Here is a 144,179-nt window from a genome sequence, read left to right as displayed (position 1 = left end):
TCTTTTTATGTAATCAGTCATTGCATGCCTTTCTAGTTCAACAGTTTTCTTGACTTGAAATAAACTTTTGCCTCCATTTCTGCAGGGTAAGAATAACTGTTAATATCACTATAGGGATGTGACACGCAGTGAATAACCATGAATTGTTTTTTCAGTCCCAACCACCCAATTCAACTTGTTTCCACTCAATAAATCCAGCAGTGTATCATATAACAAGTGTGACCCATAAATATATGGCTTTTATGGTCATTCAGTTTTGCTTTATAATTGACTTTAATTTTGCCATTTTTGCAAAATATTATTTTTATTAACCTCTATACCATTTGTGGGGATGTTAAGACACAGAGCTTACACTTGTACTCATCCCCCTTCTATTTCAGAGTTGTGTGATATGCATCCATTAAGCAAGTGACACTTACTCCATCATTACAACTCCTAGCAACTCCAAGAATCTGCATTCTTTTTGCCATATTTCTTATATCCTGGCAACAAAAATGACAAATGTGCCTTTGTCAAGGAAAATATATTCTTCACACTTTTCTTCCACTGATAGGATACCTGTGTAGGTAATCAGTTTCCATGAAATGTCCTTAAATTTTATGGGTGTATGTAATATATTAGAAATGTGCAGTTATGTTGAAAAATAATCCTATCTTGCTGATATATTTTGCAACATTTGAAATCAATCCAGGCTTTGAATTTGTTTCCTTGTCAAAAGCCAGATGCTATTATGAATAACTAAAATAAAAAATGTTGTTCCATACCAGTGAGAGAAAGTTTGCTGACTTGTCACCAAAAGTCTCAAGCATTCCTACTGAGTAAATTTTCTTTCTTTCTTTGATGTGCGTTTGTGTGTGTATGAATGATTTATGTAGGGAAAGCATTTTTGATTATTTCAGAATTTGATTAAAGTTGAGAGATGTTGTTCAAAAACTCTTCGAAATGTTCTAGTTTCCTTATATTAAAACCTCGGATTGTAATACTAAATGTTGATTCCAACAAATAAAAACTTTTTAACCATTCTCTACACATATACAGACACACAGACACTTAGACACATACATGCTGTGAACTCATTTTACATCAAAATAATATAGGACCCTGCTGTGAATGGAGTCTGCTTGCCAGGCTGTTTTCAATCACATAATAAATATACCCAGTGAAATATGGCTCTTGGTTATGTATATAGTCAACTTATTCCAGTCCCTTCCTCTGCTAGAGATAGAAAGTGGCAGAGGTCCATGGTTCAAGGCTGGAAATAGAAATGCAATAAAGACAAATCAGGGTTTTATCATGCAGCATGAGTTGCTTGACTTTAACATGCTCCATTTGGCTTTTGCAATGCTTCCAAAGATTGCCAGATAAACTGTTGTGGAATTTAAATGTTATACTTAGAAAAAAAGGTGTCTATAACTTCATCCACCTATTATTATATTCCATCCACCTTGAATATCTGGAAGTCCAGATCTCATGTAGGATCCCTTCAGGTTTGCTTTTGGCCTCGGGTTCTTCAACATTTTGTGTTAGTATAAATTATGTTTAGACGAAAAGATAGAATGGAGGCCCATCAGATCTAGAGATGACACAAACCTGGGGATGGGGACAATCAGCAATCCTTCAGAATACAGGATTCAAGAGAGCTTGATGAACTTAAACATTAGATTCTATTGAATAATTCGATGGCAAGAAATATAAGGTTTCTGTTAGGTAGAAAAAACAAGATGCAAAGGAACAAGATAGACATGGTTTAGCTCTTGTAAGAAGGTGTCTCAGTATACTACCAAGTAAGAATGATTCAGCAGTTCACTGTAACTTCCAAAAAGTGAATGAATTTTTTTTTAAAGGTATAATGTATAATACCAAGTTCACGGGAAGTAAAAGTTCCAGACTATGGTGCACCTGGAATATTGTGCTTAGTTTTGGTTGCCACAATAAATAAAGAATGCTGAGGATCTGGAAAGGATATGGAAAAGAACAATAAAGATGGTGAGTGGATAGGGGGCTAAATAATATGAAGCATTAAAAGGATTATTTGTAATCTTCCCAGAGTCACTCAGGTGGGATCAGGGGTGTAGAAATTTGATAATAAAAGAAAGTAAAATATAGGCATTGACTTCAATTTTTAAAGAAGGTCATATACACAAGCATAGGTTTTCTTGTGCTTTGACTTTTTTTTTCATATGATAGACTAATGTATGTTAATCCTATGTTGCTTTGAGGAGACATCATGCTCTTTCCCTTCAATAAAAATTAGAATATGAACCATGGATTATTTTCCTCTTCGCTAGGAAAAAGTTATTGGGTAATGAATTGAAGTAACAACAAATAACCTAAGTGGTGATATTAATAGTATCTCTATCAATGATAAAGCTCTATCAAAGCTCTAAGGTACTTGTAGGACCACTTGTCCAACCATGCATAAAAGCTGATCAAGCCAAGAGAACATGCCTTAATGTTTTGAAATGTGGGGACTGAGCCATAAGGTGCTGGGGTTTTTATCTCCTATAATGGCACCAAATAACTGGAATTAGTCTCACTTTGAAGAATTAGTCACTTTGAAGAATTAGTCTCACTTTGTAAGAGACATCCTTCCAGGAGTTGGTGAAAACCAAACTCTTCCAAAGAACTTTCAGGGGTTGATTAGCTACCATTGATTAATTTCCATTATATTAATGTAATGGTCCTATTTATTGTATTTGCTTTGGATATAAATGCTACAGTTTGATCATATTTTAGGGGTATGTTGGCTAATTGGTTGTCATAATTTTTAGACTCTATTTTTTGGTTTTTTTGCTATTGTCCACTGTAAGTCCCCATAGATTTGTTGGCAAACAAATTTCAATAATTGTCATTATCATCACAGAAATATTCAATTCAGATAATCGTATTATACTTTGTAAGTTGCATTTCATATTTAAACTGAACACAGATGCTTCTTAATATATAGTTACAGTGGTTAAAATTTGTGCTGGCTTCTAGTTCTCAATTAGGTAATTTAAAAGTAAGAAGAAATAATTAAGTAACAACAAACCATCATCTTACTAGACAGAACAAATTTACATAATGAGATTATGTGAAGCAATATCACAAACATTATCAATTCAAAAGCAAATTAGTTTTCTTACTGTGCTTCTATTTCAAATGAAGCATGTTAGAAAAGTAGCCTTGGTTACTGAATCAATTTCAGATTATTTTTAACTGAAATTAAAACATGTATTGCAAGCATATGTTTGATTAAAGTAGCTTGAGATAAGACTTCTTAAAGTAAGCTTATAGTGTAACTGTAAAATGTGAGCAAAACTTCAGTTTCCAGAGAACAGTTCTATTTCTTTGCTTTCTCTTTTATTTCTAGGAAATATTTACTAGTGTTCAACTTGATAGCAATTCAAAGTATTCTTGGCAAAGTTATTTAAAATTCCTCAACCATTCAAAAATCTTACAATGAATTCTACAATCTTTCATAATTAATTCCCTAAACAGGAAAATACCTTGTTAATAAACTATATTTTAATTATGTTTAAATATTACTAGGGGTAATCCAATATGAATTCAGACTAGGTATTTATAAATGGATCTGGGCAAAATAAACTGTTTCATCAGTTTGCTTCATTCTCCAGAGTCATTTTTAATTTCTGTTTGTAACCATCTTTCTTCAGCCCAGAAGTGGTATTCAGCAGGTTTTGACCAGTTCTGAAGAACCGGTAGTGGAAATTTTGAGTAGTTTGGTAAATACCACCTCTGACTGGAGATTTTACAGTTTCCTTCCCCTGCCACACCCACCAAACCACACCCACAGAACCGGTAGTGAAAAAAATTGAATCCCACTACTGCTTCAGCCCCTCCTGAATTCTCAGGGTAGTCCTTTTCTCATGTAGAGATAGACTGTCCTGAAAAAGCAGAAAATGCATTGTTATCATTTTTACCAGAAAATGTACCAGGATTCAATCTGGGTTGGTCATTGGGCTTCCAAGCTTTCGGACTCATGCTGGAGCCCATTCTCAGGGAACTTCTCCCCCACCAGAATCTCTCTCACTTCATTTCCTGAACTAAATTGTTTGGCATGGAAATATGTACATCTATAACAATTGTGCTCTGGATCTTTTCCAACACAACCAGCAGTTGTGGCTTGTAAGGTTTTGACAGTTGCCCATCTCCTTTGGTCTGTGCTCCTGGAAAAAGAGTAATCTCATCTTCTGTGCAATGACATCATATAACTTTGACCATCCAGAAGATGATGGAGTTTAAGTGATAGTGATTTCATACAGAATGTCACTAGAATCTCCTTTGAAAGAATATAAAGATTGAGACTCTATACAAAGTGTTATATCTGAAAGCTCTTGGATATTGAGTGATGGAATTAAACAGCCCAGAGTTTTGATCTAGATTTGTCCCTTAAAATAGCAGCAGCTATTTGAAAGAGCAAGAGAGCCTATGGAAAGATATTTATCAGCTTCAAAAGACTTTGTGTAGATAGCTAATTTTATACTTCTCTGTCTATTCCTCCAGATACCACAACTTCCTCTTTTTTATAAAAGCAGCCCTTCCTATAATAGAACACAATGGCTATTCATGTGGAAAATCAATACTACAAAATCACTTTGTAACCTGTCTAAGGCAATATGCTCTTGGCTCCTTAGTGAATGTCAGGTGCTAAGGCTGAATTTTAAAAAGGCCTTTTACTCATTCATGACATCCAAGGTAACCACATGCCATTTGTTTCTTCAGGTTCAAATATGTGTTGGTTCCTCCAAGGTCCTGCTCTTGAGAAGTCCATTTACAGGAAAGAGAAGCCCATTCTCCATCCCTAATCCCTAAGTTCATATCAAAATATCTTGTTTTCTTTCTTTCTTTATCTACAGAAACTTTTGTGTTTTATTTTATTTTATTATTTTATTTCTTCTATAGCCATCCATCTTAACAAGTGACTCTGGGCAGCATACATCATAAAGCATTTGCAAAAGATAATGATAATAATGATGATGATGATAATGATGATGATGATGATAACAATGACAATGACAACAACAACAACAACAACAATAATAATTGAACTGCAGAGACTCTGGCATAAACTAGTGCAGGTGGTTCCAGTGGTACTCGGCACACTGGGTGCTGTGCCTAAAGACCTAGGCATGCAGTTAAAAACAATTGGTGCTGACAAAATCACCACTGATCAGCTGCAGAAGGCCACCTTCCTGGGATCTGCTTGCATAATCTGCTGATACATCATGCAGTCCTAAATGCTTGGGAAGTGTTCAACTAGTTATTTGTGATACGAAACTCAGCACAGTTATTTCGTTTGCTGTGTACACTATCATTTTTGTGAATAATAATAATAATAATAATAATAATAATAATAATAATAATAATAATAATAATAATAATAATAATGATGATGATGATGCAATATAAAATATATTCATATAATTGCCAAGTATGCCTATTATGAATATTAACACAGCCAAGAAATGGGACTCCAAGACTCTCAAGGTCCCTCAGACCTAGGTGCTGAGTATTCACCACCTTACAAAAGCCTCCAGTGCCATCTTGGTCTCTGAAGGGAGAAAGTTCCAGAGACCAAGGGCTACAGCAGAGAAGACATTTCTCTTGATCTTCACCAGATGATATTCTTTGGCTGTTGTGACCCTTAACATACCAGATTGAACCAGATGGGTAAAAACGACTGGGAGAAGATGGCCCCTTAGGTAATAGCCCTGAAAGGTTTTAAAGGTGGCAAGTAGCACCTTGAATTGCATCTGGAAACATAGCGGCAGCCAATGTAGCTCATGTACCAGTGGTGTTACACATGTCAAATATCCAACAACTTTTGTTATCCGTGCATCCTCTTTCTGCACCAGTTGCAACTTCTGAAAATACTTCAAGGGAAGCCCCAGGGAGACTGCATTGTAGTAATTCAGACAACAAGGGTATGAGTGACTGTGAACAATGAGGCATACAATACATGAATATCTTTCTCTTTCTCTAACTTTAACCAGATTATTGGATCCTCATTCCACTTCCACCAAAGGGAGAATTGAGGAAACAGTTATCCCTACTTTCTTTCCTTTTGCAGAGTGTACACCATAAGGAACTATATTCCAATTAGTCACACTCCATCATAGACCTGATATTGACAACATTGAATGGAAGATCTATTTTTTAATTTTTTTTATTGGTTTTTAAAAACAAACATAAATAAACATAACATAAAAACATCAAGCTATCTTCCATAGGTGTACATACAGTGTGGCGGTTGGCTTACAAATTGTTTTGTGCTTCCATTTCATAGTCTTCAATTACAATTACATTGCATATAATCTCATATTGTCAATCAAAAATTAAATACATTAATATCATTATTAATCAAATCATTTGACTATACTTTTATTCATTCATGTTTTACAAGATAATCATAATTTACTTAGTTTATTTTATAACAGTTTATTTGATAACATATTATCATCCCAAATCTATCCTAAAATCATTTTGTAGATATAGTAAGAAAGAAGTACATCTTTATATATTTATTATTTTCTAAAAGTCTATATATTTCATTACTGTATTTTATTGTCTAACCATTGGTAGAAAAGATCCCAAATTTTATAAAATTGTTTATCCTCTTGTTCTCTAATTTCAAATGTCAATCTACTCATTTCAGCACATTCCAATATTTTCTTAATGATTTCCTCCTGTGATGGTATTTTCTCATTTTTCCAGTTTTTAGCAAATACAATCCTAGCCACTGTTAATACATTTACAAACTGGTATTTCAAGTCTTTACTACATGATCAGAAGCTTATATTACACTTATTCCAAAAGAGGAGGCCAATCCATTACAAATCAAGAACTAGGGACCTATTTCCTTACTAAACGCAGATTATAAAATTTTTGCTTCAATATTGGCAGAAAGACTTAAAAAATACTTAAACAATTTTATCCATCTTGATCAAAATGGATTTCTGCCAAAGAGACAAATTAAAGACAATATGAGAGTAATCTTGGACACTTTGGAATACTACGAGGCACATCCTGAAAAACAAATGGCTTTGATATTTTTAGATGCACAGAAGGCATTTGATAATGTGAATTGGCAATTCATGTTATTACTGCTGGAACAGATGGGCTTTACTAAAAAAATTATTCAAGCAATAGAAGCTATATATCATAAGCAAACGGCAAAGGTAATGATAGAGGGAGAACTGACAGACTCTATCAATATAAGAAAAGGAACAAGACAAGGGTGCCCACTATCACCTCTGTTGTTTGTGTTAACCTTGGAAGTGCTAAATAGAAATATTAGAGATGAAAAAATGTAAAAGGGATGAAAATTAAAAAGGAAGAATGGAAATTGCAAGCATTTGCAGATGATCTGGTTTTCATTTTAGAAGACCCACTAGAAACAGCATCAAAATTGATAGAAAAGATAGAGACATATGGAAAGGTGGCTAAGACAAAGATCCTGACAAAAAATATGTTATCAAGACAAAAGGAAGAACTGGCAGATCTATTGAAAATCCAGGTCACGAATAAGATCAAGTACTTGGGGATATATTTGACAGCAAGATGCAGTACACTGAAAGAGAATAATTATATTAAACTTAAGCAGCAGATAGCGCTAGATTTGGTGAAATGGGAAAATTGTCATTAATAACTGTCATTAATAGGGAGAATATCAACAATCAAGATGAATATATTACCCAGAATTTTATATTTGTTCCAAACAATTCCAGTTAGGCTTGGAAAAGATTACTTTGAAGATTTAAATAAAATCATGTTGAAATATATATGGCAAGGTAAGAAAGCGAGAATAAAGTTAAAACTTTTGCAAAATGCTAGAATAGAGGAGAATTTGGTTTGCCTAATTGGGAGTTGTACTACCAAGCCACAAATTTGATGTGGGTTAAGGAATGGATAACATTAAGAAATACTAGATTGTTGACATTAGAAGGACATGATCTGTTGTTGGGATGGCATGCTTTTTTATGGTATAAAGAAACTAAAACACAGGGGTATTTTAGAAGACATTATATACGGGAGTCTCTGTGGTTAAACTGGGAGAAGATTAAAAGACAATGTTCTTTGAAAATTCCAGTCTGGCTATCGACTATTGAAGCATTTTCTTATCCTATAATATACAAAAAGGAACAAACAGTTAGATATGGTGAAATATTGAATGAAAAGGGTGAACTTAAATCTATGCAAAAACTAGAGGATCAAGGTATAAAGATGAATTGGTTTTCATATGCGCAAATACATTCAAGGTATGATAAAGACTCTAAAACAGAAGGTTTCTATGATAAACTGACTGACTTAGATAAGATTTTGACAGGTACTGATGAAAAGGTGATTAAAAAATTGTATGGATATTTATTAGAAATTAAACTAGAAGAAGAACAAGTTAAAGAAACTATGATTGCTTGGGGGAAGTATTTTGGATATAGGATTGATCTATAGAAATGGCAAAAACTGTGGTCTCAAAATTATAAAATGACAATGTCAACAGCATATAAAGAAAATTTGTATAAGATGTTTTACAGGTGGCATTTTCCCCCGACAAGAATAGCAAGAATGTTCAAGAATAAATCCGAAAAATGTTGGAAATGTCATCAGACACCTGGCTCATATTACCATATGTGGTAGACATGTGCGGATGCTAAAAAATATTGTACTAAAATCCACACGTGGTTGGAAAAAATGACAAAAAAGCATATAGATTTGAAACAGAGATATTTTTATTGGGAATTTTACCTGAAATATATAGTAAAGGCTTGAAATACCTGATTGTAAATGTATTAACAGTGGCTAGGATTGTATTTGCTAAAAACTGGAAAAATGAGAAAACATCATCACAAGAGGAAATCATTAAGAAAATATTGGAATGTACTGAAGTGAGTAGATTGACATTTGAAATTAGAGAGCAAGATGATAAACAATTTTATAAAATTTGGGATCTATTTTATCAATGGTTAGACAATAAAATATAGTAATGAAATATGTAGATTCTTAGAAAATAATAAATATATAAAGATGTACTTCTTTCTTATTATATCTACAAAATGATTTTAGGATAGATTTGGGATTATAATATTCATCGTCATAAAACAAATTAAGTAAAATATGATTATTTCATAAAACTTGAATGAATAAAAGTATAGTCAAATGATTGATTAATAATGATATTAATGTATTTAATATTTGATTGAAAATACGAGAATATATACAATGTAATTGTAATTGAAGACTACGAAATGGAAGCACAAAACAATTTGTAAACCAACCGGCACACTGTATGTATATATATATATGGAAGATGGCTTAATGTTTTTATGTTTTGTTTGTTTATGTTTGTTTTAAAAACCAATAAAAATAAAAAAAAAAAGAAATAGTGTGGCAGGAACAAAAGGCACTTTGCCAAAATCCTGCATTCCTGATTAATTAGCATGGTTGTACTTGAAGGAAGAAAAGTTTGAAGAGAAGTATTTGCTATACATATCTTCCATTAATAGAAATGTAATGTTTTAATGCAAATGCATTTGTATTAAAATTGCATCTCTAGAAATTCTGAAGTAACAGAGAAATCTAAAATGGTACAACAGATACAAGTGAGAATTAATTCAAGAACAATGAGGAAGCTTAAGTTTTAAAAATATTGACTAACTTTGATTATGTTCCATCAAGCTGGTGTCAACTCTTATTGATCACATAGATTTTCTCCAGGAGAATCTGTCCCCAGCCTAGTCCTTCAGATTTTCCAATAGTATTCCATCACCACTATAATTGAGTCAATCCACCTTGCTGCTGCTCACTGCCTTTTTCTTTCTTCTACATTTCTCAGGATTGTAGAGAAAGGAAAGATTGATCAGCTCACCTTCTTATATTAGCAAATGATTTCCACTCTATTCCCTTTTCGTGTCTAGCAGCAGCACTACAGCAAGAGAAGAAATGAACCGGGAATTACAGGTTACCAAATAAGAAACTTGTAAATGCTACTGTAATGACAGGGCAGCTGTGGTAGATTTAAACCTGATGGGGCGCAACTACCCTTGCCATGGTGTGTGATTGGCAGCACCAGGTGAGAAGTGGGGGTGTCAAAGTGATGGCAGGGGAAATATATACATTCAGTCAGGGTCTAAAGCAGGGGTGTCAAACTCATGTTGTCAAGGCAGCATCACATGACATAGCGGGACTTTTTCCCCTTCGCTAAACTGGACATGGGCGTGGCCAACACGTGACACATCACACCCACAGGCTGGGGGTTTGACAGCCCTGGTCTAAAAGGTTTTCATCATATAGCCCCAAATTCAAAGAATGTTCTAAGTCCTTGTAGTTGTGATTTTCCTATGTAATGTAAGTTTAGCCACCATAAAATGAAGTCAACTTTTGGAACTCCTGAGCCCATCTGGGAATAATATGAGCTGTGATCTAACTTATATGGATAGCAGGTTGAGAAAGATAATTATTACTTGTTCAAACTGTATTTTCTAATGAAATGGCATACACAAGCAGTGCTTCATGATTATTTTTCATGCTTAATTTGTCCATAGATTCAATGTTAAAATAATAGAGTCATTGAGTGGGTAGTTATAGAAATTGAATGAATGAATGAATGAAGTTTTGTTTCTTATACTTCAGTGATCAACTTACTGTGGAAATATGATAGAATTTCTATGCAAACATAGTATATGTGAGATCACTTGGAACTAAAAGAAATGTATAACTGTATATCTTGCTGGTTTTAAGGGAGGTATTACTTATGTTTGAAAGTTTTGACAAAATGCAAAATATAGACTAACTAATCATGCTCTTGTCTTTTAAAGCAAGTTACATTATCAAAGTAGAGTACAATTTAAAAAGCTAAAAAGAATTAAAAGCATTAGATTAGAAAAGGAAGCATAGCAAGATCAACTTAGCAATACGAGTCATCATGCCTCTCTATTTTGTTATGATCTTTGAAACTGTTAAGTTCCGAAGAAAGGGGAGGCCACACCAGAGCATTCTGTAACACGCTTTATTCAAGGGGAATAAAGGGGGCTGTCGCGTCTGCAGCTAACAGCAGACTAGCTAGCGAACAGCAACTGGCTCGACCTAGCAGCTGGCTTTTATAGCCGGCTGTCGAAGGGAGCCAGCCAATGGGGGTTGCGAATGCCCCCACCGGATGGACGGACCAGATGGAGAACTTGTGTTAGTCCCGGGGACATAACACTCCTTCCCCCCAGATACAAACACGAGTAGTCCTTTAAATAATCGGGTGGTTTGTGCGAGCGTCCAGACCGGCGCAGTTCTGGCGAGACACAAGGTGGCATGGAGTTCTGGGAGTCCGGAACTGGCTCTGCTGGACCCTCGGATCGAACTGGGCCCCGGTCTGGCGTATGGGAAAAGTCACAGTCCCCGGGTTGGATTGTTAAATTGTCATTGTCCCGCAACCCGGGGGTGTCGCTGGTGGGAATGACTGACGCCTCTGTAGGACGGTCCCGGTCTACCGTCCTTTCTCTTGGCTCGGATGGTGATGACTGGTCACTTGGGAGGTCACAGCTGGAATTCGGGTGCGGTGATTGGATAGTCACCGGAGTCCCTGGATCGGCGTTGGCATGCTCGCTCTGGTGACTTCTTATCTGGTCCAGATGCCTCCGCCATATACGACCATCCTCTAGCTGGACGCGGTATGATCTTGGGCCGGTGATGGCCACGATCTTTCCGGGCACCCACAGTGGATCGCCGGCGTAGTTTCTGGCGAACACTCGGTCCTGTAACATAAAACTCCTGACTCTACTGTTAGAACCAATCGGTGTGTCAGGGCAGTAGTGGGGGTGCAGTCTATCTAATACTGTTCTTAAACGTCTGCTCATCAGTAACTCGGCGGGGGATTTGTTTGTGACAGTACAAGGGGTCGAGTGTTGGCTTAAAAGAAAACGAGAGAGCCTAGTGTGCCAGTCATCTTGAGTGAATCTTGCCAATGCTAGTTTCGCTGTCCTAACGGCTCTCTCTGCCAACCCATTGCTGGCAGGGTGAAAGGGAGCCGTTAGGATATGCCGGATGCCCAGGTTCGTGACATACCGGCTGAATTCTGTTGAGGCAAATTGTGGGCCATTATCTGAAACTATGGTGTCAGGTAGACCATGTGTAACAAATAAGCGAGTCAGAGCCTGGGCAACTGCTCGGGTGGTAGTAGTGAGTAGGAGGGCCACATCTATCCATTTGGAGAATGAATCCACGACCACTACGAAAGTTTTGCCATGGAAGGGACCTGCCAGGTCAATGTGCAATCGTGACCACGGTGCGTTGGCACTCTCCCATTTGGTTGGGGTAGCAATCGGTGGTGCTGGCCTGGATTCTTGGCAGGGGTGGCATGAGCTTACCCATTTTGCGATTTCGTCGTCCATGCCAGGCCACCATACATAACTCCGCGCCAATGCTTTCATCCGGACGATGCCGGGGTGCCCCTCGTGTAACGCTTTCAGGACAGGCGTCCGCAGCTGTTTTGGAATGACCACTCTGGTCCCCCAAAGTAGGCAGCCCTGTAAACTGGAAAGTTCCTGCTGGCGGGTTTTAAACGGTGAGAAATCAGTTGACAGATTACTGCCCGGCCACCCCCTCCGTACCCAGTCCAGGACCTGGGCGATAAGTTTGTCTTTCTTGGAGTGGAGAGCTATGTCACCAGCGGTGACTGGGATGTTAAACTCACTGGCATCGAAAATTGCATGGACCGGGGCGGGTCCTCCACGGTGCTGGCAACGGGCAGCGGCTGAGAGCATCGGGCGTGGCTAAGGTTTTTTCTGGGCGGTGAACCAGTTTGTACGAGTAAGCCGCCAGGAATAAGGTCCACCTAGTCATCCTGGGAGAAAAGACTTGCGGTGTTTGTTTTTCTCCAGAGAGGAGTCCCAACAGAGGTTTGTGATCTGTGACAAGTTCAAAATTGTGTCCAAAAAGAAATTCATGGAATTTTTTGACCATGCAACAACGGCGGCTAGGGCCTCTTTGTCGATTTGACTATAGTTACGCTCGGTTGATGACAGGGTTCGAGAAAAGAATGCGATTGGAGCTTCGTGCCGTTAGAGTCTGTGGCTTAAAACAGCCCCAATTCCAAAAGGTGAGGCATCTGCAGCTAAGACTAGTGGGAGGCGCTGGTCGAATTGAATTAGGACAGCGTCTGAAGTGATTAGCGTTTTGACTGCCTTAAAGGCGTGTTCCTCCTTGGGTCCCCAATGCCATGGAGTGTTTTTGTCTAGAAGTCTATGTAACGGTTCGGCTACTGACGCCTTGTGGGGTAGGAACGACGCATAGAAATTTAGCAGACCCAGGAAGGCTTGTAATTCTGACTTGGAAGAAGGAGTGGGTGCCTCAAGAATGGCTTTGACCTTGGACTCCACTGGATGGATGCCTGAGACGTCTATTTTATACCCAAGAAAGTCCACCTGCTTAGTGGCGATGGCACATTTTTCCCTTTTTAGTTTGAGGCCATGCTGCCTAAACCTATCCATTACCGCTCTGACTCTGAGGAAAAGTTGGGGTCTGTCCCTGGCTGAAACCAAGATGTCATCAAAGTACGGAACTACGCCAAGGAGGCCTTGCAGTATCCGTTCCATTAATGACTGGAAAATACCTGGGGCGACGCTAACGCCAAATTGGAGGCGCTTGCATCGAAAAGCCCCTCTGTGGGTGACAATTGTTTGCAATTCGGCCGTTTGGTTATCCACAGGAAATTGCTGGTACACCTGTGACATATCCAATTTGGCGAATATGGTTCCCGGTTCAAATGTGTGTAGTAAGTGTTGGATTACTGGGACTGGATATGCGCTAGTCTGTAGATAGCGGTTGATTGTGGTCTTGTAGTCAGAACACATTCTTATACTGCCATCTTTTTTTAGGGGTGTGACAATTGGAGTCTCCCATTTAGCAAAATCTGTGGGCTCGATCACCCTTGCTTAAGCAATTTATCTAGTTCAGCATCCAGCTTAGAACGCAGAGCAAATGGTACTCTCCGTGGTTTCAAGCGGATGGGGACAGCTTGCGGGTCCACTGAAAAGAGATGGGCGTACCGGTGTAGCAGCTCAATTCATTGCTGAATACATCAGCATAATCTGAAAATAGGGTGTCGATATCGGAAGGTGAGACAGCATGTACTCCCGTTAAGCTAAGGCCGAGATAGGGGAACCAATCCAACCCCAAAAGGCTAGGGAGGGCACCATCCACCACCACTAAAGGCAGATGTCCTTTAAAGGATTTGAATCTAACAAGGAACTTGCCTGTTCCGAGTACTGGAATATTCTTCCCTTGATAATCCCTCAAGGTGAGGCGACTTCTCTGGAGCTGCTTCCTGGACAGAGTAGGTCGTATTTTCTTGAGCGTGCTCCACGAGATGATCGAGAGTGCTGACCCGGTGTCGACTTCCATAAGGCAGGGTTTACCTTCTAGATGGATAGAAAGTGTGATTTTATTAGGGGTCAAAAAGGTATGGTTAGCCTGGTAACACGTATAACAATTTTCTACTTGCCTGGGTGGCTCTGAAGGAGAGTAAAAGGATGATGACCTTTGTGGCGCTGTGTGCGTTGCCTGGCAGGCCCTGGCGATGTGGCCCTTCTTGTTGCAATTGTTGCAGGTGGCGTTCCTAAGCCTGCAAGTTGTTCTTGCATGGGACCCCCCGCAGGAGAGGCATAACAGGTTGTGTTTAGGTGTGCTGCTGCTTTTTTGTCTAGCTCCTACCTGAGGTTGTTTGAAAGGTTCGAGGCGATGGACCTCTGAGTGCTCGATGGAGTCTTCTTCGCTTACCACTTCCTCGGAGTGGACAGTGACCGGGTTGGCTTTGGTTGCGCTACCTTGAATTTCAGCGGTCGATTGAGTTGCTAGTTCTGCTGCCAAAGCTTCTTCGATTGCTTGAGTGAGGTTAAGGTCTTTCCTGGCCAGCAAACGCCTCTGTAATTTTATATCTCTGACTCCACAGACGAGTTGATCCAGGAGCATATCGTCTAGGTAATTTCTGAATTCGCAGTGGAGTGCTGCGGTTCTCAAAGCGGCCATATATTGATTGACAGATTCCCCATCTGCTTGCTTCCTCATACGAAAGGCGAAGCGTCTCGCTATCTGTGATGGTTTTGGGGAGTAATGATTGGAGAGTGTCTCCAACAGCTCGGACCAAGGAACGTTCTTCAACTCTCTGGGGGCGAATAGCGCTGTGGCGGTATCGAATACTGCGGCCCCACAGTAACTCAGGAAGTACGACTTTTTTCTGTTCTCTGTAGCATCGGCCCAACCGATGGCATCAATGTAGTGATTGAAGCGGTTCCTGTACGAGTCCCACTTGTCTTCATCTGGCTTGAACGCTGGAAATGCTGGATTTGAATTCATGTTGCAGTTCAGTCTGTTGTAGACTGACCACTCTCTCTGGGAATACAATAGCCCTTATAAGTGTGGCAGCTGCAGTACGCAGTGCTGCTTCAGCTCTATAGGATCTCTCTGGGTTACATGCTCTATGTGGCTATGGCTGTATAGCCGTAACTGACTTCAGTTTGAAAATCGCGCCCTTACAAGGGCGTAGGCGGCTATGGCTGTAGCCCCGTGCTGACAGCTATTCAAAATGCGCGCCTAATTGTATCTTGGCGGTTGCGAGTGCAGCGCCGGAACTTCGCTAACAGCAGAATCCGAACTGTGACGGTTGGATTCTGTGCTCAATGCTGGGCGGCTGAGGTTGTCAGTGCCCTACTTTCACGTAGCTTATTTTAACGAGCGGCTACATGCTCTGCTTTCACTTCCGCACTCACAACTGACCGAGCTCTCAGCGACGCGGCTATGGTTCAGCATTTGGTGTGTGAATTCAGCTCTTGTTAGTTGCTGCTGGTTGGCCAGATCCCATCCTCGTTGCCAATGTTAAGTTCCGAAGAAAGGGGAGGCCACACCAGAGCATTCTGTAACACACTTTATTCAAGGGGAATTAAGGGGGCTGTCGCGTCTGCAGCTAACAGCAGACTAGCTAGCGAACAGCAACTGGCTCGACCTAGCAGCCGGCTTTTATAGCCGGCTGTCGAAGGGAGCCAGCCAATGGGGGTTGCGAACGCCCCCACCGGATGGACGGACCAGATGGAGAACTTGTGTTAGTCCCGGGGACATAACAGAAACCATCTTAGCTTCCACAATATTTATACATGACATCAGTCATTGTCCTTTGCTCTTGAACTCCTTTCCTTTCAGGATCTCATTAACTCAATCCACCAACAGTTATCTTGGTCTTCCTCCTTTTCTTGATATGTTCATCCTTTCTTCATATATTACCTTTACAAATTGACCAATGTACATCTGTTGTACTGTTAAATCATTTTTTTTTTTTTACTCAATCACCATCACTCATATTAATTCTATGTACCTCAATTGCAGAAGGCAGCTTTATTTGGAACAGCTTCCATCCTGCGGTGATATCTGTAACACCACCAAACATCCAGATTTGTCTATCCCAGGTCCTTGGTAAGGACTCGATAGGTAGACAAAAGTGCCAGTCTGAACATCTGACTGACTGTGATAATAATAATAATTAATAATTAATAATAATAACAACAACAACAGCAATGACAGCAACAACAGCAATGACAAAACAAAATGATAATGATGATGGAACACAACACACCAGATATTACGGTTGTCGAGGGCCGAAGCATACAATTGATTGATATCGCTATACCAGGAGATGCCAGAGTCAAAGAAAAAGACCTGGAAAAAAATCATGAAATATTGCGACCTAGCCATCAAAACTATACAGTTATGGATGAAATATGTAACAGTGATACACATTGTCATTGGAGCACTTGGTATCATGTCCAAGAATTTTACAAAACACATCAAAAAATTGCAGCTTCTTGCAATAACACCAGCAGAACTGCAAAAAAACCTGTGCTACTTGGAACATCATATATTTTAAGAAGATCCTTGTTTGGTACCTATGATGCTGAAAGCAACCCATATCAACCATTAGCACCAGTCACTGGTATTTGTGATACATTTTTAAATGTTCAGTTGACTGAGTTTCATGTTTAATGAATAAAAGAGATAATAATAATGATAAACCCTAAAACTACTTTACCCAAAATAATTCAGCACACCTTCCTAGAATTCTTCTATCTTATCAAGCCAGTCCAGCTTCCAACATATTCACACAATGATTTGTGTTACAGTTAAAGCTTTTTCATACACTGAGAAAAGTTCTGTAGCAATAGAACAAGAATTTAGTTTATTAAATGCCATTGAAATAAAATCCTGTTTTGGTCAGTTCTTACCAAGTAAGTCTGGTTTATGTCTATAGACAATGTCTCTTCTTAAATGTTTGGTAACTCACAGACTACGACGAAGGATCTCATTAATTATTTCTGAGAGTTCTCTAGTATCTCCAGTTTAAGAGCTGTGGTGGCAGAGAATGCAATATTGCAAGCTAATTCTGCTTACTGCCAGAGTTCGATTCTCACTTGCTCAAGGTTGATTCAGCCTTCCATCCTTCTGAAGTCGGTAAAATGAGGACCCAGATTGTTGACAATAAGCTGACCCTGTAAACATCTGAATGAGGGCCGTAACACACTGTGGAGAAGTATATAAGATTAAATGTTAGTGCTATTTCTATTAAAGGATCAGATTAGAGTAAGGGGAAAGATCTGAACTTGGAAAGTGCTTGCCATTCAAAACCACCTACATTGAGATATATTTCAGTCTATCTTGCAGCTGTATTGTAATAAAATGCTGAATAGACAGTGATGGATATAGCTTGAACCACTGTATGGACTCTAGTTTTCAAATGTTACCACTCTCGGTAGTTGCATTCATGCATTTTATTAAGTAATACATATTGACTTACATGATTAAGGGCAATATGGTTTATCCAAGCAGACCATGGTCCAAATAAGGCTGGTTAACGAACTGATCCATAGGCAATAGATCCACAGCTTTCACATACACAAGCATAAATTTAAGATTGAATACATCTTCAAATGACTTTGCGGCAATCCAGTACAGAGTCCCAAACTGCTTTTGCTGTCATAAATATAACTCCCTATCTTATAACCTCATAACAGCTGTCATGGATCTCTAGAAAAAACTGCACACTAAGAACATCATCCTGTTTTCTCCCTGCTTGTACACCGTCACATTCTTGACAGCCTGGTAATGAATATTTAGTACATTACTAGAATGCTATTTTAGAGAAGGTTTAGAGGAACATAGTTTGCCCATAAAATTATAACGGCAGGAACAATGGGAAAGAGAAATTTAAGCTGTCTTCCCAACTGCTTAGAAGGCTGTCAAAAGAGCAATTTAATTGGAAAACATGAAACACAGTGATAATTCATTCTTCATGAAGCCATACCCACCTTCCAGTTTGTACCTGATTGTCAAAAGAGGCAATGGAATGTGAAGTGATCCCAGCATGCAGAGGAATATGTAAATCATTGTTTTTCAAACTTGGCAACTTCCCCAGGCTGGCTGGGGAATTCTGGGATTTGAAGTCCACATATCTTAAAGCAACTGAGGTTGAAAAACATTGGTACAAACCTATTGTCACTAGTAGCTGAATGTATTTTGTGCAGAAGAGTTAGTGTGTTCATATATGCAGAAGTAAGTATGTGTGTTTGCAGCACTGTGCAAATGTGTTGGAGTGGGAAGACAAAAGGACATTCAGTTGCTTGGATGTGTTTACCATCACATACATACTACATACATACATACATACATACATGCATGCATGCATGCATACATACATACATACATACATATATGTGTGTAGCCTCTAAATACCATTGTATTTGACCTTGGGAGAAAAATGATTTCCTAGTCTTTTATTAGCTGATATGCAAAAGTAGACCTGTATGTGAAAAAGAGATTATGCACAATTACACACAATTTTCTTTCTAAAATAATCTTTCTGCCCTTGCAGTCAAATCTCTTTAGAGACAGAGCACACATTATTTCTCATTTTTCTTCTCTGCTATAGCCTTATGCAAGACAATAAGCTAAATAAATCATGGGAGGGGACAACATTCCTGCTGCTTTAATTTTTATCTGACTGTAAATTATTTTAACAACCAATTAAAAAAAATCAGCCTTCCATAGTGTGTTTAACATCCATTATCCCCAGTCAAAATGTTACTGATTTGCATTATGGGAGATTATGCAAATTTGTAAATAATCAATCAAAATCATACTTCTGCTGTGCCCTTCATGCAGTATATCCCAAGGCACTAAAAGGGAGTAATAAAATTAGCAGCTGAGTAAATAAGACGGTCAAAGAAAGGCGCCTTTAGAGTGCAATTAACCAGTGAAAACACGGGTGACAGGGAATCGCAAGACTGAAGTGGTGTTTAGCAAAGACTGCATTAATTCAAAAGCACCACTTTAAATATTTTTTAATGAAGCAAATAAAATCAAGCCTTGGGAAAAAAGAAGAAATTACAATGACAGCAATGACCCGAACACAATAAGTGGCAATATAATTCAAGGTAAACAACACAATAAGGTGTACATTTATTGCAGATGCCGCATCTTTTAATGTGGCAATGGAAAAGCAAGGATTTCCACTTTTTGATGATTCATTAAAAGAGTCTCAACTTGGGATGGGTGTGTGTGTAAAGTTTGCATATATGCGTTACATTGCTCAGTTTATTGATAGTATACCTTAGCTTTAGTGGTATTTTTAGATAAAATATGAAAAAACTGTCCTTGAATTCTTTCTCTTACGATGTGCCTGAGAGTCAGTTTGTTGCAATGGTTAAGGTGCTAGGCTGGAAACCAGGAACCTGTGAGTTCTAGTTCTGCCATGAGATATGAGGCCATATGGATGATCTTGTACCAGTCTCTTCCCCCTCTCTCTCCCTCCCTCCCCCCATTGTCTCTCTGTGTGTGTCTTAGGAAGAAGACAAGGGCAAACCACGTCTGGAAAATCTTGCCAAGTAGATTGCAGAGATTTGTTCAAGCAGTTACCAGGAATGAACAATGGCTCAAAGTTCGGGGGGGGGGGGGCAGGGAACACCTACTTTCAGCAGGTAGCAAAGTTCCTGTGTTTAATACAACTAATTAGTATCACTAACATGACTGATTATGCCATTGTAAACTCTTGTTTCATCTAAACATTATTAAATCTTAACAAAAGAATAAAAATGTGAATTAGAATCCAGATGATAAAGTCCAATTATGCTGTCTGGAATTAAGTAATTAAATAAGCAGGAACCATTTACTCTGTAGATGGTTATTACTTTGCATGATTCACAGTTCATTCACAACTGGATAAAAATTCTCTATTAAAATGTTGAAAATGATGTTAAATGAATTGTGCCTTTATTATATTTCTACTTAGAATAGAACCACATGCCAGCAAAGAATCTCGAGGGATTACAGCTAATAGAATCAAGCATCTATGAAGTTCTGCTTGCACATTTGCTCTTCAAAAAGGATAGCCACTTGAATTTGTAATAGCCCCAAAAAACCCACCAAGTGGTTTTAACCAACTTAACATTAATCTGAACTGTCATTAGGAAAGAGCAATTACTTTATTTTATTATTTTATAATAGGAAAAAATTAATGGAAGAGTCTAATACTCTGTTCTGGTGTGTAGTATTTTAGGCATAGCTGCACAAAAATTTTAGTTGCTTATTTTATTTATCTTTGACTTATTTTGAATAACTGAGTTAGATTATGAGTTTTTTAGTCCTCTGTTCCAAATGACAAAGGACCTCCTAAATTTCAAGCAGAGGTTGCTCTCCATCCTCTCAGCTGGGGACTTTTCATGAAATTGAATCCTAGACTTTCCACATGCAAAGCACTTACTATGCCAGTAAATTATGATTCTAAAAGATCTATCTCATGAATAAAAATCTCTCTCTCTGTAAGAACACAGCTAATCACCATTATGCCTATGTTCACTGTTCATCCATCTCATGATTCTTTGTGTAGTCACACTATAAAGGCAGGGAGTAAGAGAGCAAGAGACCTATGCTAAAGATGAGCTACTGGAAGTAACTGTAACTGACAATCTGAACAAATATGAATAGATTTAAAAGAGGAACAATCAACCAGATGACCTCCAGATCTTTTGAATGATAATTTCCACAATAACATATTTGAGATTTACTTATGAAAGCTGGAACCATCTGAAGGTACATATAACAGAAGTAAACATGGACATATGCAGTTTTTAGAATAAGTGAATGAAAAGGTGAGAGAATGTTGAGGCTTGCATTATCTGCCTAATCTTCAGGTGAGATTTGAGAACCACAAATTGCAGCATTACCTGCAGTGAAATTCTGTGAGTGAGGGTTGTCCAGCTTTAATTAGTATAGGAAATGAATCCAGGCAGGCTTTAATCAGGCTTTTTAGGTTACCTCTATCTGTTCCTAGATGCACTTTCTGATTGTTGGCTCTCATTCTATAATTCATAAATATTTCAAGACAGAAAACTCACGTTTCATTACCAAAGCATTCTTCAAACTGAAGTTTTTATTAAGAAGTGTTTGCATCAAAAGATCAGTGTGGAATATTGAATTCATGGCAAACCATAGGGTCAAGAAAAACAAGACATTTTTCAAACTATAGATCATGATGTTGAATGGAGCAGCTGAGGAAGACTTCCATCCTCCAGATGAATTCTCTCATTGGGTAGGGCCAAAACTGTCTCTCATAAACTACATTACTATGTCTTATCCTTTACCTCCATATTTAGTGATACTCAAAATAATTTGCTATTCAATCAGTGCCCATTTCTGAGAGCCGACTGTGTTGCATCTATCAACATAAAGACTATGGAGAATCTCCTCAAAGAACAGAAGGAACAATAAGATAAGCATGGGATGAACCCAGAGCAACAAAAGGATTTGCAAACAAATATCAGAACATCCCCCCTTGGTAAAAAGCTAGGTACACACACACACACACACACACACACACACACACACGTGCGCGCGCACACACACACACACACACACACACACACATGCACACACAGAGAAAAAACCCTTTGTATTATAATGTTAATATCAATCTTTTGATATTGCAGATGATGTATAATCTTTGGAATTCTGATACTATTCAGTCAAAGCAAGGTTTTAAACATTAGGAAGTGTTCATTTATTTTAAAACAATAAAATGTCCCATAGGGAATATGTCTTTCTGATTGAAATGCCTTCTATTACATACAGATTTTTTCCCTTCTTTTTTCTTCGGCTTAACTAGAGAGGAAGTCTACTTTTATATAAAGTAAAAATATGTTATCAGAAACATTTTCAAGACTTCCATTCTGTGTTGGGATGATATGTAGAAACAAATCAAAGAACAATATTATAAGGTCACAAAAATACTGTGTATTATTTTTAAGCTGGCTGAACAGAAAAGAAAGGAAATTGTTAAATAAAGGAACTTCATAAAATATAGCTTCAATACCTTTTAGTTGGTATGTAAATAAGGACAGGGTGGAAGTAACTGATAATGGCAATATCTATGTCCCATAGAATCATAACAGACCCATAAATATCCAAAAATGGAAGGTACTAGAATGAGAAAAGCGGAGTAACAAACTGTATTTCCAAATGTCTATCTTTAATCATTTCTTTCCTCAGGTTTCACATTTTAAAGGTTAACCAAAAGAGGCTTTATTATATTGTTATTTCCTTACATATTTTGGAAAAAAATGTTTTTCAGCACCAATGTTAAATTCTTGTGTATCTCCACCCAATGCAATGTTATCCTTTCTTTTCCATTCATTTTCAGAAAAAAAAAGAACTGATGCTTAGGTCCAAATCAAATGTTTATTGATTCCATTGATAAGTATTTGATCAAGTCCAGTGGATTGTAATTCCCATATGAGCTGTATCCTGCCAACCATTTCTGCTGTTCATACACATCTATGAAAAACAATAATGGGTCATCTTCTAAGAAGCCTCTCTTATTTAATTATGCTCATTACACATATACATATAAAACACTCCCTCCCCCAAAGGGAGAGCTGGATGCACACTTCCATACACTGTGTTTCATAGTTTCAATTCCTTGTCCTTAGTATCACAGCTCTTGACTGTGATGAAACTTTTAAATAAAACTTGAGGACAAGAGGCTTACTGATAAAGCAGAAGAAGATCAGGGGTGGGATTCTACTGGTTCTATAGAACCCCTTGTTAACTTTCTAAGCAGTTCGGAGAACCGGTAGTTAGGAGCAATCTCCTTTTGTCTTTTCCCCACCCTTATTACATTCTTGCCAGTACACCTAGACTTCCTGTCTCTGGAGCTTCTGGGGCTTGACTTTCTTAAAGGGGAAGGGTTGTTTTAAGATTTTTACACTGGTGTTGGAAGGAAATACTTCCCTAGACAATCAGCATTTTGAAGAAATAATTCAATAATGAAGCAGAGCTGTCAGAAAGAAGCTTTTAATGACAGGGAACCAAGATGAGTGACATTCAGCAAGGCTTCTTGGCTAGCTAGAAAAATTGACATTCAAACGTGAGTTTACATACTCTTTCTGAGTTTTGGTCTAAACTGGTTTTTGGTGAAGCTTAATTCTATGCTTGGTGACATTTAATCCTGTGTTTATTGATGGGATAATTTTCCCTATTCAGCTTCAACAAGCAACAGCTACTGTTGTGATTTAATTATTTGTATTGTGTTTGAATTTTTCCTGCCTCATGGTTTCTTTTTCTATCCGGGGAGGGGGTCTTCCTTCACTGCTTTAGTGGTATCTGGCACTGTCCTTTTGGAGTGGACTTCCAAGAGGTAGGATGCAAGCTTGGCACTGATTTTTTTTACTGCCTTTCTGGGTGGCATGTGACCTTTCCTCAAATCTGGATGATTTCCTTAGGATATCTTGTGAGGTGAGTGAGACTAGCTGATATCTTTAAGTGGTGCAAATGGATCTAAGGATTGCTTTTTCTGAGTGTGCTTTTTCTGGAGAGCTTAAATAACCTCTCTGCTAAAGGGTTTCACTTTATGAGCAAGAGTTGGCTGCATCTTAACTATTTTAATTCCTCAAGGTGCTCTGGCACCCTGCCTGATCTGTAATTCCGGCTTGCAGGTAATTTTAATCTAATAATTGGTATTTAGGGCAGCTTTTTGCAAGCAACGAAGCTTTTTGTATTTTTGTACAGGTAATCCTTGACTTACAACAGTTCATTTAGTGACCATTCAAAGTTACAATGGCACTGGAAAAAGTGACTTATGACCACTTTTCATACTTATGACTGTTGCAGCATCCCTAGTGTCATGAGAGGCCAGGTGAGGAGAAGCACCCCTTGACATGAGTGATTTCGAGTTGGCCATGCCTACCCAGTCACATGACTACCAAGCCACACCCACCAACTTAACTACATCCACAGAACCAGTTGTTAAAAAATGGAATCCCACCCCTGAAGAAGATAGTTTATTGAACATAGCAGAGATAGTAGACTGAAGCCCATATATATCCTCTAGTATCCCATTTGCTGTCTTTCTACATGGTAGATGGGGCTGAAACCTAAGGACTCTCTTTTATCTTTGGAAAAATGTGGAAAAGTTTTGACTGCAAAACAGATCTCTTATGCCTTGCATTCTTCAAAGCCCCTAACTATTAGGATGATATCTACAGTTGAGGGAGGGTCCTTAGTTTTTGATAAGCAATAAAATGTGTATTTATAAGGCTTCCAAATCAAAAGGCTCAAAACAGTGTACAGAACTAAAATATAGAAATACAAAACCAGATGTTTGGTCCTGTCTATTATTGTTACATCACAGGATCTCCAGTTATATCTCCTTTAGCACACAAACATGTTTTCAAAGCAGAAAAACATAATCTCATAGCAAGACAAAAGACAGAAGGAGCTATCGTGGGGATGGGAAAAGTCTCACTATGTCTTCTATTGTATGACACAGTCCATAATACATTCTGCCAAATGGAAAAGTAGTGATTTATTTGTAACAATTTCATTTAAAATGTAATGCCCTCATTTATAATTTTTTTTTAAAATTAAAATATGTATATATCTGCTCATTTTAGAACGAAATATGGGCAGTTTCCAATCAAAATTAAAACAGCATGACAGCCATATTAAAACTATAAACAAATAAAATTGTTGCCCAGCAGCTTAGTCCAGGAAAATGCTACTCTTCCAGTGTCAAAGATAAATCATCAATTGGACCTGAGCAGTGGCGGGATTCACTAGTTCGCACCACTTTGGGAAAACCAGTTGTTAAGTTTCTGAGCAATTTTGTGAACTGGTTGTTGAAAGAAATCATTAGGACAGAGAACTGATTGTTAAATTATTTGACTCCCACCACTGGACCTGAGGGACCAAAACCCCATAGACCTTCCATCTTGCCAGGGTTGAATTGAAGTTGGTTCCCCACTCCCCCATCTCTGCTCCCATTCTGATCCTTAGAGCTCCCATTTATGAATGAGAATTTGGATAAAAGCAGATCCACATTTTTTCTCCTTGTTTGCTCATTATGGGAAATGTTGGAATGAAAAGTGAGAAAAAAACAAAAACAGGAGTTTTCTTATGATTACTCTTACAACACTAACCCATGCTTTAGTGTCATGTTTGAATCAGGCAATACTATATTCAAAGAGACAATATTGCTTGAAGAGAGAAGAGTCATCTAGTTCTCTAACACAGAGAAAGCAAGGAGGTGTATGCCCATAATCTTTAAAGGCATTTAACTGTGGTTAAAACAGAACACCCTGGTTCATTAGCACATCATTTGCTCATGAGATTCTCAAGTGTCACATTAATCAAGAACAAATTAGTCAAGGCTAGGGGCAGAAAAATGAATTAGATTCAAACTTAACCATCTGATGAAATTATGGAAAGGACATAAAAGTTTAGCTAAGAAAACATTCTCTTTGGCTTTGAAGAAATTTTCATTTTGAAACCGGGTCATATCTTAGAGATTTGATCTCAGGCTACCCAAAGAGCAGTAGACTATAATATTCATATTGCAGAACACCCTATATTAACTTCCAAGTGGGAATTAAGATTGAGCTCTGTTCAGTCCACAATGACTAATACCATATTGTGTGTGGATTTCAAACAGACTGCTCTCTACATCTTTGGCTATTGTAGTTTGTTTTTTGTAAGGATGACTCTATCTCAAAAAAACAAAGCAGAAGTTATGATTTTGTGGCCATTTCTGTCTGTCTTTATAGGTATTTTATTGCATTGCATTTGGGGAGAATAGAAGTAGAGGTGCTAGACAGCAATAATATATTTGTAAGTTTAAATTTAAATATACAGTATAATCTGTGCATTTAAAGTTCAGTGCTTTAGCCTCAGGTCATTAAGCTATGTATTTTCTGATTTTCTCTTATTTCTTTTCTAAATATCTCTTTCTAGTTTAATGACTCTTCCTACCTTCCTATCCCAACTCATCCTTCCTTCCTACTCTCTTATACAAACCATGATTTCAGGGACTTCATGGTGTTTTGCAGCAAAAGCACAACTATTCATGGTAAGAAAAAATGAAATAGCCATGGTAAAAAGACTGAAACACATACAGCATGGCATCAAAGTGCCCATGATAGGTTCTGAGGTTTGAATACCATGGGCATTGACAAAGCCACCTGTAGTAAAAGGCAATTTTACTTGAAACAACTTACATCCTGCAACAATATCTTTATCACCATGAAACAAGAATATTTGCCTATCCCAGTCCAGAAAAGACTCAGGAGGTAGATAAAAATGCCAAATCCAGTCTAAAAGTCTAACTGAGTAAGGAATCACCCATAATAATGGTAGACATTATTTCAACAAAAGTCATTCATTCTTAGACAAGCAGTATCTGAGGAACTTAAAAGATTGTTGCTAATGGATATGACAGAACAGGCTGCATCACTACATTCAGAATGCATCAATACATTCAGAAGTTGTAGGTACTTCATCACTGGAAGGTTTTAAGGAAAGACTGGACAGCTGCCTGTCTGAAATGACATAGGATCTCCTGCTTGAGGAGGAGATTGGACTAGAAAACATCCAGGGTTCCTTCCAACTCTATTCTGATTTTTTTAATTTTAAAGACAACTTGCTGAGCACAATCTACCTTATTGTTATGCTGCTTTTCAATTTTTGATGTACATAATATTTCCATTGCAGCAGTTTTTTATAGGGGATGGACTACTCATTTATACAGTATCCTTCAGATTAATGCAACAAATTTATATTCATAATAACAGGGATTCCACCATGTGTATTATAGAATTCCCCTGCTGTATTGCATCACTTCAAGGCTCCTTTTACAAATACATGGCCTTGCATTGGAATTTGATTTGTTAAATGACATACTAAATACAAACTGGGTTTGATAAATGGTACATCCTGAGAGAAGTATATAGAAATTGAATGTAGCAATATAAAAACAGCTGATACAACATTAATTCTACTTCTTTTCATAGCACTCCAGCTGCAACATTTATGCTGCTTATAATTTTCTCTGCAAAGGGAATAGTCACATCTGGTACTGCAGGTACAAGTACATGCCACTTAAATTGATTACTTCAACATAATTTTAACAAAATGTTTGATATTTTTGCACTGTTTATGGTGGGTTATCATAGTGCAGCATCCTTTATAAATTGGCATAAGGGGAATTGACCTATATTGAAAACAAGCTCATCCCATGTCTTACCTTTGTTAAATCAATAGAGTTCCTTTTTCTTCACAATTTTCAATGTAATCTTGATATAAAACTTTCATGAGTAACATTTGTAAATTGTATTTCATTCTGTTTTCCAGCCTACCATGTTTCCTGAAAATAAGACCCAAATGAAAAATAAGCCCTAGCATGATTTTTCAGGATGGTCGTAATATAAGCCCTACCCCCAAAATAAGTCCCAGTTAAGATCATCAGCCAGATGGATGCATTTAGTATAGTATTTCCCTCAAAATAAGATGCAACTGGAAAATAAGACCTAATGTGTCTTTTGGAGCAAAAAATTAATATAAGACCCAGTCTTATTTTCAGGGAAGAACCGTAACACTTGGTATCTGCCCCAGCAGTTGTATCATTGTTGCAGTTAGCATAACCTTCTCCAAAGTAAGTGCTGCCTCTGACAGCAGGCATTTCCATATGCAAACATTAGATATTTTCTCACACTTAAATCTTTGTTCCAAAATTACATGATCTCATCCAGTCTCTGAAGACTGCAACAAGCCTTTCTGTTTCTGTTGATAGAACTTACAACAATTAGTTGCCAAATTTATTTAGTTTATTCATTTATTATCTATTTATTTATTCAATTTGTATAGCTGCCCATTTCAAGCCAGTGATTCTGCAGGGACACATTTATTCTTTTTAATGCCTGTCAATATAGTTTCATTTTTATGCTGTCAAAGGCAAGGAATGAAAGAACTTTTTTATTACGATTCTCAGCTAATCAAATACAAGGTATAAAATACACACTTCCTTCTGTTCCCAAACAACAGAATAAAGCAAATTTTCCTGCTTGTGAAATCTCTTTGCTGCCAGTAAAGAGTTCTCAGAATTGTTCTGAACAGAATATGCAATTAATGGTTCTCCTGGGATCTGAAGAAAAGGAGCAAGTTGAAATTGAAATACAAGTCATCCCTCCTTCCTTGCCCATACACTGCATTCTTAGACAATAATAATTAATATTTCAGTCATCTATAAATTAGGAGCATCTTGCTTATTGTGCATCACATGCAATCCAACTTAAGTCCCTTTCATTTTAGCTACTTGCTTCTCACTGGCATTCACTGGTGGCCCAGTCGTTAGCCTGCAGTACTAACTTCTTTTTTCATATTCATCTTTGTGTTTTATTCCATATCTTATTACTATTTTAACATTTTCTCAATAATTTTTTCCTTCCCTTAGTTTTCTCAACCTTGCTTTTAATTATCTCATTCCTTTCTAAATTCATATATATATGAATTCATATATATATATATATATATATATATATATATATATATATATATTCATATATTCATAAGTTTTCACGGGTACTTACATGTATGGCATTCAGCTTTGTTCGGGTATTTTCCCACGTCATTGTAGTTGTGCTTTTAAAGTTGTAGCAACATTTCAGCAGAATCTGAATATATATATGTTTTCTGAGGTTCTCGCGGGTATTTGTATGTGGATCTTTGGTTATTCGGGTTTTCTACCACGTAAGATTGGCAGTATCTAGGCAACGTTTCGATGAAGTCTCATTCATCATCTTCAGGCTTGTGTCTTCAGCTCTGTGCTTCTCAGAGTGTTGTGAGCTTGCAGCTGCTTCTTCCTTTTAACTGCTAGTAGGGGTGTGACTTGATTGGGTGGGGGCTTGGCTGTGTTCTGATTGGCTGGGGGTGTGTTCTCATTGGTTGGGGGTTTGGCTGTGTTCTGATTGGCTGGGGGTGTGTTCTGTTCAGGTGGGGGCTTGGTTGTGCTCAGGTTAGTCTTAGTTGCCGGGGGATTTGAGCTGGTGATCTGTGATCCTGTTGTTTGGCTTCGCATTCATGGTCATGCCAATCTTCATGGTGGGCGTCAGTTTGCTTCATGTATGGGTCAGAGGGGTTTGAAGCGGGTAGTGATGCAGCTGCGGTACGGCTTCTGGTCCATGGTCATGTCTCATCTTCTGTGTGGTTGTGAGTCTGCTTTCTACGTGGAAGTGTGGTGGTAGCATCTTATGTGGCCCTCGTGGGTGTCATGGGTCTGGTGTCATTCTTCATGTTAGGTATTCATTTGTTAATGAGGGTGGGTTTCCAAATGGCTGGTAGGCGGGAGGTATCATCTTGTTTATTCATGCTGTGTGGGCGTTTTTCTATCTCTATGGCTTCTCCGATTATTCTGTTGTTGAAGTGTTAGGTTTTGGCAATAGTTCTGGTATTTTTAAAGTCAATCTCATGTCCTGTGGCTTTGAGGTGTTGGACCAGGGAAGAGGTCGGTTCTTCTTTTTTGATTGAGTTCTTGTGTTCTTCAATGTGTGCACTTATTCTTCTGTTAGTTAGCATCTCTTGCACTGCCTGCCCCACCACATACATCGGACAAACTAACAGAAGAATACTTCTTCTGTTCGCCTAGATACTTCCAACTTTACGCGGGAGAAAACCCGAATAACCAAAGATATATATGTGTGTGTGTGTGTGTGTGTGTGTGTGTGTGTGTGTGCATTCTAAATTTCATTATCTTTCTAATCATTATATTTATACTTTTGTCTGTCCTGTTTCAATTTCATATTTTCTTTTCACATTAAACAATATTTTCCCCTGTAGTTACTGATTGGAGTATGACACCTTTGTATCTTTTATTTTTTGTCCATTCAACTCTTATTTAAACTTCAATTTATGCCTTTACAATTATAACATTCAATATAACAAATAACTTCCAGTCAAATTCTGCTTGGTACATTCTTAAAACACATACTAGGTTCTTAAAGGGAAAGTATATATATAACAATAATAAATAAAATACTCATTCTATTCCAATTCAGCTCTATCATTAATGTTAGTTATAATCTTTAACATCTTTAACATTTATTTTCAATGGGATATCATACTTCCTTAGGAACACTTATAATATTTCCATAATTTTTCCATATTTCTTTCATATTCCACCACTTAAATTTTTATAACTCATTAATAATAATTAATATGTTCCCATCATTTCCTAGTTTCATTCTCTCATTCTCTTTATTTCATTTATTTATTAACAAACATTACATTACATTACAATGAGTATTTGTATCTATCATTTTAATCACACTTGTTTCATATTTTCTAAGTTCATTTCTATTTCTAATATAACAATACTACCTTATGTACCCTTGCAGAATCCCTCTTTCAATTAAATTTTCATCCATTATCTCTGTGTCTTCTAAATAGGCTTATACCTTTTATCCTTGTACGTTTTCCCTGTTTCTTTATATCCTGTTTCTGTCCTTTATAACTTCTTTTCCTTTCCCTCTTCTTCTCCCTCCCCTTTTTGACCCCTTGTCTCTCTAATTCTAATTCTCTCTTCTGTAATCCTCCCTTTTGTTTCTTCCTAATATTGTAATTACTTTTCAAACTAATCTTTTTTTGTTGTTTTTTTTCAGATCTTAAATTTTTCACTCTCTTTCCCCCCTTTCCTTTCCCCACATAGAATTACTTGGTCATTGAAGATGGCTTCTTCTTTGTCCCTCCCTTCTTGTTCTACAGGCATTTCTTGTTGTTTCTCATAGTTCAGGATCTCTATTTCTAAAAATTGAAATACAAAGCCAAAAAAATCTCTTCCTTCTTGTGCATCTTCTTTCTGTTTTTTTAAGTTCCTTTTTCAGTTCTTCCAAGATTGATACCATTTTAAAAACTTTTAAACAACACTCGATTAATTTTAGTCCTTTAGATCCAATAACCAAAAATCCAAAAATCACCAAAGTAATCCAAATAATCCAAAGCTGTTTCTTCTTCCTTCTTTTTTCCACTTTCTCTTCCTGGGGTTCTCTTATCTTGTTACAAAGTTTCAGTTGGAATGTATCTTTTAGGAATCTTGCTAAAGTTTCACTGTTAATTCCTTTTACTTCCAGAGGGTCTCTTTCATTTTTTCAGATCTCACCCTTTTGTTTTTTCCTTTTCTCTCCTTTTCTTTTTTTAAAGGTTTTTAAAAATCCAGAAGTCTTTATTATTCCTTTGACATTTTATTTTCAGCTTAAATGTCTGTTAATGTCAACGTGGATTTTTGTCAGTTTCTTACTTAAATCTCTTAGTTGCCAATATGGGGAAGGAAATCCTTTCCCTTCCCTCTCTCATTTGCCACTTCAAAAACTTCTTCGGGAGCAATGTTATTCTTTGTAGTTCAAATTCCAGGCTACCTTATGTTGTTGCTTTTTCAGTTTGACCCCAAAGCCAAAACTTTCTCTTCTTATCTTCCTCCTGCACATTCTTTTCCAGTCGAGTTCTTTGACGTGGCCATTTCTGACCACTGCTGCAACCACCTTCGGGAAAAAGAGTAATGGCCAGCTGGGGAGGAGAGATGTGGCTCTCCTTGACCCTGCTAGCAGTCTCCCCCTCTTTACCACCTCTATGGGGTGGCTTAGGCCTGAAACCAGCCGAGTCGGGGCACTCCAGCAGCGAGCATGGATCAAAACCGTGCATGATCATGGATTTTGTTCTGTCGCCAAAGAAACTCAAACCAGAAGTCCAGCCTGCGGTACTAACTGATTGCTCACTCCAGGAGTTCGATTCTGAGTGGCTCAAGGTTGACTCAGCCTTCCATCCTTCCTAGGTCAGTAAAATAAGAACCCAGATTCTTGGGGGCAAAATGACTCTGTAAAACTGCTTAGAGAGAACTGTAAAGCACTGTGCAGCAGTATATAAGTCTAAGTGCTATTGCTATTCTCTTCCAAACTGCTTATCTGGGCTGAGATTTCCTTATTACAGCAACCCATGTCTTACACATGTCTACTTGCACGCTGCTCTACATGGAGCTGCTTTTGAAGACCATTTGGATAGAATAATTGGTCCAAAATGTGGCCATATCAGCAGTTATTTATCTGTGTAACATCTCTGATATGTTAGGCACACTTTTTACCATTGAGCTTGCTAATGCAATTGAAGTTGCTGGTTGCAATCATATAGGGCTTGATTGTTGGGGACACTGCTTTTCTTAAATTGTTTTTGGCCATACAGTAAGATCCAACAGAATGGACATGGTCTGGGTCCCATCCTAAAATAGTTACGTAAAGAGTTTTAGGTAATGGTCTTACCCTAGAGAATTGTGTTGCTCAAGTCTGCTATCCTTTAAGCAAGTCTTCAAGACCTGGATGCTTTGCCCTGGGATGGAGCATAGCTTTCTTTGGTATATTTTATTATCAGGCTTTGTTCCTTTGGGGGTTTTATTAGTGTCATCAGATCAGGCCACTTTACTGGGGAGTTTTTATTTGTTTTTTACTAAGTCACCCAGAATCAAATTGCTATATAAAGTAGCTATATAAATGATAAGGTACGAACATGATTTGCAGTTAAAACCCTAACACACCATAGAATACTTTCCAAGAAATGTATTAATTACTGTCTTTTGATGCTTTGTTTGTACATTATGACACAAAATATCCCAAATGCTACTGCTGAGTGTTGATACTTTTTTAAAAGTCATAAAGTGGCAACAGCATGCACCTCAGAGAGCACTCTGGAGTTGGTGTGCCGCCTACATTTCTTAAAGAACCACCAGAGCTAGTTTAAGGTGACACTGATTACTGCTTTGCCTTCAGCAATTTCTGAAGAAAAGTTCCCTGGAGTGTCTTCATCTAGCAGTTGAAATCAGAGATGATTTTATGAAAAGGTTCAACTGAGGCAGGAGGGATATTATCATTGTTAGAGGGTCCTATGTATTAGTGTCATCTTCTGGCCCATTACTGCTCATGTAGCTTTGAAAAGGCTGCAGCTGTTGGGCAGAATTTTGTCACTAGTCCTAACAATTTGTTCATAAAGATACCTTATGGTTCTGTCTTTAGGCTTCAATTCTTTCCACTATAACATAGTACAATCTAAAACTATCTTCTCCTAATGGCTAGATGGCATATCCTTGTCACAGGAACTTTTTAGCTTGCTCTGTGTATAAAACTCACAATGGCATGTAATCAGAATAGTCTCTATGGAACATGACTGGTTTTATTGGACAAGCATTAAGCACAATTTACAAGTGAGTGAGGTCAGAAGGTCTTTCTTCATTTACTGAAATTTGGATTTTCAAAGATTTTTTTTATAATAAAGCAAGCAATGACTAGGCACAAGTAAGAAAAAAACATACTGTAGCTATCAGATACTGTATTATGAATGAATGAATGAATTAATTAATTAATCAATTAATTAATCAATCTTGGATCTGTTAAAGCATCTAAAGCAATTTTATTCTAGGCTGAGAAGAAAAACACATACAACACACAGGATTACAAACTGAAGATAATTTTTGTTTTAAAGAAAGATTCAATTATAATTTGATGCTTTAATGCTTTTAAAGAAACTTTTGAAAACAAGACATAGTTTAATGTATATTGGAAGCCAATATATTTTTAAAATATTATATGTTAGTTGAAGAGAAACCTGCATAGCTCCATGGCTACAGAATTTATAAAGTGACACAAGTGGTGAATGTAATCATGTGTGGCAATACAATAGACTAGCAGAGATATACAATATATTTATTTATTTTATTTATTTTTATTTATTATATTAAAAGATAAAAACTAAAATCAGGAAAAAAACAATGGAAAAAATGCAAAGTGCAAAAGCAAAGAACAGGAAGGGAAAGAAAGGGGAGAAGAGAAGAATATTTTAAGAAGAATCCTGATCTTTCTTGTAACATGTAACAAGTACAGGCAAATTAATATTTCCTCAATCCCTATGAAATTCCCATAACCTGTATCTTTTCACAAATTCAAAAATCATTGTGATTTCTATTTAAGTCAGGAAAAAGTGCAGACAGGGTTTCCAGAATTTTATTTAAAAAAATCTTTCTCATTTCAATCATGATGAAACAAGTCAACTTTATCTTCCTTTCTTTTGCTTCTCACAATTTTAATCTTTAATGCATCACATTGAAGTCATAGGATTGAATCACCTTCAAACTTTTTTCTTTTTTCAACCTCAAAAATTTCTTAATCCCTGTAGCTAGTCCAAAAGGATATTGTCATCAACAGTAATGAAAGCCACTTTCTGCACCCACCAGAGTTCCTGCAGCCCCAGTTATCCCACTAATGCCCTCCCTCAACTCAGGAGAGAAATCACAACCCTGCCTTCTAGACAGAGTATAAGACAGCCCTCCTAATAATAAGCCTTATTTGTCCTATAACAATAATCCTCATGGCCAGGCCCTGCCAAGTCATTGCTATGCCAGCTTCTCCATCTTTTTCAATGTCCAAAGCATTCTACCTGATCTCAGATTGTATCAGGCAGCCTATTCCTGGTATCCACTGTCCTGCTAATATTGCAGCACTCTGGTTTCAAACTGAGGTCTGCTGGCCCAGCACACTCTTGCACAGCTGCAACTGCTATGGGCACTTTGCCTCCTATGACTCAGACTTTCTGATCCTTCCACATCCACATCTTTGGAAGGTGTCCATATGACTTCAATGGTCCCTGGGACTTCAGCCTTGGCCTCTACTGAAGTGCCCATTTGGCATTACCAATGTGATCATGCCATCCTGCTGTCAACACTATGAGCCATCACCCAACTCATCATCAGAAGTAAATATGATCTTAAGAGTAGCTCTATGGCATTACCTCACTGCAAGGAGCTCCCAGGTACTATTTGAAGTTACATAATAACTGAGCAAATAATAGAGCAACTAAAACAATAATCCCCAATGATACTGGAATTACAAAATTTACAAAACAGCTTAAATAAAACACACCAAAACCTCTAAAATATAATAAATGTAGCAAATCCCTCTAAACTTCCAAGCTATCATCTTACCATGTTACATGTACAGTATGTGTATGATAAGAGTAAGTTCCCTTCTAAAGACTTTCAGAAAGATCTGCTCAGTGTCATAACTGATGAAAACTATTTTAGACCTATGTCCAATTCTTCCCAAAAGCTCTACCTGGGTAGAAAATGATATGGCAGTCAAGACAGAGCTTCTTAGAACCTCCAGAATAATTCCCAAGAGAAGGAACAGAAGCCTCTTATATTTACTTAGTAATAGTGTCTGGTGAAATAAGAACATTAAGACTGAAGTACAATTCTCCAGCTTTCTGTAGTACTCCAGTGGGATTCTGTGTTAAAAAAAACCCAACAAAATATTTATGAGCTGCAATAACATTTTATTTCTCTTGTCTGTTTCCTAATATAGGTCATTCTTCAAAATGACCAAGACCATTTCTAAATCCAGAATGAAAAGGATAAAGTTAAAGTTTTACACTTAAGACCTCCTGGAGCTGACACTTTATTTGCTCTGCTATATGTTGTATAGATTCATTGTAAAAATTGGCCCTTGCCTTGCCTTGCATCTCCTTCAGGAGATCAATTGGTAATTTCAGCTATGAAGCAAATGGAATCAAGGTTAGAAGAACTGAGAAGAAAAGCAGAACGGATTCAGATAGTCAGATTACTCTTATTTCTGCCTTATGGAATACTTTTCTACCAAAGTGAGGTCAGCTTCATCCTTATTTTCCAGATGTCCCTGAAGACCTGGCTTTGATATCAGGCCTAGGGGTCTCAGATTTGAGACCTTGAGATGTTCCATTGTAATATCTTCTATGTCCTTTAAAAAAAAAAGACTGTGCTTGTTTTTGTACTATTTTTCATGTATACTTCCCTGAGTCACTTGTGAGATGGGTGGGCATAATAAATAAATAAATAATCAATCAATCAATCAATCAATCAGTTAACCTCTCCATAGGGATAGATGTCATTGTAAAACATTCACAACTTACAACTTGTCTTTATTAGAAGCCAGGAAAGGAAGAAAAAATAATCCCTTAGAACCCCTGTCTGTTGCAAGATATGGCAGGTTGTTCAAAGTGAATTTGAGAGAAGATAAATTGGATCCTGCTAGATTATTTCCATGGAGATATTCAGTTGCTATCTACAGGACCAGCAAATACCTGTACAAAGGTATGCAAATTCATTCATCATTGGCATTCAACAGTATTTGCACATTCATCTGCCACCAAAAAAAGTCTATAACATCACTGCACATATTATCCTTCTCATCGTTCCTATTTGTGATGACCCAGAGTATATCAGAAATATAACAAAAACCAAAACGTAAATAAAAGTTCTTTAATGCCTTCAACTTGGCTTCACTGTTTAATTGTTCACAGTGGAGGAGTAAACTATTTTCAAAATAACATTTCAAAGGAAAGAAACACAGTTCAAATTCAAAGAGCCAATAACAAAGCAAAAACCAAAAACAAACCGCACTGCATAAAGTTCCACGACAGACCAGGATAGATAATTGCCAACTTCAGGAAGATAACCAAGTACAGACCGTTGGAAGAACGCCAACCAAGATAAACCTTCTTTAGGAATAAAACACTAATTTGTCTCCAGCGCCTGTTAGCACACAGGTCCAAACTCTTATGCAAATCTCACACCTGCAACCCATGAAGAGGATCATGGCCCTCTCCTCCCGAGTAGACCACATTTTACCCTGATCCTCTCCTTCCTGTGTACCCTAGGATGGATAGGGGATGGGGATGGGTCCTCCTCTGACTGCTCAGCTGGCCTCTGCCCTTCCCCAGCCTCCTCCACCACTTCTGGAGCCACACTTCCACTCTCTGTTGACTGTTCCTCCTCTTCCTCAAAGTCAGTCTCCACCAGGGGCATGACACTATTACCTTCTCCTATTACTTTGTTGTTTGCATGTCCACTGAGAGTTTTTGCACTAGAGATAAATTCCTTGTGTTCAATCATACTTGGCCAATACAGAATATTCTATATTCATATTCCATGTACTGTATCTTTTAATCTACAAACACAAGGGAACACCACACATTTAAGTGTGTACTGCATAATAACACTGCATAATATTTAACCACTTTGTTAACCCATTCCATTTATTCTCATCTATCAATTGACAGCCTTAAATCCAGGAAATCCTCTCTGGCACTCGCTCAACACTCGCTTAGCTGTCTAACTACTTTGACATCAACACACAGTGGAAAGCCAAGTGGGCTGCTGAATGCCCAGATACAGGCAGTTATGTAGATCAGTGGTCACCAACCAGTGGGCTGGGGATCACTGGTGGTCCATAGGAAAATTTTGGTGGTCCACAGAGAAATGCCACCCTGAAAGCACTTACCACAAGCAATTAATCCAGGCTATGCAGGAACACAAGTCTGCACTGCCCACATGGCCCACCAACCTGCTGGCCCCACCTATCAGCCGAGTGCAAACTTTACCTTGAGGAGAGCCATGTGAGCTGGAACTGGAAGGTAAGACCAACAGCGGGGGAGGGAAATCTGCCCCGGTGTGGCTTGCTGATCTTGGTGGGAAAGTCAGTCCCATATTCCAGAGCTGCAGTAGTCACAAGACTTACCCTTTGGTCATCCTGGAGCAGCTCCTCCAGTCCATGGCATGCTGGTACACCCGGGTGGAGGAGCAGCTGCTCCAGGATGACCAAAGGGCCAGTCCTGTGACTACTGAAGTTCTGGGATATGGGACCAACTTTCCCACCAATGTCAGCAAGCCATCATCAGTCAAAATTCATATTAGTAGTCCACAGGATTTAAAATTATGAGTTTGGTGGTCCCTGAAGTCCAAAAGTTTGGCAACCTCTGATGTAGATGACCCTACACAAAAGGTGCCAGCTTTTGGCCTTTCTCCACAGTATTGGTCAGCTCTGAACAGGATCTGTACCCAACATAGTGTCTGCCAGGATTCATTGTTTAAGTGGGGTCTTGTCTCTACCCCTCAGTGTGTCAGGGTAAGGATGATTTAATAGCTGACCAGCTGCTGCAATCTTGTAAAACTGTAATGTTGAAATGATGATGCAATGGTAGCAATGAGTCAGCAGAGTTATTTGACTACTAACATTTTAAGAGGCTATATTATAGGAGGGACCCTGTGAGGGCATATCTCTGTCTCCATGTATGCTTCCATGGTGCAGTGATTACTGATTGCTGTTTGTTCAAGGCCTGTCTCAAAGTACTTGTATGTATATATGCTTTTGTAGGGATAAAACCAGTATATATAAATACAAACCTATGTACTGCATTTCCTCCTGGGTTGTCTCACCTAGTCACACTGTGTGTACTCTGACACAGTGTGACTATGGTACTCCTCAATAAAATATCTATCACATTGTATCTGAATGTCCATCAAGAGCTTACACCAGCCCAATGTCTGATGTTTTCAATATAGACCACTCTGTCCTTGAATCGCTGGGTGGACTGGATATTAATGTTTGAACCACAGAAAGTGCTAAATAAATAAATATTCTCACACATGCTTTACTTCCATCCTGTGCTGCTGTTATCACATTCAATAACTCCTCTCTCTATTCACACAAAGCGTTCCATAATTCAAACTATTCAAGTTACAATATGCTTTCAACAACATAAGATAAAGTTTCTTTTTTACATGTGGCTTAATGATTGGCTTAAAAGCAAAAATCATGTGTACACCCCCTGCCCAATATAAATTTGCAATGCAATTTGGATGCAGGAAATGCAACCTAAATGAAATGTGTATAATGAAACACACTAAGTTGTATGTTTGAACTTCCCATATTTGGGGGCATGTGTTTGTGGGTGTCAGAGAGAAAGAGGCAGATGTGTGACTATAGCATTATATTTGTTTCCATCTGGAACTTTCCGTGAAGCCAGATGGCCACACACCACCAAATGCCCCATGAGAAGGATTTCACAAAAAAGAAGATGGCAAGCAAAGATGCCAAGACATCTCTTCTAATCACCCCCCCCCCCAATAAGTTGTCTTGAGCAAAGGGTCTTGTCTCAATCATGTTTATTTGTGGAACTTGTTTGGAAGCCAACATCTGTGTAGAAATATGGGTTGTAAATAATAGAAATAAATAATAAATATGAAGGATTTAGAGACTGCTTTATGTGCAGTTTATCGTTCAAAAAAGTCAGGGGCACAGCTAGTCTGGTGATAGATGCCCATACAGAATACTGTTCATATGGTTAAAAGAGATATTCAGATTCCTTTTAAAAATGCAGAATAATAACTATTTGGCTGTGTTTGACTTCTTAGTGTGACAAAATAGCATTGCTTGTCCTAATTCTCCATCTTAGGTTATCTGCTTCTGGTTGTGAGATTATATTATGCATGCAACTGCAACAGCCCTCTGTAAATGTAGTTAATCTACAAGAGCTATTTCTTGCAGTGATCTCTGCCTTTAGTAAAAAGCACTGTTTTCCATAAGTGAAGAAAAAAATGTGGACCAAAACAATATTTTCTTCATTTCCTCTCTATTTGCTGTCATCCCAAACTCTGCAATATCAGACTAGTAAATTTCAGCAAATTAAACAAAAATCTTAAAAGGAGGGGAGAGGATATGGACTATGTTCCAATATCTCAGGGGTTGCCACAACAAAGAAGGAGTCAAGCTATTCTCCAGAGTATCTGAGGGCAGAATAAGAAGCAATGGTTGGAAACTAATCAAGGAGAGAAGCAACCTTAAACAGTTAGAACAATTAATCAGTAGAACAACTTGCTTCCAGAAGTTGTGAATGCTCCAACATTGGAAGCATGTAAGAAGACATTGGATAACCATTGGTCTAAAATAGTATAGGGTTTCCTGCCTAAGAGGGTTTGACTAGAAGACCTCCAACTCTGTAACTTCACTTCACTTCACTTCACTTCACTTCACTTCACTTCACTTCTATTCTATTCTATTCTATTCTATTCTATTCTATTCTATTCTATTCTATTCTATCTATCCCATCCTATCCTATTATATTATATTCTATATTGCTATCAGTTAATAGTTATTCTGAATTCCTAGTTTTACAAGATTTGTCAAACCCTGAAAACTCTATATACTATTCCACTAGTTAGCAACAATATTTTCTGAATCACTGTAACTTTTTTATTTAGATCTTGATTTCATGATGGTCCAGTTGAATATAATTAGATCTGGTTATGTATCAAAAGAACATCTCCTAGGAACAAATATGTTTAAATATGATACACAAATAAATAAAAATAAAAGATGAACCTTGTATTAATACATCTGCTCACTAAGATTCTGAAGGGGAGGGGGCAGCTTAAAACGCTGCACACCTCTTAACTTGGATAAGAAGTAGATATTAAAATTTATTACAAATTTTGAAAAAGATTTGATTCATGGAGCAAGCTATAAGGCTCATTTGTCATCAGTCTGGTGTTCTCAGATAGTTAAAAAAATAAGTAGGTTAGAGACATTCAATATAGATATTAGAAATTTAAATGGGTTTTGCCAGAATACATTATGGCCATTAAAATAAATCACACTATTAAACAAGGTGGGAGTAGGAAAGGCTGAGCCTAAAAGGAAGGTAATTCCATATAACTTCATGACAAAATCAATTATCATCTAACTAAAATTTGAAGCTCTTGTTATAAAACCCATAAAGAGAGACAGAATTTAACTGAATATTTTGTCATTTGACAATATATGGAAAATAAATTTTCCACAAAAGTTCACTTGCTCAAAAATTGTGCACATCAAGCATCTACTGGAGAATTGGGAAGTGGAAAAATCAGATTTTTCTTTGTTTCTGTGGTCACTTCCAATTAATTGTAAAGGAGAGATTAACAATGGTTACTCCGTTGCAATGAGCCCCTATCAAGTACTGTACAGCCAAATGTTCACCTTTAATAAGAATTCTGGAGTGCACTGGCTCAAGCTGTATTCTTAGTATAAATGTTTTCAGTGCCTAACAGAAGCTATGTGTCCTTTTCTTCCTTTGCCTTTTGCTTTTCTAATTAGGGCCTCACAAGTTGTGATGCAACACACAACACACCCAACGGCACACACACATTTTTTGTTTTGCGTATTTTGTTAATATGGTGAAGCAATTAAAGCAAGTTTCTCCTTTTGCTTTGAGTCAGCATTCATTTGCAAGTATCATTTACATCTAAATTTGCCCAAAGTCATTTTTCTGGTCTTTTGCTGACTGATAATAGCAATAAAATGCAGATAGAGTTGGCAGCAACTACCCAGACTTTTTCTTCTTCTTTGGGAAACATTTTTTTCTCTATAGAACAAGAAATTAACCTAGTGGTGGCCAAGAACTGCTAAGATTTTACTTCTCTACTTGGAAAAATAAAATCTAATGAATAATGAAATATACCTCGTTATTTGTATAATTAATGTATCTGCTAAGTACAAGAGTTACTACATGTGTCTACATGTCCTTCTGACTTCAAATCTGGAGATAAAACAAGGGACTAATTTCACTGGCTGACATTCTTTCTTTCTTTCTCAGGTTGATGTTGGCTTTTCTTCAGTTAGTAAATTCAGCTTCCCCTAAAGAGACTTTATCTGCTAGGAAGATTTTTATCCCAGACTACTTTTTCTTGATAAGCATTTTCTGATAAGACTTCTTTGATAAGGATTGTCTGACTCTTTCTACTGCTGGAAGCTTCACACACACACACAAATTAACAGTCAACAATGGTTCCAAAACTCTTCCATTCATTTTGCTTTGTGACTTTTATCTCTTTCCTAAATTTAAGAAGCTTACACACTCTCACAGAAATATACATATAAATATAGCTGTACATATTGCCACCCATCTTATTTCGGAGTGATTCTGAGGCAGTTTACAGCATGAAAACTTTAAAACCATCAAATATAAAGATACAACCAGCAAAATCACAATACAAACAGAATAAAATCAAGATGGAGAAGAAAGCAGCTGGATGTATCGGGGGAAGAGGAGGTGGGGTTAGCTCTTACTTAATCACCTAGTTCCAGTTTGAAGCTCCACCATTGGCTCCCCAAGCCACCTGTCAGAGCCAAATCTTAAAACTCTTGTGGAAAATCAGAAGAGTGGCAGCCAGTCTCACCTCAGGGGGTAAAATATTCCAAGGGACAATGACTGGCAGTGGCAAAGTTTGGTAGTTATTCTGTAGGTATCTGCCATAGAAGAGAAACCTGTGCAGTATTTGAATATGCCAATTTCTCCTATCAAACAAATGTAGAAACAGAATAGGGCACTTGGCTATAGTATGTGTTTATTGAAAACAATCTATACATATCAGTAGAACAGAATCAATATAGCTCTATGGAATCCTTCCTTTGTAGGAAAATGTTATATAGGTGGTCTTTTGTGTGTGTGTGTGTGTGTGTGTGTTTGTGTGTTTGTGTGTGTGTGTGTGTGTTCTGGCTGCTGCATTGCATTTCTACTCATCTGAATGGTATTCTTAAAAAGGTGTTATTGAAATACTGGGCCCATGTTTTTGGTTGTTAGTGTGAGAATGCTACTGTTCTGGCCTGAGCCAGCTTGCTCAAACAGGGGCAGTTTTTAGTATAGTATGTATGCAAAACTATATGTAAATAAAGCACTTCCCCCAAACTCCCGAATGCAAATTGACAGTCAACAAACTTTTCTGAAGTTCTGCTGGTTGAGTCAAGTCACAATTTCCCCGCAATTTCCAAAATCTACAGTAGCAATGTCTGAAAACATAGTTCCCAAAAACAAAGTCTGATATCCATAAGAGCAGTCTGATGTTCCTAAGGTAAGAATGAGGTCCAAAGTCCACAAAGACAGGTTCAAAATCAGTGAAGCCTAACAACATGTACTAAAGAAGCAAATACTTGTCTTTGACAACCACACCTTTCCCTGCACCTGGCTAAATAGCCCCAAGCCTGTTGTTTCTCATTAGGAGGGACAAAGTTGCTTCCTTGTGAGTATCCTTCCTCACCACGTCTGTGCTTCCCTTTGCTCCATTCTTCGTGTTCATAAATCAAAGCAACTGTTCATCATCAGAAGCAGCCTGTTGTCTCTCACTGGCACTAATCCAGTGGCAGCCAAGTTTCCCTTTCTTCCCTGTGTCTTCCCTGTGTCCATCTGGTTGGTCATTGCTCCCCATGATGTAAGATTGACCCAGGACTGCATCTTCCTCAACTACCAGATTCTCAGGGCACTCCTGGAGATACCTGACATCCCCATCTGATGGCCCCAGTTTCTGAATTATCCAAACTAGCAATCAACGGCATCATCACAACTACAGTTTCTAAACCTACATTACAATCTCTGCTATCAGTACTGAAAGGGGGGAATCTCATGGATGTACCTGTGATTTGTTGATCTATTTGTCCATCAAACTGAAAGCAGATGGTCAAATAGTGTAGATGAGATCCATGATTCTGGTTACTTCAATCTTAGTGTATTTGGCTAGATTGGGCGTGTTGTTTCTGTAAATTTTTTTGCTAGTTGTGGATCTATGGAAATAAAAATTGTTATTGATATTGAATGAATATCAATGTTACTGGATATTGAAGGAAACTATAATTTCATCTTCTATATTTAGATCTTTAATTTTTCTAGAAAAATTGTCATGAAGAATTCATAGAATCTTCAGTTCTTTCAGTGACATGTCCACAATTTTTTGGTTATGTTATATATTGAGGTCCTTAGTAACAATATAATCGGATGAAAATAGCTCTTATATGGTTGGGTTAATATATTTTTGGGTGTTCATAGAAGTATGGGTGGATGAGTTCATTGCTTTTCATCCCTCACTGTTCTTTGTTTGGAATTTGATCCTTATTATGTAGGTTATTGAGGGTTCTCTTGGTCAGGATTTCTGCTTTCTGTATTGATCAGATTATAATTCTTTGGCTTTATTTCTACTTAAGGACAAGTAATTACTGAAAAATTACCAGAGGACAAATAAACCCACATCCCAGTAAACATCAATCCAATATATGGCAAGCTACTATATATAAATGGGGAGCAAACCCCATATTCACTAGGCCTGAGGTTATTATCTAGTTGGTAATGTCTGTGAGCAAACAACCAATTTCATATAGTGCCAAGAACTCTCCAGTCTATTCCTCCTTTGAAAAAAATTCTAAGGCATTTTTGAAAACTGTAGAAATGATAGCCTCATAAAATTATAAAACTAAGCTATAAAAATCAATAGAAAGGCACCATGGTATCAATGCAGAATACAGAAGATGTCGCATAGATGAAAGCAGCATCAAAATAGTAGCTTTGTCCCTTTTCCATGTATACCATGAATATGCCCTACTTTTGGCCATTATTGATTTAACCAGATACCCTTTATGCACAGAAGATGCCACTATACCTCTGATTAAATTGAGGCTTTAAAAGATGTTGTTCTAAAGTATGGGTTCTACAAAAAAATTGTACTCCTGGCATGTTCACACAAAGTACAGATCTTGACTGAATGCTCTGACCAATTTGATTTAGACCTTGACTGGATGCTCTGACCAATTTGATTTAGAGTTTTTTTTTCTAAAAGATAAACACCCTGATATCACCTGTAGAAAATTGCCAGTGAGTGCAAGGAAATAAGCAATTTCATTTAGCGATACCCAGTCAATTGAAGAAGTGAAAGGGGGAAAGAACTGGCATGTTCACACAAAGTGCAGATCGAGGCTAGCCAAAGGAGTATGGAGTAGAAAAACAGACTGGGCCATATGAACCAGTACAAAGGAGATCCAATCCAGACAGATGAGTCAAGTGGCAAATTGGAGAACAATATTTTAAAAAAACTACTGAAAATTTGCAGATCTACCTGTTTGACATGGTTATTCTACAGTGGAGGAGCAGAGTTCAGTCTGTTTTATAAATACTAAGGCAACTATGGAAGGGAATGACCTGGAATACATAAGTGAGTAAGAATTAATACAATTTTTTTTAGCTCTCAATACAAATCTTTGTAGGACAAGAGGGAAATCAGTCAGTAGATTCAATAGTGTTACTTGATGTTCTTTCTATGGGGTAAAGTTTAATAACCTGTATATTTTTATAGTTGTTTGATTATTATTGTGGAAATAAAACTGTTCCAAATTCCACCTTTTTTTAAAAAAAAAATCTAGATTAAAAAGGAAAAGGAAAGACAACTTTTAATATTACATGCTAGATAAGTATACTGTAGCAGAATTAAAGAAAAAATTAAATGGGACTAGAAATTGTCCCAAAATGACTTTCCAAGCTCAGGATAAAACTTTGCTTTAAGACAGGGACTACCCATTGATATCTCCATGTAGTCAAGTGAAATCATGCTTGCATAAGATTTTACTTTTGCCAAAATATGCAGGAAAACAATGGTATGTGAAAAGAAATGACTATATATCGATTAATTGGTTCATTTTAGCTTTAAAATAATTACAAATGTGTTGACTCTTTAAAACTTCCTTTCCTCTTTTACTTCCTGATTCTTCCCTCTCTTCTCTGTAAGAAAGCAAACATTTATATCTCCAATTGTTTTGAGGAAAGGAGAGGGCATCTTGTATCTGAGGAAGGTTTGACAGATAAGCTGCCAGTTTTGAATACATTTTGAATAATGATTTCATCAATTCATTCTGAAGGCAGAGAAGGGACTAAATTCCACGATATCGACCAGAAATAACCTAGTTTACCACTAAATAGCAATAGCACTTAGACTTAGATATCGCTTTACAGACTCTTTAAGTGGATTAGAGCATGAATCAACCTTGACCCTGGTGAGATTCGAACTGCCAATTGCAGGCAGCTGGCAGGCAGCAGAAGTAGCCTGCAGTATTGCACTCTAGCCACTGGGCCAGTGTGGCTCTAAACTTGTCCTATTTGTCTTTTTGTGAGCCTCAACTGGACAAAACAATACCTCATAGGATGATACTTTTTGGATCAATGTTCTTCAAATGTACTAATTTAAAAATGGAAAGTTATTTAAGTTGTCTTTCTTTCTTTCTTTCTTTCTTTCTTTCTTTCTTTCTTTCTTTCTTTCTTTCTTTCTTTCTTTCTTTCTTTCTTTCTTTCTTTTTCCACCCATGGTCATTCTGTTTCTCTGTGTAGGTAAGGAAATATTTCTGAAACCATGACACAGTGGGACACTAGACTGGTCTCATGAATCACTAAAGCAAGCATACTTATAAAATGTAAGATTGCTTCAGATGAAGAATCTCTCTGACCACCATACCTTGGAGACAAATAGTTGAGGATCATCTTTGCCTTCATGTTAGGCTAAATTATTGTTTCTCTGTTCTAGTCAAGTATACTTATGATCTCTTCTCTCTGAAATAATTATCTCTTTCTTTAGGCCTAGTTTTGATTTCTTTTTTAAAGAAGTACCTAGCTATTAGTTATTATCTTAAAGTGCAATTTATCAAACTATTGCTTCAGTAAATGAAAGAGGAACATTTCCCTCGAGAGAGAAATCTTTCATTAAACCTTACAAAGACCTTAAGCATCTTAAACCTCATTTATCATTCCTGTGCTTTCCCCTTTTCAATCTGCTGCTACCATTGCTCTCATCCGCTTGAGTTTAGAAAACAGCAGGAAGCAGTTCAGGGAAGAAATGGAATGCATTGTTACCAGGATAACTGAAAACCCCTCTTGCATTAAGTGGCTATGTAATTCATACACTCAGGTTTGGCTGAAGGCATGTTTTGACAAAAAACTGCAATGCAGACAAAATTGACCTGTGCAGCCACTTGACACTAAAAAGCATTTGAGAATGATTTGCATATCAAAAATAAAACCATCAATTTTAATAAGAACTATTGACTGCTCTGGTTTCTTTCCAGATAGACTGTAGGGCAAGGAACAGTTACATAATATAGCTTATAATGAACTCCTAGAATGTAATCTCCATCCCCATATATCCTCATAGGTCGAGTCTGCATGGCTTCTAACCTGAAACAGCCCTTATTCCATTTCACATCCCATTCACAAGCCCCAAATGATGCAGTATTGGGAGGTTTTAGGATTCCCCCAACACCAAAGATAAATATTGTGTTTCAAAATGTTTAGTGGAAATCTTATTCCTCATCTGGCTAAGGTTTCACTTCTGTCAGGTTTTTCTTTTAAAATGAGAGATAAATTTTATTCAGGTTATTTCATAAACCAGCTTCAGAGTGATATAGTTTTTTTGTCTTTTACAATTGTATAAGAAATTCTGTTTCTTATCCTGGCAAAATGAAATGGCTCAGGGTTTGGAGCTCTTTGGTTCATGGAAGATTGCCATCTCTAGCCTTTGATAGAGTTGCACTACCTCAGATGAACACAGTGCATAATCTGTGAGTTTGTCTGGATTTGTGATTCCTCTAGAGTAGGTGGTAGTAGTGGCTTGGAACAACTGCAGGTTGTGCTTTAATTATACCCTTTTGTGGACCAACAAGTTCTGCTCATAGACACCCATGTCCTAGTCACTTCCTGTCTTGACCACTGTGAAATGCTCTGCATGGAGCTATCTTTGAAAAGTATCTGGAAAATTCATTTGGTTAAAAATGCAGCAGCTTGTCAGGTGTCACTTCTTTTGCTGGAAGGCTTCCAGGTCCAATGCCAAATGGTAGCTATCATTTTTAAAACCCTATGTAGCTTAGACCCAAGTCATATGAAGGAACTTTTTCCTCAATTATATCTACCCAATCCACCAGATCAGGATGTGACTTATGTCACAGGTCCCATCCATCGAGGAGGTTCACCTAGTGAGACAAAGAAAAGAGGTCAACCCTGAAGCTGTCCTGACCGAAGCCATTTTGTCTGCTTCAGTGTTGCCACACTGGAGCTGAGGGTCAGGGAGGGGGGATTTGAGATAGAGGGATTTTTGTAGCCAAAACAAAATACTTTCTCTTGAGAACCAAGTACATTCTCACACCTGGTTGGAAGAAGGCAGAGTGATGCCATCTGGTTGTCAGACTGCACAGTGATTGGAACATGTGAGTGATTGTTTTGAGTAAATGGAAAACCTTTTACTTTTAATATGGTGAAAACTGCGGGAGTTTTTAAAGCCGGTTATCATCAGATATGTGCCAGTGTGATATTTCCAATAAAAGTAATTTTTGAGGAATTCAATGGCCTTGGAATCTTGCTTGCAATGGATTTATTACTTGGAATCTTGATGAGGTGTTTTTCTTAGTGGCTCCCTTCCTATGGAACATCTTCCCCACAAAGATAAGATTGGCTCCCATCTTAATAATCTTTTGAGACACTCTGAAGACATGGTTTTGCTAGAAGGCTTGGAGATCCCAGGCTCATATGGAACTTATCAAGTGGTTTGTCTGATTGTTGTAACTGGGGTGGTGGGAGAGGAGGAGGGGATATCGGGTTTTGTATTTGGGTTTTTATTACTGTCAGCTAGCCAGAACCTCTGTAATGATGGTCACATTCCTTTTTGAATCCTGTATTGTAAACATTTTAGGATGCCCAAAGTCTTTTTAGGCCCAATAAATAAATAATTCCATCCTCTTTAGGAATCTTGTGAATGTATGGAAAAGATCCTATAGCTAGAGAGAAAATTCAATCTGAACATCTAATTTCAGAGCAAGATGCAACTGAAGCTTTAGACTAAAACTGCTGATATAATATCTTCATAAATTTAATACAGCTTTAAAATTAATTATATACTCAGCTCATACAACTGTTCCACAGAGATCAAACATTCATTATCAGAGCTATTGGTGAATTGGCTTGAACTCCTTCTCTGTACAACAATCACAGGTGTGCCAATACACTAAAGACTACTTGGTATGTTATGCATTAGGGATAACCTGAATTTATTACTATATTGCAGCCTTGCCTCTCAAGAAATAAAACTGCAAATTTAATCTTGGTATACCCACTGTGCTTTAAGTTAAGTTCCCAAGACAGAGAATAGGCTAAATAACACATTTCCTGGATCAAAAGTCCCTGAACATAGTCATTCAAGCTATAGTCATCTCATGTTTGGACTACTGCAAAGCACTCTACATGGAGATACCACTGAAGAGCATTTGAAAGCTATAGCTGACACCGAGTGCAGCAGCATGGGCATTTCTTAGCCCCCCTAGAGTGGCCCATCTCATACCACTGCTCCATGAGCTGCACTTGTTGCTGATTTGTTTCTGGGTGCAATTCAAGCTGTTGGTCTTTACCTTTAACACTCTGCATGGCATGGGTCCAGGTTACTTGGGGAACCATTGCAACCCAATGGGAGTGGCCCACCCAACCCATGCTGGCAGAGGGTGCATACTATATATCCTGTCAATCAAGGAATTTTGGCTGGCATTGTCCAGAAGAATGCCAACTCTGATCAGAACAGTACAGGAATAACCGTATTCTCACAGGAATAACCAAAAACATGGGCCCATTATTTCAATGACACCTTTGTAAGAATACCATTCAGATGAGTAGAAATGCACTGCAGCAGCCAGAACACACACACACACACACACACACACACACACACACACACACACACACAAGACCACCTATATAACATCTTCCCACAAAGGAAGGATTCCACAGAGCTATATTGATTTTGTTCTACTCAGATGTATAGATTGTTTTCAATAAACACATAGTTATAGTCTATAGCCAAATGCCCTATTCTGTTTCTACATTTGTTTGATAGGAGAAATTGGCATATTCAAATACTGCACAGGTTTCTCTTCTATGGCAGATATATACAGAATATCTACCAACTTGCAAATCAGTTATAGTTAGAACTGCAGATATATAAACATCTTTTCCTTGTCTCCTCTGATTGAAATTTGAAATTACTGCCTCCTTGTGGATCATCAGAATTACAGATAGAGAAGATGTTCACATTGTGCATATAGAAATTTTATTAGAGGAAGATGAATTAAACAATCCTACTGAACTTTTTACATAACCCTGGTTCTACCTTCATTCCAGGACATGGATTGAAACCATTCCCCACCAGTCTAGGCCTTCCTAGTAAGAGTATAAACACTTAGTCTACATAAACTCCAGAAACAGTATTGCTGTACCGTACCCCTAAATTAAGCATCTGAAAGTACAGAGATGCAGTAGGGTTATTACAATTGGATGAAATTACAGACTAATCCATCTTGAGTAACACCTGATGAAGCAGGGAGGCTTTGAACTTCCATGGGTATATTTCTGTTTGAGAAATGTACAGATTGTGCTAAAACATGTTATCTGACCATATTGCAATATTTACTTCTTTACATAGTGCTTCAATTAGGGCTTGAAACATAGAAATTCTAAAGTCCTAGAAAATCCAAATGGATGGACATTTGTCTTCTATTTTGCACTTGTTTTCAATCATGGTGAAACAGGCCATATTAATTTGGAATATGGGGAACGTTAATTCAGAAATAATCACAATCTTTTTAATTTAAATTATTTCTAAAACATTTCCACATTTATTCAATTTAAAGGAATCAGCAGAAACTAGCTATATGTTCCCCTAATAGCAATAAGAATAGCATTTAGACCTTTATACCACTTTACAGCACTCTATAGCCCTCTCTAAGCAGTTTACAGAGTCAGCATATTGCCCCCAACAATCTGGGTCCTCATTTCCTGACTTTGGAAGGATGGAAGGCTGTGTCAGCCTTGAGGCTGATGAGATTCGAACTGCCAAATTGGAAGCAGCCAGCAGAAATAGCCTGCAGTACTGCACTCTAACCACTCCTCCACTGTGGCTCATATACATAATAAAGATTTCTGAGAATTTTCAACAAACCCCTCCCCACTGGTGAGTGGTATCATGGAATGTGTACTTGTTTATTTGCAGTTGGTGAAAACTTCAGAAAGAATAGCACCAGTGCTATTAAAGGCTAATATATTAAAAACTCTTTGGGCAGAATTATAGAGGCTTAGAAGCAGTTTGAATCCTTTTAGTAGGATCTGGCATATTAGTCATTTTGATTATTTTTTTAAAAAATGAGTTTCTATTAAGAACAACATTTTTTGCATTTCAAAGCTATGTGAATTTTGTATTCATGATGTATAACAAGATTTCTAGTTTTGTTGCTGCCTTCTATAATATGGGGTATTTTCCCTTAGTCTTTTCTCATTGTTACTGGTTCTTTGGAGCCTCAAAAAGAATTGGAAAAAAAATTGACTCCCTCTAGGAAACTTCTTTTTTATATGCAGTGGGCTTCTAGGGTGTATAAAGAGATGGATGAAATCTGCCTTCACTCTGAACCAGATAGTTAATTTCTCCTGATAATGAATGTGACATTTTAAGAAAGATAAAGACAGTTCCCACTTTTTTTGCCAATTAGAAAAGACAGCAGAAGCTCAGAGGTTGAATTATAGGTGTATGCAAAATGGATAGGCCTTTATTAGGAACAAGGTGGCCTGTGGGATTTGGTGAGATCACTACATTCTGCAAACACTGTAGTTTTATATACTTCGTGTAGTGCACTTTTAATTAGATGATTATGAAAAGGGCACAGTGCTTTATGATGCATTAACCTTCTTGACAATTAGATACACGAGAGGAGCAAAGATCTCAAGGATAATCTTGATGAAGCCATGCCACTGCAGAGAGAAAGGAGGCAGTCATTAGTGCCATTCTGCCTTAAGCGGGCATTTATTGTCAAGCACAAGATGAGTCAAGCATGGAGTCTTTAAAGCTAACAAACACCATTTTCAGCATATTTTATGTAGTCTCCAGAGTAATTTCACACCAACTTTCTTCATGCTATTGCAGGAATATCTAAGTAACAGAAAAACAATGGCATCAATTTAGTACTAAAAGAGAGAATAGGAGCTACAACGGTCGCAGCATTTATCTAGTTCAGCGGAAGGTTAGCAGTGGCAAAATCTTCACTCCAGTGTTTCCATCGTAGCCTCATAATCTGACATTCCTACATTCTTCAGAGTTTGGGCAACTTCAGAAAATGGGTGGTTTGAGTAGAAGAACACTATCATTAAGTAAAAAGGTAAAGAATTATCAAATTGAGCCCTGTTCCTCATGAGTGCATAGATATAGCAAAACAATTGTCTTATCAATAAATAAGTGGGTTTTTTTTGCCTTCTTAGCTTTAAAAAAAACCCTTCTCAGTCCTTGGTTTTCCTGGTGATCTTCATGTAAGTATTTACCAGGTCCAATCATATTTAATACTTCAAGATCAGCCAAGCTGTTATCTACTTGGATTTATTATAACTCCCTTTGTTTCTTTATACTACTCCCATTAAGGAATCAGTAGTGCTTTTTTCATACTTGTACACTGGAAATATACAATAAAGGAAGTTCATCCCTTTTTTATACAAAAAGTGTAATTTTATTACATTTAAATAACATGAATTAAAAGTAAACAAGCAAGAAAAAATAAAATAAAAAAAGAAAAAGTGCAAAAAAGGGAAAAAATATATAAATAAAAATATATAACCCGCTCTAATTCTAAAATTAACAATAGTCTACATTACTTCTATAATCCCACATAATTCTAATAATCAAATCCCAAAATCAAAATATATGTATCTTAGTTTCTTGCAAAAAGTCCAAAAGCAGCTTCATTAAGTGTGTCTTAAAATAGAAAATAATACCTCTCATTTCACACCTCATCCCATCCAGAAACTCCTCTTTAACTTTCCAAAAAAATGTATTAATCAGAAAAGTTCAAGTAAAAATTACCAAAATACCTAATCACATAAATACATAGGCCCACTTCCATTTAGTCAATATTCCCCTCATCCTTCCCTTAACAACCAGACATTATGAAAAGGAAATTAAAAACTATTAAACTTTACCAAAAAACAATCATCTCTTCTATAGATATAAAAAAATTTATTGCAAGGTACTCTTTGACCTACGATCATAATTGACCCCATTATTATGATCATAAATCAGAATGATAGTGAAGTGAATCACCACATAACCGGACCCAATTTCACAACCTGTTTTGTGGTTGTCATTAAGTGATGCTTAGTAGCTGCAAAACTGAACACATATCCTTGTTCATTGCAATGTAACACTATCAATGAGTATGGGTGTCCTCGTCTGATTGCTTGCTTGTGTCTTGCAATCTGATGGTAAACTTCCTCCCCATCTTTCCTAGATAAGCACAGGGGCAATCCATGCTGGGAATTTGGTAAATTACATGAGAAGTTTACCCCACCTCTATTCAGATTGGATCCTAAAATCTGCAGCACATATCATAGCATATTGTATCATAGAGTTTTTGGGATTCAGGCAGCATATACATTTAATACATTATTATCATATACACAACATTGTAAAATCCTGGCTGCCATGTTTTTAGCTGATCTTGGCCTTGAATTTGCATCAAATTGTGAGGTTTATGACCTGGAGTGTCATAAGCTATCGGTGTAAGATATGTGTGTCCAAGCAATGTGGCTTTGTATAATTGACAGGTGCTAATTTACATAGTTATGGATAGTTGCACAGTCAGGCAGATGTTTAAATTGGATTTGGCCATGTATAGAGCCATTTTAAAATTATTTTCAAGCTTTAAAAAATCCCCAAACTCACACTCAGCATTAGGCAGTGGATAGTGAATAGAACATAGAATCTGCTGCCCATCCTAACAGTAAACAAATATCAGGTTTGCTTATATCAAGCAGAGAGATTCAAATAGTATGGAAGTAATGTTTATTTACTGATTCATATCTTGTTTGCTGTTTGTTTTTCTTAGGCAACCTAAAGTCCTTGGAAAGTTTATAAGTAATTTAGATAACTAACTTCAACTTGAAGTTCTCCTAATCATAATTACTCTGCCCTCTGTTCAATTTAATTTGTGTTTCCAGTCCACAAGTGCATGAATCATGGTCAATAATCCTCCCAGCTGAGAGTGTCATTGCTGTTTGCTAAATAAGAATGAAAACAAATAGCAAAGCTATAAATCAGAGCATAGCAATTACATTGACTTGTAGTAGAGCATAAGTGCAAAGCCAAATTTAATATATGTAAGTTTCACCCAACTCCATCTCTAGGAAAACAATGCACTGCTATTTAAATTATTTTAGAACTACCCAAATTTACATCAAGCCATGGGAGTTGTACCGCAGTGTAGTATTGTAGCCAGTTCTTGTGGCTTTATTTGGATCAAAGAGTTTTTGTTCATTGCAGGTGACATGTTTATAAGTCAACATCCCAATCCAAATAATTCATACTTGAAAAGGATTTCTGTAGAATTCATAGACCAAGGAAAGCCATGGAGAATTGCAGGTATAGTTGGGTTTTCCGAGTGGGCAATTCTATTTCCCAAGTTCTCAGTTACAAAGAAAACTAAAAAACTAAGTATTTGGTTAAGTACTGCAATTTGGATTTTTTATTAAGTTGGATTATTTTATTCCTATATAAATATATTTTTTAAAAAAATTAATAGTAGATTATGAAGAACTACAATTCATTAAAGTAATATATTATAAAATCATGGAAGTCACTTCCTAGAATTCTATAAAGTTGGGAGAGAAAAAGAGAGTGGGGGGGGGGAGAGAGAGAGAGAGAGAGAGAGGAATGTATGGTTCTACTGGCAAAAAATAGTGTTATTCTAAAATTACCAGTTATTTTTTTGTCTGACATTCATAATCAAGGACAGTAAATCAAGATAAATGCTCCAGGGGTTTTCACATGTTCATTTTTGTCACATGTTCTAATGCATACTTCCAATCTCCAAGTGCATGTAAAGTTTTCCTCCGAGTAGAAAATAATTCCTTTGTGGGTTGGAAAGCATAAAGAGCAAGTAATTGAGATGCTGCTTCCCAAGGCTCACCCTGGTGCACTTGTAAAATATACACAGCCCCAAAGTGTTTCAGCAGTGGCTTAACCTTGAAAGTTGAGCTGAAAGATAACAAGGCTATCATACGAACAGTGGAAGTTCCAGTGACTTTCACCTTGAATTATAGCAATTGTGTTATAATTGACCCTGTAAGAGATCTAATACCTGCCCAATATGATGAAAGGACAGCGATGTTTCACCTTGGCCCTTGTCGTCATCTAGCAGCAGGGAACACCATCAAGTTGCATGCAGCAGTGGGAGGAATGTGAAGGCAAGCTGTTCCATCAGTCCTGCCATTTCATTAGGCTACCTGAATTGTTTCAATCTCACTATATGGGATAAAAAAACCCCTGTAATTTAAAGAACTATATCTGAACTTCCTTCCCCCACATTTTGCCCATCATCGTGACATTTCTTGTACATCATTTCAATTATTTTATAAGCCCTGGAGAGTTCCCATTTTGGCAGAGGAGAGTAAGGTAACAATGCTTTGAATAAAAAGGAAAGAGAAAATAGTATGTATTTGTAAAAGAAATATTACTTTAAAATGGGCCGAAGCATGCCTCCTTGGAAAGTGTTGATGCTAAAAATCTAAAACCCAAATCTCCAGAGTGTCTCAGGTGTGCTCACTAAAAATAACTGTTGATTGTTTTGTTATACTTACTGGACATGCAAAATTCTTCTTTTCCCTTGGTTCCCCCATTCTCCCTCCAGCCGCCAACCCTTGAAATTAATTCTAAGCTACCCAGGCGTATCTGGAATTAGGTGACTTCTAAAACTAAGTAATTAAAAGTCCTTTTGAAGCTAGCAAGCTACCTGCTCCCCATAGTTTTAACTTGTTAGATTAATTACTTAAACAAAATGGGAAGACAGCATCTTATCAAAATAAACAAAATACAAAATTACCAGATGACTCATAATCTGCATTTCTACCACTGTTTGTGACCACCATATAACACCCCATGTAAGAAATTAATAAACTGGTGAGTACAACTACATTTAGATATGTGCACACCTGCCCAGCATTAAGATGAGAGGGGCTAAATTCAACATTAAATTTGTCTGTGAAACATGGCTCAGCGCATCTCTCCCTGACTCCATTACCACAGTAAGAGACTATCATGGTTACCGATCAGATCATGAAATCTGTAGAGGTGGTGTTGCTATCTTCTATAAAAAGTAAAATACCTGAATTTCTCCTCTTACTAAATACGGCTAAATTCGACATTATATTTGTCTGTGAAAGATGGCTCAACGCATCTCTCCTTGACTCCATTACCACAGTAAGAGTGGCCTACATGGTAGATAGCAGTTTGGATCTCTAGGGGGCAGTGGAGAGCAACTTAATCTTTTGCCTCTAGGAAATGGCATTTCTGTAGTAGGACACAATCTCAGCTGTCTTCCTCCAATATGCTCTCAAACAGGGAGATATGTGAATCCAAAGTAAAGAAGACTACTTTGGATCCATTCTGTTTGGCTGATAAATAGCATTATACTCTGCTTGCCCATTACAAATAAGCAATTCCACCACAAATTAGCCAAAAGTTATTGATCAGTGATAGATTAGTTGTGTGGCTGTAAAACCAAAAGAGAAAGAAGATGCATGTAATAAATGTACACATCAAGGAAAGCCAAACCACTTGTTTCATAGAAAATGAAAGATAAAACTGTTTAAAACATGAGCTGAGAAATAAGGCCCATGTCCTAAGATTGAGAGGGAACTTGCACTGGCCAGGAACAACTACTGCTCATAAAAATGTCATTCTGCCTCAAATTTACATATAATAGGTTACATATAGTTCAGGGTTGCTATGTTATTAACATTTTACTTAAGAGTACTCTTTAGAACAGGGTTGTCAAATTCAAGGCCCATGGACTGAATCCGGCCCATGAGGTGCTCAGATCTGGCCCACAGGGCCACCCTGGAAACCATGAAGGACTGGCCTGTGGCGCCTCTGCCAGTGAAAATGGAGCTTGAAGACCTCTATTTTTGCTGGCAGAGGGTTGCAGGAGGCCATCACAGCTGAAAACAGAGCGTTGATGAGTGACATCCACTCATCACCCTGGCCACATCCACCCTGGCCATGTCTCCCCAACCCACCTGAGGTCAAACACAACCCTGATGAGGCCCTCAATTAATTTGAGTTTGACACCCCTGCTTTAGAGGCTGCCATGCACATATATTCTTTCAGGTGAAATCATAATATTGGGAAAAGTTTTGAGCTTGAGTTTTATGCCAAACTAATTTGTGCTTTGCCATTTACTAATCCAAATAATTTGAAATTCTAGCATTGTTTCTGATTAACTCTTTATTGTTTAATTTTGATGTCAGAAAACTAAGTAAAATTCATTTGAGTATATGAATAATACAGTAATTTCAGATGGCAAACATAACATGCTTCATTCAAACATGTTCTACAGCATACTTGCTTTTAGGTATGTATGATTTAATTTTTTCATTGTAGTCGGGGCTGTTTTTCTACCAAAGATTTCCCTGCATTGTTTCCTTAACAAAGGTCTAGATGACTTAAATGGATCTTCATTTAGATTTTTCCTTCTGAAAAAGGCAATTTCAGCCAGGTATTGTTGAAAGGTCAAGGATTGTAACCAGGCAATTTGCGTGCTAGAATACAAAAATTATATGTTTGTTAAATTCAGTGGAAGTCATACCAAAACTGAAGTGAATAATATTATAGCTCCATTGGAAATCCTCGCTTCAAAAATAATTTGTCTCTCTGCATGTCTGTCTGTCTTTCCATCCATCCATCTGTCCATCTATCATTCTATTCATCCATCCATCCATCCATCCATCATCTCTCTCTCTCCCCCCTCCCCCACTCTCAACAAGTAGATCCTTCTCATCCTCCTTCATAGGCATGGGATTTGACCTTCAGTTAGGGATCTGGACCTTGTGTGAAGCCTAAAATGTCTTTCTGGATTCATCCTTGGAGCACTTCTACAAATTGATTTATTTGGAGAATGCTGGGCTTTCAGAGTAGGAGTTGCTATTATTACCTGATTTAATAAAAATTTCAGACACACATTTTATTTGTTACGTTAGCTTTGCAAGCATGGTTTTGTTCCTCTTCACTTTTAAAGCTCTTATCTCCTAGAATTTGGGGGCTCTTTCTTCATCAGCTTCTGGCTCTGAATCAAATTTACATCTAGAACTGTTTCACCCTTTCTTTCTTTCGACCTCTGTGGTGGGAACTTCAGAGCAACTTTAAGGGGAGCAGAGCTTTTATTGGGCCATTTACAAGAACACTTGTATCTTTTTTCAGAGTTGTCTCCTGCATGTCTTGAATCTCATTTTTTGAAAAAACAACAACAAAAGAACCAGAAAGATTCTTCAACTGAATCCTCATAAAATATTTTACCCATCCTCAATCTCTAGCTCTCATCTATCTATCTCTACCTATCCATATATCTAGCTATCAGTTTTCCTCTGCTTCTATGTCCAGATTAAAGAATCTACTCATAGATGGAAAAACTTTATCTATTTCTTTTCCAGGCATTTATTTTATGGCATTCCATTTCTCATTGGACCAATTTATTTCTTCCCCTTATGGGTGGGAATGATATGAGTGTGATACCATCAAACAAAACAAGCATTCAAATCACACAATGAAGCTGCTGCACTGTGAAGTTTACCCAATATGAATCACAAATTGATTCATTCATAAATTTATGCAGTCTAACACTTTTGAAGGTATTTAATCTGAATATCTTTTCTCTAAACCAATTAATTATTATTACATGCCAATGTTAAGCAATCAGGCATTAATCATAACCTGCAGAAAAAGATATAATTCTTGCATCCAGTTTAAAGTTTATTTTCTCCTACTTCCTACTGCTTAGAGATAATTCAGTTCTTAAATATTATTACAGGTAACTCTCAACATACAACAATTTCTTCAGCAATTGTTTAAAGCGTGGTTGTCCAACCTTTTGACTTGACTAGGTCACATTGAGAGAAGAGGCATTGACTTGGGCCATCTATAAAATATATATTGTAATATAGTTAATGCATATAAATAACAAACTCCCTTTTATATTTTTTATTATCTTGTGGGTTACATTACTAGCTGTCCGGAATTGTATGTGACCTATAAACTGTGACTTAGGGCCCATGGCCAAGATTATGACCATTGCAATGGTGACATGATCAAACTTTGGGTGCTTGGCAGCCTGCCTGTACTTATGACCATAGAGTATAGCAACTGCTCTTTTCAATGTGGTAGTATAAAATAATAACATCGTACCCTCATCTTTCTATTTGTACATACTTGATATATGTAAAAGACTAGACATACTAGACATTTCTATGACAACATATTTATCTAATCAGCAATACCCAAAGTCAAAGTTTAGTTGTTTTTTGTTTTGTTTTTCTATCTCAAAAGCAAAATCCAGAAGTGGTTTCCAAGTAGAAACAAAGTTGGATATATTCTTTTCTTTAATTAGAGCAGTTAATTTGACATCTTTGCAATGTAGATGAGATTTATCTAGGAACAACAGTGATGTGTTGAAGAGTGAAATTGAAACAAATGTGAAATATTAGTGTCTAAAAAAAACTTTATGGAAAGAAAGTCATAAATGTTTTGAGAGTGTTGAAAAATGCTAAGGCTGCAGATCTTCTGGATGATGTAACTCAAGAAATTTATATGAATTTTTCTGGCTTATGGCTCTGTGACTTGCTAGATGCAGGTGCAAGCCTGGCTAATGGAAGAAAGCTATGATTGTCCCTCTGTACAAAGTGAAGCATAGTAAGAACATACTCCAAAACAAATTCATTTGTCAAGTGTATCTGGGAAAGTATTTGACAGAATTCCAATTGGAAGCATACAAGAGTTAGAATTAGCAAAATCTGAAACGTGTAATGCAGTTTTATGCCAGGCAGGAAATATCCAGAACAAATTTCGGCTTTTAGAAGATCATTGAGAAATGTAGTAATATGGGAAAGGAAGTTGCTGATTTGGAGGAAGCATATGATCAAGAGAATAAGCTAGTATTATGGAATATGTTATAGAGTTGAAGCTTTATTGTTGAATGCAATGTAAGTATTATAGGTAGTCCTCAATTTACAATTTATTCAGTGTCTGTTTGAAGTTACAGTGACACTAAAAAATGTGACTTATGACCAGTTTTCACCTTTATGACCAATGCAGTGTTCCCATGGTCATGTGATCAATATTCAGTTGCTGGGCAACTGGCATGTGTTTATAACCATTGCACTGTCCCGGGGTCTTGGGATCACTACTTGTAACCTTCAAAACCAGATTCTGACAAGCAAACTCAATGGCAAAGCCAGATTCACTTAACAAGCTCACCTAAGAACTGCAGTGGTTCATTGCATAACTATGGCAAAATGGTCGTAAAATGAAACAAAACTTGCATAATAACTGCCTTGCTTAGCAATGAAATTTGGGGTTCTATTATGGTCGTAAGTCGATCACTACCATTATATGCTTCCATTATATGGAAGTAAATCATGCATAAAATAAATGGAATGTTTAGCATATGATTCAATATTGAGCAGGGAGTAAAAGAAAGATGTATTATATACATATTTGGTTATTCAGTATATTTGGCTAGTTTATAGCAAATAAATTTATCAAAAATGGTCGTGGTAACATTTTAGAAGTGTTGGTCAGGGATGTAAACACACATATACTTTTGTATGTAGATGGTGTCACATTGTTGTCTGAGAGCCTGAATAATTTACAGTGTATTGCACAATGCAATGAGCAACTAGATTTTGAAAATTAAAGTATCAAAGCATCAAAGTACCATGACTGATTTATTGATTGATTAAATGTATTTGCTACCCAACCCATCTCACTATCCAAGTGATTGTTGTATTTCCAAAAAAAAGGAGAGTTAAGATTTAGTATCTGCTTTAATAAACTATATTTATATATAAAAAAAAAGATTTAGTATCTGCTTTAATATGTATCTGTCTTTTTTATATAAATGGCAGCAGGTGCGGGGGGGGGAGAGAGAGGGGAGGAGAATGTAGAAGAATAGGTTTATTCTAAGAAAATATATGTTGAAATTTCAAGATCTGCAAAAGCTGGTGGAAAAGTTGCAAGTACATGTGGTCTTTTGCCAGAAATAAATGTTTGCCAAAGTAAGTGAAAATAACTATAGCAAAGAGCATGCTTATGTAAAAGTGAGAGATTCTTCTTGTTCTTGTGCCATATCTGTCACCGGACATTGGAGATTATGCTGGAGATCCTATTTTTATCAACAGCCGCATGAAAAAGTGCTGCCGAGTTTTGTCCAAACCAGTCCGTTAGATTTTGAAGCCATGATGTTCTTCTGCCTGGACCTTGTTTGCCTTCAATCTTTCCCTGGAAAGTGAAGTATGCCGCATCACATGTCCTAAATGTGATGTTGCATCACATGTCCTAAATATTCTAACTTCCGCCTTTTAATGATTTCCCTTGGCTTTTCCAGTTGGCTTATCACCTCCTAATTTCTGATTTTGTCAACTGAAAGATGCTTATGGCAGGCAAAATATGAAAGTCAGCTAAAAACTATGAGTGTTAAGAGGAAATGAGCTTCTATTCCCTACCTAATAGGGTACAGAATGCAAAGTATTAAACAATATAGAAAAAAAGTATTCTGAAATGTTTGGTCACATAGAAAGAAGGAATGAAAATTGAGTGGCAAAATAAATAAAGGAAAAGTGATAGGACAAGAGCAAAGGGAAGATCAAGAAACTTATGATTGGATGTAGGCAGTGAAATTCTTAGACAGAGAAGGGAGTTAAATAAAGTCAAAAGTCAAATATGAAGATGGATCTCAATATGGACCATATTGACATGGATCAATATGTATGTATTTATTTATTTATTTTGTCAAGTGATTATTAGATAACAGGTATAAGTATAAACATGGTTATGAATATATGAAATGGATACGAATAAGAAAACATGGATATCAATATCAGTATTCAGAAAGAAAGAGAACTACAGGGAACTGTGTTCCCTATAGATTTAGATTTAGCTTCATTTCCTTTTAAAGCAAAACAAAACTCACTGCCTTTAATTTATCTGGCTTAGTATTTCATCTTTTCTTTCAATGCTCTAATACGATGCTAATCCAAAAAGGAAATAGTGTGATAGGTACATGTGTATCAGTGGTGCAATTCAAAAAATTTTTACTGCTGGTTCTGTGGCGTGGCTAATTTGGTGAGTGTGGCTTGGTGGTCATGTGACTGGGTGGGTGTGACTTAGTGGTCATGTGACTGGGTGGGTGTGGCTTGGTGGTCATGTGACTGGGTGGGCATGGCTTGGTGGTCATGTGACTGGGTGGGCGTGGCCAACTCAATGTCACTCACATCAAGGGATGTCTCACCTGGCCCCTCCCCTCCCAGCCATTCCTTGTCACCCAGCCCCAACTTATCTATAGTTCTGTAAAAATGTTGTTCACCTTTTTTGACTTTATTATCTACATACTATAGATGTACTTTCATGGATCATTGAAAAAAGGAAATGGCTCACATGCTTTGCCCAAGAGTGTGATAGGCAACAGGATTTTAAGGGCTGCCACAAAGAAATGGGGGCAATATATTTTCCAAAGAAGCAAAACACAAACAAGAAGCAATGGATGTAAACTGAACAAAGAGAGAAACAACCTAAAACTGAGGAGAAACTTCCTGACAGTGAGAACAATTAACCAGTGGAACTGCCTGTCTCCAGAAGTTTTGGGTGCTCAATCACTGGAAGTTTTTCAGAAAAAAATGGACAGCCATTTCTCTGAAATGCTATAGAGTTCCCCCAAGGTGCCTCTAAGTGTTATTCTGTTATTCTGACACTTTCCCAGGATCTCTACTCAAATTTATTTCATAATTTCACACATAAAATAGCCATTCATGCAATACAACCTGCATATTGTTCAAAACAGCAATTATCATGGCTGATGTTTTACAGCAAGCCTAAGTCAAAGGTCATAAGAGTGCTTTATGCAACCTAATGTACAAAATAAATAATAAATAATGTACAAAATAAATACACACATATTTATGCTCTGGACTAGACATTGCTGTAAATACCTGAAAAATATGTGGTAGCCCTTGGCAAAAGAAAAGCAGTAAAATCACTCTAGATGTAGTGTAGGGACAGTGTAAAATATTAACACATGATAAATAATGAAACTGTCACACCATGATTGAGGACAGGAGAAGAGACATCCTCGTCAAAAGAAAAATGTCATCAATGTCAGCCGAGTAGTTTAGAGGCTGAATAGTTTAGAAGAGAGTTTAATCTGAAGAGAGGGGGAGGGAACGCTCTGACCAGCCAGCTTGTTTATCTGGGATGGACTGAGGCGATGAAAGGAGCTGTGGAAAGGAGTTGCAACAGAATGCTAGGGAAAATTTCTTTCACATGCATACAAATGCAAAAATACAAACACACTTGCAGTGGTGGAATTCAATTTTTTTTTACTACCGGTTCTGTGGGTGTGGCTTATTTGGTGGGTGTGGCTTGGTGGTCATGTGACTGTGGGCATGGCTTGGTGGTCATGTGATTGGTGGGTGTGGCTTGGTGGCCATGTGACTGGGTAGACATTGCTTGGTGGTCATGTGACTGGGAGGGCATGGCTTGGTGGTCATGTGACTGAGTGGGTGTGGCCAACTTAATGTCAGTCACATCAAGGGGTGCCTCGCCTGGCCTCTCCCTTCCCAGTCATTCCTTGTCACACCCAGCCCCAACTTATCTATAGGTCTGTAAAAATGTTCACCTTTTTTTGACTTTATTATCTACATACTATAGATATATTTTCATGGACCACTTAAAGGAGGAAATAGCTCACATGCTTTGACCAAGAGTGTGATAGGCAACAGGATTTTAAGGGGCTGCCAGAAAGAAAGGGTGGGGTGTATTTTCCAAAGCACCAGAAGGCAAACAAGAAGCAATGGATGGAAACTGAACAAAGAGAGAAGCAACCTAAAACTAAGAAGAAACTTCCTGACAGTGAGAACAATTAACCAGTGGACATGCTTGTCCCCAGAAGTTCTGGGTGCTCAATCACTGGAAATTTTTACAAGACTGGACAGCCATTTCTCTGAAATGGTATTGGGTTCCCCCTAAAGTCCCTTCTAAGTGTTATTCTGTTATTCTGTCACCTTTCCCAGGACCTCTACTCAGAGTTTGGCATCCTCAGTTTTCCTGCCTGAGCAGGGGCTTGGAGTAGAAGACTTCCAAAGTCCCTTTAAACACACATGTATCTAAGCTCTGGACTATAGACATTGAATGCATGTAAACCCTGAAAAATATGTGGTAGGCCTGGGCAAAAGAAAGGCAGTAGAATCACTCTAGGTATAGGGACAATGTAAAATATTAACACATGATAAATAATGGAACAATTAAAAATAATAGCACAGAGTTTTCTGTCTCTCTCTCTCTCCCTTCCTATTTCTTTTTCTTTCTTTGTCTTTTTCTGTCTTTCTCTCCCTTCCTCTCTCTCTCTCTCTCTCTCTCTCCCACACACACACACACACACACACACACACCACTCTCTCTCCCTATTTCTTTTTCTTTCTTTCTCTCCCTTCATCTTTCTTTCTTGTTCTTTCTTTCTTCTCTCTCTCTCTCTCTCACACACACACCCCTGTCAGCCTTCATTCCCTCTCACTCCAGCCACTTTACTCACAAGGGGAAACAAATCCAGCATTGGGGAAGTTTTGCAAGTTAACAAACACACATTTGCACAGCTCATTCAAACTACTCTGTGGCTGGATTTCCTCCCCCACTCCTCCATTCCCTCTCACTCCAGCCACTTTACTCACAAGGGGAAATGAATCCAGCATTGGGGAAGTTTTGCAAGTTAACGAACACACTTTTGCACAGCTCATTCAAACTTCTCTGTGGCTGGATTTCCTCCCCCCCAATTCCCTCTCACTCCAGCCACTTTACTCACAAGGGGAAACGAATCCAGCATTGGGGAAGTTTTGCAAGTTAATGAACACACATTTGTACAGCTCATTCAAACTTCTCTGTGGCTGGATTTCCTCCCCCCACCTCCAGCCTTCATTCCCTGTCACTCCAGAAATTTTACTCACAAGGGGAAGTGATACTTGTAGTTAACGGACTGCAAAGTCATGTGTTTTCAAGTGGCTGATTGAAAATGGATGGCTAGGGCGGAGGAGCAGTCCTCCTTTAAACTGGGGCAGCGAGCATTGGGCAGGCGGGGAAAGCGAGTGAGTAGAAACCAGGCAACCGGGTTGGGGGTATAGCCAGCCAGATGTTGCTACCGGTTCGGTAACCCACGCCAAATTCTTGCTACCAGTTCGCCCAAATAGGTGTGAACCAGCTGAATACCACCTCTGCATACTCACAAAGATAAAGGCATCATCCAGATTTTTTTTTTAACCATCCAATTTCCACAGTTTGTAGGGAAAGGACCTGTAATATTTTTTCCCAAAAAGAAGAAAAGAAGCATCTACCAGCAGAGGGAAGAAGAACTGGGGGAAACATGATTGTTATACACACACGCATACACACAGCTGATCTGGGACAATCTCCAGTCAGCAGCAGGTGGGGGAAAAGGAAGAAATGGGTGGCACCCCCCCCACTCCAGCCCCCCCTCTCACACACACACACATACACACACACATACATGCTAGCTAAGCCGCACCAGCAATGAAGCAAGCCAAGAGAGCCCAGGAATGGGGGGGGGGGCTTGGCAAGCTCAGGAGATGGTAGGGAAGGGAAGGAAAGCTCTGGGGACGCTGGGGGGACTAGCGCGACTCATAGGCTTACCTTTCAGTAGGAAGATCAGAGCTGCTCAGTTGGGACATAGGGCCATGTGGGAAAGCAGGTTAAGCTACGAGGACCCAGTGTAGAGTGAGGAGTGACTGGGTGGGGTGAGCATAGGGCAGGCAAGTGAGCAAGCTGTGACCGGGAACCAGTTCGGGGGCGTGGCGGGCCAGAAGTCGTGACCTGTTCAGCAACCCATGCCCAATTATTGATACCGGTTCTCCCAAGTAGTTGCAAACCGGCTGAATACCACCTCTGATGTGTATCTATCTATTCATGGGAGTGTTAATTAAGATTATTGAAACACCTGACCACCTGAGTGGCTTCATTTTTTTGGTAAGCTGTTGTAGCAGGTAATCTAATTCTTTTCAGCCATATGATTGTCTGATAGTGCTCTTTTATATTATTCAAGCTTTGAGCATTTTATTATCCCATAAATTGTGAAACGGTCCTATCTTGAGTTTGAATCACTGAGTTAGGTGGCTCTATTTATCTTCCTTACTGAGCTCATTTCAGAACAGAGTTCATTTCTGACAAAATTCATCTTTGAGCACTTTGAGAGTTATTTTGGGATTCTCCATTCATGATTTTGTGGTGATCAAAGGTGAAGTGCAGATTAAATAAAAAGAAATACTGTTTCAATAATGGAGGAAGATCAGTGCTTTAGTTAAGTTCAGAAGCCCGATTGGGAGTAATGGGCTTGACAGTAAGAAATACTACTGTCTGCCAGCTACCTTGCTTCTTCTGAATTCAAGGACAAATTTTAAGCCGTTCATCTCTGCATTATCATCATCAGTCAAGGAAGATGGGACTTTGTATCAGATGTTGCCAAGACTCGGCCATTTTGCTTCCTATTTCCTCTCTTTATCTTCATTACTCTGATACTAAGGAGCTTTGATGTGCACAGCATTGCATTATATAGCTTGTTCTTAACATCTGATATATTGAAATTGATAAAGCTCAGAGGTTAGTTGTGGGTCTTGGATATAATTATAAAAATCTATAGCAGTCATTTGTGAGTCAGTTATGAGAACACCCACAAACGCTCTGCTATTATTTCTTTTTAATGTTAAATTAATCAAATTAAATTAAATGTACACATATAATCTAAATACTATTCAAATTTGATAATATGTTTACCAGAAACAATACATAAAATGGCTTAAATTGCTGTCACTAGAGAGAAATATCGTCTGCCACCTGTGGCACTGAGTGCTTCCAACTACAATGTAAAAGTTGCTTTCATGTTAACATGTTAGACTTGGATAGATTAACACAAGTCAGGTGTGTAACCTTACTAAGTGACTTTGAATCAAACATATGGTTTCATACACACCCACGACACAGGAAAAAAAACGGAGAAACTCTCCAGAAATAAAGCTTTTTAAAATAAATCTTTATTCGTATATTAGTATATGCTGCATCATCTTTAAATGAAATGTTTTATTGGAATTTATGTAAAAAGTGTGCATTTGATGCTTCAAAATATTAATGTGGACATCAGGCAAAAAAAAAGTGCTCCAGAGTGACCATGTACATATTTTATGGACTTCCAAAATTATCTGGAGTATCATCTAGAGCACAATATAATGGACATCACAGTAGTAGGAGAAATAGCAAGTTTTACTTGTTGATGATGTTACATAAAATGACAGCTGAGTAGTTCAGAAGGAAATAAAAAAGATTGTAAAATGCTGGACCTTGACAATTGAAATACAGAGATTATGGACTAACATTGACCATTTTTTCCTCATAATTATTGGAGTTTTAGAACATAAAGCAATAGAATGATCAAAACAGAAAAAATGAGACCTCACAATATTTAATCTATAAAAAAACCAGCACTTGGATAATTCTTAGTCTTTGGGATAAAATTTAAATTGCCGTTATATTATCAGTATTTTCTGTTTGTTGAGCTTTCTTCAGAAAATAATACATAGAGGTAATTTAATACTACTATTACTTGTTGTACTATAAAGATCTCTGTTACCACATAGTCCTTATAAACTTAAACTTGGATCAGTAGATGTGAACCAGCAGATATGATAGCAAGAGCTATGGAAGAATTACTAAATATAAGAGCCTCTTGTAAAAGTCTAGCAGTACCCAACCTTCAGCAGATTCAAAATATCAGTTTCTTAACTATTCAAAAGTCTTACATTTCTGAAAAATGTTGTCCACCAAACATATCTGTGTTCTCGTGCTGTTTGAGGGAAAAGAACTAGAAATATCAACTAATTATATAAGTAGAATATTTATTTATTTATTAGATTTTTATTCCACCTTTACTACTGTATAAATAAGTCAAGGCAGAGAACCTACCTTCCTCCTTCTCTTTTTTCCTCATAACAACAACCTTGTGAGGTTGGTTGGACTGAAAAAGAGTGATTGACCTAAGTTACCCACCTGGTTTTCATGCCTAAGGTGGAACTCATGATTACAGTATCCCATTTTCTAGGCTACCACCTTAATAGCATAGCAATAGCATTTAGACTTATATACCACTTCACAGTGCTTTGCAGCCCTCTCTAAGCAGTTTGCAGAGTTAGCATATTGCCCCCAACAATCTGGGTCCTCATTTTACTGACCTATAGAAGGCTGAGTCAACCTTGAGCTTGGTGAGATTCGAACTGCCAAATTGCAGTCAGCCTGCTGTCAGCAGAAGTAGCCTGTGTGCTGAACTCTAACCATTGCACCAGTGCAGCTCTCATTCACTGCAACTGTAGAATAAACTTCTGGTGTTCATAAACTGAAGGTTCATTTTCGTATGTCTGCTGAAAAACTTTGTGAAAATCAGCACTTTGCATATTTTCAGTTTAACTGGCCCATAAAAGAGAACATTTTATGCATTTTCCACAAGTATATACCCCATTATCAACCCCATTAAGACTAGCCACACAGGGAAATGTCCTGCTTAGATACAGCAGCTGAGCATGGCAGCTTTAAATCATACCCTATGAATTTCAGAGTAATATTTCATTTCAGAAATTTAATCAAGTAAGTGTCAAGGATGTTCTTCAATTAACATTTCTTATACTTTGGGGGGGTAGCTGACAGTAGATTTTGAAATGGTACAGTGATCTGTGATAAAGCTTTCAGGGTATTGTGCCAACCTCTCCAATCACTGCATGTTTTAGCTGTGCATAAGAGCTTTATATTTTCAAACCAGAATACATGATATTTTTTCTAACTATTGTTCACGTAGTAGCCAGTATCTAGAAGTAAATTTACTACTACAGGTAATTTCCCTGAAGAGTTATGCATCTGTTCAGAATGATTGTAGCACACATTAAATAGAAAGTAGAAATGCGTATCGTTGAATTATCTCTGAAATAGAAGAAGTTATTGAAAATTAAGACTATAAAAAGTGAAACAGCAATTTCAAGGGGAAAAAATGATCTTTAAGAATTCCAGGAGCTGTCTACCAGTTTTTCCTCCCTAATGTAACACTACAATTTACAACACTTGTTTCATCCACATTGTAATATTTTAAAAGAATATAGCTATTTACGTAATATGTTGAGGGAAAATATGTATCCATGTATTTGGGTAATGTAATTGCCCAAAGTGGAGATGCAGAGATTGACATCAAGTGCCACCTTGGAAAAGCAGCAGCTGTTTTCCAGAGAATGAATAATATCTGGACTTTATTGTCTATATCACTGAAACTTAAATTCTGTTTCTTGCCTCTATAGTGATCCCAACAGCCATTTATGCCAATGAGACCTAGAAGCCATCAGCAAGAGACTCAACTCCTTCCAGCAAAGATGCGTTTGCCAGATGCTAGAGATTTGCTATTTTGACCATGTTACTGATGAAGAAGTGATCCTAAAGAGTTTCTCCTGAAAATAACATTGTCACATACAGAACAGAGGTGGTACTCAGCAAGTTCTGACCAATTCTGGAGAACTGGTAGCGAAAATTTTGAATAGTTCAGAGAACCAGCAAATACAACCTCTGACTGGCCCCACCTCTATCTATTCTCTGCCTTCCAAGTCCCAGCTGATTGGCTGGGCCTTCTTTTGTTGCCCTGCATAGGAGAACAGAGCTGGAAAGCAGATTATTGGGGTGGGGAGGGAAAGGGATTTTGCAGTAATCTTTCCCCAGGAGTGGGGAGGGAATGGAGATTTTACAGTATCCTTCCCATGCCACGCCCACCAAGCCACACCCACAGAACCAGTAGTCAAAAATGTTGAATCCTACTACTGATACAGAATACTCCAACTTGTAGACCATATTCTTTGTACAGAGAACAATTGAATCCCCAAGATGGCAATGAGATGCCTCCTCTCCATGTCAAATGACCAAGGAGATGAACTCAAAATACATGGCAAAGAACATTCACAGAAAACTTAATGACTTTAAACATCACATGGAAAGATGCTGAAACACTTGCCAAAATAAACAAAAAATACTTGAGATTCCTTGCACACCAATATCTTTTATAAGCATGGGAAGATCTAATGCTAATAATGAAGTTATGGAGGGCGGGGGAGAATGTCCATCCTTCCAGGCAAACCAAACAAGGAAATCAAAACCACAGGAAAATTAAAACTACTTTTATTGAAATTGACTATAAGAACATAATTTTTCAAGTCTGACTGGGCTGTTTCTCCTTCCCCTTCTTATAAACCTGTGAATTAGGGAAATGTGTCTCTGAAGCTCTTCTGAACATTATCAGTTATGGATGCAAAAATATGCTTTACCCCTTTTCACCAGGGAAATGGTGCTTGACTACCTACATTAAGGTTATTTTCCTGACCATCTACTGAAAGAGGAAGGGGAAGAACCATCCACAAAAATTCATGTGAAAGGAGACTTCTGGCTTGTGGCGCTTCGGTGCAGGCAGGAATCCACGACTGTGCATGGTCCCTGCCTGTGTTCACTGCCTGAGTGCCCCGAGCCATTTGGCTTCAGGGCTAAGCCACCTTTGTAGAAGGTGGTAAGACTGGGGGGTTCTGGCAGGGATGAGAGACATCGTATCTCTCTTCCCTAGCCGGCTAAATCTCCCTCTCTGAAGGCAGCTGAGCAGCGGTCTGTAATGGCCGTCATATAGAAGAGCTCAGCCAGGAAAAGAAAGTGCTGGAGGAGCTTGTGAAGAAGTGAAAGTGATTTTGCTGACCGGGACAAAGGAACAGTGAAAGTATCCTGGTATTTAACACCTATTAAAGACACATTGTTCCCAGACTGAGTAAGCAGTGAATGGATACTCCAGAAACAGAGTGGTCAATGTCTGGAATACTCTACCCGACTCTGTAGTTTCTTCCCCAAACCCCAAAAACTTTAACCTTAGATTGTCTACTATTGACCTTTCCTAAGAGGTCTGTAGGGGGCATGCATAAGCGCACCAACGTGCCTACCGTCCCTGTCCTATTGTTTCTTTTATTTTTATTTTATTTTTCTTATATGTACCCATATCATGTATTCATAATTATGTATACACTTATACTTATTATCTTGTAAACAATTGACAAATAAAATAAATAAAAATAAAATAAAAATAAAATATTAAAGGGAAAACTTTTTTTTCTTTTCACTCTCCTTCCAAACGGAACAGCTTTGAGAGAAATCTGAAAAACCGCATTGAAGGTATGCTAAATTCTAAAGACTATGCTAATGCCAAAGGGATATGGATTTCTAAATATTTAAAGAAAAAATTTTCTTTTGCTGTGAGTGGGAAGGGAGAGGAAAAAAATTGAAGTAGAATTTGAAAATAAGGAGCAGACTGCCTAGAATTTTAAAGAGCCATTTGAACATTAATAAGACTTTAAAAAGACATATTTTAATTGGAATTTTGTGATTTAATAGCAACCCCAGAAAAAGAAATGGAAGAAGGGAAAAAGTGCTAAAAGAAATAGTCTATCTGGATTGTTTGGTGACTGGATTTTTTGGGAAATCTTTTTTTTTGTTTAAAAACACTCGGGTGGTTGTTTTGGGAAAATTGTTTCCTCTTTATAATGGCATCATCCTTGGATGAATCTAAAACTGAATATCCAAAATATAAAAAGGAAGAACAAGACTGGAAAGATACTTTGGACATTCTTTTTCAATCTCTAGAAATGGCGGTGCGTTCCTATGGAGAATTGATTGCGCAGCAGGATAATTGGGACAAAGAAGAAACCATCTTTGATGAACATGTGATCCTATTTGGGGAGGAGAAGAAAGAGGAAAAGGGAAAAGGGATTTTAAAACCTAAAAAAATAACCAAAAAAGATAAAAATGAGTTGAAAGGTGGATATAAGGTTAGAAAACAACAGGAAGGGGGAAAGCAGAAGAAGAAAAGCGAGGTGGAGAGACAAAGGGGTAAAAAGGGTAAGGAAAAGAATAAGCAAGGGAGAAAGGAAGGGGTGAGAAGTCTCAACGATGGGAAGCAAGATTTAAAGAAACAAAATTTATTTAGAGACAACGGGGAAAACCTAATTGAAAAAGGGATTCTGTAAGGTACATAAGATTGTGTTATTATAGGCATTTTTAGAATAAAATGTTTAAGATATAAATGAGTATTAATATGTATGATTAAAATGGTATTGACAGCGGTACTAGCTATATTATATATTTATAAATTTGTTTCTTTGTTATTGTTGTTCTTTCTTTTCTTTTTTTTTTCTCTCTATATAATATATTGTGTAACTTTAGGATGTGCTAAACAGAATCCCAATACAAGTTATGTATGATATTAAGTATTATTAGGTTAGGGGAAAGAGTTAAAGGCGTCATACTCCAATCAGTGTACAGGAGAGATTTTGTTTAAAGAGAAAAGATGAATGGATAGTTGAGAACAGACAAAGAATGACAAATATTATGATTTGAACTGAGATGAGATAAGTAGAATAAAACTAAGAGAGTTTAAAAAAGGAAGAAGCTATATAGAAAATGGAAAACGGTAATAAGATATGGAATGATATATAAAAGGAACATGATTTTTGAAGTGGTGTCTGTATGATGAGTTTTAACCCAGAATCAAGCAACTTTCAGAAAAGATGTTTTATGTTTTTATGTTTTATGTCTTGTCTGTTTTTGTATTGGAAGAGAATAATGAAAATGTATAAGACAGATGGATATAAAAAATGTATACAATCTAAAGTTAAAGAGATATAATTTGAATAAATAGAAGGAAAGGAAGTAATAAAGAGAAGTTTGGGATAAGATATGAAGATGAACAGATAAGGTAAATATATATATATTAAATTGTGTTTGTATGGAAATGTGATAACTTGGAATAATTCTGTCTTTAAATAAGATGTTGTATTGGTTTTTTTATAAAAAGATTTCTTATGTCATCATATTTTATGTTTTGTTTGTTTGTATATTGTTTTGTAAAATCAATAAAATTTGTTTAAAAAAAAATTCATGTGAAAGCAGGTGTGTACTCTGACGACTTAGGCAATACGTCCCAGTTACAAAGTCTGCTGAAAAGTATGCGTGTGTTTATGAATGCAGGTATAACAATGTTGTGCCTAAAGAAAAATTGCCATTGTTTCAAACATCCTAAGCAGTTGATCTATAGTAAAAGCAATTTCTTCTTATTTTTTCTTTCTCCCAAATGAAAGAAACTTTCAGTGACATCATCATGGTGACATCATCATGGATTGTTGAATTTACCTGAGTTGCAAAGTATTTAAAGATTGTATCTGTGTGTTCTATCTTTTAGTAAGCATTTTCTCTAGAATTTGTAGCACTTCATTTAAATACAATAATAATTTAAGGGAATAACCCGCATAACAGAATAAAGTGAGTTAGAGAATTTACAGTGACGAAAAGTGGAAAAGCTAATCTGTCAGTCATGTTTTGATGCTTTTTGATCACAAGTCTGCACATCTGTATGAACACTGAAGTGGATGTAACATAAAGAAATAGATTTTTTTAAAGACAACTTTCTATTTGGCTCAGTGATAAGACATGAAACTAGGATTTACTTTACTCATTATACAAGCAGGAAAGAATAGTTCTTACAACTTTGAGGAAGACATGTTAGAATCAGAGAGAATTATGGGAAAAGGGGGTTGAGAAATGAAGGAGCTGATGGTAACCCTGACAATGGCTGAAATGACCATGCAACTTTAACAGCTAGTAAAGTGAACTGCATTCTATTGATTTCTATGTAGAGTAAAGTTGACTGGTAAACCTAAGAGGGGCTGAGCTATTTCCATTAATTAGGATTTATGGGATGCTGGATTTGGCTGAAAGAAAAATCATTCAAGTATTTGGGAACACAATTTGGGGGAAGAGAACTGAAAAGGAGTAGCATCATGGGATGCCTGATATGACGTTCCCCTCCTTTGCTGGTACTTTGCTTGTGTGGAGTGACCATTCAAAATTACAATGGCACTGAAAAAAGTGACTTATGACCATTTTTCACACTTACGACTGTTGCAATATCCCCACAGTCATGAGAGGCCAGGCGAGGAGATGCGTGACTCAATGTGAGTGATACTGAGTTGGCCACACCCAGTCAATAACATGGCCACCAAGCCATGCCCACCCAGTCACATGACCACCAAGCCACGCCCATCACCTAAGCCATGCCCACAGAATCGGATGTTAAAAAATTTGAATCCCACCCTTGTTTGAAGATGATGCAACATCACAAAATCAAAAGTTTGCCTGCCAGACAGTGGTTAGCCTTACCTTCACTCTCAACAGGGTGGATGGTGCAAATCCAATTAATTATACAAGCACTTTCCTTGATTTCAGAGTGGTAAATAGGAATAATATTAATAATTGGAGACCTGGGTAGATGCACATGTATTAGGAACACATATATATTAGGTATGCGTCATATTGTGTTAAATTGTACTTGCTTAGAATGCTTTTGGGAGCAGAAACAGATAGAAAGGAAGAGAGAAAAGCAATAATTGGTTTTTTAACTTTAGGTGGAAACTTTCCCCTAAGGAATGTAAAAGATTAGAAATATTGAAGCTAGAAAAAAATAAGTGAGACCCTTTATATAAATATACCCTATACATTTATAAGGCATGGCTTATATCCGAACTGCTTATTTCTGTCTCTGTAAATTTGATTTAAAAAGTAAGTCTGGAAACTAGTATTTTGTCCTGTCTCCATCAGATCTTGAGCTCATGTGTGTTCATCCTGGTGACATCTGATAGTGAACAAGAACAGTAGGTTCTCTTACGTATCTCAGAAGTTTGATAAAATTGCATTTCCTGTGTCACATGCTATGCTTGCGTCATCTTAACTACATAGCCATCATACTGTTTCTTTTTGTCCTCTGACTATTTTGAATATATTCAACAAAGCTCTTTTTTGTTATTTGTATCTTTCTTAATTAGCTTTTATTTATGACCTGTCCCTCTTACAATTTATTTGGAATTTATTTAAAGCTTTAGATCTTCTACAAGTTATAAAAGAACCAACACTATTTCTCCTGCAGACTCCTTTTTATTTCTTTTTCCTCTTTATGATATTGTTTGGAATTACATTTTACTACTTTCTTTTGTTTGGGAATTCTCACTTATCCTGGGCTCTTTTATTCCTTGGCTTTTCTTGCCATTGAACTTTATCACTAAATTGAACTGTTTTCTTGAGGTTTATTTGTTTTATTTATTTATCTAATTGATATAGCCACCTATCTCACAAAATTCTGAGCAACATAGAACAAAATTTATAATCTGTATTTGAATACATTCAGTTTTTCCTTAAGGACAAAAATTCCAGCAATAATTGCTTTATTGTCAACAAAGTTTTCATGCCTTCCATTTTATCTACCAATCTTTCCTATTGGTTAAGATTAAGCCTTTGGAGAATAATTTGACCCCCTCTTCTTTGTGGCAGCCCCTCAAATACTGGAATACTGCTATCATGTCACCCCTAATTCTTCTTTTCTTTAAACTAGCAAACCCAAATCCTGCAGACATACTTCATATGTTTTAGTCTCCAGGCCTTTGATCATCATAATTGCACTTCTCTGAACTTTTTCCAAAGTGTTGGAGTAGTTGTAATTAAACAATCTCAATTAAATTTGTTCAAAGTTGCTCGATTGCCTATTCAATTACTCACCTTAGCTGAAAGTTTTAGGGGACGGCAATGAACAGGAATCATAACTATCTTTAATAATGAATGTTGACTTACCTTTATTGTCCACTTTCCTCAGGATTTTTGTTTTTCAACTTTTGTTATTAACTAGCTGCCAAATTTACTGTGGCAAACTACTAGAAAATGAACATCTCTTTTTCTTTGGATTAATTGTATTTAAGTGTGGAAATGGCATTGGCTGAAAAAAAAAACCCCAATCTTGTAGAATTGAAGATTCCTGTAATCAAAATAATGGCATCGTCTTATACAAGTTCCAAAGCAATTCTTAAAATAATTTGGAAGAGAATGCTGCTCTAGATCTGTGTGTGTGCGCATGCTGTTGGCTTGCTCTTGTTTTGCAAATTGTGTTTTCTCCTTTGGTAATATTGTCTTCATTAAGTTGTCCTTTATTTTCCATAGCGAGAACTACGTGTGTGAACTGACATGTATTTATAATGCAATTTATTTAAAAGGAAAGTTAAAATTAATATTATCCTTAATCAAATTAGCATTGTTAAAGGATAGCTCCTCAGACCTGGATTTTAGGAAACTCTTTTTATACTGGTACTAATGGGTTGTTAGCCTGGAATTCAGAAGCCTTAATAGCAATAGCACTTAGATTTATATACTGCTTCACAGTGCCTCTCTAAGTGGTTTACAGAGTCAGCATATTCCCCCCCCCCCAAAAAAAAAAAAAAATCTAGGTCTTCATTTTACTAACTTTGGAAGGATTGAAGGCTGAGTCAACCTTGAGCCTGGTGAGATTCGAACTGCCAACTTGCAGGCAGGCAGCAGAAGTAGAAGTAGCCTGAGTACTTCATTCTAACCACTGCACCATTGCAGCTCTTGACTTATATCTGACTTTTAATAACTGCCTAACTTTGGTTAATCTCAAAATAGCTAAGTAGAGTTTGACCCAGTTACTACTAGGTAAGAATTTACAAAGAATCTCCCCAGGTGGTAAAGTAGACTAGAAAGTCCAGAAAATAATCCTGTAAGGAGGCCATGGCAAATCACTTGCCCACTATTGTCAAAAATACAGTGTGGATCACTTGTTATGCAGACAAACTAATAATGCAACTGTACAATATTGGGAAAATAAGCATTTAAGAGATGCCAACAAGGACAATATTTGTGCCCAAAGTGTTTTCTTGAATTATTATCTCTTTATAGCTTTATAAATTATTATCCACTGGAACTACAGAGGAAAACAGATTGCATGCAAAAAGTCAACTCTTTTCCCCATTGCTGTTCCACGAAACCAAGTGACAAACACACAACTTGCCAAATTTAGCAGAAAGTCTGAAAGGTCAACCTCATCAGAATACCCTAGCTTAACATACTCATCTCAGACAATTCTGCTTTTCAAATTGGAAGCTGTACATTTCCTGGCTTGAAGCTTTTATTCTGTGTAAAAACATTACTTTAGAACTGATGCCCTTAAACTAGATCAAAGTTGTGATGCATCAGCAGATAAGATAAAGATTTTCTTTAAAAAAAAAAACTTCTGTTAATCCTCTTAGCTATCCAGCAGTGTCATCCTTCATGTCAAAATTAGTTAGACTTCTAATCAAATAAATGGCAAAATTTGATATCAGGAAGAGATAGTAAAATGTAGGTAATGATTATATGGCATAGTTTATCAAAGCAGATGTGTAGTGGTTCAATACAAGCTACTTTTGGGGGGAGGAAGGTAGAGAGTAGAATGGATTTAATATTTAGTAAAATTCTCACGTTATAATTCTTCTGAGACTGCACCAAGAAACTACAAATATGGATTTTTAAAAAATGTTTCTCCACATAATAAACTTTAAGGCAATGCAATCATTTTCTGTGGTTTCTATATAGAGTGTGATTCTTGGAAGACTAGGTTTGCAACGAATGATCCTTTCATAATAAGTTGGAGAGGAAAGGATAAATGCATTTGGATATGTACTAGTAATTTTTAAGGAAAATAATGCTAGAAGGATTTTATTTGATTTGGAAAGGAGAAGAATTGCACACTCTACCCAGGACGAATGTTTTCTTATTTTTTTCAATAAAGTGGAGATTTTTAGAGTTGTTGCTTTATGTCTAAAATTCTCCTAGAAAAGTATGTAAATTTCTTGCTCTTTTGTAGTGTTTCTCATCTTTGGCAATTTGAAGATATGTGGACTTCAACTCCCAGAATTCTCCATCTTAGAATAATCCTGGCAGTGGTATTCTTTGTTGTTCTTTATAGAAGAAAACATTGGGCTTTGAAGAAGCCAGATATTTTCAGCCTATTTTATCTCATTGAGAACACATCTGCATTCCTTCCCCAGACACTTCTGATAGATACAGAAAGCACAATATGAAAGTTTTAAAAACTCACAGTATGAAACTTTGAACTAGTATACATGTCATACTTCTTGAACTGGGTAGGTAAAGAAAAATTAAACAATATGTCTTCTATGTGTTTCCTTCCCCGCCCCCCCACTTTACAAAGGTGCATAAATTGGGTATGTCTATTTTAATGAAAAGAAGGGCTAGGGTTGACATAATAGCAGTGTTCCACTATCTAAGGGATTGCCATGAAGAAGACCTGTTCTCCAAAACTCCTGAAGGTAGTACAAGAAGCAGATAGTGGAAACTGATCAAGGAGAGAACCAACCTAGAACTACAGAGAAATTTCCTGACAGAATAATTAATCAGTGGAATGACTTGTCTCTAGAAGTTGTGGGTGCTCCAACAAGGGGGATTTTTAAGAATATATTGGACAACCATTTGTCTAAAATGGTGCAGGGTTTCCTACCTGAGCAGAGAGTTGCACTAGAAGACCTTCAAGGTTCCTTCCAATACTGTTATTCTATTTAAAAATGTTATTCCTTCTCCCATATCAATCTAAGGGTCATGGGAAACTAAGTACCTAAAGTGTTGTTCCTAGAAAAACACTCCCAAATTTTTCTACTTTATTTATTAGTATGATCTTTTAAAATAATCTTTTTCTAGGAAAAAATAAATGCTCTAATAAGGGGTATCATTAACTCTAGCAATAGTAGAGATTACTTTCCCAGATATTATTTTATACAATCAGCAAGTTAGCGGCAACAATTTTATTGGAAAATTTCCTTCATGATGCCTGAAATGTACCATTATTCCGGAACGTTAAATGATGGATAAATTTTTAAGGCAGAGAAAAGAATACACATGATCACAAAACAGTTTTATGCACAGTGAAAGCAGGAATACTTGAGAGATTTGATTTTTGTACATTCTGACCTGGATCAAGACCCAGATGGGAATTTACCTTTTCATCAGATATTAAACATTCCAAAGGACAAGTGAAATTCTTGCTTTAATAGGTTTATTTCAGGAAAACATTTAGAAATGGTTATGTAAGGAAAAGAAAACTGTATAACTTTAGTTGAACATGACTCCCCCCCCCCAAAAAAATACCTTATTGGCAGCCTTCTGAGACTATACATTTTTAATCAAATTTTAATTGTCGTTGAGATTAAAGGGCAGTTATTAAATATATTACTTCTGATTAATGATATTAATAACTATAGTTAAATTTAATGAAATGGAAATAGATATGCTATTACTTCAAAATTAGTGAATTCAAAGTTAGCAACTCAATGATTTTCCTCCAAGTTACCTCAGCAAAATAGACTTCTAGTTTGTCCTGCCTTTTTTTTAAAAAAAAAATTATATTTTTACAAACAGTCCATCTTTCATTTAAACAGTATACCATCTCAGTACAAATATCTTGTGCAATAACATTTATAATTACTACAAATTCCTCACCATAACAACAATAACTACATTCTTATTTCAAACTACTATACATAATGTATCTTATCATTATAACTATCCCCTTCTTAACTCCTTCCACTCTATATTTATATATTTAATTTATAACTTCCATTTTTATTGGTTTGTCCTGCCTTATGGGAGGGACTAGATGTAATCTGTGATGAGACTTTTTTGACCTGTCATGGAAGCCCTAAATTGCTCATAATAAGTTGACCTTGGCAACTTAGACAGAGAGAATGGCAGTGTCGACCCTGAAGCTGGCATAGGTGTAGCCATGTTTTAGCATAACCATTTCTTATTCTTATTCTTTGCTTTTTCTAAGCATTCTATTTAGGGGTTTAACACAGCTTCAGGCTTGCCACAGTCTGGTAACAGGAAGATGGAGTTGTAGAGATAAGGTGTGTGTGTGTGTGTGTTGTAAGCTAAATAGCATTCTTTCTTGTGAGAAATGAGGGTATGACTGCAGGCGGTTGGAGGTGGAGTTTGGAGGCACCCAATTGGAAGGAGTGAGAGCTGATTGGGGAATGTGACTTTGGGGGGTAATTTTGAGAGTTTGCTTTTTACTTGGTGCAAACCTAGAGTGCAGTCAGAGCCGGATTTACACCAAGACCTTGCCAATTTAATATATTCCTAATAAAATGATCTTTGAAGAAAATGCCTGCATTGGACTTCTTGTTACTGGGGATGTATTACTTGAAGCTTGACAAGCAGGAGCCCACCCAAATTTTAATCCAATCCAATACAGATAATCTTCAACCTAGGACCACAGTTTGAGGCCAAAATTTATGTTGCTAAGTGAGTTAAGGGAGTTTTGCACCATTTTATGACTTTTCTTGCCACCTTTGTTAAGTTGTTAATTTAGTAACACAGTTTTTAAATGAATCTGGTTTCTTCATGGACTTTGCTTGTGAGAAAGTTGTAAAAGTGATCACATCACCCCAGGACACTGCAACCATCATAATTGTGAGTCTGTTGTCAAGCATCTGAATGTAAATCACATGACCATGGGGATGCTGCAATGGTCATAAGTGTGAAAAATGAACATGTCACTTTTTTCTATGCCAATGTATCTTTGAATGGTCACTAAGTGAACTATTGAAAGTCAAGGACTACCTGAACCATGTATTTACCATAAAACTAGTTAACTATAGGATGGAACTCAATTAAAGATGGAGTCCACATTATTCTGCAAATTCTAATAACTCCCCTCTAATGTCTCTTATCATCACTGTATTCCTTAGTACATTTGGGGAAAATATAAAGCACTGATGGGAAAGATGGGGGAGTCAGTGAACATTGCCCTATTCATTCTGTTGAAAAATCTCCTAGGAATCAAAAAAATATCCTGCAGCTTAAATAACCATTTCAGTCTACACTTTTGTTGAAATTAGTGAAATTTAACTTATTTTTTTGTATTATTAAATTGTCAATTCATTGCTTTAATTGCTCCCCTCCCCCCATCATTTCTTGGCAGTCTATTTGGCTTTTTTTTTTTTATCATCTTCAATAATTTAATTTTATGGGCAAACTTGGCACCCTCCCTTTTCCCTCATCTGATTCTAGATCTTTTATTGTTTTCTGCTTTCCTCCTTGAGTACTTAATTATGTTACGTGGCATTTAATTCTACAAGGGAAATGCACCCCAGATCTTTTCGTACTTGAAATGAAACTGGAATTGAGTTTCTCATATTTATTTATTCATAACTTCTGCATGTGAATTCTAAATGTGATAATGGTAAACAACCGGCCTGGGCTAGTCATCTGGTTTGACAAGAGTAATCGTTTCACTTAAACACTGTAAAGTGATCTGCACTGTGCTAATATTTTAGTATTTCTATATGCATAAAGTGTAGCCATTTTTTTTTAGCAAAAATAAATATATCAACTGGGTTTAGATAGTTTTTTAGGGTAATATTAAGTACATACTATAATTTGAGCCCTCTTTCACACTAACCATTTGAAACCAGTTTCTTGTAAAGTTAAATGTTTCCCTGTTTCTGCTAGAGCTTTTTAAGAATACATTCTCCTAACTAGAAATAGTTTTTATTGCAAACAATCAGGCAGGCCAGATTTCAACTTCAATATCAAGTGAGTAGATTCCTTTGTTCTTTTTTGATTGCCATTACTGATGGACTGGTTAATATAATTACATTCCAGACAATGATAACACAGAGTGGAATATCTGACTGGCAGAAACAGTAATATAGACTGAATGTAAGCAAACTGAAAAATCCCAAAAGTGCTTTTTCAGGAGGCAACTGGACTTTCTTGTTTTTCTTTGAAGACATTTTGTTTCTTATCCAAAAAGCTTCTTCAGCTCTGACAGGATAGTGGGAAATGGAAGGATTTAGATTCCTTGCAGACAGCTGGTCATTTGGAATTTGCTGAAAATTTTACATCTGATATTTCTGTCCTTTCCAAACAAATAATTAATGTATTCTTGTTATTTCAAACATGTCACATGATTAGTAGTAATTAGGGTTGCATGTGCTTCAAAAATGGTTTCAGACTTTCCACAATAGCAATAGCATTTAGTGCTTTACAGCCCTTTCTAAGCAGTTTACAAAGTCAGCATATTGTCCCCAACAATTTGGGTCCTCATTTTACCGACCTTGGAAGGGTGGAAGGCTTAGTCAACCTTGAGCCTGGTGAGATTTGAACTGCCAAATTGCAGCAGCCGGCAGTCAGCAGAAGTAGCTTGCAGTGCTGAACTCTAACCACTGCACCACTGTGGCTCATTATTTTCTGGTATTCATTAAAGCAGCCCCAACTTTATCACAAACAGCTTTAAGACCAGCTTTATCACAAACTGAGAGAGAAAAAAATGATGCTGCTGCTTTAAAGAATCCATTGTTAAAGTTGAAATTATTTACAGTAATACATCCAGGTTAAAAAAAGATCTCCTTCAGTGAATACGAGAAAAGTTTTGTGCAAGTGCCTGGTGAAAAGTGTTTTTTTTTCTAAAATATTTTTAAGGTCTGTGGCCTGGGGTAATTATGAGAAGATATCATCCTTGGGTCCCTCCATTTAAATGTTTGTTTATGAAGAGCAAAGAACCCCTGCAGGTATTGAATATCAGTAAAAATGATCTTATTTATTATGTAGACAATTCCTGCCTTTTATGTCCAAAACACAGTTATAAAGAGTATCAATCTTATTGCTAGTATAAAATTGAGGTGGGTGGGGTGCAGATAGCATTTTCAGTCAGGAAAACAAGGGGAAAAGGTAGCAGAAATTTAATAAAGGAAAAACAATATGGACAAAAAAAGTCTACAGTACATTATTTTAAAGTTGCAGTTATTGGACATAGAAAGGTATTGGTATATTTTATAGGTGTATAATGATCTATCAAAAAGAAAAATTACCATACATATCATAAAGTTTGTAGCATCAATCCGTTTATATGAGGAAGAATTGTCCATATTTATATTCAGAAGCTTTATATGGAAAAGTATCCTATGGCTGATAAATCCAACCTTAGGTAAGGTAAATTCAACCTTAGACTATTCAGTCTCTTTCCCTATTTCTCCTCTAGACCTTCCAATGTTTCTAACACAGGGCTCTAGACACATGGAAACTATATCATCAGCAAATGATAGAGGTATCTGTTGTTCATCTGCCTTATTCAACAACTTATGATTTCTTTACAATCCTTAGAAACTTGGAAGGAAAACAAGGATGTGTGAGAAATTCTATACTTAACAAAGTATAAATCTCTTGTAAGTAATTGAAGCAAACCCTTCGCCCTTTCCTTGCTCTTCCAAAAAACTGAGGAGTAAGATGCATCTCCTTAAATAATACCAGGAACAGACATGGGGTACATGGAAAATATACCAGTAGCAATAGCAATAGCACTTAGATTTACATATTGCCCCGCAGCACCTTACAGCACCCTCTGGATGCTTTGCTTTACAATGTCAGCACATTGCTCCTAACAATCTAAGCCCTCATTTCAGGACCTCAGAAGTATGGAAGAATGGAAGGCTGAGTCAATCTTGAGTCTATCAGGATTGAACTCCAGGCTGTGGGCAGAGTTAGTCTGCAATACTGCATTCTAACTACAGCACCACCAGAGCTCCTAACATCTCAGTGCTCTTTTCTCAGGTGGAAAGGGCACTCTGCAAGAAGTAATTGGATACTACTACATTTATTATTGCTGTGTTACTCTTTTCTGCCTAAAGTAAGTTTATGGGGAGTTAGATGATATCAAGAACTGCTAGGAAAGAAATGATAACCTTTCCACATATAGCAAATTATCTCAGGTGCAAAATCTACATAATCTTGGACTCATTTTACTGAACTCAGGATGCCCATCAATTCCTCCTGGAAAACAAAAAGTATAGGAATGTTTCTTTATCCAATCATGTTTTCCCTGAAAAACATGTTTTCTGAACATTGGCTCTTACTCTATCTTTTGTTCGCTTCTGACCTACCTGACAATTGCTCAATCTCACCTCCTGACTGGTCTTTAGTTCTGCCTCTGTTTCTTGTGGCTTCTGGCTTCTGGCTATATTGATAAATTGTTTGCTTATATATTATTTCTCTCTCTGATTGCCCTGAAGGAAAGTAAGGAACTAGGAAAGTATATTGACAGCAAGTGGTTGAGATAAGTTCAAGAGACACTCTTTTTTCGATTATATATCTCTATGATGAAAGCCTAATGCATCTACTTGTGAAAAATTAATTGAATGATGTTCTAGTCCAATATTTTTCTTCTTTTGGTTTTTATTTTTTTTATTATGATTGGATGTTGGGTTGATTCTATTATTAGATAGAGCTCTCATCTGAAATATTTGCTTACCTAATATATTTTTTCTGGTTAAGTAAGAATGAGAAAGCTTATAATTATTTGGAGACCCATTATGTAAGGGGAGGAGAATTTATCAGCCTTTTTAAAATGTTCTTTCTAGCATCCAGCCAGGATGGACTTTTTTTAAAAAAGGTTCAATGTTAGACTTATTTGATGCTTGGATCATCTTTTTTTTTTTGTACACATTTTTTCTTGATGTTACTATTGGATGTATGTTTTTCTGTTTTCTCTGTTTTCCATTTTTTTCCTGTTGATAAAACACATACATACACATACACACATTTATACATTAATATCTTACATGATTAAAATCCATGGAATGTGAAAGGAAAGCGTGTGTGTGTGTGTGTGTGTGTGTTCAGATATAGATCATTCTATCAGATTTTATTTTACTATTTTCTTGGACAAGAAAGGAAGTAACAGGCTACAAATTAGTTAAGTGATCAAATGTACCAAATGTATTTTTCTATGGCTTATATGGGCGCATTAATTTCATTTCAAATCAGGAAATAATGGATAATCAAATGAATTGACACCTAACGTGTGAAGAATTAAACTTAGCAGCACTTAAGATGACTTACTATAAACAAACATTCATTTAAATTAATGGAAAGAGACTGAACATGTATATTTATTGCATTTTATTATATCTCATTCAAAAGGTGCTCCATCTTATAGGAAATCAGCCAGTTCTCAAAAGTTTCAACAGATGAACTTGGAAATGTATCTATTTTTTAAGGAAGAATTGATTTGGTGAGCCATTTTGTAATATATTCCCCTTTGTTTTTCTTATCTTTAATCAATCACAGTAGAAAAGTATGAGTGCAGTCCATAACCAATAAAAAATGTTCCTTTCTTTTTATTGCTCTCTCTTCCCAGTGGGATTGGATTAACAAGAATCATGGAATATTTAGTCTACTGAGAGCTGCCATAATCATTAATATACCATGCAAATGTCACATTAAAGTCTGTTGAATTGACATTTGGGTCTGCCTTCCAAACTTTTCCTTCTGGAAGAGATGCAACCATATTGATGAAAGATTCATGCTCAGTGTAATGCATTGATCTTCAAAATGTATTATTAATACTTTAATGCAGTGCTGAGTGTTTAAATCTCTCTCTGCGGCTCGTGAAATTGGTCACAATTTGCTCTAAAGGTGGCAGTGAACTCACCCTGTCCTTTTTAAATGGAAGATTTTATAGAGATACAGCTTATTGTTTGTGATCTCAAAGCCATTTTTAGCCCTATTCCTGCCAAAATGCAAGACATTTGTCCACTCTGTCAAGCACTGATGATCACTATAAATAAGTGCTTGCCTGGAGTATATTTGTGAAGCAGCAAACGGTTAGTGACATTACATTTTCTCTAGCTTTTCATAGGTAGACCTGTTGACCAAGGCCATTCGTAATTAATTTAGAATCATTATATGCTGTTCTAATATCTAAGGTAATTAAAGAGATGAGTTAATCAAAGAATCTTGTAGATTTGAACTAAAGGTCATTCTTATCTACTGTCTTGACACATTAATGAAGGCAACATGAAAAGGCACCTGCCCTCTGGAATGAAATCCCCCCCCCCATTTTTTTTGAAGCACTTCCCGTCTATTGAGAGCCTAGAAAAGTTTTAAAGGCCTGGATTTTTATCCAGTCTTTGGAAATGATGTCCGATGTCTCTTTGTTCCTGTCATGTCCCTGGTGGAGACTGATTCTGAGGGAGAGGAGGAACAGCCAACAGAGAGTGGAAGTGTGGCTCCAGAGGTGGTGGAGGAGGCTGGAGAAGGGCCGAGGCTGGCTGAGCAGTCAGAGGAGGACCCAGGCCTATCCCCTATCCATCCTAGGGCATGCAGGGAGGAGAGGATCAGGGAAAAATGTTGTCTACTCAGGAGGAGAGGGCCATCATCCTCCATGGGTTGCAGGTCTGCATAAGAGTTTGGACCTGTGTGCTAAGAATTGCTGGAAACAAATGAGTGTTTTTCCTGGATGAGGTTTATCTTGGTTGGCATTCTTCCAATGAACTGTACCTGGTTATCTTCCTGAAGTTTGTAATTATTTATCCTGGTCTGTTGTGGAACTTTCTTTAGTGTGGTTTGTTTTTGGTTTTTGCTTCATTATCTGCTCTTTGAATTTGAACTGTATTTCTTTCATTTGGAATGTTATTTTGAAGATAGTTTAATCTTCAACTGTGAACAATTAAACAGTGAAGCCAAGTTGAAGGCATTAAAGGGCCTTTATTTATGTTTTTGTTTTATTTTTGACACACTCCAGGTCATCACAGTTCCTTTTCTTTTTGCCATCATCGATTCTTCATCTTTTGTTGTTTTTATGTTTCCTGTATTGTTCTTTGTTTTAAAATATTTTAACAATTGTGAGCTTCCTGGAATTGCTGGAAGTCAAGCCGCATGTACATTTAATAAATTATTTTTAATTATTAAGGTAAATTGAGATTGCTCTTTTCTCATTAATATTCCCTCAGTATTCCTTAGTAAGAATCACTTCCTTGAGAGGGATTTACTTTTACTATATGCCTTTTTCCATAAGGAAACATTCATCAGAACAGCTTAAATGTGCCATCTAATCAATAAAGATAGGTAGCCCACAATTCCACGTTTGATTCTGTTGTTTCGGAAGAGTAGTCCTTGCCAACCAGATTCCCAGTTTTTTTTTAAAAAAAAACCTTTAATAAACTGTGTACCAATGGTAGGATTCAATTTTTTTTATTACCGGGTCTGTGGGCATGGCTTGGTGGACACTGTAAAATATCCAGTCAGAGGTGGTATTTGCTGGTTCTCCAAACTACTCAAAATTTCTGCTACCGGTTCTCCAGAACTGGTCAGAACCTGCTGAATACCACCTCTGCTGTGTAGCATCTTTGGATTATATTCTTCAACAGGACTCCGAAATAAGGCTCATTTTTTCTCTCTCTGAATAAATAGATAAATAGAGAGGTGGAAAATCTGTTTTTACAATTTTCACAGGGCTTATTCAGAAATATATCAGTGATCAAATAAAAATGGGAAAGTAAATGAAGGCTGTTGGGACATTTTAACACACATTGTGATAATCATTGGCAGATTGCTTTATGTTCCTTAACCCTGTTCAGATAAAAGTCTAAGCTCAGTTATGACTATCACTGATTTTTGATATTTGATGAAGTAAGTCTATTTCATGCCCTGTATTGAGACTTTGCATCATCTAAATCCAGCCCAGTCTTTCTGAAAGGATATTTGGCTACATTTCCTTCTTTGCTCAATTTGCTCATTAACCCCAATATAAGCAACATCCAAGTACACTTTTAAAAAGTCATGCCGTTTGGTTATTTTAGATCTTGCACTTAGCAATCCTTGGGTAATCCCTTTAAATAGTGATAAGTCTGCATCCTTTGTTGCAGAAAAAAATGTCAGATTGATTTATAGCCCACATTACGTATCAGTACTAAAGGTGGCCATTTTTCTAATATGTTTTGGAAATCATTAAGTTAATACTGCAGAGCCAGTTAGTAGTTAAGGTGTAGTAGTTAAGGCATCAGATTAGAAAGCAGGAGACTGAGAATTCTAGTACTGCCTTAGCACAAAGCCAGCTGGATGTCTTTGAGCCAGCTCCTCTTTCCTACCAGTGGTGGGATTCAATTTTTTTTCCTACTGGTTCTGTGGGTGTGGCTTGTTTGGTGGGCATGGCTTGGTGGTCATGTGACTGGATGGGCATGACCAACTCAGCAAGGTGGTGCAGCACCTTGCTGCAAGTGACATCGAGTTGGCCATGCCAACTCAGTCACATGACTGATGCTGCAGAGACAGAGTGACTTTCTATGTACCTTTCCCCCCCCTCCTCCACCCTTGGGCTGACAAAAAAAAGCCCAACTAACAATCGTGACTGCCTGCCGAGTTTACCTGCCGAATGGGTTTGTTTTGGGGTGGTTTTTGTTTTGTTTTTTGTCAGAAGTTCCTCAGAGATAAATTTGCACCACCAAATCTTACTGTACCTCATTGTTGCAGCACTGCCTGTTGCTCCTGCAGGTGCTGCTGTAGCTGTCTGGCTGCCCAAGTAAAGAACCACAGTGGCTCAGGGAGACTGTGAGGAGCAAGAGGAGAAGCCAAGGCTCTCGTCCCATAGCCGCCAACTTCTCTCTCTCTTGCTCCAGTTAGGCACTTCTGGCATGTACAAGGAGCATGAAGGGAACCAGACACTGCACGGATGTGTTTTAAAACTCAGAGAACTTTGCCCAAGACTTCTCATGTATTCAGGGGCTACACCTCTCCCAACAATGAACTGGCAGCGATCTAATGAAATGTCTTCCAGCTCTTAAAGATTGACTTTAAGAGCTCCTCCATGGAATAAGCTGAGAACAACAGCAAAAGTAGCAGTGGTGGGGCCACAGAGGTGTGTGATGTGTCCCTCTGTGGTCCCCTCCCAGGTGGTAGCCAGGGCTTCAGCACCTCCTCTTTTCCTCAGAGGTGCAGTGTCTTCCTCCCTTCACACTCCTTATGGAGGGACACACATGCCCATCACCCCTTCTGCTACTACTTTTGCTCTCAGTTCTTGGCTTCTTCCAGGGGGGTGCTCTTAAAGTTGACATTTATGTGGTCCTGGGAAATCCCCTTGCCCGGCACCCGCCCTCCTGGCACCCGCCCTCCTGGAGCATGCTTTCATCCTTCTCCTGGCAGATGTGCCTCTTCCAGCCTGGCCAACCAGCAGGTGACCCAATGTCCCAGGGCTTCTTCCCCCCGCCCCCTTGTCGCAATCTGCCTGCAGCTGCTGTGAGCAACCGGGCAACTAGGTAACCAGGTCAGGGGCTTGCCCAGCCATGGGTTACCACCCGGTTCGGCAACCCATGCCAAATCACCACTACTGTTTCGCCCTAACCAGTGTAAATCTGTTGAATACCACCTTGTGATCTTTGTATATTTAAATGGAAACAGCAACAACAAGAAATGTATCTTGATCACCAAACTTATTGTCAACTTTGTATATTTAAATGGAAACAACAATAATAACAACAAAGGTTGTACCTTGATCACCAAACTATAAGAAGACTGATGAAACGGTTTTCTAGGGTAGCATTTTTGTGTTATGAATTATTCATGTGGATTTTGAAGGAGAGAGAAAAGTTTTAGGAATGCATACTGCTATAGATCATCATTCATAACCTTGCAAATGGCAGTAATGAAGCTGCAATCATTTACCACATGCTGTGACATTGAAAAACAGTGTAAAATATGGCAAGTTTTCAAAAGACATGCTAAGAGAAATTTGTATATGTGGCAATATAATACCACATGTATCTCTTTTTTGGTGGACAGGGACAACAATATACCTGGACTGTGTATAAACATATCCAGTCTTCAGGTAGGACTATGTACACAGAGTTGGAGATTTATCTCTTCTTTAGTTTTTATCTCTGCTGCTATATTGTGTTTCTATTGTAAGCTGCCCAGTGGTCATGTAGGCAGACAATTTTAGAAATCAAACAGCTAATTATTTGAGAAATGCAATCCCACATTATACTGGTCAGAAGATGTGCATACAAGAATTTTGCTCTTCAGCAACTCATTGAAAAATGTATGAATATGAGAACATTTATTGTACATTTGTTAATTCAGAGAAGGCAAATAATAAAGAAATTAAGCTGTAATTGTGGAATGTTTTGTGTGGGTATGAAGTTGATGATTGGTTGCTGAACACAACAAATGCAGTAATTAGGCAGCCTTATAAATTTTAGCAAATAATTCAGCAATGAGCAGGGCATAAAGTAAGGATGTATGATGTACTCTGGGTTGTTGAATGTATTTATAGATACTGTAAAAGTGGAAATTATTCCTGTGTTGATGTCAGTAATGTGAGTATTTCTGCATGCTGATGATACTAGGTTGTGGATTGATACATGAAAGATGATATGCAATGAGCAATAGGATTTCCACAGGCCAGGAGATTAGGCCAGGCTTGTTGCTGATGAGTCTATATGATTTTGAAGGTGCCATTTACCTGGGTCATCATGATTAGTTTCAATTGTTGGATTTTAAACTGTGTGTGCCACTCAAATCTCTGTTGTTAGATAGTGTTTTCAGATACAATGGCTGTTGTATTTCAGAGGAAAATGGAGTGAGATATTTCAAGTTGTAGAAAAGTGATGGAAAACCAGAATAAATAGATGAAGATGTGAAAATGAATGGAGACATTGCAAGACATACAACACTGATAAAATGTCTAAGGTTGAATGTGATTGGTTACAAATAATGAACATTTGACAAAAGAAACAAAAATTTCTGTGTGTGAAAGTATCGTATCCTAAATTATAAGCAGAATTAAAACAGGTTAAAGATTACTTCCAAGTCCAAAATAATTCAAAATTCAAAAAGCTAGCAATCCCCAAGTCTGCATCATACTTTTAGATCTCCATGCTAATTGGCATTTATGAAATATAGGTAGTCCTCAACTGATTACCCTAATTGAGTGCAATATGTGTGTTGCTAAGTGAGAAATTCATTAAATGAGTTTTACTGCTTTTATGACATTTTACGACTTTTCTTGCCACATCTGTTAAGTGAATCACTGCAGTTGATAAATTAATAACATGGTTCTTAAGTGAATATGGCTTCCCCATTGACTTGGCTTATCAGAAGTTTGCAAAAGGTGATCCCATGACCCCACACTGCAACCATCCTAAATATGAACCAGCTGTCAAGCATCCAAATATAAATAACATGACCATAGGAATGCTGCAACAGTCATGAGTGTGAAAATGGTCATAAATCCCTTTTTTCAGAGCTGTGGTAGATTTGAACTAAGTGAACTGCTGTAAGTCGAGGACTCCTGTATCTTTTTCATGCTGTTACTGTGACCTACATATATGTAGGTCAAAAACACTGCAGATTTGGTCAGGGGCAGAGATGGTATTCAGCAGGTTCTGACCAGTTCTGGAGAACCAGTGGTGGAAATTTTAAGTAGAACTGGCAAATACCATCTGTGACTGGAGATTTTACAGTATCCTTCCCCTGCCATGCCCAGCAAGCCACGTCCACAGAACCGGTAGTAAAAAAAAAAAATTTGAATCCCACCACTGGTCAGGGATCAGCACATTGGTCTCTCAGCTTCAGATGGCAATCACCAAAAGCATATATTAGCATATAGGTTTTGCTTCTAGGTTGCAGGGGTGGGATTCTACTGGTTTGGCCCGATTCAGGTGAACTGGTAGCTCTGAAGATCAGTCGGGAGTAAACCAGTTCTCTCTGAAGATCAAGGTATTTCCTTTTCTTTTTCCCACCAATCAGCTGTTTTCTGAAAATCAGCTTTGCCGTGTGATTTAGATTTGCTAGAAAGCAGGAAATTGCTGGATTTCTTGCTTTCTAGCTAATCTAAATTGAGTGGCACAGCTGATTCCCTCCCCCCCACTGTTGTACTGCTTTGCCCAGGAGGCTTCCCTAAGGCCCAGGAGGCCAAAAAAAAAAAAATGGGGCATGGGGAGCCCATTTTTGCTCCCCTGAGGCCCAGGAGGAAAAAAAAAAACATGCCCACACAGTCACATGACCACCAGGCCATGCCCAGCTTGCCATGCCACACACTCAGAACTGGTAGTTTAAAAAAATTGCATCCCACCCCTGATTCAGTGTTGCTTTATTGTGATTCCTTCAGAACAAATATTAAATGAATAAGTGCTGTGGATAATTGCCCACTTAATTAGCATTGATTGTATCCCTTCAGTTTAAATGATTAATAGGAAAGAAAGAAAACTATTTACCCCTTAACAGGCTATGACAGTTACAGACTGTAAGTGGAATCTCTTGCATTGTCTGACAGAAAAAGTTTCAGATTAAGTATGCTAATTGCTATCATAGATTTTTTTTTCTGTTTTGTTTTTATGTTGGAGTAAGACACATTCTGTGTGGATTCAGCACTGTTTCTTTTATGCATAAGCCATCTGATGGTCAGTTTTCAGATTCCTGGGCTGTTTTTTTCGAGTCCACTATTACAGCTTTAAAAGAGCTATAAAGGAAATATTTTTTTAAAAAAAAATATACTACCTTTGATGGTCTTCTGTGAAACTATGCAAGGTTAGGGTCCTCTAAATGATCACTCATCCCTCTTTTTCATTCTATGAAAACATGTAGCTGCTGCAGGCATTTTGATTTTTTGCTATTTATAACTATTTTTTAAAATCTAATCTTGAGTCTCAAAGCAGTTTGAAACAAATTGGTTTGCCTCAGAATTTTGAAGTGCACAATTGAATTGAATGAAACTACTTCTGAATATTGAATTTCCAATTTAAATCAGTTTAGTGTTGATTCAGAGAGACCTAACATTTATTCCTATGATAGAAAAGGATTTTGAACGTTGATTTTCAAAGGGAATGTGTTCATTCTGAAGTTGGAATTTTTTTTAAAAAAACTATTCACTCATCAATGTACTTTATAGTTGATTATCTAATAAAGGAGAATATTTGTAGCTCAGGCTAGAATGAGGGGTCCTTGATGCTCTCTGAGATTTTTTTGGTTTTTTTACAGATGTTTCATTAGCCAATCTAGGTAACATTATCAGTGCTATGGATTGGTGATGCATTGATGATGTTACCTAATTTGGGTAATGAAATGCAGCAAGAAAACAAGCAAGCTTAGAGAGCAAAGAAAGGACCCCTCCATTGATTATCTGTAAAAGGGGTATATCAGGTAATATTCCCCAGAATTTCTAGTATCTCAGGATATGATTTAGTAGAGGCAATGTGAAAATTTTACAGAGAATGGCAAGATACAAAACAAATATTCTTCCATTTAATTTAAGTTTATATAGGGTGGTTATGCATCAGATTAGAATAATTTATTCAACCTAAGTATTATTTTTTGCTTCCTCAATCTTCAGATTTTTAATTAAGAGGCAAGTGTGGAATGACAAAAAGGTTTCTTCTTATAAGGGGAAGATTGAAGAACCGACTGAAGATTGAAGGAAGATTGTGTTCACAAGTCTGGAGGCCGCACAAATTCCAGTTTTGTTTATAGATGTAAGAAAGCCTATATAAAAATTAACCAAATCTAATTTTTTTATATTCTTATGGTACCTTTGAGTCAATGTTGACTTCTAGCAATTGCTTGGACTAGTTCCTGAAGGTTTCTTGAGAAGGATTTTTGGAAGTATGAGAGAGAAAAAAGAGGGCTGTGAAAATATTTACAAATCCCTCACAAGCCAGACATAAACTGTTTCAACTCCTTCCCTCAAAATGACACTATAGAGCACTGCACAACAGAACAACTAGACACAAGGACAGTTTTTTTTTCCTCGAAAGCCATCACTCTGATAAACAAATAATTCCCTCAACACTGTTCACTATTTACAAAGTGTACACTATTATTACTGTTAATTTTCTCATCACTCCTTATCACCCATCCCCTCCCACTTGTGACTGTATGACTGTAACTTTGTCACTTGTATGCTTATGATTTATATTGACTGTTTGCTAGTATGATTTGATTGCTTATTGTACCCTATGACTATCATTAAGTGTTGTACCTTATGATTCTTGATGAATGTATATTTTCTTTTATGTATACTGAAAGCATCTGTTCCAAGACAAATTCCTTGTGTGTTCAACCACACTTGGCCAATAAAGAATTCTATTCTATTCTATTCTATTCTATTCTATTCTATTCTATTCTATTCTATTCTATTCTATTCTATTCTATTCTACTTTCCACTTTCTCTTCCTGGGGTTCTATTATTTTGTTACAGAGTTTCAGTTGGAATGTATCTTTTAGGACTCTTGTTAAAGTTTCACTGTAAGTTCCTTTTATTTCCAGGCAGTCTCCTCCATTTTTCCAGATCCTGCCCTTTTATTCTTTTTATCTCCTTTCCTGCTTTTAAAGGTTTTTGAGTATCCAAAAGTCTTTATTATCCCTTTGATATTTTATTTTCAGCTTAAATGCCTATTGATGTTAAAGTGGATTTTTGTCAATTTCTTACTTAAATCTCTTAGCTGTCAGTATAAGGAAGGGAAGAAAAAAAAAAAGCCAAATCCTTTCCTTTTCCTCTCTCCTTCACTGCTTCAAAGTCTTCTTTGGGAACAATGTTATTTTTTATAGTTCAAATTCCAGGGTATCTTATGTTGTTGCTTTTTCAATTTAACCCAGTCAACCAAAACTTTCTCTTCTTATCTTCCTCCTGCACATTCTTTTCCAGTCAAGTTCTTTGAGGTGGCCATTTCTGATCACCGCTGCAACTGCCTTCTGGAAAAGGAGTAATGGCCAGCTGAGGAGGAGAGATGTGGCTCTCCTTGACCTTGCTGGCGGTCTCCCCCCTCTTCACCACCTCTACAGGATGGCTTAGCCCTGAATCCAGCCGGCTCGGGGTGCTCCGGAGGTGAGCATGGATTGAAACCACACACGATTGTGGATTTCGGTCTGTCACTGAAGGAGTTCAAACTGGAAGTCCAATAAAAAGAAATATCTTGAAACTGTGTAAATGATTGTGATTTTGATTCACACTGGTGAATGTTCTATTTTCAGGTATACATGAATTGGATCTCAGCAGCACAGATTGCCTAAGGGATGTAGGTATGACTCATGAAGAATAATTCAGTAAAAATATTAATAGTTGGATGGCTTATACTAAAAACAAATACTATCTTAGAGGTCATGAAGAAATAGGGAATCAGTTCTCTTTAATGGTGAAGATATGGTAAAAATATTATACTTAATATACTTTCTGTTATTTCAGTGTGATATAATCATTTGATTTTCTGTTCAAATGTTTAGTTTGACCTTTTAAAGTAGAACATTTATGAAATTGTCCAATTTTATAGTTGATTAAATTAACCATTAAGTATGGCTATCTAGAATGCTGAGTGTTTAATTTTGCCACAGTTGATATAGTAAGATTGAGTTTTCTGCCTAAACTGCCAGCTGCCTTTATTTTCCACTTCCAATGCTTATTGTAATTACATCTGATTTTTTTTCTTTTAAGTAGTAGTAAAATTTGAATGAATTCCAAATTCTGTTGCTGAATTAAAAAAAAAACATTATGTGTGGTTGAATATATATAATTAATTGAATCAAGATTGAAAGTTGCAAGAAAAAAATCATGCATTTTATTTGCAGCAGTAGAGAAACAGATGGATTCTTAACAACATGCTTGTTCTTTTCAGTTACAAAAATAATAAAAAAATACTATATTTTCATCTGCTTTTTATTCTGGAAAAACATGAAGCAATCTCAGCAATAAAGTTTTCTGGTAAGTTTGGTTATCTATAATGATTCTTCTGGAATAGAATGCAAAAAGAGCAGCACAGAGGCAAAACTGAATCAAACACATTGCAATATCTTCAGTTTACGAACGGGTTATGGTGAAAATGATACTTTATAAAGAAAAATGTATTTCTAAAAAACATTTGGGCTGCTTGCTAACTTTGCATTTTACTGAGGAGTGGTAGTGTTATTATAAACGGCTGTCTTTATTACTGTATAAATCACAGTAGTTTTCTTATTTTTGAATATATCCTGCAGATCAGTGGTAGTATTCACATTTTTTTTACTACCGGTTCTGTGGGCGTGGCATGGTGGATGTGGTGTGGCGTGGTGGGTGTAGCATGGCATGGTGGGCATGGCAGGGGAAGGATACTGTAAAATCTCCATTCCCACCCCACTCCAGGGGAAGGATATTGTAAAATCCCATTCTCTCCCCATCTCACTAACCTGCTTTCCAGCTCTGTTCTCTGTGCAGGGCAAGAAAAGAAGACCCAGCTGATCAGCTGAGACTCTAATCAATTGGAACTCGGGAGGCAGTGAATAGATGGGGGCGGGGCCAATCAGAGATGGTGTTTACCAGTTCTCCAAACTACTAAAAATGTCCTGCTACCGGTTCTCCAGAACCTGTCAAAACTGGCTGAATACCCCTTCTGCTGCAGATATAAGTTTTGTTCTAGCATTTGCCTGCAAGTAAAGTATCCAACCTTTCAGTGAATCACAAGAGTCGAATGCATGATATAATGACCACCACCAAAAGTAGTAGTTTGGGAACCTTAAAAGAAACTTTGGGGATACCCATTGATTTTTACTCACTTTTATAACCCCACCCCTCAAATCTCAGTTCAAAAAATATATACTGGAGTGGGGTTAGGGTTCTGGGATCAGGGTGGAAATGAAAAATATCAGGGAAGCATTATGGTCTCATTTCATTCTGATTTATTTTTAACAAAAGTACCACTGAAATTTCATGCATTTTGCCACCACACTACAGGAGGGTAATTTTGGGGTCAGGATGGGAGTGGGACTAAGTTGGTTTGCATTTCATGGACTGTCCTTTTGTTTTAGAGTCTTTCCATCATGGTATATGGATCCAGAATGCAAGAGGTGAAATACATAAAAAAGACAAAGGGCATTACGTTATAATGGCAATTGAAGTGAAGGAAGTATATTCTTTGATATCATTGTTTTAGTTCAGTCTATTAACGAAGCTTTTTTTTTTTAGAGAGAGGCCATTTCAAAAAGATCCAATATTATTATCTTTAAATGCCCCTTTTATATTTCACAGATCAAATGGACACTCTTTGGACATTCCGTCTCCAAAGTAAAACAATAGACAGCAATAAAAGTAATCAGAAATCCGTCTCATATATACTCTTGATTGACACAATACTTCCTGAATTTGGACTTCACTATTTGCTTCAAAAACAAAACAATACACTCACGTACACATGGACACACATGGCAGGGAGGAGGGGGAGTTGTAAAAATGAATGTATATATTAATATTGTGTCAAAATTTCTTTTGCGGTTTTTCAAATGTTTTCTATCCCTGAAAAAGACAATTATTGTTGGCAATGTTTGAGAGTTTTTAGTTTTAGTCTCAATTAAACTGCCCCAAAAGGAAGCTTTTTATTCTTTTGAAAATGTTTCACTTCTCATTCAAAAAGAAGTGAGAAAGCTTTTTGGATAAGAAGAGAAATGTTTTTAAAGTAAAAAACAACAACAAGAAGAAAGTCCAGTTGCCTTTTGGAAAAGTGCCTGTGGCAGAACCATGACTTGGATGATTGAAAATCTCCATAGACTGTCAGTTAAGTTATATATAATTATTATGTATCTTTATTAATTTATTTAATGTTTATTAAGTTAGTTTTCAATAGCATAAAAGCAATACCAATTTTGATTTGAAAAGAAAAAGGAAAACCTAATGAATGAACCAGTGTAAAAGAAAAAGAGTAAAAGGAGTAGAGAAAAAGAAACAGTATTCTTTATTATTATTTTTTCAGTGACATTTTTGAGCTTATAGGGTAACCACAATTCTTTGAATTTCTATTTAGTGTGCCTCAGATACAAGAACAAAATTTTACTACAGACTTCATCCCCAAGGAACCCACTGTTTCTTAAGCAATCTGTATAATTCATGTAATTTACATCATTGATATCACTGATGATATTTGCTTAATTGTGCAACTCCTTCATGTGAATTGATTGCACAGGTATGTAACCATGAAAATGATGTAAATCAATGCAAATTAATTTAAAATGTCACATAGTTATACAAAAAAAGCAAATGATGTGAAAACATCAGTAACATAATTACACAAATCATATCAATTAGGTAAATTTGGGTTTAATTAACCTAAAAATTACAGCCTTTCACCAAATGGCCTGTTAAACTGAAGGTTTTTTTTATACTTTTTTTTTGGAAATAACAGGGAGTGCTATAATGCTCTTATTTATTTTTATATTATTTGTCCATGGGGGGAGGGGGGAGCCAAATGGAAAGAAATAGCTTGATAGAACTTTCCTCAGGATTTACCTGAGGAAAAACCATGGTGAAAAACCATGGTTGTTCCAGAAGAGGAGGATTATTATCAAAAAGGTGGTTGAAAGAAAAACAGGATCCTCCCACAGACCTCTTGATTACCTCTTACTAAAGCAGACTCAATTTTTCTTAATAGCCCCCAGCAGGGAGGCTATTAAGAAAGATTGGGCAAGGCTATTCAGAAACAAAATACCTTCACCTCCAGTGATGGGATTAAAATTTTACATTCTCCTCCACCCAAATTCCAAGAACAGAACATGACCCTTCAAGACATAATAGGATTAACCCACTACCATTTAGCAGAAGACATAGAGCTCACTACATTGCATAATTGTAATCGTAATCATAATCATAATCATGCATAAGCGCACCAACGTGCCTACTGTCCCTGTCCTATTGTTTCTTTTATATTTTTTTATTTTTCTTATATGTATCCATGTATTCATAACTATGTTTTTACTTATACCTATTATCTTCTAGGCAATTGACATAATAAATAAATAAATAAATAAATAAATAAATAAATAAAATGACTAAATCTCCTAAACCCCTCCTAGCAGCATCTCTGAAACTTGCCAAAACCCATGTGCACATCAAACCAATTGGTCAGCTGCACCAGAACCACAAACCCTGGTGGTTCTGCTTCATCAATAAACCTTTCCTTCCAATCAGCCTCCATGTTGTTTCCAGAATTTTTCTCCCAGCTTGGAATTGAACCAGATGGATTTTCCTTCCAACAATTGGTAACAAAAAAGACTGGAACCAATGTATGGAAGAAGGTAAGTTTCATGGTGATTCTAATGAATGAAATGAGCACTCCAAAGTTTGATTCCAAATGTCAGAAGATCCTGCAGATTTCTTATTTTATGGGATAAACACAATATAGGGAGGAGAGCCTTTTCTGCCCTCATCTTCTTGGCCTTCTAGAAGAGGCTCAAAACCTTGTTCTGCTGATTGGCTTAGGGCACTGATGGGGGTCATTTATGCTGGAGGTGGCTGATGGAGTAAGGGAGGAAATCCCACCTCCATACTGGTTCCTAATCTTTGTTAAGTTTAATCTTTTATATTTGTGTACTTATTGTAAACTGTTGCTTTGGACAATGAGATGGGAGACATATAAATTTAATATGCAAATAAATAAACTTGGGAATGTTCCTTGAAACTGAAGCTCTATAATAATTCTTATCATTCCTAAATCATGTCTCTTGTGTGAAAGCATTCTTTGAGGTCTACCTCTAGAGTGTAGTATAGCCTCTTATAGGGACGAAATAAATAAACTGTGGTAAGAAGGAGAATGTTGTCTTGAGAAGTCACTTGCCAAACATTCACATCTAAATACTGACACTTCATACATTGCAGCAATATTGCTTTCCCTGTTCACTGAGCAGCTCATTGACCTTCGGCAAGTCTCTAAGCTTCAATCCAATTCTTGATTAAAAATGAAATGTGTAGCTCTATTATTTGATGATTTTAAATTGGCTGCTTTCTTTAGAGTTAAAAGTTCATCAGTGCCTTAATACCAAGAATCTTATTACTGAAAATGCTTACCAATGCAAAGAAGTGGAGAAGCAAAGATTATGACTTCTACTCCTTTCAGTGGATTTTGATGAGTCAGTGACATCCTCTACAAAGGGTGTTGCAATGAAAAACCTTTGTTAATGCTGTGAATCATCATTGCTGAAATTTCGATAATAAGAACTTGATGATGCTGCCTAAAAAACATCCTCTGCATCCTATAATATCTCACTCCTAAATTATCAAAACCATAAATATAACTCCTGATAATTTTGCATGCTAAGTTGGCACAATTATGTACACTGAGAGTTTATGCATCAAAGACAATTCCTTGTGTGTCCAATCACACTTGGCTAATAAAAAAATTCTATTCTATTTTATCTAGTCTAATATTATATTGATAATTAATCCACCAACTGAAAAAGGAAGTTCAAAGATAACTTTATCACTAGATAATGAAGTGTCAACATTAATCCTGATTCCATGTATCCTGGCTTCTACAATGACTTGAAATGCCTCCAAAGATATTCCAATCATGTCTATCATCCTTTCTCTCAATATTCAATACATCAGTTATACAAGTTAGGCAGGCTTATTTCATATTTGCTGACATAGAACTATCACCATTTAATGGATATGCATGGATATGATTATAGCAATAGCACTTAGACTTATATACTGCTTCACAGTGCTTTACAGCCCCCTCTAAGCAGTCACTGTATGGTCCCCAACAATTTGGATCTTCATTTTACTGATCTTGGAAGGATGGAAGGCTGAGTCAATCTTGAGCCTGGTGAGATTTGAACTGTCAAATTGTCATTTGTTAAATTACCCCCCACCCCACTATCATATTGGATCCTGGGTACTGCGCTGCAATGGAAAAATGAGCAACAGAGTAGCTGACACAAGGGAAGGAGAAGGTCGCTTTCCCTCTTTCTTCTCCCTGCTCATCCTCCTCCCCTTGTTCCAGTTGCTCTATTGCAGTTCAGCACAGCGCCCAAGATACACTTTGATAGTGTGTATGTGGGGGTTAATTTAATAACTGGTTCCAGCAGGTTCAGGTTGGGCTCCGCTTCCCACAACAGCCAATCTGACCCTGGGCAAACAGGCTGTTAAATTATTTTAACCCCACCCACTGGGTAAGATTGTTCACATAACATTGTTGCAGACAGACCTGAACCTTAAACAGCTTCAATATGAACTTACTCCAACAACATTTTCACAAAATCATTCATTATTGTAGCCATTCAGTATTCTTAATTCTCATAATGCAGTTCCATACATGAACCAGCAGAAAGCAAGTGCACTGACTAAAAGAACAATGAACTGAAAATTACCTTGCAATACAATTTGTCCTCAGTTTATGTTTTCTCAATAAAAGCAGGATTGTTACTTTTATTTTCTTAGCCGAGCACTTCAATTGCACTAAGATAACATGCTCCTGTGTGGTTGTGCTTCCAATGGAAATACACCAGTAAACTAAAATGGAAATTTTGATGCCAGCCAATGATTTTTTTATCAGATTTAACAGATCAATCTAACAAAAGAATTGGTTTAATTCTGTGATTTTAAAAGTCTTCACTCCAGCTTCTTTAGACATAGAAACAAGAGGGAATCAATTTATACCACTGATATATGTTTTCTCTCTTGTTATTAGCTAAATAATCCTATATGCCAATTTTATATTGTATATAACAATTGTCTATTTGGTCATATTCATCTTGCCAGCCTTAGAGTAGAAACAAGAGAGGACAGACAGGAAAAGTATAAGCACAATTATATCAATGGCAGCTGTTCTCTGTGATGGCAGAGCTTCTGTACACTTTGACTTGTTTTCTTGTTTTCTTACTGAAAATTTTCAAAATCCTATAATTCCACTGTGTTCACAAAGGTCGACTTATTTTGATTATAGCTGTCAACAAGCGAGATTCACTATGTTATTGAATCTGGTCTCCTTGCTGCTTTTAGAAAAAGGTCATCCCCGAATAAATATATGTCTAATAGTTTGTTTCATTAGACCTGCCATACTTGGGCAGTTATTTTGGTTCTTTTGCAGATTTTTGCCTGACATAATTTCAGTGGACTTCTGTTTTGTCAAACATAGTCACCATCATTTAACACATGGTTGTCTATGATTATAAGATTCTTCACTCTGAGACATGATTATGGCTTTTGTTAACAATATTAATAATTGACACCCAATCAGTCACATCCTGACACATCCTTTCCTTCTATATATTAATTATAATACAGTTGATCCAGTATTCTAGGCAAGGGCTACATATCCAAGATAAGAATAATTATGACACAAGTACTGTAGTCTACAGACATTAGTAAGAATTTGTGATGGTAATAGGAACATTGATAAATGAGCACATTGTGATAAGTTGGTGTAATTGCCTTCCAGTACATACAATAGAAGAGAAATGGGGAATGGAAATGAGTCAATTGGATGGACTGGATTGCAAATTAAATATAGCTTTAAGATCAAGGGATGTGGCTCTCTTGCATGTGCCATTGAGTTCTAAGATCAAATCAATAATCCATGAAGTTAAAAAACATAGGAAACTTTGAATAAAAACATTATTTGCCTGTATTCCACATACTTTTAAACATCTTTGCTTATAGATTATTTTTGAAATGATTGCTGATCAATTTATTAATTGTAATTTCTTGTTCAAACTCCCTGGGATCTTGTTTTCAAGACTATCCTTAATTGTGGGCATTGTTTGGAACTTATTGTTAGAACGGTGGATCGGGTCACATAAAGAGGCGAGACACGATAGTGAACATTCAGCTCTTTATTATAGCTTGAGAACAAGGACAGCAAAGGCTTGCGAGCCGCTTGGCTTTATACAGCCGGCCGGCGGCTCGGCGGCCAATGGCAGCGCTTTAAATCTCCCACGATCGGCTCGGCCAATCGCGGTAGATTCTTAGTGCTCCAGTCACAGAAGTTCAGTAAGCCAATCACATTGTGGTCCGGGTGGACCAATCGGAATGCGAGTCTACAAGAATGCAAATACAGAACACTTATTTTATTAATAAATTGTTGCTTCTGCTCCTGTTTTTGTTTATTCATTAGCCTTTTGGAGCTTATCCTTGGAAGGAAAGGGCTGGATATATTAAACAAACAAGCAAATCCTGCTCTCCCTTTAAATAAAAATTGGGTCTCAGCTGCAGCTACTGAGGCAGTTCATTAACTAAAATCACCACTGGAATCTTTTTTTTTTATATATAATGCAACAGTGCAAAGTCTGCATTGCTGCTGCAAATGAATGGCTGTTGACCAAATACATAATTGTGGTTTAGAATACTAATATCCTAGTAATCAAACAACACTTATACAATTTTGATTGGGATATCCTTACCATCTAAAGCATAATATGTGTGAAAAAGCTCATTTGGGTTTTAGGATTGGAATACCCCTTGCCATCTAAAACTAAAAAAAAAAAGTTTGTTTTTTCAAGATTACCTAGTCTCAGGAGGATGCAGCTGAGTAAAAGCAAGATGAAATTAAATTGAGGTAAGATGGAGATTCTGTTGATAACTAGGAAACTAGATTTGGAGTTCAAAGTTCAATCTGTTCTGGATGGCAGTTGTAATCCCCTGAAACAGGAGGTCCACAGGTATTCAATTCAAAACTGGCAGCTGTAATAAGTACATTCATGATTATTCTTGAATTATGGAGTTCTTTTACAACCAAACTCAGAGAACACCAAAGACTCCATAGCTCAACCCTGAGCTACACATATTCTTTTCTATTTGTATTTTTAAATCAGTTGCATTTGGTAACAGCTTGATTACGTACTGTACTATTATCGTATACTTTATGTGGTGCTACCCATGAAAAATGTCTGGAAGTTGCAGTTGGTGTAAATAAAAGCCATCAAGCCATCAAAAGCCATCAATAACATATTTCCATATGTTATTTCCATATGCAAAGTACAAGAGCCAAGTATTGCCTATATGGAAATATGTATATTGGCTGCCAATTTTTACTGCAAATAAACTTTAAACTCTAAGCTCAATACATGATTACCTGAGAGATATCTTTTCCTAAGCATTAAAACACACCTGAAGGAGCCTTCTGATGATGACCAGTTTGTCAAAAGCTTACTTACTATGTATGCAGAAGATAATTTTTTCCTGCATCGTTCCCCAGGGATGGAATACCTACTGTCAAGAGTTGCATCAAGTTCTCATACTGTCTGGAAGACCTACAAATTGGCACCACTTTTGCTTGTCCTTTAATTGTTTGTTCATTTTAGCTTAGACTGTCTATATTTTTCCATTTCATATTTCTATCATTGTCATCCACTATGAATACTCATTTGAGTTGAAAGACAGATTATTTTTTTAAAAAACCAAACCATCAAACCATGATGTCTTCATCATAATCTTTCAGGAATTTAGGCAGAATCATTATTTCGTCAATCAAATTGCTTCAGTAATTGACACTGCCACTTTTTTTTTTTTTTTTGCTTTAGTCATTGCCTTTCAACATGGATGCCTGCTGACTTTCTCTTTTCTTGTTTGTCAAAGGCAAAAAGGAATAGCTTTTTATTATCACAGTTGTTTTCTATATTTTCCCAGGCACAGTGTCAAAAGCTAAGCCCAAAACAGAACAATTTCTTGCTCCAGGAACCTTCAGCCTTAATAATGATTTTGCTTGTCCCAATCAAAAGAAGTGATTTGTTGTCTTTTATCTGTTTCCAAAGCTCCTCTGTGTTGAGTGAATAGTGCTGGCGAGTTCACTACTTTATCGAACAGACAAGAGAACAGGTAGGATTGGTAAATCTGTTACTCCTGTTGAAAACAGCTCCAGGCATGACTAGGAAACAATCTTGGATATATTTGATGAACATGGTTTCTAAGGAGAGATTCTATTTATGTCAAAAGATCTGAAACCTAGACAAACATTGACCTGAAGAAATTATATTGCCTATCTTTATGGTACCATAAAAAAGGATTTAGAAAGACCTTCCAATTTTTATAGAGACAGTTTCACCTTAGTGATTAAGAGTGAAATGAATGAGTTCTAACATCTGAATAGCTGACTGTCACTAATTAATATATACTAGACAACTTCAAGTCTCCCTTCTAATTATGCATGTTTGCAATGCATGTATAATGTATGTATATAGCCCTTCAGATAGAGAACAGTTTTCTAAATCCATGGCCCACTACAGGACCCCATGGCCCACTACAGGACAATGACCTATTTTGAAACTGGTCTGTGGGAAAAATGGGCAAGTACATGTGCATGAAGCTCCAACTTGTACAAGCAGTGGGCAAGTGCATACATGCACTTGAAGCTCCACTTTGTGCACGCGGTGCATGCACACACCTCCACTGATGTGAATGGAACTTCACATGTGAGTAGAGGGTGTTTGCACTCACATGTGAAGTGTCATTCATGCATTTATGCATGAGTGCAGGACACATGTGAGTGCCATTCACACAAATGGAGCTGTGCACACATATGTGCCCCTGCTACTCACATGGCACTGAGCAGGGGCCACCAAGCTGGAAAGGGTGGGAACCACTGTTCTAAATCACAACACAAGGCTACCCTAATATGAAATGACTAATCACTAGTTCAGTAACAATAATAATACTTGGGAAAGATTCAATAGGTGAATATAAAAACCAAGTCCAATCTAAACATCTGGGGGACTGTGACCAACCATAACAAAACAACAACAACATCATTACACTTTAAGAACAATTGCATGTAATCCTAAAACTTCAGAGTTTGCACTTGTTATAAGTAGAAAACATAGAAAATTGTGATGACCCGGGGCATGGCACAAAGGCAACACAGTTGGATAATCAGTAGGAGTCCCTTTATTAGCTCCAACTTTGCCCCCAAAATCCTGGTTACCTTCTGGGTGGAGAAAAACTCTCCCAGGAACAGCCTTTGGCTGCAGAGAATCAAGTCCAAAATGTGGTCAACAAAAACTGTAAGTATAAGTCCAATCAATGTAAGATGAGATAATTAATCCAGCAGGGCAAGAGAAGGAATTCCAATGTGAAGGAACAGAAGTAATTCCACCCAGTTGGGAGGATGCCAGGAATGCAGATAACCAAAGTCAACACAAGATAAACTTGTGTTTGTTCCCAGACATTACACTCAACTTGCATCTCTTTTAAACTTTCTTCCCAGGTGTGGCTAATGAAAGAAATCAGGGCCCTTTCCTCCCTCGTAAGCCACACAACCCACGTTACTCTCTTCTCCTTTCCTCCCTGCATGCCCTAGGATGAAGAGGTGATGGGCCTTGGTCTTCCTCTGAACTCCCTCTCCCTTGTTCTACCTCCCTCCTGCTCTGCCCAGCCAGACTTTGTCCTTCCCTAGATTCCTCCATAGCCAACAGAGCCACACTTCCACTCCCTGTCAGCTGTTCATCTTCCTCCTTGGATCCAGACTTTATAGATATATGCTATCCATAACAACTTAGTCCAATGGATAGGAGGCATCACTGGTAAATCTGATAACTGTGGGGATAACTTTTATTGTAACAAATACTTTCAGAAGCCATTTCTTCAAAGGCAAAAGAATTTCAAACTTTTGGTATCCTGAATAATAGATATTGTTCTCAACAGTCCTTTCCAAACAGGAGAGTTTTTCATGAAAGCATGTTATATATTTAAAAAAAAAAGATTGTTGCATTATACGCTAAAAATCAGTAGCTGGAAAATTTTTCCATTTTCAGGTTAATTACCTGAAGGTTAATAAAACAAATTTCAAAACATTGAGTCTACTATGGTGCTACTATTTTCAACTTTGTAAGCTTATGGTATATAAGACATTATGCATTAGAATAACAGATCAATCATTTTTTTAACAAAAGTCACTGATTTTGCTTTTATTCATTATGCTTACTTATAGACCATAACATTTTTCCTAATTTCTCCTGTTACTTCAGACAGCAGAAATGGACAAGGAAGGAAAGCAAAAATGTAGTGATAATAACCACAGTCAGCAAGAAAAATGGGAAATTTGTACATGAGTAGACCTTTAAAGATTTAATGAATTCAGAAAAAAAAAATGGCTCCCAGCATCAGGTGACCTTTTCTGAAAATGACAGGAGTCAGAGCATTCTTTAAATGAGATGAATGGGGAGATGTTTGGGAAATCCCTTTAATAGGCTAGGGTGTCAAACTGACTGAGTTTGTCTGAACATTTCAGAGATTTAGTTTGCAACGGCTGACATTCTCAGGAGACAATGCCAGAGCTCTTCAAAAATATTAAAGGCTTCCTTGTCTTTTTCAATGGCTTAATTTACAGCTCAGTAACTGATGAATTTGACAGAACATTTACCAGAACCCATATTTAATAAATAACTCAATATGTAAATGAAGAGAGAGAGGGACTCCTAAATTGTTTCTGCCAGTATAATGCAGAAAAATTGAGCAAATAACCAAGAATAAGAATAAAGTATTATGTATAGATCTGAATTCATGCAATTAGTAAATCCCTTTCCCCAATAATTAACACTATTAAAAAACTTTCCAGTTTACAAGCCTCCCAGTAGTCAAAAGGAAGATGGAAAATTTTACATTTTTTCCCAGAAATTTTGTTATGGGAAACATAATAAAAAGAGTCTTATGGGAACACCTCTTAAGAGTCTTGTAATGGCAGCAGCCCTAAAAAGGATTTCATTTATCAATTATTAGTTAATATTTAATTCCTCTATCATAGCTCTCTAAGAGGGTTACAATCAGGGTTGGGCTTCAAACATTTTAGCAAAGGGTTCTGTGCTCAGTTGCTCGGTGGGCATGGCCATGGTGGGCATGGCCTAGTCGGCTCCTGCACTGCAGTGTGGTGGGGGGGGGTTGCCCTCTCTGGGCTCTGAAGGCTTTCTTTGAGCCTCTGGGAAATGGCCTCTGGGAAATGGCCTCTTCGGGTTCCGGAGACTCTGGAAGCCAGAAAGAGTCCCATTCCTGAACTTCCAAGAGGGCCATTTTTGCCCTCCCCAATCCTCCGTGCACATCCTACACTTATCTGCATCCAAAATTGACTGCGTGGGGACTCCTGGGAGGGGTGGGGAGGGGTGGGTGGGGCCAGCCAGAAGTGGGATTTGTGGGTTTTCCGAACTGCACAGAATCTTAGCTAGGGACTCTCCTGAACCTCTGTGAACCCCCAGCAGCCCATCCCTGGTTACAATAATTTAAAAGACACAATGTTAATAATAAGCAATGTAAATTACACCATCTTTTTATAAAGAGAAAGAAGCTGATTTGTTACGGGCTCTACTCTGTGAAGGACTTATAATTGAAAGAACAGGCTATGATTTGAATTCAGTGGCAATAGTGAACCCAGGTAATTGCTCAAACATGGGAGGACTGTAAACAGTATTGTCCATAACCATAACAACAGACAGGTATAAAGTGCCACTTCTGCACAGAGATAAGTGGTTGTCATTCCTTTACGATGCAGACATGGTTGAAATAAATGTAAGAGTTGAGCCTTGGGATGTTAACAATTTGCAGACTGTGGTTTTCTGCTCTAATCATGGCTTTCAGATATCTTTATAAAACCATCTCATCACATCCTGAAATCTCTGCCTACAAACCTTTAAATCAAGCATCATTCTGGATGAAGCCTGATAGGTAAATAAGCTATAACAAAAATTTCCTCAGTGCTATGTTCACACAACTTTTTTAATCTGAATACTGAATTAATCTAAATCAATACCTTGAATTATATCGAAACAGCCTAGGATTATCCTTCAGGCTAAACTACAATATTAACTTCACACTAGCAAAACTGAACGCTAATAAAGCTAAGGTTCTTAAGTGAATACAATTTATTACTGAAATGGTTAAGCATACTATTTTGGATACTGCCTGGTTATAAACTCACAAGATTTATCACCTGTGGCATTGTTAAGATGGATGGAATTCTGGGAGATAAAGTCCATCCATCTTAAATTTCCCAAGATTGAGAAACACTGATACAGAGACATCTCAACATTGAACTACAATGGAGAGATGCCTACACTATTAACTAGAGTTGCAATTATTTAGGTACCCACTTCTTCTTTTAAGTAATACATTACATTAATTACCACTTAAGAAATGGGTTGATTCATTAGCACATAATAAACACTTTAAAAATTAGCAATTTGCTTAAATTTTAAAATATTTTAAAGAGCTGCCAAAATACACAGATATATCAATATAAAAACCCCACATTTTGGCTGATGAAATCAATATAATAGCTCTAAAATAAATTTTCTGCTTGATTTCCAAAACAACAGATTCTTACAGAATGATACAGGAAATTTGAAGTGGAAGGTATCTATGATTATCGGGACATAATGGACAAAAATTTAGAAGGATCACCTAAGTAGGCTCCTTCAATGTGAATTAACGGACTAAGATTTCCCATCATAACATTCAGTTTAAGTCCTGCATTCAATAATTTGGAAAATGGTCCGTGCCAAATCAGTATGAATAGGCTTAGTAGCTAAAATCTGAATATTGATTCAGAAACCCAAAAGAGCAGCTGTGCAATCTCAGGAATTGAACAACTGCTTTAATAAGTTGAAAACTGATGCTATATTCACCCCCTGGCCTTCAGAGCCAAAGTTTAGCACAGCTGAAATGCAAAATTGCTGTAATGGTATGTGAGAAAGACCTTGAGAGAAATGCTGCCTAGGGAAAAGTCAAACAAGAGAGGACATAGAGGGGGCATAATAAAGAAATAATCTGGTTATTTTTACTGTTTTTAATTATTTTAAAATGTGTTAATTGTAAGCCACCCAGAGTCATTGACTGAGATAGGCAGCTATATAGAAAATGAATGAATGAATGAATGAATGAATGAATGAATGAATGAACGAATGAATGGTCCATAGCTGAATAATATGTGGAGAAAGAGGATCAGAAGCAACCCCACCACCATGCTATGTTCTTATGCCATAAAGGAGATGTGGGAGATGTCTAGTTTCAGACTTTCAAGGTTTTGTTAATATAACCTTACCACAAAATAGATTCTACCAATCTAAGCATGTTTCTTGTCTGGTCTACCTGGGAAGGTTGATATCAATTTTGCAACTTTTAAAGTACAAATCTCCCTCTATTTCCTTTTTAGCCTGAGAAGCTTCACCCCATCTCCCAGAGTCTTTCTCACATATCATTAAATCTTCATAGCTGCCATTGAAAATCAACAGATTATTCCCTCTTATTTGGGAAAAGAATGGAACGACCTCTGAATGTTTACATGTTCGTTCTGTGGACACCAGGCCTGATAAACAGCAACAAACAGATACATATATTTCCCCATATATTGAAGTTTGGTAGACTTCAAGCTCCTAAAGTTACCATGACCCACCACTAGTGATTTAATGCCAATACTTACTTGTGATTTTCTAATTTTCTTCTTTAGAGAGTCATTTTTGTACTTGGAATATGCCATAGAAACTAGTTGACATAGCCAATGGAAAAAAACAGCAAGTGGCTACTTTGTTTACTCAGTTACAGCTACCAAGGCTCTGCTTTTTCATCTCTTTTCCCCATTAGCTGGAGACTACTTGATAACCCACAATAAATCTTCCCACATCCCTCTTTTCTTTTGAACTATGTTTTGTGTGCAGGAAAAAAAATATTGACGTATTTTACAATATTGATGTATTTTGAATTTTCAAATGATGAAAATTCAAAATGCGACATTTATAGAAAAAGGAAAAAAAGTATTCATTTGGTTGGTTTACCTTGGTGAGGAAAAGAATGTGTTTTGGATATTTCTAATTTAAGAGAAAAGCAACTGGAACACAAGGAACAATCTGTACACTTCAAAAAATCTTGTTGACATAATCTTAACTGGGTGAAATGGTGCATCATAGAGCAACAATTTTTGAACCAAAGTACCACAAATGAGCTAATAGCAGAATGCATCCAAAACCCATACCCATGACTCCTAACAGGATTAAATTTGGGAAATTGAAGCAGCTTCAGTGCCACTGTTGGCTATTCTTCTGGTGCTGTAGTCATGCGGTCTCCATTTTCAACATTTTGTGACAGTTTCCCAGATAGTTTTACAATCCTTTGACTCCCATCCACCCTTCCTAACCCATACAGCAAATCTTCTACACATCTACATACCATTCCTGTCCACCACCCAGGCACTCTGTTACACCTTCCACTGTTCAGTAGCAATTACACTGCCTGCAGGCCTTGGGCTTGCCATTTCCTGCTTGCTTCTCCACTGACTTTCTCTCTGCAAGCTACCCATAAGCAAAGTAAATGGGGAAATTGATAGTAATTCGGGGAAGGGGAAGGAAAGGGGCTCATATAAAGACACTTGAAGGGCAAGGATGGGATCGTGAAGCACGCGATCACTGAACCAGTTGTTATATTGGTGGAATCCCACCAGGGGTGGGATTCAAATTTTTAACAACCGGTTCTGTGGGCATGGCTTAGGTGGTAGGTGTGGCTTGGTGGTCATGTGACTGGGTGGACATGGCTTGGTGGTCATGTTATTGGCTGGGCGTGGCCAACTCAATATCACCCACATTGAGGCACGCATCTCCTTGCCTGACCTCTCATGACTGTGGGGATGCTGCAACAGTCGTAAGTGTGAAAAATGGTCATAAGTCACTTTTTTCAGTGCCATTGTAACTTTGAATGGTCACTCCACACAAGCAAAGTACCAGCAAAGGAGGGGGGAAAAACTCAAGAGAAGTTCCTGAGACAGGAAGTCTAGTCCTGCCAAGAATGTTATAAGAGTTAACAGAGAGGCAGTTTCTGTAAGCAACCCCAGAATGTTTCCTTCCTGCTTTCCTTACAGGATTAGGCCAGTAATTTCTTCTAACAAGCGGTTCTCTGAACTGCTCAGAATGTTAACAACCAGTTCTAGTGAATAGGTGCAAACTGGTAGAATCCCACCCCTGCTGAATGGGGACATTTAATATAACCATCAGCATTCCTAAAAACATTTTATCTGTTGAAAGCTACCCAGAGTTGTGCATTTGAAATTAGCAGCTATATAAATCAAACTTTTAAATAAATACCTTTTGTTTTTTCCTCATATTTATTGAAAACTGGTGCCTATTTTTGAGGTCACGGCACTTACATGCTTGTGTGTTTACCCATCCGATTTCTCTCACCATTTCATCCTGGCATAGCAAACCCCAACTGAATTGTTTATGTGACAATGGATTGTATGTGGCATTCCCTGACTGAAAAGTTAGATTGCTAAGCCCAACCAATTAATCACTGGCTGAGTTGGAAAGCATAAGGAGACAAAGGATTGTCAGCAGTGATGTTCCTTGAATATTCGTTTATTTATTGCTAGTGCAAAGTTCACAGTTACCTGTAAAAGAATTTGAAATCCATCTGGTTGATGCGGACATGTTAAGCATCTTGATTTATCTGACAAGGACTGTGTTAGCAAAACCAGAGCTGTAATATCTAGCAGACTTTTTCAGTTCAATATAGTACAAATTGAGAGGCAGGTGCAGAGCTTTACAATCTACCACGGATGTAATCAGTAATTATTGGCATACTATCAGTCCCCAAATTGTATGAATTAGATCATGAATTTAGATCATTTTAGTTCATCCGAAACATTTGGACTTTACTTTATATGTCCCATTTTAATCCTAACTTTGTGCTACTGCATTCATTAGTTTGCTTACCTGCCTTCCAATCTGAATAAAGTATTACTTCTGTTGAAAGGTCTTTGAAGTAATAAAAATTGGTTTTATCCAAGTGTACCTAATGAAATTCCTTTTTATTTAACAATGTAAAGTGGTTCTTTCATTTTACTGCAAGCATCAATGCAATAATGCACAGGTAATCCTTGACTTACAACAGTTTAATGACTGTTCAAAATTACAACAGCACTGAAAAAAAGTGATTTATGATCATTTTTCACAGTTAAAACCTTTGTAGCATCCCCAGGATCAAAATTCAGATGGTTGGTAATTGGTCCATACTTATGACCATAGCTGTGTCATCCCGTTTGCAATCTTTTGACAAGCAAAGTCAAGGGGAAGCCAGATTCAGTTGACAGCTGGGTTACTAACTTACCAACTGCAGTGATTCACTTAACAACCATGACAAGAAAAGTCATAAAATGAGGCAAAACTCATTTAACAAATGTCTCATTTAACAACAGAAATGTTGGACTCAATTGTAGTTGTAAGTCAAGGACTGCCTGTACATCAATATACTCTTACAGATGACACCACGGCTGAAGTAAGTTCTCCTTAATCTGAAAGGTTTCTTAAGACATTAATACTTCATGATGTCTGACATTCAACTTTTATTCTCTATAAAATTATTTACACTCCATATGTCATTTCCCAAGCTGTACACTATCTTCACCTTACAGCACTCCCAAACTCAAGTAAAAAGGAAGCACTCTTGTGAAATGGGAATTGTCCCAAATTCTACCCATAAAGGAAGCACCATTCAAAAGTACGTACTTCAGTATTTGATTATTATTTTTTATTCAAAACCATAAAGTGAACCCATTAATGAATTGTCCAGAATGTTTACTTTTATAAATGTGATTCCTCTATATACTCTCATTTATTTTGACATTGGCTTGGCAAAAACAAATAAAAACTCTAATAATTGAGGTAAATAATTCCCTTGTGACAGGATACCATGAGAGAAAAATGTGCAGCAGACTTCAATGGATATTCTTCTCTGGACCATTTAGAGATGTCATAAGCCACAAATAAACACTTCTTTCATTGAGGTTATAACTTTATTTGAATTTTTAAGCTAGTTTTTTTAAAAACAGTTTTATACTGTTCTATAGTTTGCATCTTTTTTCCTCTGTCAGCCATTTTGAGAATCAAATAGATGACGAGCTGGGCATATATATATAAATGAATAAACATATTAAACTTATTTTTTTCTTCAGATACTGGTCTGAATGTTCTTTTCTTTCTATATCTGGATCCTATTTTGGGAGTTTGGCACTGAACACAAATTTTATTTCTCCTGACATTAAGCTAGCAAATTTCAAGACTTTTACTCTGCCCTATACAGTTCCTATCTCTAAATACGAGATATTTTGTCCCTTCTTTCTTCTTCTAAGTTGATTTTCCCACTTCTGGAACTCAGCTACCCTTTAGAATGTTATATTCATGTGAATATAAAACTCAAATTGTAAATATTCATTTAAAAATATGGAATTTAAGATCTTGCAAAAAGGTTTTTTAAATAAAATTATAAAAAAGACTTTCAAATTTGCCTAAGTGCAAAAGTATCATGATATTTTCAAACAACTGATATATTCATTTTTTTTTCTTTTTACAATCCTGTAATCCTTTTTTTATTTAAGTGGAGTTGGGGTGACTGAAAGGAGCTAAGCATTTATTATCTGGATGCCCTTCCTGACCCTATGAGGAGTACTATTTACACCTTGATAGAGAAACATCTGTCACTGCCTCGGACTGAATCCTCAGCCTCCTGAGTGTGAGGCAATTGTCTTCACCATTCAGCTGATCAGTGTAGTATCCAATACCACAGAAATATTTAACACAAACATTACACACACACACACACACACACACACGATGTGTTAGTCCCATACAATCACTTTGTCAGTAACCCTTTAGTTCCTTTGGTTGTTATGTTATGTTTCTGTGTGTCACAGATGTATACACTGCTCAAAAAAGTAAAGGTAACACAAAAATAAGACATCCTAGATCTGAATGAATGAAATATTCTTATTAAATATGTTGTTCATTACATAGTTGAATGTGCTGACAATAAAATCACACAAAAATTATCAATGGAAATCAAATTTAGCAACCCATGGAGGTCTGGATTTGGAGTTACACTCAAAATTAAAGTGGAAAAAAAACATTATAGGCTGATCCAACTTTGATGTAATGTTCTTAAAACAAGTCAAAATGAGGCTCAGTAGTGTGTGTGGCCTCCACGTGCCTGTATGACCTCCCTACAATGCCTGGGCGTGCTCCAGATGAGGTGGCAGATGGTCTCCTGAGGGATCTCCTCCCACACCTGGACTAAAGCATCCCCCAACTCCTGGACAGTCTGTGGTGCAATGTGGCATTGGTGGAATGAGCGAGACATGATGTCCCAGATGTGTTCAATTGGATTCAGGGTCTGAGGAACGGGCAGGTCCATAGCACCAATGCCTTTGTCTTGCAGGAACTGCTGACACACTCCAGCCATATGAGGTCTAGCATTGTCGTGCATTAGGAGGAACCCAGGGCCAACCATACTAGCATATGGTCTCACAAAAGGTCTGAGGATCTCATCTTGGTACCTAATGGCAGTCAGGCTACCTCTGGCGAGCACATGGAGAGCTGTGTGGCCCCCTAAAGAAATGCCACCCCATACCATTACTGACCCACTGCCAAACTGGTCATGCTGGAGGATGTTGCAGGAAGCAGAACATTCTCCACGGCATCTCCAGACCCTGTTACGTATGTCACATTTGTTCAGTGTGAACCTGCTTTCATCTGTGAAGAGCACAGGGCACCAGTGGCAAATTTGCCAATCTTGGTGTTCTCTGGCAAATGCCAAATGTCCTATACGGTGTTGGGCTGTAAGCACAAACCCCATCTGTGGACGTCAAGGCCTCATACGACCCTCATGGAGTCTGTTTCTGACCGTTTGAGCAGCCACATGCACATTTGTGGCCTGCTGGAGGTCATTTTGCAGGGCTCTGGCAGGGCTTCTCCTGTCCCTCCTTGCACAAAGGCAGAGGTGGCGGTCCTGATGCTGGATTATTGCCCACCTACAGCCTCCTCCACGTCTCCTGATGTACTGGCCTGTCTCCTGGTAGTGCCTCCATACTCTGGACACTACGCTGACAGACACAGCTAACCTTTCCACAGCTCGCACTGATGTGCCATCCTGGATGAGCTGCACTACCTGAGCCACTTTTGTGGGTTGTAGACTCCGTATCATGCTACCACTAGAGTAAAAGCACTGCCAGCATTCAAAAGTGACCAAAGCATCAGCCAGAAAGCATAGAAATTGAGAAGTGGTCTGTGGTCACCACCTGCAGAACCACTCCTTTATTGGGGATGTCTTGCTAACTGCCTATGCTTTCCACCTGTTGTCAATTCCATTTGCACAACAGCATGTGAAATTGATTGTCAATCAGTATTGCTACCTAAGTGGACAGTTTGATTTCACAGAAGTGTGATTGACTTGGAGTTACATTGTGTTGTTTAAGCGTTCCCTTTTTTTTTTTTTTTTTTTTTTGAGCAGTGTGGATATATATATATATCTACGAAATCTACGAAACAAATATATATATATATATATATATATATACATATATATATATATATATATATATATATATATATATATATATATATATATATACATGTGGATCTTTGGTTGTTTGGGTTTTCTCCCGCGTAAGATTCGAAGTATCTAGGCAACGTTTCGATGAAGTCTCATTCATCATCTTCAGGCTTCTGTCTCCAGCTCTGTGCTTCTCAGAGTAATGGAGATTGCAGCTGCTTCCTCCTTTTAACTGCCAGTGGGGTGGGACTTGATTGGGTGGGGGCTTGGCTGTGTTCTGATTGGGTGGGGTGTGTTCTCATTGGTAGGGGATTTGGCTGTGTTCTGATTGGTTGGGGGGTTAGCCGTGTTCTGATTGGTTGGAGGCATGTTCTGTTCAGGTGGGGGCTTGGTTGTGCTCAGGTTAGTCTTAGTTGCTGGGGGATTTGAGCTGGTGAGCTGTGATCTTGCTGTTTGGCTTCGAGTTCGTGGTCGTGCTGCATCTTCATAGTGGGTGTCGGTTTGCTTCATGTATGGCTCGGAGGGGTTTGAGGTGGGTAGTGATGCAGCTGCAGTGCAGCTTCTGGTCCATGGTCGTGTCTCATCTTCTGAGTGGGTGTGAGTCTGTTTTCTACATGGAAGTGTGGTGGTGGCATCTTGTGTGGCTCTCATGGGTGTGGGTCTGGTGTCCTTCTTCATGTTGGGTACTCGTCTGTTCATGAGGGCGGGTTTCCAAATGGCTGGAAGGAGGGAGGTGTCATCTCGTTTTTTCATGCTGTGTGGGCGTTTTTCTATCTCTATGGCTTCTCTGATTATTCTGCTGTTGAAGTGTTCGGTTTTGGCGATGGTTCTGGTATTTTTAAAATCAATTTCATGTCCTGTGGCTTTGAGGTGTTGGACCAGGGAAGAGGTTGTTTCTTCTTTTTTGATTGAGTTCTTATGTTCTTCAATGCGTGCACTTATTCTTCTGTTAGTTTGTCCAATGTATGTGGTAGGGCAGGCAGTGCAGGGGATTTCGTATACTCCTTGGTTTTCTAATTCGATTTTGTCTTTGGGGTTTCTTAGGATGGTGGATATTTTTCTGTTTGTGCAGAATGCTGTTTTGATGTTGTGTTTTTGGAGGATCTTGCTAATTTTGTCTGTAGTGCCTTTTATATATGGGAGGAGGGCTTTGCCGTTTTCTTGTTCTCTGTCTTGGATTTTGGCCAAACCCCCTACCAATGAGAACACACCCCCACCCAATCAGAACACAGCCAAGCCCCCACCCAATCAAGTCCCACCCCCACTGGCAGTTAAAAGGAGGAAGCAGCTGCAATCTCCATTACTCTGAGAAGAACAGAGCCGGAGACAGAAGCCTGAAGATGATGAATGAGACTTCATCGAAACGTTGCCTAGATACTTCGAATCTTACGCGGGAGAAAACCCGAACAACCAAAGATCCACATACAAATACCCGCGAGAACCTCAGAAAACAAATATATATATATATATACACACACACACACACACACACACATATAGATGACACCTTCCGCCTTCCAGCCATTTGGAAACCCGCCCTCATGAACAGACGAGTACCTAACATGAAGAATGACACCAGACCCACACCCATGAGAGCCACACAAGAGGCCACCACCACACTTCCATGTAGAAAACAGACTCACACCCACTCAGAAGATGAGACACGACCATGGACCAGAAGCTGCACTGCAGCTGCATCACTACCCACTTCAAACCCCTCCGAGCCATACATGAAGCAAACCGACACCCACTATGAAGTTGCAGCACGACCACGAACTCGAAGCCAAACAGCAAGATCACAGCTCACCAACTCAAATCCCCCAGCAACTAAGACTAACCTGAGCACAACCAAGCCCCCACCTGAACAGAACACGCCTCCAGCTAATCAGAACACGGCCAACCCCCCAACCAATCAGAACACAGCCAAACCCCCTACCAATGAGAACACCCCCCCACCCAATCAGAACACAGCCAAGCCCCCACCCAATCAAGTCCCACCCCCACTAGCAGTTAAAAGGAAGAAGCAGCTGCAATCTCACATCACTCTGAGAAGCAGCCAAAGACAGAAGCCTGAAGAATGAGACTTCATCGAAACGTTGCCTAGATACTTCGAATCTTACGCGGGAGAAAACCCGAACAACCAAAGATCCATATATATATATATATATATATATATATATATATATATATATATATATATATATATTTGTTTTCTTAAGTTTTCGTGGGTACTTACATGTATGGCATTCAGCTTTGTTCGGGTATTTTCCCACGTCATTGTAGTTGTGCTTTTAAAGTTGTAGCAATGTTTCGGCAGAATCTCATCTGCCATCATCAGGCTTCTGTATAGTGTTCGTCCATGAGTTCATCTTAATAAAGTTGAAGTTTATTTCAACTACTTTCAGCCCAACACACTTCCAACAGAAAGTAAAGCCAAGCAATCTAACAAAACTCATATAAAATGTAGCATTTTCTTAATAGTGAAGTGAGTTTCATGGATATGCAGATTGTTGGAATCTGCTATAATATTTCTGCTTGATGCAAGTCTTATAGCATATGACAAAGCATCAAAATAATCACAGAAGTTCACCAAAGTAAAGGTAACCTTTAAATACTTGCATGGCCATATGTATCAACTAGTATCCATTAAGCCATTTGTTTAATATACCTCCATTTAAATGTTTACATTGAAGTATTGATTGCATAGTAATGTTCTTTTACCCAGTTAGACTAAAAGGAACTTACTGATCAAAAGATGAAAACTGGTGGACCTGAATTTTATGTTTTTCATATCTAATAAAGCTTCCCTACCACATTTTGGGTGTAACTTTTCTACAGTTCCTTATTATAAATATTAGCCCTTCTGAATTGTAATGCATTGCTAGGGATGTTTCATAATATAATACAATCTCTCATATGTGATCTTCTCCAATTTATATTATTTCACCTTTGTCATATAATCATGTAGATCAAAGAGGTCATGCTTTGTCATGAACCTTCCTGAAATAAAATGATGGAAAACTTCCCAAGTTCCAAGCTAACTTTTTTACAGAAAAATCAGGGTAAAAGTTGAAGTTAAAATTTAACTTGTTCAAACATGTTCTCCTAACAGATTAATCAATTAGTCCCTTGTTGTATCAATCTGTTAAATATATTTTCACTGGATAAAATTAATGTCATTCTCTGTAGAAAAGCTAAAGAGGGAGCTATTGACTAAGAAAGATATGGTAATGTTGAGAATAAAGGCCTTCAGCAATACGGGATGAAAAGACCTGAATATCTTACTGTTAGTGATCAATTAAGATTATTTTCTTGGCTCTCTGCATGGCTGGAATTCAGTGAACAACTTATGGCCAAAAGAGTGAAACTTTTGACATTAACATTTTACCTCCTTTAGGCAGTAACTTATTTTTTTGGCAGTGGAGATAAGAACTCTTAAAATCCCACTGTTCCTTTGTTTACAGAAAAGTGGCGGTTACAGGTGGTTGCTTAATCTTTTCGGGAAATTAAAATTTCTTTCTGGACTTTGATCTAATTACTTGTTCATAGACATCATGACTGAATGTTAGTAACCCTAAATGAGTATTATGGATAAAATCTTGTGATGCTCTTATACTTGAAAAAATAAACATTGGAACAGAATTTAATAATGTTTAATTTTATCTCTATAAAACCTAAGTGAAATATAACAGATTGAAAATCAGCCCTTACTCCATTTGGACCCTCCAGGGCTAAGGAATCTATTTGTCAGTTTAGTTATGGGTATTTCTGGTATTAGAACAGGAAACGTGTGACCTTGCTTATACTCTTGGACTTCTCAGTGCTTTTCACTACCATTGATAATGAGTTCTTTTTTTATATAAACTCAATGAGTCAGGGGATTTATGAAATGGTTGGACTATTTTTACCTACAGAGTCATTTCCAGAACTTAATAGTAAAGGGTTATTTCTCAGCACCTTAATACATGATGCATGAAAGCCTGCAGGTTTCTCTCTTAACTATTTTTTAAAAGCAAATGTATGAAAATAGTAGGTTCTTAAGTTTAAAGTCTGCACCCTTGTCTTGAAAGTTTGAATAAAATGTAGCAACCAGCAGTTAATAAACAGTCAAGAGCCATAATCTATGAGACCTCTCAAACAGCAAGAGAAAAAAACTCTTGGAGGAGGGAGGGATGAAGGAAGGCTTTTTTTTTTTTTGTCTTTTCTCTGTTTAGACAAGGGAGGGAAGGAGGGAGGAAGGAATAGGGAGGAAGGAACTCCTGCACAACTTTCTCAGCCAACACTGTGTGCCGACACCCTCCTTGATCCATGCCACCCCCTGTGAAACTTCTGTGATATGTACAACGACACCTCTTGCACTCGCACACAAACACAGAAACACACACCTTTAGAACTGTATCTCTCCTTGGTCTTTCTCCAACCTATGAGATAGCACTGTATAGTCCCACACATCCTTTCTGCCCTACAGCACCCCGCTATGCACCCTCCCTGATGCTGCCCCCATTTCAATAAAGTCATTTAGGTTACAATTAATAAGTGCATTTATCTAACATAGTATTATAAAAAGAATTCAAATATGAAGGAAATTTTAGTTCATGTCACCATTTTTGGATAGAGATTTTTCTTGGATCAAAACCACTTGATTTATTAAAGATCCTTATAGTTAATTATATTGAAAAATAAAATTTATGTATGAATGACTATAACATAATTTAATATATATATAATCTACTAAAAACACCAAATGTCATAGATTATTAAATAATATGCTACATCAATATTTAATAGTATATTATTCTGCATATTCCTAATTGTATATATAATTCAGTTATATAACAATATTCTCTAAATTGAGCAGTGTTTTGTATATGCTTAATAAAGATTTATCATACAGTGAATAGTGCAATAATTATATCATACTTTATTTCTTCAGATGTTTACATATTTCTATAATTATAATGAAAATCCCTTTATAGTTACTTGATTCAGAACACTGTTTAGACTAGACCTAGATAACAGGAAGATTCAGGTTTATTCACTGTCAGTTGTGATAGAATGGAAGGAACATTTGTGGCTAGTGGTGCCCTATCCAATTGCATGTGACTTTTCTATGTCATGAAGCAGAGTGATACATACTGTGCAGTTTCTTAAATCAGGTCAGGGTGGGTTTTTTTGTGTGTGACAGTATTATTGGACATACATCATATGTGGGTTGTTATCTTCACTCTACAGTATTGGATGTGGTCAGGTTGATAAACTCTGTTAAAATTCTCACCCCAGGTATGATTACAAAATGAGGTTCAGTACAAAAATATATAATATTTTTATTATAAATCTATTGGTTCATCAAGTTCTGGACACAATTGCTTTTTGGAGCAGATATCCCACGTGGACAAATCACAGCCTTTGTGTTTAGCCATACTCTGATGTTACAATTGGTTTCTTAGGGAGACAAATCTTACTATAGTAATCTGCTACAATTAGTGTGATGAATTTCTATAATCAGAAAAGAAATTGAAGAACAGTGACCATAATATACTATATGTAGTATGGAAAACTAAGCATTGTACTGACAGATATGCCTCAGAACAAAAGAGCAAAAGAAGAATAAAGTTAGGAAAAATCTGTTTCCTTATTCACTATTCCTTTAGGTAGTTTTAGATAGCACTATTCCTTTAGGTAGCCAAGGGTAGCTATAGAGAAAAGTCAGTTGCCAAGGTTAAAAAAAAGCTGTTTCATTTTGAAGAAGCATAAACTAGCCAAATATGAAGCTAATATGGGATTTATTTATTTTTTTGTAAAAATCTAAAATTTGGGATAGTCTTTTTAAAAAAATATCATTTTTCCTTCTTAAAATACTTGATTGTTTGTTTGATTCACTCCTAGGTTTCTTTTCATTTACATTCCTATAAATATGAAATATGTTAGGCTTTAAGAAATACAGAAATCTCAGGGAAAGGTGTTTTTCTTCCCAATAATAACCTCATAAAATGTATTTCTGAAGATGAGAATTTATTTTCTAAGGAAAAACCCTAAATGAAAAATATTTAGGATATAATTTTGACATTAATTTTATTCATTTGAATTGTAAGTGCTTTAAATCTTTTCACAACTATATTATTTTTTTAATCCAAACTTAACAAATAGACTTTGTTCTAGTATGTAAAATGATTCACATGTAATTATAATTTCATTCCCATCTATGGTAAGTATATAAAGGCTGTGAGACATAGTAGGCAAAGGAAATTAAAAACATGAGGTGCACAAAAGTAGCTAAAACTATTTTACACCAATATCATTCATTTTTTGTCTCCATAGCCTTGCAAACCATCCTTCATGAAATGCTTTTTCTTCAAAATTCTTACCTCCCTATTTGAAATGATTTCATCAGCCTCATCCAACCCTGACTTTCCCATTTTCTCAATTCATTCACTCTTCTTCAATTTTTTTTAAAGTTCATTCAATGAAATTTTGCGCAGGTTACTCATTTCTGTATTCAGGTGACATTAATTCAGCACCCACTTATTTTTTAATCCATATCTACTTTCCTTTGTACACATGCTTCATAGGCAAACTAAGCAATCTATATTTCACCTGACATTCTCAACTCTTACTTCAATAAAAAAATAATGCTCAGATAAACATGTCATTTCCATTCTCAACAAACATTTATTCCCTGAGATAAAAATCACATGCTATTCATTACATTTTTACCAGCATTTGCACACCCTCATCTTATTTTCCCAACATTATTAAAAATTCTACCTTAGCATATAAATTCATCCATTCTTTACTTTGCGATATATGTGTAACTTGCAATTGTTCAATCTCCATTTTCATGAAGTAAAAATATCTTGGTCTTTGAAATATTAACTTGTAAAAAACTACTTCTTGAATCATATAATCTATAAAAAGTTTATTAGAAGTTCTTTAAGTTCTTAGCCATCAATACAGCATTATTTATCTAATTCATTTATAAATGGTGTCTTTAACTAACAATTTATGATTAATTTTAGATTTCTACCAACATTTGCACACCCTCATCTCATTTTTCCAATGTTATTAAAAAATCTACCTCTACATTCATCCATTCTTTATTTTGCAACTTACAATTGTTCAGTCTGTATTTCTTAGGAAACAGAAGAATCTTGGTCTTTAAAATACTAACTTTTAAATAATCTACACTGTATACACAATTATTAGGCAAGCTGTATGTTTGAGGATTAATTTTATTATTGAACAACTACAGTGCCATTGGTCAATCCAAATTATTCCCATCTCTTGTACCTCAGGCAGAATTCTGATAAACAGTTTCACATTCAACAATCTAGTATCCCACAGAATACAACTTTGTGTTCATAATGATGCCCTGAGTTTAAAAGCTGTTCAGTCTATGTTACTGAAAGCCATAGTTCACCTCCTTGCTCAAGTTTAAATGTCCTTGTTTGGCTAGAGAGAGTTTGGTTGCATTTCTTTTGGGGTCTGCCTGAGACTTTCTCATTTCAGGTTTTACCTGAAACAAATCTTTGGGGTGATTCTCTGGTTCACCACACTCTATTGAGGAAGTTTTCCTCCTCCCTAAGGAAATGAATTGATTCTTATTTGACATATTATGATCTCTCATGCCTGGCATTATTGTCTCTCGGTCCAGATAAAACTTTAATCAAACTTAAGCAGAGGAATTGGGATTTAGACCTTCAAAATGACAGTGCCAAAATTATCCATCTCTATTATACTGCAATCAGATTAAAAATGTTGTACTCCCCCATCCCCCGAAAACACAGCTTCAGATCTTCCATTATTGTCGTTCACTTGAATATAACATGTTAGTATAACTAACATAAACCTCTGGTTTCCTATATTCTAACAACCTACATGACACCAATTTATACTTCTGTCATATAGGTCAGCCTTTAGTTCATAATTAAATCTATACTTTCATTTCCCTGCACGGAGCCATGGTGGTGCAGTGGTTAGAAAGCAGTGTTGCAGGTTAACTCTCCTCACTGCCAGGAGTTCAGTCCTGACTAGCTCATGGTTGACTCAGTCTTCCATCCTTCTAGGTCAGTATAATGAGGTCCCAAATTGTTGGGGGCTATATGCTGATACTGTAAGGAGTTTAGAGAGGGCTGAAAAGCAGCATTAAGTGTACATAAGTGCTATTGCTACTGATATTCATCAATTCTACTCCACAAGATCATACCATTTTCATTCAGATTATTATCTCTCTCCTTTTTCATAGTTTTACCAAACTGCAACATCTCTATTTTCATCCTTGTTTTCATTTCATTAATTTAGCTACAATCTTTGCCAATTTTTTTCTTATATTCCAAGTAGCAATATTTGACATGTTGTGGTTAACACCAAATAACCACAAATATTGACCTCTCTCACGCCTCATGAATTCAAGTCAAGGCTTTTATATAGGACTTAATATAACAATAATAATCTAATTATCTATTAGTTGAATAATAAAAATGCAGGTTAGGTTACCAGACTTAGTTACAGGGTAGCACTGTTAGCAATGGCCAAAAGCAGAATGCCATAAAATAATAAAAGCCAAAACCTGGTGCTGCAAACTTTCTCCTCCAATGCAGCCAACCTCAACTATCTTCAAGCTCTAACTTCATCTTATCACAGCACTTAAGAAAAGTCTCAATCATCTTTCTGGATGATTGAGAGGATGGGGCCTAGTTAATCTCAAGGGTACAGATGTTCTATATTTTGATCAGTAGAGTTAGATAGTAACTCCCTTTAATTCTCTTTTTAAAATGCTGTATAACTGAACAATGTAATAAATACCACCAAAGCATATTTTTCTGGTCCCATTAATCTGGAAATAAGATAAACTCTTTCCTGTAAACCAACCTCATATTGCCCATATTCCAGTAGAGATCTCCAACAGGAAGAGGGGTATAAGAAACCAAGATAACAGCAGAAATTACTATCCCTTTTGTATGTACATCACTATTGTATGCATATACAATTGTAAAATCACATTTCCACTCTTCTATTTTTTGGGTATCCCTATATGCCAGGATTGTATAATAGTTGTTGTGGATTATGATTCTTGGTCTATCTTCATTGGGTTTCTTTGCACCAATGATTTCTCTCAGTCCAAGAATACCTCACTGTCTTTACAGATAAAAAGAAGCAGCATCCCAATTTAAGGCACATTGAGCTCTTGCAGGAAAAGCAAAATATCAATCAATTAATTACCCAATCAAATAAAAAAATAAATGAAATCTCACCAACTAAGAAGTGCATGCAATCCACTGATATACACTGAGGATGCATGTAAAAAATTATGGAAGTGTCTCAGTAGGTTAAAGCTATCACACCTCTTAATAATATTGATGGATGGTAACATATTGCAATTGTCTCCTTTAACGAGACAGCTGCTAACCACATTTTAAAAAGTGATCAATTTCTCCAGTTTTTTTTTTAATTGTCTGGTGCAAAAAGTGTTGATTGATTCTGCTCAGGAATAGGCTAGCATGAGTTATTATCACATGCTTTGCAGACACGGTACAGTTTCACCCTGTACAATATTTCTGTGTAATATAGATAATATACTGACTTCTCATTAAAGAAATTCATGGTTTTAAAAAAGATTTGTCATAAAATTACAAAAAAGAATGCTCAGTAGAGGTAATAAATTTACAGCATGGGCTTCTTCATAAAAAAGCTAAAGTTAGACTGGAAATTTGAAAGTATAGCTTTATGCTAATATAACAGAGGGGTTTTAGTTACAAGTGTAGCAAATATATAGTAGTCTGTAGATAACAATCAATCCTAATTTATATAACAATCTATGTCTTCAAGAATTTATGAATGTATTTAATACAGAAGATGCTAATTCAACAATCTATTTTGCATGTTTATAGTAGGTGTGCTGCAGAAAGGCAGAATAAACAGTTGGAGCTTCGTTGCATAAAGTAGTCTCAGTTTAATCAAAGCTATAGTATTTGAACTCCAAAGATCAAAAATATGATGTGTGCATAGGTTTAGGTTTTGTATATTTCTTTGCTGCCGATTAGTTGTTGTCTGGATTTTTGCATATTAACAAGGTGCTCGTAAGTTTAGTGCAGTAGAGAAGTGGCTGGTCTCCTTGCTTTTACATATGGATGCTAGTTTCCATCCATATGTAGTGAGCTAAATTTCACATGAGCCAATGATCTTTTAATATATAATTTAAGAATTGTGATTGCAATTGTACAATTTAGGATAATCCTTCCATGTTCCAAAACAAATAACAGATACATAATAAGCCAACTGGGTTTACTTAATGTCCCAGCCCTAAAATCAAGTATTTTAAGGCCTGATGAAGGATATCAGCATTTGAACCATGCCAATAAAGGGATCCTGCCTTATATAGACCATGTTGCAGTAATCCAAACAGGAAATGATGAAGGTGTAAGTGACCTCGAGGAAGGCCTCCCATTGAGAAATAGCACAACTGGTGCATAAGATGAACTTGTGCAATGGATTTCATCAAGGATGCCACCTGCTGTTCAAACAGAGATTGTAAATCCAAGATAACCCCAAAATTATACAGCAATTTTAGTTGGCTGAGCTTAACCAATTCAAAGTTAAAGATGGAAAGTCTCACTTTGGGGAGGCTTTAAAGTCCATAGCCACTCAAGCTTACCAGGGTTGAGCCAAAATTTCACCATCCAGACCTTTACAAGTTCTACCAACTGAGAAAGAGCCATAATTGTATCACTTGGCCAACTTGAAACAAAGATGTTCAATTAGATATCATCAGAAAGAGAGACGAAACCTCCAGCACCATGTACAGCTGAGAGCTAGACCTATCTTCTCTCATCTACCTGAAACCAGTCCTGGAGAAAGGAGGAGAACCACTATAGCACACATCTCCCATTTTTAATCTCCTCAACCATCTGGAGAATATCGTGACTGATGGTATCTAAAGGTGCTAAGAAAATTAAACTCAAAACAGGAATATAAGCTTTCACTTGGCATTACTAGGAAATATAATGTGATGTCTGCTTTTGCCCCAACTCAAGGAGAAAAGTAAAGCAAGGTTAGGCAGTCTAAGGAAAAGCAAAAGGCATTGATGGTCTCCCCCTCTCCTTGCCTACTTAAAAGAAAGTACCACAGAGTTCTACAAATATATTATTAGCTACAGTAATTGAGTATAGGATTTCCATTTTAATATGGCTGAAATTGTTGCATAGGAGAGACACTTTGTAGTTCTCAAATGAGGAAATTTTGCATGCACTAAACATAATTTAGACTTGATTCTATTTAAGAAATTCATTTAATAATTATTTAGGCTGCCATACAAATGAGCAATTTTATTCATTTTAATCCTCCCATTTGCTTTTAATCATCACTTTCTAAACACTGCTTTGTTTTTATTAAAAATGCTTCATGCTTCTCTTGCCATCTTAGCTAGGCTTGAGGAAGAGACTTTGACTCAAATTGAGTTCTAAAGCCAAATATAACAAATCCATTTTATGTATTCGGTGTTCATTTGTCTAGGATAGAAAGACGGATGCAGAGAGACCTGGCAATGCTTTTTGTGAGAAGAGTGTCAGTGGCATGACAATCATGTCCTTCAGAGGAGACTTTTTCTTCTCCCATTCCAATTCTTAGCAGCTTTTATATTTCTGGAAATAATTTACAGCTCTACAAAAGGCAGGATTTAAGAAATAAATGCTCTGAAGACCAGCACAACTCTAGAATTTGCAGGGTGGCTATTATAGCATGAGAATGTTAATTTAGGAGCCATTAAAAAAAAAAAGCTTCAATATAAATAACTTTGCAATTTGCTCATGGGGTCTTTTCTTATGGTATCAGCACTGATCAGCACAGTATCTGTATCCAGATACTGATTATCACAGGTACTATTGATATACAGGACTAACAATATTTTTATCTTAGTATTCTGAGGCTGTATCGAACAGCATAGCATTATAGTCAAAGCTAGTGCCCTGACCCTTCAATGGCTTATTTATTACAGCCATGGCAAGATTTAAAGGAATAGCATTTGGAATTCAGGCTGCCCATCTGTATCCTGATGCCAAGGGTAGCGTTGTCCTCTTGCACTGAATGAATGCAAACTCATACACTGCTGGTTCAATTCTCTGGGGTACTTACAATGACCATAAGCCAAAGCCGTTCTTCTGCTGTTAGTTTCAATATTTCCATGGCTCAGCCTTTGCTTGTTCTCTATTTCCCCTTCCAGAATTTCTGACTTCCAAAGCAACAACCAAGCCATTAAGTTTTAATGTTGGCTACAATTTGTGATTTTGCTTCTGTGCCATATTCTTCTGTGTAACATTTTGTTTCCCTTGTTGCTCTCAGGGAATGTTTGTGGAAGATTGGCTGTGAGCAGCAAAAGAAACTGTTCTTTAAGCAGCACTTTGCAAGAAATGCATTGCCATTTAAGCCAGGGGTGCACAGGGTTTTTTTTTTTTTTTTTTTTGTGGCTAGGGCTGCTGTACATATTCCCTTGGGAGCTTGCCTAATTCAATAACACAGCAGTTGCCTCCCTGGAAAATGTGAGACTGTATTGTTTTCCAAATTGATCTATCTTTATTGGGCTTACAAACATTTAAGCTCACTGCTGTCTCAACATAATCTTAATTGATCTAGGTAATCTTTCTCTGGTCTTAGCATTTTGGTTTTCTATTTTTAAAAAAAGGTAGTTTGAAAAGTGGAAGGAAATCACTCTGAGTGAAGTGGCATAAGAAAGGCAGAGGCACCCACAGGGGAGCCCCCACCCCAAAAGTCAAGATGGTATTGTGACCATGTGATTGAAAGCCTGATACTGTTTGTGTATATGATACAGTGACATATGTATATAACATAGAAGGAGCATGTGGTGGATCCCATCAGTTAAGGAACTTTGGCTGGTGGGATCCAGGAGAATAACCTCTCACCCTCTGTAACATTGTGCCACTTCACATGAGATCTGTCTCATTCTATTGGCCTTACAGAAAGGTGTGAAAACCTGGCTTTGCTGATTGGGCCTCAAGAGAGGCATTTTACTCTCAAGATGGTGAGTGGACTAAGAAGACAACCCTACCTCCACCCTATTTTCTGTATCGGTTCCTAGCTTACCCAGGTTTTTTGTATTTATATTTCTGTTTTAATGATGATGTAAGCCCCCCAGAGTTGCTCAACAGGGAAATGATTAGCAAATAAAATTTTAAAATAAATAAGATAAATTAAAATTCTGTGTGTGTGTGTGTGTGAGAGAGAGAGAGAGAGAGAACACCACTGAGGCATGGTGGCACAGTGGTTAGAGAAGTACTGCAGGGTACTTCTCCTGACTGCCGGCTGCTTGCAGTTTGGCAGTTCAAATCACACCAGGATCAAGGTTGAATCAGCCTTCCATCCTTCCGAGATTGGTAAAATGAGGACCCAGATTGTTGGGAGCAATGTGTCAACTTTGTAAAACATTTAGAGAGGGCTGTAAAAGCACTGTGAAGCAGTATATAAGTCTAAGTGCTGCTGCTATTGTTATATGCTGGTCACGTAGCAAGAAGAACTGATGGCAGGTGGACCAAGGCAGTCATAGATAAAAAGCATCCATTAAAGAGACCTACAACTAGATGGATTGATGACATCATCAAGTTGTCAGGGTTCTGACAGATGCCCTAATGAAATCATGAGCCTCAAACCAAGCTTCAAAAGAAATCCAGTTATTTATTAGGAGCTTCATGCTGGCACAGACCAGGTAGAGCTAACTCTGACCTCAATTAATTTGCACTTTGCCTCTGAACATGTTTCCCCTTCCCCCAATATGTGTCATCAGTCACATTCCCCAATGAAGCAATATTGTGGGTTGTAAAAGTCATTCCCTCCGGCTACTGTGGGTTCCCATGGAGATGACCTTGCATATCGGTTGGAATGTGCCTTGTTTTGACTGGGATACCAGCTCCTTGATGCAGCTGCAAAGTTCACTCTTGCCCATGGCAACTTGAGAACTTTGTGAATTGACATAAGTATTGTGGGCCCAGTTGGCAAAAGAAAGCTCAGGACTGTAATGGTGGGAAACATGTGGGAGAGGCCTTCATTCTGCAGTGGATCAACAATGGCTAAAATGATGGTGATGGCGTGTGTTTTAGCATTTCTAATCAAATCACCACTTAAGTATCATTTCACTCAGAAAGAGGCTGCATACATGTACTACACAGTACATCAGTCCTTGATTTACAGCCCAGTTGGAACTGGAATTTCTGTGGCTAAGCAAAATTTGTTAAGCGAGTCGTGCCAATTTTATGACCTCATTTTGCCACAGGTATGAAGTGATTCACTACAGTTGTTAGGTGAATCACACAAACCTTCAGTGAATCCAGCTTGCTTCATTGGCTTTACTTGTCAGAAGCTGGCTGGGAAAGTTACATATGGCAATCACATGATCCCAGAATCCTGCAACTTTTGTAAATACATGTAAATACATGTGGGTTTTATTTATTTATTTATTTATTTATTTATTTATTTATTTATTTGTTTGTTTGTTTGTTTATTTATTCATTCATTCATTCATTCATTCATAAAATTAAATTGCTGCCAGGAGAGTTCCAGTTTGCAGCGCTTCGGCGGCAGGCAGGAACCCACGATCGTGCACAGTTTCTGCCTGTGCTCGCTGCTGGAGTGCCCCGAGCCAGCCGGCTTTGGGACTGAGCCACCCCGTAGAGGTGGTGAAGATAGGGGAAACCTGGCAGGGTTGAGGGAAGCCACATCTTTCCTCCTCAGCTGGCTAAACTCCCTTTTCTGAAGGCGGTAAGACTGGTGGTCAGAAATGGCCGCCTCAAAGAAGCACTCAGCCGGAAAAGAAAGTGCAGAAGGAAGTTAAGAAGTGAAAGTTTATAAGAAAAGGCACAGGACAAGGATGCCCACTATCACCTTTGCTATTTGTATTGACTTTGGAAGTGTTTAATAGAAATATTAGAGAGAACCAAATATAAAAGGAATGAAAGTCAAGAAGGAGGAATTTAAATTGCAAGCCTTTGCGGATGATTTGGTTTTCATTCTGGAAGATCCTCTAGAAACAGCTTTAAAACTATTGGAAAAGATAGAGACATATGGTGAGATGGCTGGTTTGAAAATAAATAAAGATAAAACATAGATTTTGACAAAGAATATGCTATTAAAACAAAGAGATGAATTGGCAGACTTATTGAAAATTCAAGTTACGAACAAGGTTAAGTATTTGGGGATACATTTGACGTCAAGATGTACCACATTGAAAGAGAATAATTATATTAAACTTAAACAACAGATAGCATCTGATCTGAAGAAATGGGAAAACTTAGAATTGTCATTGATAGGTAGAATTTCAACAATCAAGATGAATATTTTACCCAGAATTTAATACTTGTTTCAAACAATACCAATTAGGCTTGGTAAAGATTATTTTGAAGAAATAAATAAAATTGTTTGAAGTATATATGGCAAGATAAGAAAGCGAGAATAAAATTAAAACTTCTACAAGATGCTAGAACTAGAGGAGGATTTGGCCTTCCTAATTGAGAGTTTTACTACCAAGCTGCAAATTTAATGTGGGTTAAAGAATGGATAACATTAAGAAAGACTAGATTGTTGACATTAGAAGGACATGATTTATTACTGGGATGGCATGCTTTTCTGTGGTATAAGGGAACTAAATCGCAGGGCTATTTTAGAAGGTATTACATACGGGAGTCTTTATGGTTGAATTGGGAGAAAATTAAGAGAAAATGTTATTTGAAAATCCCAGTCTGGTTATCAACTATCGAAGCTTTTTCTTATCCTATAATATATAAGAAGGAACAAACAGTTTGATATGGGGAAATATTGGATAAAAAGAATGAACTTAAAATGATGCAAAAACTAGAAGAACAAGGCATAAGGATGAATTGGCTCTCATATGCGCAAATACACTCAAGGTATCTTAAAGATTCTAAAATGGAAGGGTTTTATGATAAATTGACTGATTTAGATAGGATTTTGACAGGTACTGATGAAAAAGTGATTAAAAAATTATATAGTTACTTGCTGGAAATTAAATTAGAGGAGGAACAAGTTAAAGAAATGATGATTGTTTGGGGGAAGAATTTTGGATATGGGATTGATTTAGAGAAATGGGAAAAATTGTCTCAAAACTATAAAATGACAATGTCAACAGCATATAAAGAAAATTTGTATAAGATGTTTTACAGGTAGCATTTTCCCCCGTCAAGAATAGCAAGAATGTTCAAGAATAAATCTGAAAAGTGCTGGAAATGTCATCAGATACCTGGCTCATATTACCATATGTGGTGGACTTATGAGGCCGCTAGAAAATATTGGACTAAAATTCGCATATGGTTGGAAAAAATGACAAAGAAACATATAGACTTGAAACCAGAGATTTTTTTATTGGGAATTTTACCTGATACATATAACAAAAATTTGAAGTATTTGATTGTAAATGTATTAACAGTGGCTAGGATTGTATTTGCTAAAAATTGGAAGAGTGAGAAAATTCCATCAGAGGAAGAAACTATTAAGAAAATATTGGATTGTGCTGAAATGAGTAGATTGACATTTGAAATTAGAGAACAAGAAGATAAACAATTTTATGAAGTTTGGGATCTTTTTTATCAATGGTTAGATAATAAAACATAATAATAGAATATTTAGACTTAGGATATAATGAATATATATTTTCTTGATATTATTTTTATAAAACTTTATTAAGATAGATTTGGTATGATCTTATGATTTGTTGTAAAATAAATTAAGTAAATTATAGTTATCTCGTTAAAGTATGAATTAACAAAATTATAGTTAAATGATTTCTCAGTAATGATACTAGGTTATACAATTGTTGATTGACAATATGAGTTATTATGTAATATAACTATAATGGTGTCTAGGAAATGAATGCACAAAAAAAAGTGGTAAACCAATCGATACACTGTTTGTAAATCTATGAAGGAGGATGATGTTTTTATGTTTTATGTTGTATGTTTTATGTGGTTTTGTTTGTTGTTAAAATCAATAAAACTTTTTTTAAAAAAAAGAAATGAAAGTTTTTGGCTGACCAGGACAAAAAGCAACAACTTAGGTACCCTGGAATTTAATTTTTGCAAAAGATACATTGCTCCCAAAGAAGAGTCGGAAGCAGTGAACGAAAGTGAAAAGGGAAAGTTTTTTTTTTCCACTCTCTTTCCTCATGCTGATAAAGAGAAGATCTGAATAAAGAAATCAGAAAAATCCACTTTGGCACTAACAGTGGGAAGGGAGAGGAAAAGAATACAAGCAGGACTTGGAAGGAGGAGACTGCTTGGAATTTAAAAGAACTTAAAGTTAAATCTTAACAAGACTTCTAAAGGATACATTTTAACTGGAATTTTGCAACTAAATAGTAACCCCAAGAAGAGAAAGTGAAAAAAGAAGAAAGTGTTAAAAGAAACAGCTTGTGTGTATTTGGATTGTTTGGTGACTTTGGGATTTTTGGAAATCATATTTGATTGATTGACTAAAAATAATTGGCTGGTTGCTTTAAAAAAAACATTCTACAATGGCATTACTTCTGGATGGACTGAATGAACTGGATGAACTGAAAATCAAATTTAAAAAATATAAAGAAGAGGAACAAGAAGGGAAGGGCTCTTTTGGCTGTACTTTTCAATTCTTAGAAATGGCAATTGGTGTTTACAAGAAACAGCAAGAAAGGAATGTGCAACAAGAAGATTGGGATAAAGAAGAAGCCATTTTTAATGAACAAGTAATTCTATTTGGGGAAGAAAGGGGAAAGCGGGGGAAAGAGAATGGAGAATTTAAGACCTAAAAAAACAGCCAAAAAGGGGAAAAATAATGTGAAAAGGGGATATAATGTTGGAAAACAACAGAAAGGGAGAATACAGAAGAAGGAAATGGAGGTGGGGAGACAGAGGGGTAAAAAGGGGAGAGAGAAGAAGAAGAAAGGGAAGAGAAGTTACAAAGATCTGGAGCAAGATGTAAAGAAACAGGATTTATTCAGAGATAATGGGTGAAAATTTAACTGAAAAAGGGATTCTGGAAAGGTACATAAGATTGTATTGTTATATTTGTAACAGAAATAATGTTAGGAAATTGGAAACAACATATGATTTAAAAGAGGAATAAAATAGTCTGTGTAATTTAGTGAAATTTTTGTGAATAAAATAAATAAAATGAAATAAATGAGAGAATTGAATTAGGAAGGAATGGGAACATTTTAACTACTCAGTTTTATAAAATATAAGTGAAGTGGGAGGGAAGTAATTATGGAAAGTTTATAAGTGTTCCCATAGAAGTAGGATACTTATTTGAAAAGTAATGTGTAAAATGTTCAAGATTTAAATGAATATTAATATTAATGATAGAATTGAATTGGTATGGATTGTTGTTTTAATTATGTTATATATTTACAAGTTTTTTCTTTTTTTTAAATACATTGTGTAATTTTAGAATGTACCAAACAGAATCCGAACGGAAATTATGTATTACATTAAGTGTTATAATTTTAGGGGAAAGATATAAAGGCGTCATACTCCAATTAGTGATCACAGGAGAAATTTTGCTTAATGAGAAAAGATAATAGACAGCTGAAACAGGACAGACAAAGAATATAAGCATGATGACTTAAATTGAGATGATATAAATAAAATAAAATTAAGAAAGTTGAAAGAGAGGAGAAATTATATAGAAAATGTAGAATGATAATAAGATATGGAATGGAATACAAAAATGAGCATGAACTCGAATGTGTGTCTGCATGAAGAGATGTAACCTGGGATCAGGCTGCTTTCAAAAAACAGGTTTTATGTTTTTATATTCTATGCTTTGTATGTTTATGTTTGTTTTTAAAAAATCAATAAAATTTTCAAAAAAATAAAATAAATAAAATTTATATTGCTGCCTATTTACACATGGCAGTTCAAGGCAGCTTACCAACTGTAATGTGTAAAAAGCATCATACATTAAAAAAAGGAAACGAATAGAAGAAAATAATCAAATAATAAATTAATAAAATAATATAATAGCCCCCCCACACACACACACACCACCATGGTGACAACACATCACATAAGCTATTTAATGGGCCCCATCCCACTCTGGGTTCCCCAGGCCTAGGGGTGGGCTGCAAATGGTTCAACTCCATCTGTCTTCTGCTCCCTGTATTCACTACACAAGTACCTGGTGCTTATGGACTCCATGGAAAGAGAGTCCAAATGTGTTTAAGAAGAAGCAAGACTTCCACCAAGGTTGCCATCTTGATTTTTTTGACATCCCTTGCCTTAATAAATACCTCAAATGCTCAGACTTTAAACTTGCAACATATTAAGCTGCAAAACACAGCAGAAGGCAGCTTTGGATGGTATCTTTTACCAGTTGCTTATTCCTGCTTTTCAAATTACTTTCCCTTCCTGAAATTCATTTCCCCCAGCACCCACTAGTGACTAGGAGACCTGGGTATTGAGTAGCCCTACAATTTCCTCTTTCAGGATCTCTACAATGCTGAAATGGAGCAACTTTTCTTAGCAGTTGAGAGCAAACTGCAACCAAATAACTTTTAATAATAGATATGAAATATAGGATCCTGAAATCTCAGCATCATGATCCTGAATCCCATCAGAGTGTTATAAGCCTATTTCCTTTCCAATATTTTAACAACTTTATATTAAGTATCATATTAAAGCATGGGCTAAAAAGCCCTCCAGCAATAGTTTTTTTCAGGCAAATCTCTTCCCCACTCTACTGCCCCATTTCCAGTTTTCGTAAAGCCAGTTTCCAATAAAATTATCTGCTAAGCTAAGGTTTCTTTCTTTCTTTCTTTCTTTCTTTCTTTCTTTCTTTCTTTCTTTCTTTCTTCCTTCCTTCCTTCCTTCCTTCCTTCCTTCCTTCCTTCCTTCCTTCCTTCCTTCCTTTCTTCAATTTCCCTTCTTTTCCTTCCTTCCTTCCTTCCTCTTTCTTTCTTTCTTTCTTTCTTTCTTTCTTTCTTTCTTTCTTTCTTTCTTTCTTTCTTTCTTTCTTTCTTTCTCTTTCTCTTTCTCTTTCTCTTTCTCTTTCTCTTTCTCATTATTGGGAGCATGTCTTGAAAAACAATACAAGTAGAAGTTTTGGAGTTTGTGTTCTCATACCAAAACATACTTTTTCTATCACTGATCCATGATCAGGTACACTTTTGCTCTCCAGCAGTAATTACTCTCCAAGAGAGAACATTAACATGCCAGGTCGTTTGCAGTAGCTGTAGCTTAAATGGCAATTAAGTATAGTAATTGGAACAGCAGGGCAGATTGAGTACACTATAAAAGTCATTGTGTGGTCAACCAAGAAAGAGAACTCAGGCAGAACCGAATTAAGTCAATGCATCAAGTCGGAAAGGCTGCAACCATCCCACAAAGCAAACTTCACCACATGCCTTAAAGCCAGTATTGGCACCATAAGTGAAGATTAGCAATCAAAGCAGAATTTTAGACATAAACCAATCAATCCAGATTTGTTACCACCTTATTACCAGATTACTTCAAAACCAGAAATCTGCATAGGAAACCTCTAAGCAAAGGCTGTTTTACATTTGGATGTTTGCAATAATCCCAGAATGAGGCTGGATGGATTGCAAAATGCCTCTGGCAGAGATTTCAGAATTGCACACATGGCTGACAATGAACTTATACCCTGATGCTAATTGCTCAGAGTCTCAGTTTCCTCATCCCTTTTGCAAACTGCAGCAGTTTTCACCATGAGCTCAAATGAAACTGACACCTTATTCTGAAGGCAAAAAGAACCATTTTTAAACTCTGTCTACCTTTAGAGTCTTAAAACACTCTGATTCTTCTGCCCCCACTGCCCACCTCCTAGCAGTAATGCTGTATTGTGCCTATAATCTGGGCACAATAATTCTCAGTGTTCAAAAATGGCAAAGATGGCAAAAGCTTCCCACAGAGTATCCACAGGCATGTGCCAGTTGAGATTCCCCTCCATATGCTAATTGTCAGCTTTAAAATTCAGCTGTCACATTTCATGGAAGGGGCGGGTAGAGGAGTTCAAGGTTATTCTGTATGTCGTATTAATAAATTCCAGTTGCAGTTAATTGGTTCTTGTGATTTATGAAGTGTAGAAGTGGGAGGAGAGAAGGAAGGAGAGAAGGTGGATTCTGTGTAACACACGAAAATAATTTCACTTTGGGAAATTGCCTTTGACATGCCAGATCTGTTTCTAAATAAATCAATTGGAGAGAAAATGTCTTGGAGCGATTGATATCATGGATACTTTCTGGATGCCTTACATTTATTTCCCAAAGACCACTTTTATTTTTTGAGGGGGCTTGGCTGATACCCCGGAGTTCTTTTCCCAGAGATGGAGAAAGATCAAGAGATTTGGGAGCTATACCAAAGCATTTCAACTCAAGAAGTTGTTATAACCCAGAGGTAACCCAGCTGTTTGAAGAGAAATCTTTCTCAAGCTCCAGGCATATTGCTATTCTGTCAGATTGGAGGAAGGAGACTAGACAGATGCCAGTTGAAGGAAGCCAGAAAGATGCATCAACTGACAGAGATATGTTGCAGCCTCTGAGGCAATCCCCTCATTTTCCAGAGGGAATTTTGCCCCCTGCAGATAGTATCCCTCCAGGGTGGGAATTTTATTCAGGCCAGGGATGGATTCAATGCCAGTGGCAGCCAGGACCAACACAGCCCTGGTCTGAAGGGGGGTTGCCCAGACAACGGACAGCAGCCACTTCCCCTCCATCTGACCAGGGAACCAGGTCACACCCATCTTCCTCCTGGCAACCACAAATGCAGCCCCAATTGGCAGCAAGACCACAGGGACCACTATTCCAGAGAGGCACCACCCAGCCAGGATACAGGGGGCCTACCCAGCCTATGTACACCACCAGGCCAGTTCCTTTCATTCTAGTACAACCTGCAGGGGCCTGGCCTGTGCCCCCTCTGCAACCATGACCCAAGCCAGACCAAATACCTTTTAAAGCCATATTTGATGGCTGCCATGAACATTTCAATTACTTCCTCACTTGAATCTGATCCCATATAGAACAATTTGGAGATCAATACGCCACAGAGCGCGATTTGGTTACGGCCATACCAAATGGGATGAATGAAGGGGATGCTTCAGACTGGGTAGCCCAACTATACAATGAACAAGCCTCCAAATTATGCGATGTAAATGGATTTATTCAATTATTAAGACTCAGATTCACCTGAAAATCCAACCTTCTTCTTTATCTAATTCAAGCAACAAATTGTCTTGCAACATATGTGCTGAGTTTGGCTTAATTTCTTGAGCTTTCGATATCTGTTCATGGTCATATTAGATATAGTTTAGATATTAAATATGTAAAATGAAGTCAGAGGCTTGTTTCACATATTATGGAATAAGAACACAGGTGTGGTCACGCATCATCACAAAATCTCCAGAACTGTAAAAGCCTACAAGCTTGAAATTTGGCACCTGTGTTCCTCTTGGCTTCTGGGTGCTCACTAAGAAAGGATTTTTCAAAATGACCATCAGAGCATTCATATTTCCTATGATATTATTAACACGCTCTGATGCTAAGGAGTTCTACTCCTCCTCCCCACCTGAAAAGAAATCTCTTCCAAATGCAAAACACAAGCAGAGGAGGAGTTTCCATTTCTGTTTTAGTTTTACAGCACCAAGCAGCTTTAGTATAGAACAACTGAACTAAGCCATGCCCAGGCTCCTTGCTGTCTCCTTCGTTTCACACAGAAAATACTGTTTTAGTTTCCAAACAGCCCTCAACTCTTTCACACACTGACAGGATGATAGCCAGATGAATACTGATGGATGCTGGTAGTCAGAGGCAGATTTTTTTTCCTCCCCAAAAACTAAGCCCGACCACATAGTTTTGTAGCAAAACATGGGTATCGAGTTGGTATAACATAAAGTTATTACATTTCTATGGAGTAATCATATTAATTGCAATTAAGTTAAAATTCAATTATTTCAAATTTAATTTTGTTCTTGCCCTATCCCCTTTTAAAAATGCAGCACACCATTTTGTTATTGTACTTAAACTATCAAAATGGATAAGCTGTAGAAAAGGGGTGTCAAATTCATGTCATCACAGCGATATCATGTGATATATTGGGACTTTTTACCCATTCACAAAACCAGGTGTAGGCATGGCCAACACATGATGCAACCAGCCCACAGGCTGTGAGTTTGACAGTCCTGCTGTAGAAAAACACACAAAACTTGCCCAAACCTAATAACATCCATATTTGAGTAAAAAGTGACCTGGATGAACATGTGTGTCTATTGATCAACATAACAAACACACACACACATAAATCAAGTCAGAGTGAACTATTCATTTGAAAACATGATTCAGATAAGAAGTCAGGCCAGAATGAAGAGGAGGCATTCAATTCCAGATCATTTCTGACAATCAAATTGTCAGAAAGCTAAGAAGACTTGAAAAATGAGACAGAGATCAATGTCATACTACCTATTCTGATGGATGAAGATATTGTGAAAGACTGACATCTTTTCCTGAGAACAGAAAATTGAATATTACCATTATAAAGAGAGTATAATTGTAATATGCTCATATTTGAATTAACTCAAACCTGCTGATCAGAACTGAACGCATTATTTTGCATAGGAGAATAAGAAGAGAAGAAACAAGCTAGTTAAATCAGTTCAAGACTAGGATGCTTGTTAAATAACACCCTCCCTCCTTCCCAAATTTTTCAACTTTGCTTTCTCCTCAGCCTATTAAAGATAAAGCCCGTGACTCAGTGCCCTGTGTCTACCCAGGTAATTCTTGAGCACATGAATGAATGAACAAGTAGTCCTTATGACCAAAATTGAGCCCAAAATTGCTGTTGCTAAACAAGATAGTTGTTAAATTTGCCATATTTTTATGACTTATCTTGTTAACAACAGGATTGTTAAGTGAATCTGGCTTCCCCGTTTGACTTTGCCATCACAAGATCACAAAAAGTGATCAGATGACCATGAGACACTGCAACTGTCATAAATACATGTAAATTGCCAAGGGTCCAACTTTTTGATCACATGACCACAAGAATGCTGTAATACTCATAAGTGTGAAAAATGGTCCTATGTCATTTTCTGTGCTGTTGTAATTTTGAACGGTCACTAAATGAATGGTTGTAAATCAAGGACTACTTGTATTCTTCATTCAAGCGTGATATTTGCTTGGCCTTCCCAAAACATTTTCCAACAGACTCCAACATGGAGGGTGCAAATCGCAGGCGAACATTTTCCAACAGACTCCAACATGGAGGGTACAAATCGCAGGCGATTGGAGATGCATAAATGTATTGGATATGCTTCAGAATTAAAAACAATTCAAAAAATTTCACGAATCTTTAGGAATGCAGCACAGCAGAATTTAAAGCACTAATTAGTTTCCTTAGTCTCAGAACTGATTTATGGATGCTGTATTTTTTCCAGAATTTAGTGTAATCCAGAAGAAAAAAAAAAGCTTGATTTTGAGCCATCTTAATGAGGTAAGCAAATTAAGCCATGTTAATAGGATCTTCATATATACTGTAGGCTCTTAGCTAATATAAAATCTGTGCATTCTAAAGTAGGATTTAAACCCTTATAAACCTTTTCTGAAAGTAAGCCCCAGTGAATTTGGTGGGATATTCTTTTGCATAGACATGTGTTACATTGTCCCTGAACCAGTCTTTGAAATGAACTCTAATTGGATTTTACTGGGTTAAAAAAAAAGACAGAGAAAGCAAATTGATTACTGGTCAACTGGAGATCTACAATCAACTGAAGATACAAGTCAACTGAAGATCAACATTAGTCTGAATAAAGTAGTCTCAGAACAGAGGGCCAGAATTTCTATACAGATAATTTCTATTACTTCCATAAAATTGAGTTCTCCAACCTGGGAACTGTTCAACTGTGAGGGTTGGCTCATAGATATCTCTAGCTTCTATGGTCATTACTAAGAATTCTGGGAGTTAAAGTCCATGCAGAAAAAGTATATCCTGAAATAAGTAGTTATAATTTATTTATAAATCTTACCAGTTTCCCTAAGAGTCATCTCAAGTCACCATAACATAACCTCTAGTGAACTTAGAAAAAATGTGCATGGCCTATTTCATAGTCAAAAGATCAGAAAAGCACCAGGTGCAGATGGAGTAACTCTTTGTTTGTAAGCCTGTACTGAATAACTGGTCCCCATTTTCACTTGGATGTTAAATCATTGGAGATATGTTATGTCCCTTTTGCTTCAAATGCTCTACCATTATCCTGATTCCTAAGAAACTATTCATCAGGAAGCTGAATGTAGTTATGAAAACCTTTAAAAGGATACTGCTGGCCCACCTGAAAGTTATAATGGATCCACAGTTAGATCCTTACAATTTACCTATTGAGCAAATAGGTCAACAGATGATGCTGTCAATATGGCACTACACTACATCTTATAATATCTTGAATCCCTGGGGACCTTTGTAAGGTCTTTTATGTAGGTATCACTCAACATTAATATCATCATTCTAGAAATGTTTCATTTTAAACTGATTCAACTCATTGTGGTTGTCCATACTTGTAGGTGGATTATTAGCTTCTTGATAGATAGGAAGCAACAGGTGAAGCTAGGTAAAATTATATCTAGTATCCAGCCAATTAGCACAGACTCCCCTTAGGGCTGTGTGCTCCTTCCATTGCTCTTCTCTTTATGTATCAATGACTGTATCTCTAATGATCCCTCTGTTAAATTACTGAAGTTTGCACATGATATAATAGGCATTGGCCTCATTTGAATCCAGGCCCTGTGGTGCATCCAGAACAATCCAGAGCTAAACGTGCTTAAAACATGTAGAGATGAAAGTGGACTTTAGGGGGACCCCTTCTATTCTACCACTTCTTACTATATTCAACAGCACAGTATCAGCAGTCGTATCCTTCAAGTTTTAGGGTTTTACCACCTCTCAGAACTTGAAATGGATATCTAACATTAGAACTCTCATTAAAAAGGCACAACAAAGAATGTTCTTCCTGGCCAACTCAGGAAGTTCAGATGCCCCAGGAGCTGTTGATACAGTTTTACAGAGGAATTATTGAGTCTATCATTTGTACTTCTATAACTCTCTGATTTGATACAGCCACCAAATAAAACAGGCACACATTCCAATAGATAGTTAAGATTGCAGAAAGAAGTATTATACCCAGCCTGCCTTCCATAGAAGACCTGTGTATTATGTGGGTCAGAAGGAAGGCCGAGAAGCAGGGGTGGGATTCAATTTTTTTAATAACCGGTTCTGTGGTCATGGCTTAGGTAGTGGGCATGGCTTGGTGGTCATGTGACTGGGCAGACATGGCTTGGTGGTCATGTTATTGGCTGGGTATGGCCAACTCAATATCACTCACATCGAGGCAAGCATCTCCTCACCTGGCCTTTCATGACTGTGGGGATGCTGCAACAGTCGTAAGTGTGAAAAATGGTCATAAATCACTTTTTAAGTGCCATTGTAACTTTGAATGGTCACTCCACACAAGCAAGTACCAACAAAGGAGGGGAAAAAACTCCAGAGATGTTCCTGAGACAGGAAGTCTAGTCCTGCCAAGAATATAATAAGGGTTAATGGAGAGGCAGCTTCTGTCAGCAACCCCAGAATGTTTCCTTCCTGCCTTCCTTAGAGGATTAGGCCAGTAATTTCTTCTAACAACCAGTTATCGGAACTGCATAGAATATTAACAATCGGTTCTAGTGAATAGGTGCAAACTGGTAAAATCCCACCCCTGCTGAGAAGATATCTATAGATCCCTCACATCCTGGACATAAAGTGTTTCAACTCCTCCTCTCAGGTCAGCATTATTGGGCATTGCATGCCATAACAACTAGATACGGAGACAGTTTTTTCCCTTGTGCCTTCACTCTGCTAACCACCTATTTCTCATACTGCTGTGTAATGTCTATGTACATTTTCCCATGTAATAGGGCTCTATTATTATTGCTTATCCATCGTATTATCTTCTTTACTATCCCACTTATTAGGATGATGATGATGATGATGATGATGATGATGATGATGATGCACACATTCCTTGTGTCTAATCACATTTGGCCGAATAAAGTACAAAGTATTCAATATACTGTGAAAAAATAAAGTGAAATTAAGAATAAATTTCAAAATGTCAATGTTCAGTAATAGATTTATTATTTATCTATGACATGTATAGACCAGCTTAAGATAGTTAGTTCAGTATAGTGATTAAGACACCAGATTAGAAACTGGAAGGCCATGAGTTTTAGTCCTGCTTTAATCTCCATCCAACTGGGTAACCTTGGGTCAATCACTATATTTCATTCTGAGGAAAGAGGCAATGGAAGCCACTTCTGGGAGAGAGAGAAAAAATCTACCAAGAAAACAGCAGGGACTAGTTCAGGCAATTGCCAGCAGTCAACCCTGACTTAAAAGAATACAAGCAGACAAAAACATGCCAACTCAGTCTGTTTTGATTTAGATTGTGCTAAATAAATGTGTTGTGCTAAAGTTCTGTAATTGCCAAGTAGATTTGTTTGCATACCTTCACCCTAATTTTGTAAAAACAATGTATGGAATCATCATTCCATGTTGGCAATCGATCAGTTCTAAAATGTCATGAAAAGAGCAATATCTAGATGCACAATAATAATATGATATTTCCCACCACTCAAACCTACAAACATCTGCCTTTTTGGCAGCTTTTGAAGAGCCCTAAATGACCAATTCTAAAATTTGAAAACACTGTTCTCCAAAGGGGTGCAATATTAAATTCCTAAAGGTATTTTATATAGTGATGCTTTATTTTAATTTATTAGCCAAGTCAAAGGAAAGGTTGATAACAAAATAACCAGATACCTTTTTGCCGAAAAGGGTCAATTTGCTATCCTTATCATTTGAAAAGCAGGCTAACAGCTCTTCATTCAAGAGACTTGAGAGAACTACATTGAAATAAATGTATCTTTCAAAACACACAGTCAAACAGCTGGGAGATAGTTTCTCAGAAAAAACAAAATAGCACTGCCTTTCTACCTACTAGGCTAAAAATCAAACTAAACATTAATATTGGGAATAAACTTTTTTTCTTTATCTTTTTTTTCCTCCCTCTAAAAATCTCCCTTTGCTGATCCATATATTCATTTTAGAGAGGTATTGCAATAGCACAATTTGGGAAACAGGATATATTTTAGATCTAATGAAACAAAAACAAAGGCTCGAAATTATTGGTGGTTAGGTCTCCGTGAATTCAGAGAGCAAAATG

The sequence above is a fragment of the Pseudonaja textilis genome, chromosome 2 (genome assembly GCF_049901715.1).
Source record: "Pseudonaja textilis isolate UNSWEBS1 chromosome 2, rPseTex1.2, whole genome shotgun sequence".
NCBI lineage: Eukaryota > Metazoa > Chordata > Lepidosauria > Squamata > Elapidae > Pseudonaja > Pseudonaja textilis.
This window is presented reverse-complemented; position numbering follows the sequence as displayed.